Source organism: Colossoma macropomum, unplaced genomic scaffold, assembly GCF_904425465.1.
Source record: "Colossoma macropomum unplaced genomic scaffold, Colossoma_macropomum, whole genome shotgun sequence".
Lineage (NCBI taxonomy): Eukaryota > Metazoa > Chordata > Actinopteri > Characiformes > Serrasalmidae > Colossoma > Colossoma macropomum.
In genome coordinates this window covers 153750-297928 of record NW_023494797.1, presented here as the reverse complement: position 1 = coordinate 297928, position 144179 = coordinate 153750, and the positions used below count along the sequence as shown (strand labels likewise).

General features: G+C 38.3%; 1 protein-coding gene across 2 annotated transcripts; it reads right to left on the bottom strand.

Annotated features, from left to right (window-relative positions):
• Positions 1–24704: 24704 nt before the first annotated feature.
• On the bottom strand, positions 24705–125275 carry lcor (ligand dependent nuclear receptor corepressor). Of its 2 annotated transcripts, none has more exons than XM_036583919.1 (7): positions 124627–125275; positions 82822–82887; positions 66633–66712; positions 51452–51578; positions 39155–39496; positions 32441–32537; positions 24705–25978 (listed from the first exon to the last, which is right to left on the bottom strand). In XM_036583919.1, exons 1-7 carry the CDS (start codon positions 124721–124723, stop codon positions 24910–24912), a joined length of 1878 nt encoding a protein of 625 aa, XP_036439812.1. In that variant the 5' UTR covers positions 124724–125275; the 3' UTR covers positions 24705–24909. The 2 variants fall into 2 exon arrangements, with proteins under 2 accessions (XP_036439812.1, XP_036439813.1); XM_036583920.1 differs by having other exon boundaries at positions 39155–39493.
• Between the last annotated feature and the right edge of the window lie 18904 nt (positions 125276–144179).

Sequence of the window (144179 nt, the reverse complement as noted above, 5' to 3'; positions counted from 1 at the left end):
TGACAGGGAGCACGCCCAGAGCTGCTGCGGCGCTCAAATGATGTACTCCTACGACGACGGCCAGGAAGCAAACTGGGAGAAGCCAGCTGGCAGTGAAAGTCTGCAGTCAATCCAGGGTCCAGGATTTCCCCAGCAGGTAGCCAGCGCTGCTCTTCAGGGCCATGTCCTTCCTAGTTGTGTCAACCTCCTCTTGAGGGGGAGGCATGTCAATGGGCGCAACCTCATCCAACGGACCTGGTACAACAGGTTTGAGCAGGGAAACATAAAAATGAGTGGGATACATGATAAGAAGAAGGCAAGTCAAGCTTATACGTAACATCATTAATTTTCGGACCAATGTATTTTGGATTTAATTTCTTACTTTCCTTAGTGAACCTGAAGTCCCGAGTCAACAGCCAAACCCGGTCTCTAGGCTGGTAGGAGGGAGCATCACTAAGGTGGCAATCTGCCTGTTAACTATGTCGGAGAACCGCCTCAATATGCTGCTGAGTCTCCTCCCAAACCCCTTCACTGCGTCGCATCCACTCATCCACAGCAGGAACGTTAGAAGAGAGTCCAGTCCATGATGCAACAGCAGGTTGACATCCAAGTACACACTGAAATGGAGTAATACTAGTAGCAGAACTGATTAAAGAATTTTGTGCCATCTCTGCCCATACTAAATAACGAGACCTGTCAGTTGGGTTGTTATGACAAAATTGTAAGACATTTTCCTAGTTCTTGATTTATTCATTTACACTTTCTGTTTGACTGCGGGTAATAGCCAGATGTCAGGCTCACAGAAACCCCTATATGTTGAAAAAAGGTCATCCAAACTTGGGAAGTGAATTGCAGACCCTTGGCTGACAGAATATCTTCTGGTATTCCAAAATACTGAAAAACTTGGTTAATCAGGGTCTCCGCAGTTTGAAAAGCGATGGGGACAGAAGAAAACCAGAAAACCCTGGGATTCTGGTAATTCTGTAACAAAGTCTAGAGCAATGTGAGACCAGGGCCTATTGAGTACAAGCAATGGCATAATGGTTTGCCAGCAAATAGCATTCTTGGTGTTTTGCATTGAGAGCAAGCAGAACAGGATGAAAGAGGGAATTTCCTTATTCTTAGTCTCCCACCAATAGCGATTGGCTATATCTCTTCATCTATTTCTCAACAAATGTAGGAAATGTTAATGTGTGGAGGCAGAAAATTTTCAGGTTCTTGAGTGTTCCCTACCTTCTCTTCATTCTGATGTACTCTAGACAGAGCATCAGCCTTGGTATAGTGGGACCCTGGGCTAAAAGAAATGCTGAAGTTGAATCTCGAAAAGAATAGTGACCAACCTGCTTGGTGGAGGTTAAGACGTTTTGCTGTATGAAGATACTCCAGATTTTTATGATCAGTCAGAACAGTAAATCGATGATTTACACCCTCTAGCCAACGCCTCCTTTTCTCTAGTGCTAGTTTGACGGCAAGTTCAAGGTCTCCAACACCATAGTTACGTTCTGTCAGTGTTAATTGTGTGAGAAGAAAGCGAATGGGTGTGTTTGGGAGGCTCTCCAGACCTTTGCAACAACACTGCTCCCACTCCAGTCTCTGACGCATCTCCTTCTGCTATGAATGGTTCAGAAGGATCAGTGTGCTTTAACACTGGGGCAGACGTAAAGGCATCCTTGACAGAGCTGATGGCTCTCTCAGCCTGCAGCGACCAACTCAGTTTACAAGGGGAACCTATTTAAGAGGGCTGTAAGGGTGCAGCTATGCTGCTGAAGTTGCGAATGAAATGTCTGTAAAAGTTAGCAAACCCCAGGAATTCAGTCAATCAATAAATCAATCAATCAACCTTTATTTAAACTCAGAGTATATAGAGGGAGACCATCATTTACAATGTAGCCGAGCCAATCTGATCAAGGATTGAAAAGTAAATAGTAAAAATATAGCAAATGCTAAAAAAAAATAATAATTATAGTAGTAAATTAAAACAATTTAAATTAATCAGCTATTAAAATAAAACAATGTAGTAACTTAATAAATAAGATAAAATAAGGATAAATAAAAAATATATAATTAAAAAATATATAAAAAATAAAAGATGTAAAACAATAGCTTGGGAACATTAAAATAAATAAGAACAGAATAATAAAAAGAAACAATAACTAAAACATACAAAAATCACTTTAAAACTTGACTAAAATCAAGTAAAACAGTTGCAGGCTGATTGGAGGTGGTTAGAGACTTAAAGCTAAAAATGTTCATGTGACACCAGTGAGCGAAACTTCAGAGTTTCTTGTAATACATTCCAGCTCACTGGTGCACTGTAGCTAAAAGCAGATTGTTCAGAAAAGTAGTTGCAGGTGCATTTCTGTATATCACGTCGCCTAATGCAGGGTAGGCAATAGCGTTGCTTTAACAATCTTTTTCCTTGTGTGCTTTGGGAAATATACTTTGTTTTGATACATGAAGCCAAGTTTTTGCCTCAATTTACATGTGAGTGTTTTAATATGGTGTTTTAAAAGTGCATTTATCGTCTAGCCATATGTCAAGGTATTTGTACTCATTAACTCTTTTAATGTCAAATCCCTTCAGGGCTGTGATTTCAAAAGTGTTAATCAATGTTAGAGGCTCTGGAAAACAGCATAAAATGGAAAAAAAAATGCAGTGATGTGCAAATCATCTAAACCCTGTATTTCATTGAAAATAGTACAAAGACAACAAATGTGGTGTTGGCACCAATTTCAAAATGGGCATATATTTTTCAAAAAACATTTCTCAGTTTCAACATTTGATATGCTATCTTTGTACTATTTTCAATGAAATATAGGGTTTAAATGATTTGCACATCATTGCATTTTGTTTTTATTTACATCTTGCACAGTGTCACAACTTTTTTGGAAATGGGGTTGTAATTATAAAAAGCTGATTGTAAGCTGATTGTAAAGAATGCTGCCACTACAGTGCCAATATAGTCAGCTGAACAGTACAAGATGGTGTCATCGGCATGTAAATGTACCTTGAAATCAACAATTGAGGTGGCGATGTCAATAACATAAATATTAAATAGTACTGGTCCAAGGATTGAACCTTGAGGGACCCCCTTCGTTACCGAGAAGCTTAGTTAACATAGTTAACGTAGAAGCTCTTATTTACTTTTTTTTTTTTGTAGAGATTATAGAGATAGACAGATTGATAGACAGATAGACAGATTGTTGTAGAGGGAGAGATAGATAGACAGATAGATACTAAAGTTGTGAAGGTATAGATAGGTAGATAGATAAAAAGGAATTGATAGATAGGTGTGACAGGTAGTGATCATAGACTGACCACATCGCATCATCCATATACATCCGGTTTGGATCCACTACCTAACAAACTCTAGTGCATGATCAGGACAGCAGATAGGATCACTGGATGTAATCTGCCAATGCTATGCATACCACAGTGAGGTGATGAAGTGTGCCAGCAGAATAACAGCTCACCCCTTTCATCCTGGACATCACTTCTTCCAGCCATTTCCCTCTGATAGAGGAGTAAAGGCCATCAAAACAAGCACAACCAGACATGCTAACAGCGTTTCCTCCAGAGCTGTAGCACTTATTAACCGCAGTGGACACTTCTAATTTTAATTTTAAACTGAAACTAACAAACCTTTTTAATGTATTACAGTTAATGCTCTGTAATTAATTAATGCTATTTCATTCTTTATTCTTTATTCTATTTATTGTAATTTAGTGTATTTTTCCCTTAGTTAAATACTTGTTAACAGTCTTTTTGCTTGTCTGGTCTGTTCAGTATGTTATATGTCATACATGCGTGCACTCACCAAGACAAATTCCTTGTATGTGCAAAGTGGACAGTGTCTATGATACACAAAAAAACACTTACTAATGGCGCCCCCTAGTGAAGAATCTTGCTAATCATCCTTCAGTAAGCATATTACTAAACTTTACTTAAATATGAAGAATGAAACAATAGACCTGTTGTTCTGAGAATATTTTATGGGATCTGTAATATGTGAGTATCAATCATTACAGTTACAGGAAATATAAAAGTATGTTTAAATCTGAGTGATGAATCACAGATGGTTAGTAGATCAGAATCATTATCACTGTACTGGCCAAGTACAATTGCTTATATAAGCGTATAAATAATGGTCAATACAGAATACAAATATTAAACAAACAATAATTGGTTGTCCTTTATTTTGGACAACGTGAATGTAATTTACATGTTATTCCTTGGTAATTATTCTTTGCTTTAATTCTACATAACTCTGTAAAACCCACACATCTGTAAAGATTATACAGTATAATCCAGTTTTTAATAATTTATTTAGAGAAAAAATAGCCAATGACAGTAAACATCATTTAAAAGATATAAGGCTCTAAAGCTGGCATTTTACTAATTTGGTTGGATGCAAGCCCTTTCAAGCCCATTCATTTGCTATTTGGAGGTGAAAAAACCTGCAACTACATTACCAAAAGCATGACATTCAAAATCCGATGCAAGATGCAAGAGATTTTTCAAACCCATTTTGGTCCAAAAGTGCCTGACTCGAGCCTAATAATAATAATAATAATAATAATAATAATAATAATGTTTGTTATGATTACAAACATTTCCCTATAAAGTAGCACAATATAAAAATGTATTATTAAAATAGTCATTATTTTTGATTAATTTTTGATGGGTGGGCGGTAAACAAATAAATTTCATCCAAAAATAAACACGCTGAATTACTTGGACCCTTGGACCCCTGAGCTTAAGCCCATGCATTAAATTACCCATAATTTCAGTAACTCTAATAGTAGGTTGCTGGTTCACAAATGCATGAATCAGTTTGTCAATGCTCAAAGACATCAAGGGTCAAAGACATCCTGTGTCTAACATTTTGGAAATGTTAGGAAAGCTTTACAAATAGAGGTAGGAATTAAGTGATAAAAAACCTCCATGATAAACGGACACAGAACATCATGTACCCTGCCCAGGAGAGGGTCACCGGGACCTACCCCTGGAGCCAGGCCTGGGGGTAGCGTCCCTCGGCGAGTGCCTGGTGGCCGGGCAGCCCACGTAACCCGGCCGGGCTCAGCCCGTAGAGGCAACATGGGGGGACCATGTGGGCCCACCACCCGCAAGGTCCAGCATGGGGGAGTGGTGCAGTGCCGTACAGGCAGTGGGAGATTGCAGGGGGGACCTTGGTGGCCTAGGCCCCTGCGGCAGAAACTGGCTCTTGGTACGTGGAATGTAACCTCACAGGGGGGGAAGGAGCCGGAGCTTGTGCGGGAGGTTGAGAGGTACCAACTAGATATAGTTGGGCTCACCTCCACCCACAGTATCGGCTCTGGAACCAAACTCCTGGATAGGGGTTGGTCCCTCTCCTACTCCGGGGTTGCACAAGGTTAGAGGCGCCGGGCGGGTGTGGTGGAGATACTCACGAGTCCCCGGCTGGCGGCAGTGCAGTTGGAGTTTGTCCCGGTGGACGAGAGGGTCGCCTCAATGCGTATTAAAATCGCAGAGAGGAAAACTCTGACTGTTGTGTGTGCTTATGCACCAAACAACAGGTCGGAGTATTCGGCCTTCTTGGAGCAAGTGGGCGGGGTTCTGGAAAGGGTCCCGACTACAGACTCTATAGTCTTACTGGGAGACTTCAATGCTCATGTTGGCAATGACTGGGAGGCCTGGAGAGGCGTGATTGGGAAGAACGGCCTGCCCGATCTAAACCCGAATGGTGAATTGTTACTGGACTTCTGTGCCAGGCATGGATTGTCCATAACGAACACCAAGTTCGAACACAAGGATGTTCATAAGTGTACATGGTACCAGAGCTCCTTGGGTCAAAGGTCAATGATTGACTTTGTTGTCGTTTCATCTGACTTGGGACCATATGTTCTGGACACTCGGGTGAAAGCTGCCAGGCGTAGCTGTGGCCAAAAGCTTGTTGGTGCCTGTCATGGCGGTAACCCAAGAACCCCCTGGTGGACACCGGTGGTGAGGGAGGCCGTCAAGCTGAAGAAAGAGGCCTTTAGGGACTGGATGGCCCGAAGGACTCCCGATTCAGCAGATAGGTACCGACAGGCAAAAAACGTGGCAGCTGCAACGGTGGCAGAAGCAAAATCCGGGGCGTGGGAGGAGTTTGGTGAGGCCATGGAAAAAGACTTTCGGTCGGCCTCGAGGAGGTTCTGGACGACTGTCCGGCGACTCAGGAGTGATCGGGGTGGCTGCGCCCAGGCTGTATTCAGCAGGGGTGGAGAAACTCTGACTTCAAATGAGGATATTGTTGGTCGGTGGAAAGAGCACTTTGAGGAACTCCTTAATCCGGGTGACATGCCTCCCTCACGGGAGTCAGGGCCAGAGGCCTCTGGCGTGTCAAGTTCCATTTTCCTGGTGGAGGTCACTGAGGTAGTTGGCAAGCTCTTCAGTGGTAAGGCACCAGGGGTGGATGAGATTCGTCCGGAGATGCTTAAGGCTCTGGATATTGTGGGGCTGTCGTGGCTGACACGCCTCTGCAATAGTACATGGACCTCGGGAACAGTACCCTTGGACTGGTGGTGGTCCCTATTTTCAAGAAAGGGGACCGGAGGGTGTGTGCCAACTATCGGGGTATCACACTGCTCAGCCTCCCTGGGAAAGTCTCCAAGGTGCTGGAAAGGAGACTTCGACCGATAGTTGAACCTCAGATTGAGGAGGAACAATGCGGATTCCGTCCTGGCCGTGGAACAATGGACCAGCTTTTCACCCTCTCATGGATTGTTGAGGGGGCATGGGAGTTTGCCAACCCAGTCTACATGTGTTTTGTGGATTTGGAGAAGGCTTACGACCGTGTTCCCCGAGATATCTTGTGGGAGGTCCTCCGGGAGTATGGGGTGCCGGGGTTACTACTCTGGGCCATTCAATCTCTGTACGCCCGGAGTGAGAGCTGTGTTCGTATACTCGGCATTAAGTCGGACTCTTTCAGTGTTAGTGTTGGACTCCGCCAGGGTTGTGCCCTGTCTCCACTCCTGTTTGTGATATTCATGGACAGGGTGTCAAGGCGTAGCCGGGGTCAGGAGGGCATTATGTGTGGAGGCCGGAGGGTGGTGTCTCTGCTATTTGCAGATGATCTTGTTCTTTTAGCTGGATCACATGGATGCCTCCAGCGCACACTGGAGCGGTTTGCAGCTGAGTGTGAAGCGGTTGGTATGCGGATCAGCACCTCCAAGTCTGAGTCCATGGTCTTAGCCTGGAAAAGGATGGTATGCCCACTCCAGGTAGGGGGAAAGGACTTGCCCCAGGTGGAGGAGTATCTCGGGGTCTTGTTCACGAGTGATGGGAAGAAGGATCGTGAGATCGACCGCAGGCTGGGACAAGCGGCAGCAGTAATGCGGTCGCTGTACCGGACTGTAGTGGTGAAGAGGGAGCTGAGTCGTAAGGCGAAGCTCTCTGTTTACCGATCGGTCTACATCCCGACCCGCACCTATGGTCATGAGCTGTGGGTAATGACCGAAAGAATGAGATCGCGAATACAAGCGGCAGAAATGAGCTTTCTTCGCAGGGTGGCGGGCTACACTCTATTTGATAGGGTGAGGAGCTCGGAGTAGAGCCACTACTCCTCCGCATTGAGAGGAGCCAGCTGAGGTGGTTCGGGCATCTGATCCGGATGCCCCCTGGACGCCTCCCGGTGGGGGTGTACCAGGCACGGCCTACCGGAATAAGACCCCGGGGTTGTCCTAGGACCCACTGGAGGGATTATATCTCCAAGTTGGCCTGGGAGTGGCTTGGGGTCCCCGGGAATGAGCTGGAGGAAGTTGCGGGGGACAGGGTCACCTGGGATTCTCTGCTCTCCCAACTGCTACCGCGACCCTATCTGGACTAAGCGGTTAACGATGATGATGATGATGATGATGATGAATTAAGTGATAAGGTACAGTGTTTCTATTTTTGCTAATTTGTCACATTTAAATCTTTTAGATCATGCAACTAATTTTAATAAGATAAAAACAACTTGAGTAAACACAAAATGTAGCTTTTAAATGATTATCCATTTTATTGAAGATAAAGATTTATTCAAAATCTGTATTACCCATGTGAAAAAGTAATTGCCCTCTTAATCTAATAAAGGTTGTGCCACCCCTGGCAGTAACAATTGCGGTCAAACATTTGCGATAACTTGCGATGAGTCTTTTACATTGCTGTGGAGGAATTTTGGCCCATTCTTCTTACAGAATTGTTTTCATTTGATTGCCAATTCACAACATTGGAGGGTTTTCGAGCATGAACTGCCCATTTAAGTTCTTGCCACAGCATCTCAATGGAATTCAAGTCAGGACTTTGGCTTGGCCACTCCAAAACCTTAATTTTGTTTCTTTTGAGCCATTCAGGAGTGGACTTACTTGTGTGCTTCAAATTATTGTCCTGCTGCGAAAACCAGCTGAGCTTGAGCTTTAGGTCACAAACTGACAGGCAGACATTCTCCTTCAGGAATTTCTGATAGAGAGCAGAATTCATGGTCCCATCAATTATGACATCTAGGTTCTGCAGAAGCAAAGCAGCCCCAGACCATCACACTACCACCACCATGTTTGACTGTATGATGTTCTTATAATAGAATGTGGTATTGGCTTGTTTTTTTTTTGGCAAATGCAAGACAAGCCTTTGTGTTCTTTTTGGTCAGAAATGGTTTGTACTTTGCAGCTCTCCCATAACTACAATTTTTGCCAAGTGTCTTTCTTATTGTGGAATCGTGTACATTGACCTTAACTTAGGCAAGTGAGGCCTGCAGTTCCTTAGATGTTTGTCTGGGTTCTTTTGTGACGTCTGAGTGTTCAATGCACTCCTGGTGCAATTTTAGTAGGCAGGCCACTCCTGGGAAGGTTCATCACTGTTCCAAGTTTTCTCCATTTCTGGACAATGGCTCTCACTGTGGTTCCCTGGAATCCCAGAACCTTAGCAATGGCTTTGTAACCCTTTCCAGACTGGTAGATTTCAATGACTTTGTTTGACATCTGTATTTGAATCTCTTTAGAATGTGGCATCATGTGCTGCTTTTTGGGACCTTCACATTTCCAGACAGGTTCTTTTTAAGTGATGTTTAGACTCAACGGGTCTGGCAGTAATCATACCTCGTTGTGGCTAGTAGAATTGAATCCAGACGTTATGTGTGTGCTTAATACATGTTTGCTGTTTAGTGTTTTATTGGCCATATTTGTAATTGTTTAATTGCTTGTGGAATATTATACATTATAAAATAACATTGTACATTATAAAATAAATATTATGTTAAAAAAAGTGGATGATTTAAGATATAAGGGAACTACTTTTTCACATCAGGCCAGGTAGGGCTGAACAGCAGTTTCAATAAAATCTAAAATTTAAAAACAGCATTTTGTGTTTACTTGGGTTACCCTTGTGTCATATTAAAAGTAGTTTGATGATCTGAAACACAAAATAGAAGGGAAATGGGAAGGGGCAAATACTTTTTCACAGCTCTGTAAATTCTATTTTAAACGAAGCCTTCTTAAAACATGACAGCCAATTACAGTAATATTGATAATTCCAGCCTTTTGAATCCCTTAAGAATCACTTTGCATGAAGGAGTGTAGTGATACATTGGTTGAAGACTAAGTGCAATACACATTAACAAACCAATAGCACAACAGCAAATCTAAAATCATAACAGCAAATCAAAATTGATAGGCACAGATTTTAGAGCTAAATTACACAAGCATAATGGGTATGTATAGCCTACTTTCAGGATCAGTTATTGTTTAGCTTTTAATTAGACCTAATTAAACAGAACCATATTTGTTGCAGCATGGACTGGTGCTAAGGTTGCTGTGTGAAGCCATGTCTGGTTTTTGATCATATTTAGATTCCAATGCAAATATTTACCTTTATTTACCCTGTAATGTCCCTTAAGTTTTCATCTATATCTCCATCTGAAGATGCAAGAAGACTTGGGATGATCCTGGATGACCAGTTACCGCTCTCAGCTCATATTACAAATCTGACTTGGTCAGACTTGGTCTCCTCCATGACATATGAAGGATTTGACTCCTTCTCTTTAGGGAGGCCACCCAGGTGCTTGTTCAGTATCTAGTTATCTCAAGGCTTGACTGCAACAACCCACACCTGGCTGGTCTTCCTATGAGGGCCATCAGGCAGATGCAACTGATCCAGAATGCAGCAGCACAGCTTGTCTTCAATATTCCTAATGTCTCATTGAAAATAATTGTATTGCACTTACCCTGTGTCTTAATTCTGTATTTTCTATCTTTCTTCCTAGGTATCAGCACTTGTTATTTGTCTTTCTATCAGTGCCATTTTTTGTTTCTGAAAATGTCTTGGGTCAGGGGTGTCAAACTCAACCAGTAAAAGGGCCATATTAAAAAAATCTCATCACATCTGTGGGCCAGAGGATATGTTGTGCTGTAACCCAAACTGGCCATTGTTTATTCAAAATATGCAAAAACTTCAATGGTAAAATACAGACACTTGCAGTAGACCTTGAAATATTATAAGGACACTTGAAATATTCAAAATTTAAATGTCCCCAGGTGCTCTGCCTTTTTGCTTGAACTAGACACCTAGCATCCTTACTTTGCTGCAAGTTCATTAAGACCAAGGCTCAATTTCCGAGCTGCTGGGCTAATGTAAAGTGTTTATATAGGTTAAACTGCAGCTGAAATGCATTTTGGTGATATGACTGGTGTGGAACTGCACAGAATTGTGTAGAATTGAGTTGTAACCGCTGTCCTATTGACTGTTGTTGGGGTAGGAGAGTGGGAGCACATTACATTGCAGTAAATGCTGGGGACTGTAGAGCAACAAATTGTGAAACGGGCTAATATTAATAGAAAATGAAAATACTTTTGTGTGCTGGATAGGATTGTGTGGCGGGCCTTGTGATTGACACATGGCTGTTACGTTAAGGATCGTATGGACTGTGATTTATTTGCACTAGCTAGGATAGATTCCGAGTGGACAGCAAAGCACTTTTGTAAGAGTGTCTGCTCAAGGCTATAAATGCACGTCTGTCCAAATTTACAATTTACTTGAGACTTATTGTGCACTACTCTGCACTGTGCTTTGGAAGGAACTTTGCAGGCATATTGACACCTAGCACAAATTTATTGTAGGTTCTTATGCAGCCTAAAAAGAGCCCAGTAATAAGCTACGACTTGTAGCTTAACATGTTGACATGGACTAGATTTGAATGTAGTATTGATATCCATTCATTTTCATATTGTATGTACATTCCACTATGGAAAAAAATATTCTAAAAGTATTTATCAAATATCTGAAAATGTATATATATGAAAATGGCCAAAAAGATTTTGAAATATATTTTTAAAAGGCATTTGTTACTATATATTTTCAATAGTATGTAGTTTTAACAAAGGCTACAGATATAACTAAATATACATCAGCTGAATTTATGTTTTGCATTGTTCTTTGCATTAACATTTTATGTATATGGTAAAACAATGCTCACATAAAATGTATTTTAAATAAACAGTATTTCAAATCATCAAGCTGCATTTTCACAGTGTATCAATACCTACAACACATGATTTTGCCATGTTAAAGATTCATTGGCTTATATTTAAAATTAAGATACTGGAATTCAAATTCTTTTCAAAAGGGTAAAGTGCTTTGGATAAGTTTTTTTTTTTTTGATAATTTCATACATTCATACCCATACATTTTAAAATGTGTGTTTTTTTTTTTAATATATTTGGTTACTATGGCAATATACAATATATTCTGAACTACATTTGTCTTTGCAATTAATGGTGAAATATATAACAATGTATTTGAAATGTACTTCAAATATATGTAACCCTTATGTGGTGTTCATGTTTTCATGTCCATAACAATTTATGTAAAAATATGTTTAAAACATCAAAAGTGACAAGCGTTCTCCTTTTGCATGGCTAAAAGTATGTGGACATTCCTTCTAATATGTGGATTTGGCTATTTCAACCACATTGGTTAAAATTCTGATGCCAAGTGTCAGCTACAGTAGTATAAAGCACACTGCCACTAGAGTAGTAGAAATGTGTTCTCTGCAGCTATGTTACAAAACTCTTCGGAAAAACCTTTCCAGAAAGGTGGAGTCTTTTATATAGCAGCAAACGGGACCAACTTTAATAATAAATGAACATCACCTGATGTTCACAAGGATGTTCAGGTGTCTACATACTCTTGGCAATTTAGTGTATTTTACATGAACTGTTTCAGGAGCAGTGGGGGGGAATAGAAGGATGGCAGAACATCATCAGATGCATAAAATGATAAGGCCAAAAAAATAATGAGAAAGCATAAAGTTAGAAAGATGATATTGCCTGAAAAGATATGAGCAAAAGTAGGACACGCATTAAGTAGGACATTTCCAAGGGTGTACTAATTGGTTTCATGTTATGTTTTATGTCTCTTTTTGAATCTTTGCTAGACCCATTCAGAAATGAAACTCTGAAAAGGTTGATATATGATTTGCTGCAATAAAAGTGTTTGCTAGAATGAGCTTCACTAGGAAATGTTCATTTTCAATTCCAACTTGCATACTTTAAAGTTTGAAATATGAAATATGGCCCTAAAAAGTTAGTTATATATTTGTGTGCATATTTTCGCACCCAATGCATTTGCATCCAGTGAGCACCTCTCTACATCTTAAAGGTCATCTACATAGCATGACTATACATAAGGATAAGCTGTCCACTGAAGAAGAAACATTGTAATGCGGTGTATGCATACAACACAATATTCATGAGGCTCAGCTATTTTCACGACAAAATTTATTAGAAGAATAGTGGTTTTCAAAAGAAAGTTCTAGCATCCAGTGAGTACTCACTTGCACAAAGTTACAATTGAAATGCTTTGCGAAAATTTATTCCTAATTGAATAAAACAAAACTCATACATGCACAAAAGCATATTTAACCAGCTCTGATGGAATGAATCAGTTTTAGTGTGTGCATTGCAGGGGCTATCACAAATTGGTAAATGGCTTATTATTCATTTGCCCAGCTGTAAAATGAATTTTCATTCAAACAATAGGGGAAAAATGCAATGTGCAACCAAACCAGCATTTCTACTGCGATCCTTGCAAGTGCCCAAAACCACACACCATAACCTAGAATAAAAGTTAAAATCACATATTACAAAAAAGAACAGATTCATATACATAAATAAAACTACAGTACAATAAAACAAATACAATTTTTTTCTCAAACTGTAAACAGTACATATTGAAATGAGGTCCATTCTGGTTATAGCATGCCTGTCTTCTAAGGACTGTATTGATAGAGGAACCAGTGTTGTAAGGTCTGAACCACTCTCTAAAAAAGTATTTAATGTAGGATTTGAGGTATACTGAAAACAAAGCAACCCTAAAATGCAACACCTAACCCTACCCTGGTGTACCTGCACATTATAAGACCTGGCAGGTTAAGCCTCCCTTATTAAAAGTCTACAAGTAAGTATTTCATTTGTGCACATTAAAAAAAAATGTCATGCCTGTATTTTCTAAGACCCATGCATGAAAATAGTGACACTAGGAATGTATGAAGTGTTGCAAAGCTTGGCATTTTAGATTTTGACAACAAAATCAGTGCAAACCTTGACCACTTATATATTTCCTTTTTTAAACAGCCAAAGTGGAAATCACTTCATTGCTGTTTAATGTCACCAATCTGACAGAATTCCACCAAAAACTAGCACACATATCAGAACAGGGATGCCAAACTTCCGCAGAGTTTGGCAATTTCCCTGCATTAACACACGTACTAACGCCTGGTAATAAACTACTAACCTGAATCTAGTGTGTGAGAACAGAAATTTAACCAAACTGTGCTGTATTCCATGACTTGAGTTGGGTATTTCTACATTATAAAATGAGAGTCACAGAGACAAGCATTCTGAATTTCAGAACTGTTAGTTCATTACGGCAAAACCACTTTAAACTACAAATTATAACGGTTTGACAGCAAATGCTCAGAACAGTGCTGACAATAATTAAACTGTTTGTGTAAGAAGAGTGCTGAGGAGGAGCAGAAACACCACCGTTATAAAGCGATATAATGATGTATTGTTACAAGGCATATGAGGCACAGTGTGTACAGAGGAGTGCTAATGCAGCTGAATGCACAGTCCGAGTGACATTTTATACCTGAACTAAATTTTTCAACTGACATTCTGTAAATATACTGAATGTCAGTATATTCTGACATTCAGAATTCAAAGAGTAACAAACAGCAATAAACTGGACAAATTATGTGTCGGAAAGAGGTAAAATTTTATTTTGCTAAATTTTGTAAAAATGAGTGACTTCAGTAAAACTGACTGTCAGGCTGTAATCTCAATAAAATACCTGAATAAATTTAAATCAATGAATCATTAGTCCCTGAGGGGTTGGTGGTTGTGCCTAAACTAGAATAAATTGATAGACTAAACAAAAAAAGATTTAAAAAAAAACTGAAAAGGGCCTTCTTTATGGGTGGGAAAATGACAGTCTTGAAGCTGTTTATCTCTTCAGAAAGCTGATAATGGTAAAAAAAAAATAAATAAATGTTAGTTTAAAAAAAATAAATAAAATAAATTACAGACTCACACAACCACATCCACACTTATTTTACAGTGCACAAGACTAATAAGAACAGCTTTAACAAACTGTTTTGAGAAAGCATCTGCAGCAGATCATACCTTTCCTCACTTATGGTGATGTAAGCATGATTTTACAACAATGGTCTAATGGCCACTGAAACCTTCAAAACAACTGTAGCCATCATATTTATAAACCTCAAGTTACTACAAGCATGCAGAAATAATAGCAGAACAGGAACCCATGGCTACTAAACAGGAAAAAATAATAACCATCTGTGACTGATGCTGTAACCGCATAATTTATTCTGAGCTAAACTGTTTGGGAGCGGGGGGGTGGGGGGTTCATGAAAAGTATATACATCTGATCAAAACAGCAAAACAGGCAGGAGCAAGTAAGAGACTACTATATACAACCAAACAGTTTGTCATTCCTCTCGATAGATAATTTGTTTTAACAGCATTGTGTATAACACTCCACTGTCTGCTCACTTACTGGCAGTATTCCTGGATAAGAAATATTAATTTTCTTTAAATTCACATTAACACCAACATTCTAAAACCAAAACCCAGAGCAATGTACATACACTAGAAAATGGTTATGCCTGAAGAAGAGTTTTGACTCAATATACTGCACATTTGTTCCCTGAATCAAATGAGGAAGAGATGCATCCCTTTCCTTAAGACAAGAATATGACCATACAGAACATTATATACAATGCATTGTGATGGGCATGTATACGTATATTTATGAATACCTTAAGCTATTACTTTCCTTAAAATGTACACTTATATCAGAGGTTAGTTTGTATTTTAAAGTTTTACTCTTACATTCAGTTTTGGTAAAAATTAACATGATAAAGGAAATATAAATATATATATATATATATATATATATATATATATATATATATATATATATATATATATATATGTATACACATACATACATACATACACACACACACACACACACACACACACACACACACAGTGAAACTACAGCTCATACCATGGTCTTTTAAACACTCCTATAAATAAATGTATATGTTTAGGTAAAGGAGACAATTACTGATTTATACTGATGCAAAGAAAATAAATTGTTCTCCCACTGCAGTAAAACTCACAAGTAGGATTTTACAAGAGACCTAAGTGCCCACCCAATGAGTGCAGATTTCCACTATCCAACTGATATCAAGTGCCTTTGTGTTTTTAGTAATCTAGCACTGAGGATAATAATGAATATATATGAATGTAAAATATTCTTTAAAAAAATAAATTAAAAATAAAGAACGTTGAAACCTCCACCATGTGCTACATGGGAAATTAAATCATTCAAAATGATGGGGGGAAAGACATACAGGGGGCTTGAGACAGGCAATGAGGAGATTGTAATGTTCTACTTACAAGTGGAGGCTGTCAAGAATTACAAGGATTTATTATTTGAGGTATTCTATGTTGTAATTTTTTTTCATTAGATCGCAACACAATATCACACAACACAATCACACACAAACATGGAGAAAACAAATAAACTGGAAATAAATCTTGGACTATAGGGGACCAAAGAGTGGATTTCAGTTCAGAGTGCCCCCTTTTCCCCAGTTGGCTGGAACTTTATTTTACAATCCTTGCTGTATATAAAGCACTGAAATAAAGGTTTTTGGCTGTATCTTTCGCAGTTCATCAACAAACGGCCATGGAGTGGGGAAATCTTACTAAGTTCAGTTGTCTGGCTGTTGGGGGACAGCTAGTGTCTTTGGCCAGTAACAACAAAGCTCAGATGTACTGACAATGGCAAAGCAGGGGTTGTTCAATTATCAGTTTTATAGGATTTTTCCCAGATAATATAACCACCTAGGTTGATAAGTGTGTGTTATCAACATAGGTGGTTATATTATCTGGGAAAAATCCTATAAAACTGATAATAAAATAAAAGTTAATAAAAAAGTTAATAAAGTTTTTCTTTTTCTTTCTTTTTTTGAGGGTGGGGTGGGGGGTGGTGGAGGGGACGAATACAAAGTCAGAAAGTCAGAATGCTGGAACTCCACCTACACATGGACAATGTGGAATCTTCAAATAGCATAATCAAACAAAGGAAAAGCCATGACACCACCTTTACAGATACAAGTGAAACAAACACAAAAAAAGAGGTAACACTCTTTACTAGACCCTATTTCTCTCAAAAGCTCACTAAATTTCTTGCATACAAAACAGATCACAACATTAAATACCACACCTTTAAAATTCTTCTGTGACCTCAGGAGAATAACAAGTCTTTGAAATATTAAGATACATCCTAACATTTGTTTTGAGCAGCAAATGTGCATACATCCAAAGAAAGTATTTTGCTCCAGAAAGCTTTGAACATAGCACTAGAAAAAATACAAAATGTAGACTCCCGTTTAGGAAAAGAATCAAATCAATAAACTAAGACTGCAGCTCAACTTAATATGCTATAAATGTCTAGAAAGTTATCTTAAGGCTGAATCACAAAGGTACAATGCCAGCACTGCTTAATATGGCATGACCCATGGTCTTTACATAAACTACAAGTATACGGATCACTGTGACAATGAGTTTTCAGTTTAATAGAGATCAACACTAACCTGTCAAAACTCAGTCAAGAGAAAAACAAAAGCAAAAAGCTACTCCTATCAATCACAAAGGTAATTACATACAAACACATATGTGCCAGCTGTACTGTACATGAACTTGCCTTACAGTTGAAAATGTTTTTGCTACTCAACTAACAGCAGACAGAAGAAAACCACCAGAAAGATAATTCTAGTGATGGGCCAGTCGCTTCTCTGTATGCAAAATGCTACAGTGTTCAGTCTGTAAGCTGAGTGACCGGTTTCACAAAGCTTGCACCCTGATTGATTAAACTCTTTATTCATCGTCAGTTTTCCTTGACATTAACCTCTTGCTGAGCAAAACCACTAGCGGGCTGAGGTAGCAAAAATAATGATATAATCTTACAGCCCACTGGACTGCCAGGCTGAAACAGTCACCAGTGTAATATACAGCCGTCTGCTTTGATGGTACTGCCTTCATGCTGTACAATTAAAGCAGAAATATGGAAGGAGCTCAAGAAAGGATGGTTGAGTCAAAACTAGTCTGTGAGGAAAGTACCTTAAAGAAATCCAGATTTTTCAGTGTCATTTATCATTCCCTTGAGTTTATTCAAAAAACTATTTTGTTCTGATAGGTAAACAAAAAGAAAGACAATCAAAATAATGAGGAACAGAGGCAATTTACATTTACAAATTTACTAAAAAGTTATCGCTATAGAATCACCTATAGAAACAAGAACCTGCAACTATCCTAAATTTGACCCCAAAAAGGTTGGAAAGAAAACATCACAAAAGTTGCACACTCACCTATAGAGACTTATTTGCTAGAGTGCAAATTATTGTAAAGGACGGCACACCTTTATCCAGGTGAATGATGCTGCAAGATTGTCATGCCAAACCTTAAGGTTAGTGCTTGTAACCTGACACACAAGCAAACCCTTGACAATTTACTCAGACATTTTCTCCTCTTGGTTATACTATTCAATCATGTCCTGTTCTTCTTCTCCCTAACAATGTACAAACACTCTTCGGTTTGCTTGACAGTATCTTTTCCGTCTCCTGTCATCAGGCTCTTTGTGGCGAACGCAAATGTACATTTGTAGTGTACTTCATTATTGTGAACTCTATGGCCTTCACTGTTCAGGTAATGCAAAAGTTGTATCCTATGTGCTGACATGGTATCATTGACACTCTGGGCTAGATGTGCTAAACTCTTTGTACCAGATTCAGGTGCAATCTGGACTCATTCTGTCCATGTGTTCTAAACGAAACTGGTGCACAAGCTTTAACTAGCAGTTTATTGGCCATCTGCCTGTAGAATGTTTTGGTGGAAAAGAACTTCATTTATTACCACTATTATCATTACACTTTCATTTTCCTTTTTGAGGCTTGTTGACTATTTTGATTTTCAAAGCCTGCACCTCATGAGTGTACAGTAGGCGGTCCTGTGCACAGTTTAGGCATATGTTGCGGGTGTATTAATGCACTTTTTTGCCTTGCCTGCACTCATACATACATCTGGAACTCTGTGTTAAGTACTGTGTGCTCCAAACATTTATCGGTTGCATTTTTTTGCTGAGCTGTATGGGTGCCCTGGTTATTTGTTATAATGCCAGTACAGAAACATGGCAGGGTGTTACTGCTCTGGTTCCACCTACCCTCAGGACCTGCTTAACCACTTTAGAGACATTTCCATGTGCCATTCAACCTCCTGCTATGGTAGAAAAACCTGACCTGGATACTCCTTTTAATTAACTGTTTATCATCCCTTTTGGATTCCTATTATTATTTATAATTACCCTGATGACTTTAAATCCTTGAATTAATTTATAACATGTTTCTGGACATTGCAGTCATGCTTTACACCAATGTTCAACTCCTAATACTTATGTCTAACTTTCCTTACATATCTAACTCAGTAGTTCACCAAGTGTTCTTCTGACAGTTTTAAGATTTTAAACTAAATTTGAGTTTTTAACATTAGTCATTGACTTATCTCATGCATTTTTCATCTGGCTGGTCCGTGTGCCTCTGTTAACCTCACTTTTAAACTTATATTTTTTGTATGTTAGTTCCACTCAACCAGAAGAGAATGAGCTCCCCTTTTAAGTCTTGATTCCTCTTATAGTTTCTTGCTCATGCTATTAGGGAGTTTTTCCTGCCACTGTCACCCACTGCTTGTTCTTTAGATTTTGGTAAAGTTGCTTTGTGGAAATGTCTGTAAATAGTGCAATGTGAATAAAACAGAATTGCATGGCTGTTTTTCTTATGCTATGCTCAAACATCTTCTAAACATCTTTAAATGACAAATGATTGTTCTGTTAAAGTCATCTACATTTTGTAATCACATTTCACATCAGAACAGTAAACCAACATATAGATTGCAAATTGCCTTGACATTCTTTTAGGCTGTTGTTAATTCATAAGTTGTGTCAAAGACTGTATAGTGCTGAATTTTCCCCTAATTTCTTGTTTTAACTTTTAGTGCTTGAAATCGCAGAGCTATTTTAGGTCAGTCATGCATGAGAGCTAAAAACTGCATGAAGGCCACTCTCAATGACACTACAGAGTCTATAATTAAATGCAGAATTAAAAACATTATTATGTAAAGTACTCTCCAATTTTTGAAAATTGAGGGTGTCGATAATTCTAGATGGCATTGTGCGTTACCGTTGCATATTAGAGAGATTGTGAATTAAAACATTTCTATTTATTAAAACCTTGCCTAATCTGACTCACGGATCTCAGGTGAAAAAATACCTTTTAACCACTGCAACATTCTTGCAAGTGCATAGTTATCCAAAAGCACTGTGTATAGTGGCATCTTTGCTTATAGCCAAAATAAACTGGAGGAAAAATCATTACTACTGACTTTGTTTTACATAACCAACATAAAATATGTCTAAGTATGATAAAATTTTATAGCAGTTTAAAGGTGTGCCTACCCTTTTCAAATTTGCCATTAAAAAAAAAAAAAAAAGAAAAACAAACTCAAGGGAAATATGCAATGACAAGCTGAGGAGTCATGAATATTCATCCCAAACACGAATAAAGCAAATCCAAGTGTATGGGCTTCAAAAATGCTTTCCTGTGATATATACACCTGCTTCAATAGCTCTTAATATATATATATCTTGCCACAGGTAGTGTTCATGCCTGTGTGTGTGTGTGTGTGTGTATAGGTGCAGTTAACCCTTAGCTATGTAAATGTGCACTGTTCCTTCTAAGCCTGTATGATAATGACAATACAGTACAGTTGCATTCAAAAGAGTCAAGTAGGTAATTGAAAGCCTATGACTTCCTAAATAGAATGTTGTCTAAAATAATTTAAAAACTGCTTCCATAAAGTTGTAGCCAAGTTCCCAGAAACACAAATGAAAGTACAGTAAATGTCCTGATCGGTAAAGTTACCGTACAATCAGCTGCTCTGGAGAGGTCTGACCTGAGGTAATGCTGTTAACTGGATATACAGTGCAGAGCAAATTCATCTTACCTAGAAAAACATCAGTCTGAGAGGTCTGCCATGAAAATAAATGGTACATGCTGTAAAAACTGAGGTTATAATGTTTTTTTGTCCAGTGTGATATACAGCAAAAGTAATTTGCTGTAAAAAATGGTTTTACCTGAAGACAATAACCATAATCTTTCTAATACATACATACCTACATACACACACGCACGCCCACGCACTCCCACACATGCTCATCCACCACTATTTCTGTCAATATAAAGTCATATTTTGAACTGCAGTTTAAAAACAAGCAAATAACAGTAAATAACAGTAAATAACTGTCCTGTATCTCAGGCTAGCAGGCTAGGAAAATATCAGTAATGGGTTTGTGTTCAATAGGGAAAAAAGACAAACAACTGCTGGCCCTTAACCTCAAACCTAAGTGTGATTCTTTATCAACAACATGCCATATGCTATTCAGTTCATCATTTCAACCCGACTAGGTATTTAAGAGATTTTTTTCCTCAAGCACCTGAATAAAAAGGGTGCAAGTGTAAGTCAGTCAGGTGGATGAAACATTTTCTCCTGTTGTCCTCTCTAATACAAAAGGCAAAATAGGAGAGAGAGAGAGAGAGAAAAAAGACAGGAATGTACATTATCCAGTTTTTTAACTATCCACCCATTTTTATGGCATTCCTGAATATGAGGCACATGTAGGAATATGCTTTCCAAGATTGAGGTATAGCAGTTGGACAAGAAAGCCATGTGTCTATATGTGTATACCTACACATTCCTAATACAGTAGTTAACCCTGTGACATCCTCTGACTGACAAATATTGCTGCCCCTTCAATTCAATCCTGAGATACAGTACATAGTATTGAAGGCTACGAGTATATGGCGCACAAGAACAACCATCAAAATTGGGGAAAAAAAGAAACCTATTCTAATCAAGTTGTTGCCTTCCTTTATAAAACATGTTATATGTGAAAATCAATTGGTCCACTCAACTACATTCAAGATGTGAATTTCTCAAATAGGAGTTTTGGACATAGGGGATCTGCTAACCCAATGGCAAAACCAAAACATCAAATAAAAAAAAAACATAAAAATGGCATGCACCACATGCAGATTTGAAGGCTGCAGATCAGATTTGTTTTTAACCCATCTTTGTAGACATATCATGCTTATAAAAAGTATTCATCCATCTTTGAATACATTTTATTGTAAAAGCACAGAACCATAATGTATTTATTTGCTCATCACAAAGTGCTCAGCAATGTCGATGATAAAAAAAACCAAAGCCTTTAATTAAACACTTTACTTAATTGCAAATATCAATGAATACAAAAATAAATAAATTGAATGCACATCTTTATTCTAGATTAATTGCCTGTGCAATATTAGATTTGATTTCATCAGGCCATCCTCCTCCAAATTTTTGAGTCTCTCACATACTTTGGAGAATCTTCAGTTGAAATAAGTTGCAAGTTTGCAAACTATTTTCTTATCGTCTTGTCTTACAAGCCCAATTTAAATTGTATTGAATTTAAATTTAATTGTTTGTGTTACTGTGACAGAGAACTGCTAATCCTTTACAACTGCTGCAGGCCTTTTTGGCTTCCCTTTTTACAGTTTTTTTCTGCCATGTGATTTGGAGAATAGTATGTTTTTATTTATTTTTAATTACATTAAAAATGTAATTAAACCAACATTATATAGTATTTTGTGTGATGAATGACAATAATTCTCAGCTAATACATCACGGTTCCATGTTGTAACACAATAAAATGTAAAGTCCAATAAAAAGTCCTATAAATAAAAAGAGTATTTTTACGCATTAATAATAAAGACACTATTAATCCATTAACATTACTCATGACCAGAGAAAAAAGATTCAAGTGCTCAAACAGAATTTTTAGTACAGCATGTCAGTGCTATATTTCCTAAGTGCCAATTTAATACGAACAATATTCTATAACTGTATTTACATATACAGCTTAAATAATAACCAGTATGAGCAATGCTTTTTAATAGTCTGCCCATATTAGTTCCTAATTAGAAGTTTAACTGGATAAAAACATCAGTAAAACAGTTTAGCTTAAGTTTGAGGACTCATGCTCAGGAAGACACACAAGTAAATTCCAATTAGACACTTCAGATGCTTAGCATTAACAAAGTGTTAGTGCACTTTTATGGATTATTTTTATATGCAAAAGTTTTAGTATCTCTGGTCATATTAAGTTTTGATGTTTTTGTAAGTGAAAAGTTACAGTAGTATTATCTGCCATTTTTTTCAGGGGTACTTTTTGAAGGCATACTTGTCAATGGCAATGGCTTGTTTCTAATAGTCCTTACTTTCAGTTCCCCCACTACAGGGCTTCAGCCTAACTGACAAAAGTAGACTGCATAAGAATTACATAAGAATAATAAGCACTAAATTAAATGGAACTGATCACCTTCGAAATACCACAAAAACCCATATTTAATGGGTGCATGCCATTTATATCCTGCATGAAATTAAATAAATTAAAAAGTCAAATAAAAACACTTAAAATAGTGATTTTCCATCCATTTTCAAACCATAAAGTAGATGTGAATTTAATGTACAGTTCTAAAACAGACTGGGTGAGCACCAGGCAGTGATGGAGCAAGGAACTCCATTACTACACAGAATGCAAATTTTTGATGACAAATGAATAGAGAAAGTCAAATGAAAGAACTTTTCTGTTATATAGATGTATGAACACAGTTTGGTGCTATCAGCCAAGAGTAAGAGTAAGAAGACAACAAACAGTGACAAATATTAGAAAAACTACAGAATTCAAGCTGTCAACCAGGGTATTTTGAAGAGGTAACTGAAAGAAAAGAATATGTTTGGATCAGAGCTGTAGTATTAGTGTTGGTAAGACACTAATCTTTCCCTTTCTTTCTTCTAACCTCACTCATCAGTTTTACCTGCTACTGCAACAGCTACTATAAGCTCATACCTCCAAACATGTTTCTTTTATTACAAAGTGCTATTCTCAGACGTTTCCTGCCGAACAAATCACACATATTAACGCATATTTTCTTATACCACTGATGTTCTGTATCTTTAATGGCTCAGCTAGACCTCATCTACACCCTGCATAAAGTCCTGACCTGACAGAATGCTTTAAATATTTTACCGGGATGGTCTGCTTTTTCCTTTCTGCTAAATATATGAATGCTATATTTGTCTCAGTTGCCCTGAGTTTTAAATGAGAAAACAAATTATCTAGAGACAAGGATTGGTTTTCTGTCAGGATTGACCTAACAGAATAATTTATAATTAAACTTCCCCTTCCTATGTTCTACCCTCCCTTTTATAAATACAAATGTCAAAAGAGTTTAAAGCAGCAATGAAAAAAGGAAAAAGAGAAAAAAAAACCAAAACAAATGCACCCACTCTTGTATAATTTACATACAAAAAGTGAAAAGAAATTCCTGTTTAGTGTGGTTAAAATCAGAAAAGATCTTCAAAAAGGGTGCATAAAATTACAATGAGCATCTCACAGGAGACTATTTTTAGTTTCACAAAGATAACTACAAAGACTATTAAGTGCGTAATGCAAACAACGTCGAGGTAATCAGGTCTAATCGCAAAAATTGTGGTCTGGAAATTACCAGACTGAAAATATAGTGCAAAAGAAAGCGCAAAAGTAAAAGAAAATGTAAGTTTCATAAAGTAAAAGTTTTCATCACAATCATGCATCCCTGAATTACTATACTTAAGCAACATTTTCTAAAAAAACAAAACATGGCTAACTTTAAATTTGTTTTAATGTTGCAGAGTATAAAGGGTTAAAACTAATGACAGTAAATATATATGTATATTTAATTACTCCGGCAAAATTCTCCTGGAACTAATTCATTTTATGTTGAATGAATAGTTTTAAAGTATACTTTAGCAAACAAACTCAGTAGTGTGAGACGGAAAGTTGTGGGAACAAGAGGGAAAAAGTTCATTTCTGAAGGGCTTATTTCAAGCCTTCTGTTCACCAATTGCTCCCCATTTTTTATTCATCATAACAGGATTCTGCCCAATAATGGCATGTTAAGTTCAAAAGAATAGGCCAGGTGGGGCAAGTTAATCAGCCTGCTATAGTTTTAATAAAACCTCTGGTTTTGATTCACTTATGGCTTTCATAAGCATTTGTTGCTAAAAAAAAAATATTTTTTATCCCCAGTTATTGGATCCCTGCAGTTGTGCTCACCCAGATACTGCAAAGTAAATTGGCACAATTAAAGCCCTGTCCTTTTTTCAATTAGTCCATGAGTTTTGTTAGTTTCTTTCCAACATTACTTATATGTTACTCATCTTTTATGTCTCCCACTCCCTGCAATGGATCCTCTTCCACTGTGCTGGGAGTACTGGTTGCTTTTGATGTGGCTTCAGTTTCTGCAGAGATTCTAGAATCTTGTCTCTCCATCCTCATCATCAGTTTAAGTTTCTTCTTTGGCGGGTTCTTCAGTGTGCCCATCCTTTCTTTCACTTTGTACTCAAGGGTACTATGGGGAATACCATAGATGTTCTGTGCCTTTGAAACACTCATTTTCCCACTCATCACCACAGCAATAGCTTCTTCTAGGATCTCACTGTTATACTGTCGGTAGCGGCCTCTCTTTTTGCGTGGCTGTTTTGAACCCGTTGGATCTGCTTCTGGATCTGAGGTTGAATAATGAGGTCCAGATGTCGACTGGTCAGTATCTGTGCCCCAATACTCCCCAACTGCATTTCCATCAAGGAGGCCCAAGCCTGCCCTACGACTCTGTTTGGGTAGGATTGTCCTAAGCTTCTTGCTTAGACAATTCTCTGAGTGGACACTGCTCACTGTCATGGAGCTATAACTATAGAGATCAGAGGTGTTGCCATGGCAGTCCCAGGAGAGATCCATGCCCCTCACTTGTGGGATTTTCAGGTCCACAGGAGGAGAGTTCCCTGCTTCCTTCTTCATGGAGATGGGATCTAGAGATTTGCCATGAGAGGCACTGGTACTCTTGGTGACTGTGCCATGGCTCTCCAAGAAAAGTGGTAGGTCCTTTAGATCACTGAGGTTGTTGCTGGCCTGTTTGAGCTTAAATAAATCATCTAATTTAGGTTTTCCCCAGGATCCATCCTGAAAAAGAAGGGGGTGTGTCTGACTGTGGTTAAGCAAACTCACAGTCTCCAAGCTGGCCAATGAAAGAGGTGAAGGTTGTCCACTGAAGCGATGCTTCTGGCTCAGGAGTTCCTCCTTTATAAGAAGTGAGCGGGCAAGTGGTGGCTTGACAGATGTATAGCTAGGATGGTTCTCCTGGATCCCATCTTGCAAGTTTTTCTGTTGCAAGTCATCTTCATCATCAGTGTCTTGGTAGTTTTGATCAGCTAACAGGGAATGCCTGATTGAGACAAAAATAATACATAAATTAATTACAGAATAGCAGAAAGTTATATTGATACAGCAGACAGAATAGCACTGTGGATACCACCACTGCCCTCTATGTGGCCAACTGGAGTTTGATTCCCGCCTGGGCAACCACACTATGCTATACCAAAAAAAGTAATTGGGAAAGTCTTCTACTGCATTTAGCAGCCAGCATTTTTGCATGCACCCACAACATAATAACATGAGGTAGATGAAGCAGCAGTGAACGTAAGAATGTAAAGAAAAGGCAGCAGCGCCCTAGCTGAAGAGCTTCTGTCAGGGTAGAACTCACCACAGAGGAGAAGTAGGGTTGTTAAATAAAATCTGACATTCTAATATCAATCAAAATGAAAATAAAAAAAAATAAAAAATAGAAAAAGTATGTCCATTTGATCGTTTAAAACTTGCAGCTCCTAATTTGGTCCAATAAACAAACAAAAACACCACCAGTTTATTTTGGCTTTAATTACTATCGTATGGGGTTTAACTAAGCCTCATGGCTAAGATGCTTAATAGCTAACATCCACTGGTACAAACTATAGACTTTCTTTCACTAAACTTGTGGTCCAATGCAGCCACTCTCTTCAGCTTATAATGACTGTGGGATATCAGCGGCATGTGGATTTTAAGGATATCATTCTTGAATATACGTCAGATTAGGCCTACATACCTGTTTTGACAGCCATCTCATGAGTAAAGCTTTTTGGGATGCTTCTATGCTGATCGCCCCATAGTGGATTCAGCCAACATAACGAGGACTTCACTGCGCAGAATTTACTGCGTTTATGCATCTTACTTATTTTCTCTGCAAAATTATGTATTACTTTAATGTACTGTATAATTATGTATGCCATATTTCAAACTTGAGTACATTTGAATATTTGATAGACCAAAAAGAGAAAAATTCTGACTGATTTCTGATTAGGAGGCATTACCATCGTATCACTGGCAGGAAGATTCTATGAAAAAAAATATTCTTAAAATATTTTGTTAATTTCAATCATCACGCTGCCCTTCAAAAATATACATTTATTATTGTATTCTAGACCTGTTTAAGTAAGACCATATAAACCTACTGGCTGCTGGTTGACTGGGGTAACATACCTTTTCCCTGGCTGACAGTAGATGTGAAAGGTAATGAAGTTATAAAGCATTCTTATAGTTGTGAAAATGTTAGAATATTCCATCTGATTTTTTGAATATGCTCAATTTCACGAAACTTGTACACTGTTGCTCTGTTAACCTACTATCTCTGAGTGCATGATATGGTTACAATATGGTAGGTTTAAGGGGCCTACAAAAAGTGCAGCCTAAGGGTCTATGACTAAGTTAATCCATCCCTGTAAACGAAAAATAAAAAAAACAATACTTGTCCACTGACTAAAACTGAAAGATCCACAAATTAACAATTTACTCATTTTGAGTGATTAACAAAAAACTCCTCCTCTTCTACAAAGAGTCTCATTCTACAATACCGCAAAGATTTAATCTCATAGCCGAAAACAGTAAAACTGTGCAGGTTTTTTCAAACCCTGGCCATGTATCACTTTAACCCCTTTCTGCAAGCTTCCTAGAAGCCATTCTGCCAGCAGAATGGAAAGTGTTTTGTTGAATATTTTTAATATAAACAAATAAAATAGTTTAATTAGAAACAATTATACTTCATTTAAATTTTATAAAAATTAAGAATTTTAATTGCTCTAAGGTTCCGAGAGAATTCCAGAGCTTGGGGCCATAGTAACTGAAAAGTGAATTCCCCTTTTCAGCTGTGTTTCTGAGATGACAAGAGGATTGCTGTTTGATGGCCTGAGAAATGTAGCAGGGACTTAAAGTATTGTTCAAACATATAGATCATGCTTCATTTACAACCCCATTTTTTCAAAAAAGTTGGGACGCTGTGTAGAATGTAAATAAAAATAGAATGCAATGATGTGCAAATCATGTAAACCATAGGAAAACACTCCAAAACATATCAAATGTTGAAACTGAGAAATTTTATTGTTTTTTTGAAAAATATATGCTCATTTAGAATTTGATGACAACAACACGTTCCAAAAAAATTTGGGATGGGGGCATGTTTACCACTGTGCTGCATCACCTCTTCTTTTAACAACACTCTGTAAGCGTTTGGGAACTGAGGAGGTCCAATTGCTGTAGTTCTGGAAGTGAAATGCTTTCCATTCTTGTTTGATAAAGGATTTCATGTCAGTCATGTGACTGACCTGTTGCCAATTAACCACCAGGTGTTTTTAGCATTACACAACTTTACCAGCCTTTTATTGCCCCTGTCCCAACTTTTTTGGAACGTGTTGTTGGCACCAAATTCAAAATGGGCATATACTTTACAAAAAAACAAATTTCTCACTTTCAACATTTGATTTGTCTTTGTGCTATTTTCAATTAAATATAAGGCTTAACTAATTTGCACATGGTTGCATTTTGTTTTTATTTACATTTTGCAAAGTGTCCCAACTTTTTTGGAAATAGGGTTGTATTTAATTTCCAGTCAAAACTGCCATTAAGCACAAGTTATATATTTTTCAATGTCGGAATAAAAGCAGAAAACACATTTAACCAGAAATTAACCAAAGCCTCAAGAACTAAATATATCAAAATGTCTAAAATCAAAATCTTCAGTATTTGGTGTGTCTGTCCTTTTATGTCTAGCCTTTATTACAACTGTAAATCTTTTTTCCAGAAGACTTGCTTTTGTTTTTTGTTTTTTTACTTCTCAGAATCCAAGTATTCTCAAACAAATTCAGTAATGTCAAATTCTGGGCTCTGGGGTGGCCACTGAATTGTTCTGATAACACATGTGCAAATTTTCTTCTTTTAAGTTTGTTTCCTTTTCTTAAGAACAGCTTCTCAACAGCTAAACATCTTTTCAGACCCATAGCGTTCAGTTGTCTTCACAGAGTGCAATGATGGACAGAAAAAAAATGACAATTTTTTCAGATCTGAACTGGATTTTCCTCTCTCAAAGATGATAGCTTTAAGGACTGTTTATCTAATAGTGAAAGTTTTGGTGGTCTACAAGGTCTTGCATGTTTGTGAGGAGTCCCATTTTCTCTATATATTCTAATGTTTCTAATGGACAGATATAGCTGGGATAACAGCTAACATTATATTTATTAATTATTCCAGCCAGGTGACACATATACAAGTTGAAATAAAGCTGCAAGCGGCAATCTGCGGCTTCAAGCACACAAATTGCAAATTGGTTAGGAATCAGGCAAAAAAAAGAATTTCCTCTCTAAATTGTTTTTGGATTAGGAGTTATGAGGCAAAACGTGTTTGGCTGAGCTATACCGCCCCCTTTGGTCAATCGGGGTAATTTCTGTTGCCTGGGTAGATGCACACAAACTACACCTAGCCAACCCAGTTCTGCAGTAAGTCAAGTAGAATCTTGGGTCCAGTTCTAACTGGCCAGCAATGAGATCTAGACAAAACAAGACAGGCAGGCTTCTCGAGCCTCTTCCTGTTGACGCTTATATCATTTAAAACATTGACAAATGCTTTTTTCAGTGATACAAGAGATCATACTGGAATGAAATGACTGTTCTGAGAGAAAGCAAGAATTCCGTGTTGTAGTGAGCGATTTCACAATATGGAGGACACCAGCTAACAATGAGCAGCGTACTTACTTAAAAAGTTAGTAGGTAAAGGGCAGAGAGGGCAGCTTGTGGAATTCAGGATTGCACCTGTTTGTAAAGAAAAAATGGTCTCTCATGCTCTCTACTCACGGGGTCAGTGTTCCCATGTCCCTACATTTGCTTGTATAAGGAACTAGCCCTATGTTATGTCCCTCTCTGTATTTTTCGATACAACCCTATGTTTGCAGGGCTTTATGCTCACTCACTGATTTCTTTTTTTAGGAAATAATCATATGATCACAAGGCCCTATGCATCAACACCATTCTGCTTCAACATGAAAAACTAAATTGATACCTCTGATGAAGGCCTTGTAGGTAGGTTGAAATTTTTATCTAATTTCATACACTTTAATACTGATTTTGTGCTATTATAGAATGAGTGTTATGGCCTTGTACTCTTAATATAGTGATGTTTGCAAATACTTTGGTAGGTGCAAGTACTGTCTAGCTGTCTTAGGGAATAATTTCACAGGCCTTAGTATAAGATGCAGTCCTCTAAATTAGCTGAAAATCAGTTAAATCACTAGGAAGACAAATCTTAAAACGTGTTACTTCACAAATTAGTTTTAAAATAGTGTTTTTGGTGAACTCATGATCCGACTCATGACTTTCAGAGCCCTTTCACAAGTTCCTTTATTATTTCATATCAAGGGAACATAGCACTGTTCCCTCAATATGAATTTCCAGCATATAAAGCTCTGCTCAAGCATGCAAAACGATTTCTGAAACAAGTAAGAACCTCATCTAAAGAGGCCATCTCAGCACTTCAGAACTGTTTTGAGCATGCAAAGTGAAAGGAAGCTGCTAAATATAATGACATGAGGGAACATATTTATTCTTTGTTTTGTTGCCTGTAGCACTTAAACATACATATAACCTTAGATTTTGAAGGAAATGGAAATTTACAATTAGTGCAATCACTAGGCTTGGGCACCTTTGAAAAGCTTTCAGAATGTTAGAATAACCTGCAAAGCTGTGTGTAGGTGTACTTGTAAAAAGATACCTGATGTCACAAGAGTTTCAAGAGAAAGTGAAATTTACCCACTTCCCAAACCAATAACACAAGAAAAGAAGTGTAGGATCTGGATTAAACACTAGAAGACCCCATTACTATTTACCCCTGTCAAAAGATCCAAGGTATGTGGCCAAGATAGCTAACAATCTTTCTAGATCACCTGATAGAATCTGGCACGCACATGATCATATCCTGAGAGTATCTTGTAAGCATATGATAGTATCAGAATCAGAATATGTCTTGGTGAGTGCACACATGTATTACATGTAACATACTAAACAGACCAGACAAGCAACCAGACTGTTAACAAGTATTTGGCTAAGGGGAAAATCAAATAAAAAGATCCACAAATGTCAAAAATAAAAAGATCCACAAATGTCAAAAATCCATTTTCCAAATTTTAACTGATAACGTAACGTTGACTGAACGCAAAAGGCGGTACTTTGTAAAGTGTGAAAGTGCAGCGCCCAGACAGTCTGTGGTGTGCACAGTACATTAAAAGCTAGTGCAGGGGTCGCAACCCAAATTTTAATAAGAGTCATTTTGTTCTTTCAACAAAAATCAAACCACCTTGGGAGCCCCAAACTTTTTGAGTCCATTTTACCATCTTGGCTGTACTTGTGTCTCAGCATGTGCTAGTGTTCTAGTGTAGGGTAAAAATATAATACAATTTCAATGTCTCCACTGGTCCACGTCTTCACCGTTGTGACGACCGACTTGTTGTATTTAAGTTTCTGCCTGTATGGTGGGGTGTACAAGACTGTGATCGGAAGGACAGAGAGCTGCGCACGTGACAGCGCGACAGGCATTTTTAAAAGTGGAAGAACAATGATCCAAAATGTACCCTTCTCTTGAGGCACAAGTGACATGGTGTCTGTACCTAGGCACTTAGACTACAGATAAGCATTTGTTAGATTTGCACTGTTAAAGTCTCCCAGAATAATAAGTAAGGAGTCAGAAATCCCTCTTTCTACTTTCATTATCTGATCGGTCAGCAGTTTCTGGGCGTCACTCGTACGCATGTTCAGTGGAATGTAAACAGCAACTAGCAGTTTGCAGTTCATGAAAAGTGACACTAGATGAGGAGTGCATGATTTTAACAGTGCCGTCATGCCTTTACATCAGTGTTTGTTGAGTTCCATGTATCTGTCTGCTCTGTGCAGCTGGACGCCAGGTAGGTGCAGCACACTGTCTAGGGTCAGATCAGAAAGCCAGGTCTCCACAAAGCAGAGGGCAGATGCGGTTGATAAGTCCTTGTTGGTTTAGTTGAGCAGAAGTAGTTCTTCTATTTTGTTGTATGGAGATGCACAGAGAAATAAAGGGGGTAAAGGTGTTAGAGGCCCACGCTGTCTCAGCCTTATGAGTGCGCTGGCCCTACTGCCTCTCTTTTGCTTCCTTGCCAGGTTGAGCAGAGCTAATGCACCCATTGTGAGATTTTCCAAAAACTCTGAAGGTTTTTGAATAAACTCCAGAATAATATCCAGAGAAACGTTGTCCCAGAAGGTTAGTTCCCTGCTCCAACTGGCCAAGTTTGACGTACAATGGACAACAGTAACAAACAAAAACAAACAAAAAGTTTGAGGCTCACAATGTGGCTGCCATCCTCGGTGCCGTCTTGAAATATATATATATGATGTGCACCAGAATTTTACCAAAAAAAAAAAAAAATATACTTAACAGTGTCCTTTCAATAACTCTGCATACTGCATTATAGCTCTACAAAAAGAAGATAACAAAATTCAAAGAATAAGCAAAAAGCAGCCCTTACCCCTTGACTACTGGCGTGATGGAGAAACCATGGGAGGGTTTGAGAGAGCGGCTGCTACGGTTCTTGTTTTTCTTTGTAGAGAGATCAAGGACTCCATCTGTGAATACAAAATCAACATCTTTTAAATCAGTAAAAAGAAAGAAAGAAAGAAACAAACAAACAAACAAAGAAAACAAATTCAAATCATTTAAAAAAAGTTTGCAACTAATCTCGGATTTGCTAATTACTTTCTGGACATAATTTCACTGTGTCCAAAAGTGTGCAAAATTGTAGGCTTATGTAAGTCTCATTATCATCTGCTACTTGTTATTCTGCATTTGTTTCTAAACCTTTCTCAACTATTTGCTCTGGCCCTTTTTTATATGTTTTGTAGATATTGTGTATTTTGCAAGTCTCTTTTTTTGATAGTCAATGAGAGAGTTAAGTTTCTTTGTCTACTATGTAAAGCCACTGGTATCTTTTAAGAGCTTGTTTGTTACTCTTTCTGTGGGTCATGCCTGTAATCTAAAATCTAGTTAGTCGTGTATTGCAGTTCACTACCTTAGAACACTACATTTCCATATTTGCCTAACTTGCTAGCCAAGTAAAGCTCCAGTTGGCTGCCAAAATGGATATGATGACAGAAATGAAAACAAACAAACAAAAAAAATCAAAATTCTCAGAAACAGTAGTAAATTTAGAAATTCAGAAATAATAGGAATTTCTTTGGTAAAGATGCAACAAAAAAAATAACAGAAAAAGAAACAAGAGACAACTGCAGCACATAAACACATTAGCAAATGTAACAAACTACTGCTGACTGGCAAAAGTGGTAGCAGGAGAAATAAATAAATGTGAAAGCTTGTAGCATGGTTATGGTGAACATGCATAACTCGTTTATTACTTGCATGTGTGACAAAACACTGTGGAATATATAATTATACGCACACTGGCTTCTTACCTGTGAAAAAAAATAACCATAGTTATTTTTTTGTGGGATTGTGTCGTGTTATGAATCGCTACCACCATATTTAAAAGAAGGAAAAACGCAGCCATGAGCAAATGTGTTACCACAATGTTATTTGCTCTTAATGTCACGGTCAATCTAGCAGTCTGTTCTATGAACTGTGTATGAATGGCCTGATGTATGGTTATAAACACTGTACGGATTTTCTTTGTATATCACAGTAAAACAAGTTGTTGCTGGAATTACGATGAACAAAGTTGCACTTTATTTTCCAGTCCTATTAATTATCCATTCTTCTCTAACATGTATTTACATGTATGCATGTATTTACAAAAGCCGTTTAGTAGTACTCACGACTGTTATCATCTTAATGTTAAAGACTAAAATAAACCTGGTATTTTGCACATTAGTCACTCTGCACTTACATACTGAACTTGTAAAGTCACTGTGAATTACTTGCAAGCACTACATATTTACCACAGGTAGTTTTCCTAAGTCTGTACCAAACTTGTAAATAAGTACTAAATATTTATATTAAATTATGAGTAAGTACTGCTCTACATACTTGATAGTTTTAATGTACGTTACCATGGAGGACGCAAACACACACAGAGATGGCAAATCAGTAAATTCTATGTACATATAGTGTGTCTGGGGCACTGAGTAGCACCAGAGGGACCCAACAGATAGGATGAAGATACCAATTTCATATTTGGGCCATTCTCTAATGAAATACAGTTGTATGCAAAGGTTTGGGAGCCCCTTGTCAAATGACGTTTGTTGACATGAAAATCTCAACAGATTTTTATATATTTTATTTAGCACTTATTTTAGAGCAAAATTAAGCCACTTTTGTTTGGAGCATTTGTGTTTTAGCTGCCTTGATTACAGCAACATAAGGAGCTCTTGTACATAATTCTCAGGTCTCTGCATGTTACAATGCCCTCCAGAAATACTGACACCCCTGGTAAACATGAGGAAAATGAGCAGTAAAAACATTCTTTTTTGCTCATCCTTTTGCCAAATGTTACCGGAACTTTCAGTGGGGCCATGTTCTATGCTCAGATTAGACTAAAATACAGCTTTTTGGCAACAAACACCAGTGGGTTTGGCAAGAGACGCAAACATAGCCATGAGAAAAGTATCGCATTCCCACTGTGAAGTACACTATATGGACAAATAGCATTGGGACACCTACAGGAGCTTTTATGACATCCCATTCAAAATGAATAGTTATTAATATGGAGCTGGTCCCCTCTTTGCAGCTATAACAGCTTCCACTCCTTTGGGAAACTTTCAACAAGATTTTGGAGTGTGTCTGTGGAAATTTTTGCCCTTTCATCCAGATTAGCATTTGTGAGTTCAAATAAATAAATTGCCAAACCCAGACTTCGCCATCTGACTGCCAGATAGAGAAGCATGATTCGTTACTCCACAGAATACGTCCAGTGGTGGTGTCCTTTACACTACTCCATCCGACGCTTGGCATTGTGCTTGGTGATGTAAGGCTTGCATGCAGCTGCTCGGCCATAGAAACCCATGCCATGAAGCTCCCAGCGCACACTTTTTTGTGCTGATGTTAATGCTAGAGGAGATTTGCAACTCTGCAGTTATTGAGTCAGCGGGGCGTGGAGACATTTATGTACTATGCACCTAAGCACTCGGCGACCCGGCTCTGGAACTTTACGTGGTCTGCCACTTCGTGGCTGAGTTGCTGTGGTTCCTAAACGCTTTCACTTTTCAATAATAACACTCACAGTTGATCATGGAATATCCAGGAGGGAAGAAATTTTGTGAACTGACTTTTCGCAATGGTGGCGTTTTATTACAGTACTATGCTCAAATTCAGTGAGCTTTTTAGAACGCCCCATTCTTTCACAAATGTTTGTAAAGGCAGACTGTATGGCTAGGTGCTGGATTTTATACACATGTGGCTATGGGCCTGAATTTAATGATTAAGAGGTGTGTCCCAATATTTTTGTCCAAATAATGTATGTTGTTGGATCTGTGATGTGGTGGGGCTGTTATTCTTCTAAAGGACATGGACAACTTAATCAGATACATGGTATCATGTAGTCCCTCAAGTACCAGAAGATATATCAAAACCTGGCCGTCTTAGACAGGAAGCTTAAAGTGGGTCGTGGTTGAATTGTCCAGCAGGACAATAATCCAAAGCACACCACAAAATCATCAGAAAAATGGTTTAATGACTGCAGAATCAAACTTTTGCCATGGTCAATCCAGTCCCTGACCTAAACCTCATAGAAAACCTGGGTGAGGAGCTGAAGAGGAGGGTCCACAATTGTGCTCTTCGGAATCTTGCCTAGTGTTCATTAAGCATTACAGAAGAATACTCAGAGCTGTTATTTTCGCAAAGGGAGGCTACACAAAGTATTAAATTAGGGGAGGTCAAAAATTATGGCACTCATGTATTTGAGAAATATAAGTACACCCCATGAAATGTTTCCTTTTTTGACATATGTGGGAATATCAGTATTTGATCTGAAAGTATGCATAGATAAATGTTGCACAACAGAACAGAAACAATGGAAATTTGACTTTGCAATTTAATTTGTTTAAAAATAAATGAACTGAGATGTCTTTTTTCTGTTGAAAATGTAAGTACACCCCTGGCTTCAGTAACTGGTACTGCCCCTTTTGACAAACAACTTTATGTAGCCATTTCCTATAACTGTCTACCAGCTTCTGGCATCTACTGGGAGAAACTTATTTTTTTTTTAACTGTGCAATGTTTGAGGGGCTTCTTGCATGAACAGCCTGTTTCAACAGCACTTCGGTGGGATTCAGATTTGGGTTTTGACTAGGCTGTTCCACAACCCTCCATTTTTTTTTTTCTTTTGAGCCATTCCTTGTACATTGGGGATCTTTATCCCGGTGGAAAGTCTATTTCCTACATTTTTTCACAGATAATCTCACATTCTCCTCAGTCAATCTCTGGTATAAAAAAGAATTCATAGTTGATTCCATGACTGCAAGTTGGCCAGGGTCTGAGGCAGCAAAGAGCAGCCCCAGACATAACATTTGCACCATCATACTTTAGAGTTGCTTTTCTGATCAAATGCAGTCTTTAGTTTTCACCAAAAAAGGCCTCTGGTACTGTGGCCAAACAATATATTTTACTAGCCTGTCCATAGTACACTGGTTTCTGAAGTCCTGGTCTTGCCTAAATATTAACTAGCAAACTTTAGTCTTCCCCTGATGTTCAGCCAATGCTTCCTCCTGGTGAATCTCCCATGTAGGTCGCATTTGTGCAGTCTCTTTCTAATGGGAGATGCACACACTTTGACATCCACAGATCCAAAGAGCTACCTGCAGATCCTGTGATGAAATGTTGGGTTTCCTGAAGACTTCTTTTAGCAACTTCTGGTCTGCTCTTGGGTTAAATTTGCTGGGGCAGCCTGGCGTACACATGTCTACTTGTAGATGATCTTTTTTAAAGTATAAGGATTGATTTCTAATATTTTGGAAATACTTCTCAAACCCCTTCCCAGACTCATAGGCATCGACAATATTCTATCTGAGGGCCTCAGAAAGCTCTTTTGATCTAGGCATGCTGATATCCCAAACTAGACTAATTAGACCAGATTTCCAAGGTTTAAATAAAACAAGTTCCTCCAAGATGTTCTCTTAATAGTGTTCAAGTACCTAGGGCACCTTCAATTTGATTTCAATTTAATATAGGAGTGTACTTGCTTTTTCCACATGAGGAAATTGCATTTATTTCAGTTATATAAAGGATGATAAACATGTCAATTTTCGGTGTTACTTGTTAAATTATTATCACCTTTACCCATCAACATTGTTTAAATGAAGACTGGAAATCTGTGTGTACAAATATGCTGAAAAAGTCTGAACTTGTCAAGTGGTGTACTTATTCACATGACTGTATCATGAAGTGATGATAAGATTGTTTTTTTTTTCTTTCAATCATTCTATTTCAAATAATGGTTAGATTTTTGTTACTATTCTTAATGAAAATCAAAAGGATAAACAACGTTTCTTACAGCCTGCTTTGCTCATATTTAACAGAGGTGCCAATTTCTGTGGAGGGCACTGTATATCTCCCCATGGTGACTAATCTGTATATTGACCCAGAGCAGTATACCACATGCCACTGAGAAGCCTGGAGAAAATCTGACAGAGTGTGCATTTCAAGTATGGTAGTACAAGCCTGGATGCTCTGGTAGCACTTTCCACATGGCAAAGGATATAAAATGTCCAGTACTGGGGTCTGCAGGATCTCTGATGATGCTGTGAATTTTCCTCAGATATCTCTTATTGCAAATGTCCTGTATACATGGCAGTGAAGCTCTGTTTAATTCAGCTTTTTTTTACCATCTGTTGCACTGTAATTTCGGCGCCAGTCAATATGCTCTCCACAAGTCATTGAAGCTACTGATATTCCCAACGCTGAGCACTCTTTCTTGAGCTTTCTCTTTCTCTTTTAGGAGAAAATTATGTAAACTGCTTGAGTCAATGAACAGTATTCTTGCATATGCATAATTTTCAAACACAAGGTGAGCTAGTGTTGTTATTTGACACAGCAGTCTTGTTCAAGCAGAATTAGTTAAACTTTTTAATAACATGATGAATGCCACTTTGCAGCTGTAGTTCTGCTTTACTTCAGAGTGAAATTGTGGTTTGTGTGAAATTTGATTTTCTCTAGAAAAGAGAAAATCCAATAATCTAATTTTTCCATGATAGCCTAAAGTACTGACCTTGGTGCTTGTTCCATTTTCAATTCAAATGAGCTTTTTTGGGGACTTTAACTGATAAAATGAAATGCTGTTCTGAATAAGTGAATAAGGATCTGAGAAGCTTGAGCAGTCTGCTGAAGAAGAAAAGCAGTGACAGAAATAATGCATAAATAACTTGTGTGAGATCCACTTTACCTTATAAGAACCATCACATAAGTCTTTCTCTGAGGATATTCCACAGGTGATGCTTTAGAATACAAAGACAGATATCTCTTTAACTGATAAAATGAAATGCTGTTCTGAATAAGTGGATAATACAGCCTCTGGATTGCTGCAGTTTAACAGATGAAGGAGCTTCACTCAAGTTCAAATTCAATAAGCAAGACTGTGATCCAAGACATTACACATTTGGTTTATTGTTTATTGTTTCCATGACTATCAAAAAGGCATGTCTGGAATATGGTGTGGAAAACAATATTTTTGAAAAGGTGTTTACCCAAAGCCAACTAGACTGGCAAGTCACAGCAAGATGCTTGATTTTAATCTGTCAAACAGTTAAAAGCTAATAGTTAAATAGTCTATAAAATAGATAACAGTTTTTTAAGGCTGTTGCAGATACGGCATAATACTTGGCAGGCACGTCATGTGATAACACAATAGAGGTTTTGCATCTTCCACAATGTTAGCAAGTCTCTGAATCATTTCTGCACAACATAACCAGTACCAAAATATACTAGCAGAAACTGGTGTGTATATGTAAAATGGCAAATGAGTATACAAACATGGTAGGGGTACCTAATAAGCTCAGTGTATTGCAATATCTACTAGAATTTTTTGTTTGCCCTATCTTTATTTGGGTTTTTGCATACACACTATAAAACAGACTGATTTAAAACATGGTACATTATTTTCCTCCCTTTTAAAATCACTACAAATAATCAGAAATAAGTTTATTCTGTAGACTTTATCCTTGTCTAAAATTTGGTGTATTATTGTCACTTCGCTAAACAATTTTACAATTTTTTTCTAAGACTTTGTTAGAATAATTACCTTGGTGGCTGGACTCCACATCAGGCTTTTTAACAGTGAGGTCCAGTGGAGATTCCTGGTCAGCCATGAGAAGCTTGCTAAGGACAGGGTTCTGTGCAGAGGCAGCAACACTGGTGCCAGGGCCCGTACTGAGGGAGGTGGGCACAATGGCAGCCAGGTCTGGTGAGGGTGCTTTTTGCAGACTTTGGTCCTTGGTGCCGTTGAGTTGGGACTGGGGATGGGGTATATCCTGAGCTGCAGTAGTTTTTGAGGTATATTCCACAGCGAACTGTCGAATCATTCGCTGCATGATCTCCCGTGCCACTAGAGGAATGTGGGGATCTGAGAAGCTTGAGCAATCTGCTGGAGAAGAAAAGCAGTGACAGAAATAATGCATAAATAACTTGTGTGAGATCCACTTTACCTTATAAGAACCATCACGCAAGTCTTTCTTTGAGGATATTCCACAGGTGATGCTTAAGAATACAAAGACCCCTAAAACTTTCTGTTTTTATCAGCTATTGTATAGATGGAGTAAATTGGTGTACAGGAAATTTATCTATTTCAGCAAAACCTTCTTCTTTACACAAAAAAACAAGAAGCCAATGGAAAAACAGAAACCATAACTGAAAGGTTCCAGTGCCACCGCAGTAAAGAGTCCTTCTATGTAAAGCTTAATGCTTGAGGAACTGGGAAGATGCAAGCAGGGCATATATGCACGAAGAGCACTAAATTTCAGAAGGGGGATGAAAAAAAAAAAAATGAAATATTGACAGCACTGTGGGAGTGATTGATCATTATCACCATTAATATGGGCTGTTGAGAGCTCCACATCAATTACATCTAAAAAAAAGAAAGAACCAAGACTCTGATCAAGAGAGAGTAAGGTGGTTTCCAGCTGTTTTTTTTAGCTACTATAACACAATAGCCACAATGGAACAATACAACATGCATCTTATGAGTGTAGTAATGTTTAACACTGAGACGACATCATTCAGAATCAAAACAGTAATGGTTGCAGACACTGATCCAGATATCAAATCCGTTAATTTAAATGCTACCTTTCCCCAGAACTTAGTAACAAGTGGCACTTGGTGTGCAGTACACATCAAAGGTGCAGTATATAGTATAGACTACACAGTATGTTTTTTTTTATTCAGCGACTGACACGGACTTGAGTCACATTTGACCTACTTGCAACTCAACTCAGACGCATGCTTACCTGATTTGTGACTTAAGACTTGCAAAACTGCACCAACATTTTCTCATTCCTCAGAACACAGAGAACAAACTAAAACCAAATATATTTCAAAAGTAACCTTCTTTTGCTGAATAAAAAGACACTGAACAGCAAAACATTGACGAATTACTTTTAAGAGACATACTTTTAAGGATGGCTGACTTACTACAGATAATATATTGAATATAAGTCATGTAGCAAAGTTACAATGATAAACTTTAAATTTCAAATTATTACTAAAAATTAAGAAAGCAATACTCTAACTCCTTCAAGGTTGCAGCAGGTAGATAGGGGGATGATTTATTTTAGACTTACTACAGATGATATAAATATAACTATATAGCATGGTTATGGTAATAAATTGAACATTCACAATTTTTTTTTTTACTAAAAATCAGCAATGTAACAAACACTTTGAAGGTTGTAGGTATCTAGCAGGGTGAATGACTCACTACAAGTAAAATACTGAATGTCATATAGTACGGAGGAAGTAATACATTAAATATTTATTTATTACTAAAAGCAACACAGTAACCTTTGAACACAAAGGTTATGGTCGGTACCTATGGAAATTAATAGCTTTGTACAGAAAAATTATTAAAATATAAGTCATCTAGCATGGATGCAGTAACACATACCCATACAAACCCAGAAAAGTTGGCACAGTAGGTAAAATGCAAATAAAAACATGCAGTGATTTGTGCACTTTCACCTGTATTTTAACAAAATTATTTTAAAGACAAGATATTGGAAGTCTTGTCTTTAAAATAGTTTTGTTAAAATACAGGTGAAAGTGGACAAATCACTGCATTTGTTTATTTTGTTTTTTCACTGCATTTTTATTTTTATTTGTTTTATTTTATTACAAAATTATTTTAAAGACAAGATATTGAATGTCCCTTCCCGGATCGGGCCTTGCCATGGCAGAAGGGCTTGTGTGGTCTAGGGATCTTCAGACCCAAGTCGTCGGGAGCAATATGCTAGGTGCGGTAGGGTCTCCCAAGGTGAACAGGTCTGGAGTGAAGACCAGGACTAACTTGATCCAAAAATCCTCCATGACAAAAGGACACAGAAAACCATGTACCCAGCCCGGGAGTGGGTTACCCGGGACCTACCCCTGGAGCCACGAGTCCCCAGCTGGCTGCCATGCAGTTGAAGTTTGTCCCAGTGGACAAGAGGGTCGCCTCAATGCGAATTAAAATCGCAGAGAGGAAAACTGACTGTTGTGTGTGCTTGTGCATCAAACAACAGGTCGGAGTATTCGGCCTTCTTGGAGCGAGTGGGCGGGGTTCTGGAAAGGTACTGAATGTTGTGTCTATAAAATAATGTTGTTAAAATACAGGGGAAAATGGACAAACCACTGCATTTATTTTATTTTTTCACTGTATCTTTATTTTTATTTGTTTTATTTTATTACAAAATTATTTTAAAGACAAGATATTGAATGCCCCTTCCGGGGCCTTGCCGTGGCAGAAGGGCTTGTGTGGTCTAGGGATCTTCAGAGCTAAGCTGTCGGGAGCAATATGCTCCTGGTAGGGTCTCCCAAGGTGAAAAGGTCTGGAGTGAAGACCCAGACTAACTCGATCCAAAAATCCTCCATGACAAAAGGACACAGAAAACCGTGTACTGGGTTACCGGGACCTAACCCTGGAGCCAGGCCTGGTCAGTGATCAATGATCATCTCTCTCCTCCGGGAGAGCTTTTCTCATGTTCCAGAGGAGGTAGGGGACATGGAATCTGAATGAATCTCCATTGTGGAAGCTGCCAGGCATAGCTGTACCCAAAGCTTGTGGGTGCCTGTCAGAGCGATAACCCAAGAACCCCTGGTGGACACCAGTGGTGAGGGAGGCCATCAAGCTGAAGAATGAGGCCTTTAGGGACTAGATGGCCCGGAGGACTCCTGACTCAGCAGATAGGTACCGACAGGCAAAAAAGGTTGCAGTGGCAACGGTGGCGGAAGCAAAATCCAGGGCATGGGAGGAGTTCGGTGAGGCCATGGAAAAAGACTTTCAGTTGGCCTCAAGGACGTTCTGGACAACTGTCCGGTGACTCAGGAGTGTATACTTCGTGTTCATATACTTGGCATTAAGTCAAGCTCTTTCAGTGTTAGCATTGGACTCCACCAAGGTTGTGCCTTGTATCCACTCCTGTTTGTGATATTAATCGACAGGGTGTCAAGGCATAGCCGAGGTCAGGAGGGCATTATGTGTGGAGGCCGGAGGGTGGCGTCTTTGCTTTTTGCTGATGATCGATGATGTTCTTTTGGCTGGATTGCATGGATGCCTCCAGCGCTCACTGGCTACACTCTACTTGATAGGGCGAGGAGCTCGGTCATGCAGGAGGAGCTCGGAGTAGAGCTGCTACTCCTCCACATTGAGAGAAGCCAGTAGAGGTGGTTCGGGCATCTGATCCGAATGCCCCCTGGGCGCCTCTCGGTGGGGGTGTACCAGGCACAGCCTACTGGGACAAGACCCCGGGGTCGTCCTAGGACCCACTGGAGGGATTATATCTCCAAGTTGGCCTGAGAGTAGCTTGGAGTCCACGGGAATGAGCTGGAGGACATTGCGGGGGACAGGGTCATCTGGGATTCTCTGCTCTCCCAATTGCTACCATGACCCTATCTGGACTAAGAGGTTAATGATGATGATGACAATGATGATGATGATGATATTGAATGTTTTATTTTATTACATTCAGTGATAAATACACACTTGCACACATACAAAGTTATGCCTGCAAGATGTTGAGACAAAAGTTGAGACAGAGGCAACTTAACACTAGGAATATTGTTATATTTTCAAAAAACATCTTAAATAAGTGATGAAATCATGATCAGGCACAAAGGAAAATATCCAGGAAAGGCCTAGTCCTTCATGAGCAAGGATGGATTGAGGCTTGTCACTTTGCAAAAAAATGTATCAGCAAGTAATGCAACAGTTAAGAACAATGTCCCTCAAAAGCAATTTAAGGGTTTTTAGTTATTTCACCTTTTACAGTGCATAACATCATCAAAAGATTCAGGAAATCTTGAGAAATGTGTGTGCGTTTTAAGGCCAAAACCCACAAATCAATGTCCACAGTTACTATGTACAGTGCGTAGTCATAAGTCCACAACATCCAGAAACACAGCTGACTTCTCAGGGCTTGAGCTCATCTGAAATGGACTATTACACAGTGGAAACATATACTGTAGTTTGACTTTTCCACCTTTCAGACTGTTTATGGAATAACGGACATTGGACAGTGGATCCTGTACTAAAAATTTGAAGAAGCATTTAAACTGTTATTAGCATAAAGTTCAAAAGCCAGAATCTGTCAAATTGTGTGTGAGGGGGGGGGCTAGGTTGTAACCTGCACCTCTGTGAAAGCACCAATAATGCTGAAAGAGATAATATCTACACTGTACTTTATATACACCGATCAGGCATAACACTATGACCACCTCCTTGTTTCTACACTTACTGTCCATTTTATTAGCTCCACTTACTATATTGGTGCACTTTGTAGTTTATAATTACAGACTGTAGTCTATCTCTTTCTCTGCATACTTTGTTAGCCCCCTTTTAACCTGTTCTTCAGTGGTCAGGACCCCAATAGACCCTCACAGAGCAGGTACTATTTGGGTGGTGGATCATTCTCAGCACTTCAGTGACACTGACGTGGTGGTAGTGTGTTAGTGAGTGTTGTGCTGGTAAGAGTGGATCAGACACAGCAGTGCTGCTGGAGTTTTTAAACACTGTGTCCACTCACTGTCCACTCTTTTAGAAACTCCTACCTTGTCAGTCCACCTTGTAGATGTAAAGTCAGAGACGATAGCTCATCTGCTGCTGCACAGTTTGTGTTGGTCATCCTCTAGTCCTTCATCAGTGGTCACAGGACGCTGCCCACAGGAACCTGTTGGCTGGATATTTTTGGTTGGTGGACTATTCTCAGTCCAGCAGTGACACTGAGGTGTTTAAAAACTCCAGCAGCACTGCAGTGTCTGATGTCAGAGACACCTACGCTTATTTCAACACGAAAACAGCAAGAAACATGCTGCAACATTATAGCTGCATAACCAGAGAGTGCACCACTGTGAAAGCACCACTAATGTTGAAAGAAATTATATATGCAGTGTGTATATCCGTTCTCTTCCGTTTCAAAACATTTATTAAGTGCTGTTAAAAAGAAAGGTGATCTAAAAAAGTGGTTAACATGCTCCTGTCCCAACGTTTTTGGAACGTGTTGCAGGCATCTTATTCAGAATAAGCATATATTTACAAAAAAACAAAAGTTTAAACATCAAGTACTGCATTTTATACAGGACAAAAATAATTTACTAAGCACTGCTTTCTGTTTTTATTGGCATTTCAGATAGGGGTTTCTAATTAAAAATGTAATATTATTACTAGAAACCAACAAAGTAAAACAAATATTTTTAAAGTTGTAGTAAACACCTAGGGGAATAAGTATAGGGGGATCCTTCATAGGTCATTATTTTAAAAACTTTTAAAAATGTATGTATTACAGTATCCATGCTATACGGCTTATATTCAATATTTCATATGCAGTAATTCATCCATCTTCCTTGGTAGGTAATACAACCGTCAACATGTGTAAAAAATTACTCTGTTTCAGATATTTAAATTTAAAATGTTTACCACCGTAACCATGATTTATGACTTCCATGTAATTTCTCATCTGTAACAAGCCATTCATCCCCATATCTACCTACTACAATCTTCAAAGTGTATCAATGTTACTTTGCTCATTTTTAGTAATAATTTTACATTTATTATTGCATCCATGCTATATGATTTCCATTCAATATTTAATCTGTAGTCAGTCATTCACTTAACCTTCAAAGTGTTTCAGTAACACTTAATAGATTTTTAGTAATAATTGAACACGTTTCATTTATGACTATCAATGCTATATGACATTTTCAATATTTGACTTCTATTTGATATATGCCTCATCTTCAATGCAAAGTTCTTTTTTTCTCCTTTTTACTCATTGTTACTCTCAAATAAGTGAACTCTGCAATAAATGCCAGTACTTCACTGACAATCCAACTAATCCTTTTGGAATAGGCAAAGTGTGACACGGCTTCAAACAACGAACCTTTCATTATAGAAAAACTTTCAGTCTCAGACTCGTGCCTCAAAGACTTGAGACTCACATGAAGCAACTTCTGAACATCTTTGGGTTTAGCTATTCATGAAATAAATTAAATGCTAACCTATGAAGGCCTTAGCTTACACAATTTCACACATTCACAGTCGTGCTATATTATCACCTACACCAGGGGTGTCCAAACTTTTTTCAAAGGGGGCCAAATTTGACCACATTAAAATACCTAAGGGCCGGTCTATAATTAATAAATTATTCAAAACATTGTATTCTAAATAAGAAAACACAAATGTACAGAACAATTTATATTCATTTTAGTGCAATACCTGCAGCAGGATATCAAAAGAGTGAAAACTATCGTAACTGACTGCACATTATTTAGGTTGAATATTTTCTTTAAAACATTTATGCATAATACTTAATAATCTTTAAAACACATCAAATATCTTCTGTCTGCATTTCTCATGTTGATTGTATTTTATTACTTAGTTTCTATGAATTACCAGACCCCTGGAACTGAATAAAAAAAGCAAGTCTTATATTTCTTAAGTCATATAACCAACTAAACACAAAAAATATTATAGAAATAGTCCTTGTGTCAAAATTCAAACCAGATGCTACAACTCACCAGAAGAGAAAGCCCACTACAAACTAATGTGAGTGGTTGAGCTGCGCCCTTGACTGCATTATATGCATTAAGTCCGGACAGCTGTAGTTGTGACACGTAAAATGTCATCTAAGTAGCGATCAGTCAGCCTAGACCTCAAGCAGTTCTTGTTTATGTTCATAACAGAAAAGGTCTGTTCACAAATGTATATGGAACCAAATAAGCTGAGCATTCTCTTGCCGTGTGTTCGCATCTGGGTTCGTCAGGTTTTGATAAAAGTTATGAAAAGAGACCTGCTGATGTCGGCTGTGAAGCTCATCATCATGCATCTCAATCAGCTTCATCTGAAGCTAATGCGGTGCGGCATCCACAACTACTGTAAAAGGACAACAGAAAATGAGCATGTCCTCCTCAATCTTGGAGAAATCCTTAAAGTGCTCATTGAACTCCCGCAGCCGCATATTTTCCCACGTCTACCAACGTTCTCGCTTGGCAAACTGTCCAAAACCTCTTGCAACGCGGGGAAGTGTGTCATGTTTGGCTTGGTTTGCGACAGATGTCTCTTGAATAGTTGGAGCTTGGTAGCAAAGGCCTTGGTAGCAAAGGCCTTGTGTGCATACAGCTGGCTCACTACAGCATCTTTTCCTTGTTAGGCTGGTGTTTAGTGCAGTCAAGTGCTTCGTGATATTGACTAAAAATGCCATATCTGCCAGCCAAACAGGATCAAAGAGTTCCCTCACTGGACGTCTCTATTCAGTCAGAAACTGTGCTATCTCCATTCTAAGTGAGAAAAAACATGCAACATATATCCACGACTGAGCCATTGGACATCGTTGTGGTAAATTACATGTTCAGGCTTGATATCTTGAAGAAACTGCTGAAACTGGCAGTGGTAAAGGTCTTTGGTGCAAATCATGTTCACAGTTTTCATTACTGTAGTCATGACATGGTCAAATTTCAGGCACTTAGTGCAGAGCCTGCTGGTGTATTAAGCAGTGAGGTTTAATGATGCAAACGAGTGAGGCTAATCCACTCCGCTCACCAGTCATCACTGGTGCGCCATCGGTAGCTATTCCATTCATTTTGTCTGAGGACAGTTTCATGTCTTCAACTGCCGAAAGGACAGACTGAAATAAATCCACTCCTCTTGTCTGGCCCTTCAGACTCTGAAGATCCAGCAATTCTTTAGTGATATTTATGTTAGCATCCACACCTCTCACAAAGATTAGCAACTGCGCAGTATCAGTCACTTCTGTACTTTCATCACATGCTAATGAAAAACAGCCAAAAGCATGACACATCTTGCTCAGTTGTTTCTTGATGTCTGATGGTACAGCCCCCTATTCTCCAGGCTTTAGTGTTAAGGCACGACTGATAGTCATAAAGTCCTGCTTCTTTTCAGGGCAAATGACCTCGACCACTTTAGTTAAACACTCTTTCACGAATTCACCATCAGAGAAAGGTTTTCCATGCTTAGCGATTAACATAGCCACCTCGTAACTTGCTCTGGTCAAATTCTCCTGCGCCCCCATGCCCTGAAGAAAAGTTGCCGCTTTAAGAATAGGGTAGCTTCCAGGTGCTTACGTTTCTCTGCCCTCTCATCCCCTGAATATTTACTATAATGTCCATGCTTGGTTTCATAATGTGTCTTAATATTCAATTCTTTAATTTCCGCAATAGTCTCTTGACATATGAGACACACTCATTTGCTGTGGCTCTCCAACCAAAAATATTCTGATTTCCATTTCTCTTGAACTACATGAAATGACAGTCTGGGGTCTATTTTTTGTGATTTAGACTACTCACTGCTTCAAGTATGTGTTTAAAGCATAGATAATGTTAAGTTTAAGTGAGTGTCCAGGATTTGTCCAAAATCTTTTGAGCATTTATTATTTTCCAAAACCTTTCCAGGCCTGCGAGACAGAATTGCTAAATTCTATGGTTTCTCCAGTATTTCCATGATTACACAAAACCTGTAAATAAAACCTTTAGAATTATAAAGGTTATAAACACATACTGGAATGGGACCTGTTTAGATACAAACTCTATTTTTGTAAATACTTAAACACATGAAATGTAGGCAAGATAGAGAAAAGCAATTAACTCAGTGTGGTACAGTGTAGTACTAAAATAAGTATTGTACTTCAGCATTTCTTAAAGTACTGTACTTATTTATTTTCAATGTAATACAGTACACTGTATTGTACTGAAAATAATGTCCATGTTCATTTTATTTTTGCACATTTGCAGTTTTTCACAAGACTTGTTAATTTTAGCAGCATATACACTACAAATACTGTAAACAAGATTAAACGTACCAAGAAGTATCAAGAAATAAGCACCCCAGACTAATTTTTAATATATCGTGTCTATTGTGCTATAACATTATGCATATTTGGTACTATGGGGACAGCATTTATCTGTTGCACTATGTATACAACATGTATAAGATATGGGTTCCCCTTAAATACGCTATATTTAGCTGAGCCATTCACCTCACTTTAACTATTCTGCACTTAATCAGTTTTTTTTATGAGTAAACAAAGGCACACAGTGTCATTGATGCAAAGCACCTTACAAAGCACAAAGCAGGTCTTACAAAGCATCCCTGGTAACTTTTATGCTGTACATGGATGTAATGTACATTCACTTTCAAAGAGTGGGTTTATACTACTTATAGCAGATCTAAATATGGACATTTGAAACCTGTAAGTAGAGCTGGGCGATATGGCCAAAAATGTTATCACGATAAACAAAATTCATATGGTTCGATATCGATACATATCGCGATAAATGTCAAATCATTATTTCTTTCAAGTTTGAAGGCTGATTTTTGCTCCTTGGTGGTTATTTGCTGTTTTAAACTATCCTTTATGGTCGGAACATGACAAACACTCGCCAAACAGTGGAACATTTCACAAATCTGTCATGGGAGAGTGGGAGATGTGAGCTGTTTTTATCAGCTGGAAAAGCACGGCCGGAATTTTTGTAATATTTATAATTTAAGAAAGAAAAGATTATTTTTAGCTGTCTGGTGATGGGTGCTAGGCTATCCCGTTACAAATGCTAAACAAGTGGCCAACAACAGTACTAAATTGTTTAGTTTCTTAACAACGTCAGCTCAGTACAAACAGCAAACGTTAGCTGGCTCGGTACGTCAGTGATGGATCACACTGCCTTACTGCCATCACTCCTACCACATCCATGTCAGAGCATATCACAGTATTCAAACACCAGCTAGCAGATGACTGGGTTTCTCTGTTCTATTGTAGTAGTTTAAGGGGTGAACCGCAATATATCAACACCAGACAAACAGAGCGCTCCTTTTAGGTACGTGTAAACTGAAAGCGGTGCTTTTGTGTCTTATCTGATCTACAGTATCATCAATTCGCTGTGCTGTGCGAGTGATGGAGCACCGCTTCAAGTTAGCCAGCTGCTAAAAACAGTTAGCCTGGAAAGACAACGCTCTCCCGCTAACGCTTCACAGCGTCCTCAGTTCACTTTCGTTTAAATCAGGGCTGTAATTTACATGAACCCACTTCTTTCTTTCACTTTTGTTGCTTGGGAATGCACTTATACTAAAATATGACTTTTTGAGCTCTGTAACAGCGCTTTAGTTGTGAGAAGCAGACGTGATTTAACGCTGCTAAAGCTTGTTAGGATGTACAAAAAGAGGTGAGTTCACTGTAGGACAGTACAGTTACGCCACCTATTTCGTCACTCACACTTCGTCACAGCAGAACAGACTGCCAGTCACTCCACTCAAACTGGGAATGTATAACTCCAAGTTTCAGCCATTGCTAAAGACTCATTTCACTGGTCGCTACCGCCTCTCTAATCATGTCGAAAACTCGGAAGTGCGCCCTCTCCTGGCAACAGCAGAGTAGTGTCGCTTTCCTTGCAGTAGAAAACACCACCAGGGCTTTCGCTAGAACGTGGGAGTGTGAGAATGGTGTATTATACTGAAAATTTATCAAACCTTGATAAATGGGGAAACACTGACTTCAAACATACTTATATGACCTTTTCTTAAACTTTATATTTCATTCTGTTGTTGTAGTGTGTGTGTAGTAGTGCGAGGCCAAAAGCATGTGTGCTTAAACATCTCATTGCAAAACTATGGGCCAAGGGGAATTTTACCAATTTAACATTTCTGCATATGCGTATATTGTAAAATGGGCTATACAAATAAATTTGAATTTGAAGTTAAATTTGAATTCATAAACAAGGATCTGCAGCTTGTTTTATCGTTTGTGTCTATCCTAGTTTGCATGCATCATTAGCCATCCATAGCTCATGTTGTTCATGACGTGAACTTAAACTAGTCAGATGTGAACTTTCACTTAGTTGATTAACCAAGGCAAACTCAGAGTAGTTAGGACATTACTCCATGAACAGCACACCAGTTTTTAGTAACTTGGCTCACTCGTCATCAAATATTTTTTGATGATTTTACTCTGTCATGATTAAAAAAAAAAACTGATGTCATCAACATGGCACAGCCATGCAGTTTGTGCCAAGCACTGGGACTCGGATATCTTTTTCTTCTTTTTGCCTTGTCATCACATAGAAGTGGACTGAATTTCATGTTACATTTGATAGCAAGATGACACATTCCAAGTTTATATATCTGCAGTATTTCTTATCAAATATTTTAATTCTATAATTTGCTGCATTTCTTTTACCAAATTGTTCTTCTCCTTCTTTTTTTAGAATCCATAGCATTGGATTCTGAGATTTTTGTGATAGCATGTCCATTTTGCTACCCAAATTCATTATTATGTAGTACATAATTATCAATATCAAAAAATATACAATGATAAGCCATACTGCCCAACAGTAATAAATTAGTATTCTAATTTATTGTATGCTGAAATAGTTTGACATCTGTTGCACCTTAAAAATGGAAAAAAATGCTGGCCAAATACAATCAACACACAAACTCAGGTATGAAGTATAGGGCACTATAAATATTTCCTGTTAAAAAGTTCAACCACAAAATGTTCATTTTTCACTTTTTTTTACAGAAATCTTATCAATTCTGTTATTGTGCAAAAAGGGAAACACATATGAGCAAAGAAAACAGTCATACAAAATTATACAAAATGTGTGCCCCCCTGGTCAAATTACATTATTACATATATATATTGTTGATTTTCTATGTGAAAATAAGTACACATCCTCTACAGATATAATTTGACCAGGGTTGTTTATTTATGACTATGTATGTAAACAAGCTTACATGTTTATAAGATATGAAGAACCTTAAATACCTTATCTTTATTACAAAGTTTACTATATTTTGGTCTATTATACAAATGTAAGCAAACAGGTGCTTAAATGAAAACATTCAGCTTACCCCTTTTATAGAGGACAGCATTGAGGAAGTCTTCTGCTTGTCTCTCAAGTTTGATGATCCTGGATTGCTCCTGCTTATATCTGTCCACTTCTGATAAGATTTGGCTGTTCAATCCAGCCAAATTCTCCTAAAGGTGATACATTAAAAAAAAGTAATCATGATTCTGTAGAATGAAATTTTACTAGATTTTATTCTCTGGCTAGCTTCCGATTGGGTCATCTGTATTGCAGTAGAAAGGGATAACATCTGTTTTTTGTTTTTTTTTTTTCTATACAGGATTTTTTTTCTCACTGTGTGACAACTTTTTAAAGCAAAGTATTTGTAATGATCCATAATGAATTTACTTCCAATATCTTTTATTAATCACACAAATGGAAGCGATGTGCCAAGGCTACTGGAAGGCTCTCATTCACTGCTTTTGTTTACAGTTACAGTAAAATAAGATTCTGCGGCAAAGGATGTCCATGCATCACGTTACAGATACCCTGCCCGTTTTCTTCAGTGATTCCATAACTTTGGTTTTGGTCTCATTGTGGATTGTGGGGGTCGCTGTGTCAGTAAAATATCTTCAAGACGGGACGCTGTATGTCGGCTCCAAAGTGGGCAACATAGCACGAAAGCCTTGGGTCTCAATGACCGAGTTCGGACGCAAATCCTTGGCAAAAAAGTTGTGATAGAATTTGTAATTCGCTTCACCCTTTCCGAGTTGTGTGGAAGCTTTGACATCGCTTGCTTGATGGTCCTCTGGTTGGCAGCAAGTACAACCGGAAGGAGAACGGGTGGAAATGTGTAATATGGTTTCTCATGTTTATCGTTTCTAAAATATTTTAGTGTGACACAACTTGCATATAGTGTGGCTCCCGTCCAGGTCCTTTTCCCTTCAACTTCATAGAAGCCAAAGTGCTTCCATACGCTAGCTCAGTGGTCAGCAACATGAGGCTCTTTTGCTGTCCTGTTGCAGCTCCACAGCAGAATTAGATTTTTACGTAAAAATAAAATAATCCTCTTTTGCAGTAAAATAAAGCTCCGCTGATCGTTCTAACACAGTGTTAACAATAGATGGTCTTAAATGCTGCTGATTCGCCCTATAACCCGTGTAGACTGCAGGTCACATAGCAATGCAGACAATCTCGCCTAGCTAGTGGCTAACAAAAAGGCAAAGAGAAATATTTAAGATGAACATTTGGAGTCGAATGGACTTCTTTGCTTTTATAAGCACTGCAGTTGGTTTTCTGGTACTTTTAATCTGCAACGAGAAACTGAAAACACTAAACAGTTGTGAAGCTGAAGTCAGCTTCTTTTTTGAATTTCCCCGTTCCACCTTAAATGGTGCCGCATTTACATTCTGGCACCTCAGGCAGAATTAAAGGTGGAACGGGAAAATTCAAACAAGAAGCTGGCGAATAAGAAGCTGACTTCAGCCTCGTAAAACAGTTGAACATTGAGAGACGTTTTACAAGAAACTATTAAACTTTTGAGGAAAAGTTTCCTGCCGGAAGTAGAAGGAAAGAGCTATAGCTAAAGCTTAAAGTAGAGCAAAGTAAGTCTGTATTTCCGTTTATATTTTTAGCCTATACTAGTACATTAGCACATACTGAGACATACTGGACATTAAATGTTGTGGCTCCCAAGGTAGTTTGACTTTTTTTTTGAAAGGAGAAAATGGCTCTTGTTAACATTTGGGTTGTCGACTCCTGACCTAACCTAGCTTTTAATGCAGAGGGTGCTCATCCATTTGTGTTTTTGTTATGTGCACGCGACAGACTGTCCAAGCGCTGCACTTCCAAGTTCCGCCTTTTGTGCTCTGTCAACATTACGTTATAAATTAAAATCTAGAAAATCGATTTTTGTTATTTGTGAATCGATTCAGAATCATCCATGCCCACATCGAGATGCATCTAAGAATCAATTTTTCCCCCCACCCCAAATATATATACCAAAAGAAAAGCATCATTAACAAGAATTTCATGTATCAGTTTCTTGCTCTTTGCGGTGGCAGATTTTGTTCCATCGCTTGGTAATGAATTACACTGAATTAAACTGAATTAAACTTATCTTCATGTTGTGACAAATATTTTTGTTCATTTGCGACAGCTTCCAAATGAACAGAAGAACATGACATTGTTTACTATAGCACAAAAACTAAACAGCAACTATCCATAGGGCCATTTCCTACTACCTAGTTAACTTTGCAGGTCAAGAAGCCACCTAAGTTAATTCTTTCTGTGATGGTGAGAAGGCTCTAACTGCAGAGCCACAGTATCGCACATACTGTCAGACCCACATTTTCTAAACTACTTGGCTGCTTCAGATATGATAGCAGCTAAGTAGTTTACATTTTATTACATGGAGGGCAAAAAGGTAGTGCGTAACATTTTTAAGAAAGCTTCAAATACCATGACTGAATCTCAAATGGCTCCCTATTTTCTACACAGTGCACTGCAAAGGTCAAGAAACTAGAGCTTCTGCACACATTCTGCTCTAATTGTTAGGAAGTTGTGTAACTAATGGCATATACATAAACAGCTTTCCATTTAACATATAATGCACTATTTGGGCGTAGAAGCCATTGTGTATATGACCTATATAGTGCACTACATAGGAAGCAGTTTGCGATTCAGCCTATGTGATCATGATAAGTCTGTGGCTTGGTTGAGCATTGGCTGAGCAGCTGGCTAATTAATAATAATTTACACCTGTGCAAGACTGCAGTCTGCAGTACCAAAACATACTTTGGTCCTAAAAGAACAAAAAAAAAATGTTACCATAAATATAAACAGATTCTCTGTTAAAAACGGTTTCTCTAATCTAATAAGAGTAAATGTACACCTGTTTTCACTCTATGGCTATTGCATAATGCGCACTAATACTAGCAAATTCCAAGTTCTGACTTTTTTGGTTTTCTTCATTAACTAACATGGTGCCATATCTGTGTCTGGAGGAACAGAAGAAGCCGTTCCTCTTTGTCTCGGAGCTTGGAACTGGGAATTGTCAGTATTTTCTTGCCATGGATAGACAAGCTTTGGAACAGCAGACCTTCCTCAAGGCAGTTGATGTATAATAATAATAATAATAATAACAATAACAATAATAACAACAACAACAACAACAATTATTGTTATTATTATTATTTCTTAATACAACAACAATATAGCGGCAAGCATTTTGCTGCGCAATAATGCCCCCTTTAGGCCGATTGGGCTCATGTCATGCGCCTCAGAAGCGGGAGGGACTACCTATTGACCAAGTTTCAAGTCACTAGGACCTACAGTATGGTCTGGGCGATTCGTTTTAGGGCAGAAAAATAATAAGAAATATCTTGACAATTCCAGTAGGGTTCAAGCACTTCGTGCTTGGACCCCTAAAAATCGTAACAATTACAACAGGGTTCCAGCAATACATGCTTGGACAACTAAAACTCCAACAAAAATAATAGGGTCCTAAGCACTACGTTTGACTCTGAAACCAAACTCCTTGATCGGGGTTAGTCCCTTTCCTACTCAGGAGTTGCACAAGGTAAGAGGCACCAGGTGGGTGCTTCAGTTAGTCCAAAATGCTGCAGCCGGAGTCCTCACAAGAACCAGCAAGTTTGACCATATCAGCCCAGTTTTATCAAACCTACACTGGTTGCCACTTAAATGTCGCACTGATTACAAAATTCTTTCACTGACATATAAAGCTCTAAATGTCCTCGGTCCTCTACCAAACTGAACTTCTGTCTTACTATGAACCATCATGCCTACATAGATCACAAGGTGCTGGCTTACCATTAGTACCAAAAATTAATAAAGTGTCATCAGAGGTTAAAGCCTTCTCATACAAAGCCCCCCAGCTTTGGAATAATCTTCCAGTCAGTGTTCGGGGCTCAGACACAGCCTCAGTTTTTAAGTCTGGGCTAAAAACCCACTTGTTTAGTCAAGCCTTTGGTAATTAGTTTTTCCTGTTAGATAAAAGGTGCAGATCTGGGGGTTCGTGGACAGAGTATTAAGGTAAACTAGGAGTGTTGGTGCTGTCTTCCCACTGCTCTCATACATTCACGCAGGTTTGCTGACGGTGGAGCGGAGGGGCGCTGACATCTGGGAGCCCTCATGTCTCTGTTACCTTCTGGCTCTCCCTTTTAGTTAGGCTGTAATAGCCAGACCTGCCAGAGTCTTAACCCTGTTAACTGTAATCAGTGACTCTTTACAGAACTAACTCTCTGTGTCTTTTCTTTTTCTTTGCAGAGTTGAACAGCTGCCCATCCTGTGTGGTCTGAGGCTGTTGCATCTTCTTGCTTGATTGCCAAGCCTTCTGGACCGGTTTGACCACCATGGAGCTTCTCGCTGTACAACACTGTGCAAACGCCGCCTGCATGAACTGACCCTTCTGATGATACTGCTGCTGCTGCACAGACTCAAACTCTAATTATAACCATTGCTTGACCTGTTTTTCCCCGTTTCTGTATTTTAATACTAACACTGTTTCCTATCCGGTGTCGACCAGAGGAGGATGGGTTCCCCTTTTGAGTCTTGGTTCCTTCAACTTAAAACAATATTGAACATGCCTTTTCGTGTGTAACGGAGTCTTCCAAGGTGATTGCAAATCATGAGATGATTGACAGTTTTGTGACAAATGATTTGTTTACTTGCATTCAGAGGCGGGTGACCTTTTTTCAAAGAATGGAAGAACTAACCTACCGACATGTGCTAAAGCAGATGACTAATTAGCATGGATAGGAAAACTAATTAAGGGAATCAGTTGGTTTAGTGGTTTGACTGTGTTCAGTACTGTGTTCGAATTCTGTTTCATTGCATTGTATTTCAAGAGGCTTTATTCTTATTTCAGCTATATACAAGTACACAGTGAAACGAAACAACATTGTTCCAGGAACATGGTGCAACACAGGAACACAAAGTGCAAAACAATACAATTTAAACAGTGCAGACAATACAGTGCAATAAATACGAGACTTACAATGAATACAAAACAGGGCACAGACAGTACACGGTACTGAGAATATGTAGAGTTGTGCAAAGCAGGATGTATCATACTAAGACATACTAGCAGACAGCTAGCATATATGAACATAGAAGTCACTGAGGTAGCCACTAGAACAACAATAACGAAATACAGTATTTGGTTGACCTGATATATTAACTATATTAAGTAAAGTGTTTCAGTGTGAAATGCAATTATTATATTTAATGACAGTAACTCAGACATAGTCTGGAATTGCAAGAAGTGGGGAGTGAAATGGTGTCATTTGTTATATATGTGTGTTAACTTGAAACTTAAACTAATGACATAAAAATAGCACCATTTGTCGGACCCAGAGAGGCTGCTGCGTGTACTACCTTGCCGCCATATATATGTATGAATGTATATGTATGAAAGTGATTTTCAACTTTCATGATTTGGAATGTTACAATTTCTCTATCTGTGTAGTCATTTTGATTTAATACCAATGTCTAATTTATATTTCATGTGAACAGCTGCATTGAAATAGCTAAATTGGAAATGTGCTCAATACTTCTTTCCTCCACTGTATACATACAAAACCAATTCAAAAGTTGGGACAGTTTTATTCAATAAAAACAGAAAGCAATGATTTGAAAACTGTCTTTTACAGGTATTCAACTGAAAAAAGCGCAAAGAATAAATATTTAATATTTTATCCTATCAACTTGATTTTCGTTAACATACATTAATTCCAAATTTGTTGCCCGCAAGATTTTCCAACAAAATTGGGACGGGGCAATGTAAGAGCGGGAATTTGTGGTATGATGAACACCTGTTTTGGAACTTTTTACAGGTAAACAGGTGCTGCTATCATAACTGGGTATAAAAGAGCATAAAAAAAAAACTGGTCACCACTTTGAAAAAACCTTCATGAGTGAATAGCCCAATAATTGAAGAATGATGTTTCTCAATGCACGATCGCAAGAAATGTAAAGATTTCACCATCTACAGTGAAAGATTTAGAGAATCTAGAGAAATTTCTGTGTGTACAGTGCAAGACTGAAAACCAATACTGAATGCCTGTAACCTGCGATTCCTCAGATGGCACTGCATTAGAAAACCAACATGTTTCTGTACACATGGGCTCAGGAATACTTCAGAAAACCCTTTTCAGTAAACATAGTTAATCACTATGTAAAGACTCTACTGTGCAAAAAGCAAGCCATATATCAACATCCAGAAATGGACTTCTTTGGGTTTAAGCTCAACTGATGGACTGCTACCAAGTGGAAACATGTACTGTCATCTGACATATTCACCTTTAAATTTTTTTGGAAATAATGGACATTGTGTTCTCTGGGCCACAGAGGAAAAGGACCATCCTATTACCAACGCAGAGTTCAAAAGCCAGCACCTGTTATGGTATAGGAGTGTGCTAGTGCCAACGACATGGGTAACTTGCAAATCTGTGAGGGCACCATACCGAGGGGTACATACGCATCTTGGAGCAAAATATGCCGCCATCTAGACAATGTCTTAATACAAATATCACATAAAAGACTAGACAAGGTACAATACCGCTAAAGCCGAAATGTGGAAAAGGGGTTTTCGGTCTGATCGTGGTGCATACCTTTTTGAAGAATGCATTTAACATTCTGAAATGCCTAATTCAAAGCTTGTTTGAAAAACAGCTCTGCAAAATGTGCTCCCAGAATTGTCTGGTGCGTTTACGATCCCAGATGCAAGGGGGATGTTGTCAGGGTGGCACAGAGATCTCAGCCCTCATTAGGTGGGGCCATTAGTTGTCCTGCCCGGCAGCTTGACCATAAAAATATGGCAAATGGCTGCAAAGATGGCAAATGGCTTCATGCTCATTTTGATGCAGCCCCTAATCATTGTAGCCTACGTAATCTAAAGTTTCTTTGCATAACTGTAGTTGACAGAAACACTCAATTTTTTGCCAAAATTTTGTAAATGCGCATAGCATTTGCAAAACATTTAAATGGAAACCCAGCCACAGAGAGGGACAGTGAGGACAGGTGAAAAGATCATCGGGATCTCTCTTCCCTCCATCACAGAGATTAACACCACATGCTGCATCCGAAAAACCACCAGCATCGTAGATGACCCCACACACCCCTCACACAAACTGTTCTCTTTTCTGCCATCCGGAAGAAGGTACCGCAGCATTCAGGCTCTCGGAGCCAGACAGTGCAACAGTTTCTTTCCACAAGCCATCAGATTCCTCAATTCCTCATTCCTGAATTGACAGACACCAACACAGACACAAACGCATATACATAACAATATGACACCATCCCACTCAGAAATACCAGACTATGCCTGTGAGACCGTATTTAAATATAATTAGTGCATTTCACACTGAAACACCACTTATAATGTATAATTTTATAATTCATATATCTGACTACTTACATTTTTGCACATTTTATTCCTTAACAATATCTGACTACTTGTATTATTGCACATTTTATTTCTTTAACCATATCGGCTGCTAGAATACTGTATCAACCAAATACTGTATTTCGTTGCTGCTGTTCTGATTGCTACCTCAGTAACTGCTATGCTCATATATGCTAGGCCAGCTGCTAATATGTCATAGTATGTTACACTGTTTGCACAATCTACATATTCTCATTACTGTGTACTTTCTGTGTCCTGTTTTGTATTTATTGTAAGTCTTTCATATTTATTGGACTGTACAGAGTATATTGTATTGTTTTGCACTTGTGTTCATGTGTTACACCATGGTCCTGGAGGAATGCTGTTTCTCTTGAACTGTCTTCTGCATGAATGTGTGTTTGCCGGACATCAGGAGAACACTACCTACTGAAATGCAAAGTGCCAATATTGGTGGAGGAGGGATAATAGTGTTCTTGTGGAATCTTGAGAAAAATCTTCCCAGAATAGTTAAGGCTGTTTCAGCTGTTAATTAATGCTTATGGTTTTGGAATGGGAAGTATGTTACGGCACGGTGTCTGTTATGGTACGGTGCCACATACTTTATACTGTGTACAACACCTCATAAATAAGCTTCCAGGGATAAGGATGGATATTTCAACGAGACAACAACCCCAAATATAAAGCCAAAATAACTCAAGACTGGTTTCTAAAAAAGGTGAATGCCTGCATGGCCTAGAACAGGCGTCGGCAACCCAAATGTTAAGAAGCACCATTTTATCCTTTGAACAAAAATCAAACCACAACATTTTATGTCCATTTCACCATTTCGGCTGTAACTATGTCTCAGTATGTGCTAATGTGCTAGTACAGACTAACAAATTTAATTTAAACCCACTTGTAAGTCAGCCACTCGTTCACTTTCTGGCCTCTAGCTTCACATATCTGCACCATCTCAAATAAGCAAATAAATGCAGCTAATCAGGAGTTCTTGTATAGATGTCCTTAGCCTACCATTTCAGACTTCGTTAACTGGTATCTGACTGCGTTCACTCCCCTTCAACTTGCTCTGAACAATCTACTGCCACAGGATAGTACAGAGCTCTTTTAAGTATCAGTCGCTGTTGAATCATTTAAAGCTAGGAAGCCGGCCTAACTTTTTTTTCCTCAACCCTCCTGTCCAGTACTCCAACACAATGATTGTCTTCACAGAGGGGTTTGGTAAACCTTGCCAGATGGCTCTAAACAAGATCATGGACTCAGGAATGGACTTACAGATAGGATATACAGCAGGGCTTGAGCAGTTTGCTCTCCAGATCCAAGCCTTGGTAGGCCAACTTAAGGCTATGAATATTATTTGTAATTTGTTAATGAATTATTTGTTAAAACTATTTGTTATATTAACATCCATGTTGATTAACTGTTTACACTTACAGGCAGATTTACTAAGAGAGACGCTAATTAACCACAGTCTACTGACACTTCGCACTAGTGGTGGTGGCCAGTTTAGCAAGTTATCTACTAAAAACTTCCGCGCAAATACACATAGGCACAAATTCATAATTAACATGACCAGTACAATATAACAACGTCTGGCTCTTAGATGTGATGTTTTCCGAAACAAAGAAAAATCCTTTCTTTTCTTTGTTTCAGAGTCACTTTGACTCATTGGATCAAAACAATCACTTATTTTCCCAATATTTTGACTTGCGCACACACATTTCCTTCATTATATTAAGAATACACAGTCAGTATTTATCACGAGTCTTGGTAAACTGGAATTGGAAATTCATTTTCATAATCTTCTCACAGTATTTTGTGCTTTGAGAGAGAAACTCCCATTAATGCATTTGCAATGAGGCAAAAGCACAGAAGAGCAGCAACTGCCCCTTTGATCTTATTATGGGTGCTAGATGGGCCTAGCACCTATTTAGTAAATCATGACAGTCACTTTAATTATTTAGTAAGATTTGGAATGGCACAAAATGTTAGTAAATCTGGCCCCAGAGTACACAAGCACCTCAGTCTCACAGTACATATCAACAAAAAGTGAGGCGACGCAAAGAATCTACAAGCTTACAATACACAATAGTTTCATATACCACATCCAGATGTTTTGCTTTGTATCACTGCTGCATTTCAGTGGAGCAGTGGTAATTTAAGAACATTTGAAGTCTATGCGTTGAATTTATATTTTGCAGTCTGCTTGAATTTGGCATCTCAAGCAGAAGCCGCTGTAAGAAGGTGAACTGTGCATCAAAACTGCATTGTGGTTGAAACTTCACCAGTCCAAAAGAGTGTACAGCATGCTTGTACCTTAATCCTGCATAATTAAAAGGAGTTATGCTCTTGATTGCCTCAACCTCTTGCTGGACTGTATGTCTGAGGCCCATGTGGAATGTGTGACTAAACCAATAAAACAAAGAGTAAAAGGTGATTATAAACAAAAATTGTCAGGACACCCACAGGACCATCACAGAGCAGGTATTTTTTTGAGTGGTGGATCATTCTCTGCACTGCAGTGACACCAATGTGGTGGTGGCATGTTAGTGTGTGTTGCGCTGGCATGAGTGGATGTGACACAGCAGTGCTGCTGGAGTTTTTAAACACTGTGTCCACTCACTGTCCACTCTATTAGACACATCTAACTTGTTGGTTCACTTTGTAGATGTAAAGTTAGAGACAGTAGCTCATTTGTTGCTGCATAGTTTGTAGTATTTTTTTGGTGCATTATTCTTAGTCCAGTAGTGACAATGAGGTGTTTAAGAACTCCAGCCACACTGCTGTGTCTGATCCAGCACAACACACACTAACACACCACCACCATGTCAGTGTCACTGCAGTGCTGAGAATGATCCACCACCCAAATAATACCTGCTCTATGGTGTGCAGAGTAAAAGGGGACTAACAATGCATAGAAACAAACTAAATACAGTCTGTAATTGCAGAGCTACTAAGTCTACCTATATGGTAACTGGAGCTGATAAAAATGTACAGTGAGTGTAGATACAAAGAGATGATACAGACAAGGAAGTAATTTTTGAATGTTATGGCTGGTAGGTGTACATATATTAACCCACTTAAATATAAATATGTAACTTCTGCCAAATACTAACTAAATACAACTGATTTTTTCAATATCACCTCTGTTGTGACTAAATGTGAATCAGAACAGAATCAAGAAACCTTATATGATTAATAGAATCAATGAAATGTCTAACAACTAAAATCTGATTGGTTAAGTCACATTCAAAGCCACTGTAAAATAGTGTTCATCCAAGTGTTTCTTGACAATTATAGCTTGATGTAATTAAGTATGTCTTGGCAAAAATATAAATATTTATTATTTATCTGATTTATTAATTAATTTTTTCTTTGTTTATTTTGTTCTTACCTATTTTAGTTTAATTTTTATATATTTTTTTGCAGTCTTTTTTCCTATAAGATTGCTTTCATATTATTTTTATGGTTCTAAAGCACCTTGAGTTCTTCCAGTTATGCAGTTCTATATAAATAATATTCAGACCGGCTCCCTCTACATCAAACCACCTTGGGAGCCGCAACATTTAATGTCCAGTATGTCTCAGTATGTGCTAAGGTCCTAGTATAGGCTAAACAATATAAACGAAAATGCAGATTTACTTTGCTCTGCTTTAAGCTTTAGCTCAGCTATAGCCGCTTTCCTCCCATCTCCGCCAGAAAACCTTTCCTCAGAAGTAGATCAGTTTCTTGTTAAATGTCTCTCAACATTCGACTGTTTTACGAGGCTGAAGTCGCTTCTTATTCTCCAGCTTCTTGTTCGAATTTACCCATTCCACCTTAAATTCTAACTGAGGCGCCGAATGTAAATGCAGCACCATTTAAGGTGGAACGGGAGAATCCGAAAGAGAAGCTGACTTTAGCTTCGGCACTTTTTAGTGTGTGACAGTCTCTCGTTGCAGATTTAACGTACCAGGAAACCAACTGCGCTGCTTATAAATGCGAATAACGCATCGCTGCTATGTGACCTGCAGTCTGCACGGCAATTCTCAGTCGTTGCGAAACAGGGCTTTCGTGGTATGTTGCACACGTCCCATCTCAAAGATATTTTACTGACACAGCGATCCCCCCCGTCTCTACAACGAGACCAAAACCGAAGTTAAAGGAAACAGGTAGAATAGCTGTAACGTGCTGCGTTGACATCCATTACCACTGGATCTTATTTCACCGTAACTGCACATTTTATCCCAGAAGAGTAGCAGCAGCTTCTCGTGCTCTAAACAAGAGCACTGAATGAGAGCCTTCTAGTTTATTCGCCACATCACTTCCATTTGTTTTATTAAAAAAAGATATTGGAAGTAAATTCATTATGGATCATTACAAATACTTTGCTTTAAAAGTACCAAGTCATTTTAAATAACAATAACACCAAGTCACTTAGTCACTTTAAAATGTATATTTTGTGTATATTTAATATATTTCAGTTGGTTTTTCTTGTATTTTTATTTTTACTTATTTACTTTCTGTAGAGTGATTACCTGTGCCTGAACACAAGCATTTCAATGCATAAGTGTCCTGACATGTTGTGCAAATGACAAATAAACTTGAAACGTGAACTAGTTTATAAATAAATGCTATATAGAAAAAAAAAGATGCATCGAGATGCATCAAAATCATTTTATAATCGCATCGCAGCCCTCTGAATCTTAATCGAATTGTGAGGTGCCTAGAGATTCCCACCCCTAATATCCACACATACCAGCACTGTGATTTTATGCCTTATTTTAATGACTGAAATTAAGAAGGTACTAATAGAAAATTTTAATGAAGCACTACTTCATCTATAGTTCAGTGAGGCTCTTGACAATTTTAGGCAAATACATAAGTCATTAAAAATACTGCTACATACAGAAGAACATAAAATATAGTAGCTTGCCAATTACTGTGATATCAGTACCTAATAGAGCTTTGGTTCAGAAAATAGATCATTTGGATTGGACAGATTTTTTTGTACCACTAAATCTTTGCATAACAACTGCCACTGAGCACTAGAAAACTGATATTTAATACACTCCCTGAGCACTTTATTAGGAATACCTGTACACATACTCATGCAATTATCTAATCAGCCAATTGTGCGGTAGCAGTGAAGTGGACAAATTCATGCAAACATGGGCCAGCAGCTTCAGGTAATGTTCATATTAACTATCAGAATGACAGGAAAAAAGTGATATCAGCGAGTGCGTTTACATGTACTAAATAATCCGATCATAATCAGATTTCTGCAGTCTGAATTTTTAAATGGTCATGAAAACAGCATACTCTGATTTGTTAGATTGGAATAAGGTCTAGAAATGAGATTAAGAATCTAATAAAGAGCTGGATTTTAGCTCTGTAAATCAGATTTTTTCAGTGTATGTATACTCCTACTCCGATTTCTTTCGGATTTCTCAGTTTGCGCATGTGTGAAAACAGACCACGGTACCAGAAATAAGCAAGCAGCATTGCCGCGAAATAGCAGCAAAATACTTTTGGACCGATGCTAAAACTGACCACATGCATCACAAAATGAAGGATTTAAATATTCTTCCTTTTCTAGATGATGTATGTTCATATTTTGAGGTAAAATGTAAAATGTTTAAAAAATAAAAAAAATAAAAAAAAGCTGGTGCATAAACTTTGAATTTTACATTATGTTTACGTCACGTCGTCTTCTGAGAGTTTATTGGCCGGTTGCAAAGCAGAAATCCGATTACTGCCTGACTCATAGTTTCCCCATTATCTGATTACACAAGTGCACGTAAACACATTCATCGTATTAGTGATAAAATCTGATTTTCTTCAGTTATCGGATTATTAAATAAACGCACTCAGTGATTCTGACCTGATGAATCTCAATTTCTGCTGAGACACACAGATGGCAGGGTCAGAATTTGGTGTGAATAGCATGAACCCACAGACCAGACCTGCCTCATGTCAACAGACTGGAGGAGGTGGTGTAATGGTGTGGTGAATGTTTTCTTGGCACACTTTGGGCCTGTTAATATCAATCATCACTTAAATGCCACAACTTATTTGAGTATTGTTGCTCACCATGTGCATCACTTGAGGGCCACAATTTCCCCATCTTCTAATGGCTACTTCTGGCATGATAATGCACCATGTCAATGCAAATGTCAGGGAAAATGTCGCCTCAAGATGGGTTCATGAACATGACAATGAGTTCAGTGTGCTTCAGCAGCCTTCCCAGCAACAGGATCTAAATCCAATAGAACACTTTTGGGATGTGGCAGAACAGGACATTTGCAGCATGAAAGTGCATCTGAAAAATGTGCAGGAATTGCCTGATGCAAACATGTCAACTTGGACCAGAAACAAGGAAATGTTTCCAACATCTTGTATAATTAATGCCACGCAGAACTGAGGCTGTTTTGAGAGCAAAGGGAGAACCTACCCAGTATTAGTGTAGTGTTGCTAATAAAGTGCTCAATGAGTGTATATCAAATGTTTGCATGTGCAACTGTTCGCAATGAATGAAGATAAATCTTACACATTGTATACTGTTCTCTTTGCGAACAACTAAACATACAGTCATATGTAAAAGTTTGAACACCCCAGGTAAAATTACACATTTTTCTGACTTGTCCTTTACAGAGAACACACTTATACTGGAAAAAATAAACAACAGTTATACAAATAATTAACAGTGACATATATGGTAAATATATATGGCATATGGTAACAAATATGGTGATAACACTTCCTTTTTGCAAAACCCCCAGAAAAACAAATGTACTGCTTATTTTGGACAAAGAGCATGTGAAATATTTAATTTAACTGTTACACACGCAAGAAAAAATAGATCATCATCTATATGCAGAAACATGTATACACCCTGTGTATATACAAGACCCCTGAACTTTTCTCTAATATGTAGTGGTTATAGCTTCAAACTAAGTATTGAAATAATTTCTTATGGACGATGTGGAGACAAAAAAGCATGATTAGACAAATGACTGCAATGAATATGAAATGCATTCATGTGCTTTGGGCTCAATCTTCAATCTTTCTATAAAGTTTTGTGGAAAGATTAGATCCAAAGTGATGCAGTTCTCTGACTGGGTCAACATTTTAATCTTTCTACCTAAGTTCTTCCAAGTTTGATGGCTCTAGCTTGAAAATTCAGAGTGTGGGGAAAAAAAAAAATACGTAAATTATAGTTCAAGGAACGTGGGAAGGAAAAAAAAAATAAAAGAAACTTAATGACAATTTGTCTACGCTATTGTCTACTCCATTATAAAGCAAATTAAGTTTAATTTATATTTAAATTTTTCTAAGTGTCTATTACATTTGTATTATGGCTGTATTAAAAGGAAAATCACAAACACAACATGAAAACACAACAACAGTCCATGTTCCAACTCTTCCCTAAGTGCAGCCCTGTCATTCATATCACTATGTTACTTCTTGTTTTAAGGGTAAATGTAGCTTTCCTACAATTGCTTTTGTTAGGTTATCTACAGTTCACCTGCAGCTCTTGTCCAGTATAGTCTGCCAAACTACTGGTAGTGCAGTGAAAAGTGCCTTGCTTGTAAATGATACTTCAGAGTAAGTGTAATTTGGTGACAAACAAATTCATGCCACTGTAGTAGATAAAAAATACCTTTGCATTTATTAAGACAGCCATCAAAGAACTTGCAAATTAAAAACTATTTCAATAACAGAGTTACAGTCATGGAGTCAGAGCAACATACATTGCATACTGTAGCTATAGATGGTTTAAAACAAAGAAAAACTGTGATCAGGATACAAAAGAAATTTTATAAACACACAAATCAGTTACCTTCACTTTCTCTCGTCTTAAACAGCAGAAGAAACAGTTTTCATCAAACGACCAATCTGAAACACGCTTTGGCTCGCAATCTGCAAGAGAGCGAGAGAGAGAGAGCGAAAGAAAGAGAGTGAGAGAGAGAGAGCGAAAGAACGAGAGAGAGAGAGAGCATGAGAGGGAGATGGAGATAGAGAGAGAGAGAAAAAGAGGGAGAGCAAGAGCGAGAGCGAGAGCGAGAGAGAGAGAGAGAGAGAGATTTTTTTATACCCTATAACAACTTAGTTGGCAGCGATTAATTTATTTGTGTTTAGTATTCTGTGCAATGTGTTACCAAATACACATTCATTGTCATAACATGAGACTGTATGTTTGTATGTATGTATGCATGCATGTATCTTCCACTAACCTGATTTGAGATTGCACAATAAAAGACTTAATACAGAGTTATAGGCTATATTACGAGGGGAAAATGAAGGACAAATTGCCTGCTGTCTTGTTCTGGGCTAAATTAATCACTATTTGTCAGTGTCAAAATCTTGTCTAGAACATCAGAAATCATGTCGTGAATGGTAATGCAATAACAAGCAAGAGATAGATTAGCGGTTTGCCAAGCTGAAGAAGTATTGTAGTTTAATAGTGAATCTTAATTTGTTACAGATCCTGTGACTGTCATAAGTGGGTCTTAATTACAGTCATTAGTTGTTGAGATCAGATAAACATCTTGATATCTATATCTATGCACATAATCAATTTTGTATATAATGAAACTGTAAAGCACTTAAATTATTTTCATGGTATAATGCACTCATCATCTAAATCGTCTATCAAATGGAGCTTACTGCTGTACAAAAATGAAAATACTGCAGATATAAAACAAGTATCTTTAATCACAGCAGCCATGCAATTAATTTAGCTAAGAAGTGGAAAAGGTAACAGCAAAAAACAGTATCCCTGCTGCTGCTTTATTCTCTACATGGCAGAAATAATCTCATGGCTGCCCTGTTGCCATGACACTCAGTATTCACAAAATCTCTAACAACAGGCTGGGTTAAAATGAAGAAAGTCATAAAGAAAAAAATCTCTTGAAAAAGTAAATACTAAGAAACACAAAACACCTACCGGAAAAGTGGTAAATGGTATGTGTGTCTTTGTGTTTCCTGTTTGTTTCTATCTCAGAGCAATGAAATAAAAAAATGTATATGATAGCAACCACATCTTTTCATAACAAAATGCAGGAATTTACTGCATTAGTCAAGTATGACAAGGATTTTTACAAGGCCAATCTGATCTGCTTCACTGAGCAAAAACAACTGTACAGAGATTATGTATATTTGTTAACACCAACTGGGCAACAAGCATCACGGTATGCGAAGTTAACTGTTCCACAGTTATAAATAAGGACAGTCATTCACACTACTTGCCTGTGAGTTCAGACAGACCACAGTCATTGTAGTACATGTGCCTGGGCTGGACAACATACTTGTAGCTGATCGCATAACTACTGGTTAACTCTGCCGAAGACCCAGTCTTCTTATTTAGTGATTTTAAAAGATATGATGTTTCATCACTTGTGCAAAACCCGTTGAATAATACACCAGTAATTTAATGCAATTTTGGACCAAGGTTTTGATAAATTCTTGTACGGTCAGATGTCCATGTAATCGGAACACACTTCAATCGGAATAGTCTAGTCTGATTGAGGTCATTCGGAATACAATATCTATCTGATTGAACGAAGTGGGTAATCCTGTAAATAATCCGGTAAACAGAAGAATAATAGCCATGCAAACGCCTGTATCTGATTACATTTCCAATCAGAACATCTAAGTACGTTCTGTGCATGTGCATCACGTCATAGCAAAAGTTTATAGCGTTCAACATGGCGGGAGCATAAACTGATCTGCAGAGGAGATGGAGTTAACGCTTTGAGCTTTAAAAGACGGCGGTGGGATGTGGGGGGCATCCAGCTTATGTGTCTCAGAACACAACGCCTTCATGTGAAGTACATTTTTCTGATGTATTTTTAAAGCAATTAAGTGTGCCAACTAAAAACTCATTTCACTCTGACTGGACCTCACGAGATGTTCGCTGTCATGGTAACGTTTACTCTAAGTGGTGCGTGCGTGCGTGCGTGCATATATATATATATATATATATATATATATATTAATCACTGCAACACAGCGATAAACATGCCTCCAACCCAGCTGTTACTGAATGTGTTACTAGCAGTCATCAGTAAACATGGCATCAATTTCCATTGCTATGCTGATGACACACAATTGTATATGTCTTAATAGCTTCTTAGTTGCATCATGTACATCTGTGAAAAACTTTGGCATCACAATCAATTCCCATTTGTTCTTCGATGCACATATAAGCAATATTACTAGAATAGCTCTCCCTTATCTTCGAAATATTGCCATATTAAGAAATGCACTATCCCTACAGGATGCAGAAAAGCTAGCACACAATTACTTTCAGGTTGGATTACTGTAAAGCCCTGCTGCCTGAATGTTCCAGCAAAAGCTTTAACAGGCTTCAGCTAGTCCATAATGCTGCAGCCAGAACACTTACAAGAACTGGAAAGTCTGACCACATCAGTTCAGTCTTATCAACACTGCATTGGTTGCTAGTTAAATTCCACACTGAGTACAAAAATCTGCTGCTAACATATAAAGCTCGAAATGGCCTTGTCCCTGAGTACCTGAGTGAACTTTTCTTATTATGAACCATTACACCCACTTAGGTCACAAGGTGCTGGCTCACTAACCAAGTACTAAGAATTAGTAATATTACATCTAGGCGTAGAGCCTTTTCATACAAAGTCCTCCAGATGTGGAATAAACTTCCAGTGTTCATGACTTCTCAGTTTTTTATTTTAGGCTAAAAATCTACTTATTTAGTCAAGGCTTTTTTTTAATCAGTTTTTCTCATTAGACAAACGGTGCAGATTTGGGGGTTCATTGACAGAGTATTATGGTAAATTGAGAATGTCACTCTCACACGCTTGCTCAAGTTTGATGACAATCAAGTGGGGGACCCTGACATCTCAGGGAGCCCTCGTGTCTTTGCTACCTTCAGGCTCTCCTTTTTAAATAAGCTGTAATTGCTAGGCCTGCTGCCTGCACTCGGTGAACACTATATATTGTTCTCAGTCACCCCGAACAGAACTGTCTGTGTGTTTCTGTGACAAATTGAACAACTGCACATCTTGTGTGGTCTGATGCTGCTGCTTCATCTGCCTTGATCACCCACGTGCTGCACCAACTTGACCAGCATCTGCTGTCCAGTGCTGTGCAGAAAACCTTACATGCATGCCACTCACTCTCCTGGCACTGCACAGACTCAAACTATTTAATCACAGACTTTATTTCACCTGCCTCACAATACACTGACCTCTTCTCATATTTATAATAACTAGGGATGCATCGATACCGATACTGGTATCGGGAATCGGCCCAATGCTGTGCCCATTTACTCCTACTCAAGCTCATAAACAGGCACCGATACTAACATATGACACCACCCTACACCAGAAAAGCTGCTGTAGCTTAGTTTCTCAGTATAGTTACTCAGTACTCTGTGTGCAGCATGTTATTTTGAATTAAACAGCTTTATTTAAAATTGTCCATAGACAAAGCTGTCTGTGTTTCACATAGCATGTCAATTAGACCAAGCGTTTTTGTGGTGTAATATGTATGTTAATTGTAGGCTTTGTCTGGACAGATTTCATTCAAACGTACAGTGCAAGTCACAGAACAAAGAACAATGGGCCTCATTCATCAGATTCTGTTCTTACCTAAGAACAAATCCCAAATAAGAAAACATTAGTGAATGTCAGAATCTTCATGGAAACTGCATCAGTGGGTTTTACGAAGAAATTTCGGTAACACTTTCTATGAATGTCATCTTTGTAAGCATCTATAAACACATTCATAACATGTTATAATGCATTCATAAGACATTATAAACATAGCTATAAATATTTATAAAAAAATGTTTTTACTTTACGCTCTCTAAGCTGGGACTGACTTCTTTGGCACTGACATTATAACATGTTATTAACACTATTTATAATGCATTATATTAACAATTCATACTGTATAATAAACATGGCTATAAAGTGTAATTCAGTGTAATTCTTTTTTATAAATATTTATAACCACATTTATAATGCCTTATGAATACATTATAACATGTTATAAATGTGTTTATAGATGCTTACAAATGCAACATTCACAGAAAGTGTTACCGAAATTTCTTCTTAAGAATGGTTGGTGAATGAGACTCAATCAGCCAAACAAAAAACTTTAGCAACACGAAATGTAAGCTCCTCAGGTGCATTAGCCTCGGATCTGTTACTGTGCCACAGAGATTGAGGACCAAAACTACGAAACATACTTATAAAAGCATCTTTTCTGGAACAACCACTCTTCTCAATTGCAACGGTACTCCATCCATGATATGTAACACAGCTAGCTAATGCACATCACTTAAAATCAGCCAGGTTTTAATTATTTACTTTTTAAGGTACATTGCACTCAATTACACTAACAAGTACGTAGTTGTAATTAGGTTACTCAACAGGGTATCGCAATCGGTATCGGGAAGAACTAAAAAACATGCACTCGTACTCGGTCTGAAAAAGTGGAATCAATGCATTTCTAAATACTAACATCTCTTTATGACAGGCCTCTCACAGAAGTCACTGTTCATAGATTTAACTCTCATCTTCACTGTGATGGACTTGCAACAGTAGTCACTGGTATTCACTGGTAGCGGGACTGATTTTCATAGATCTAAGTCTTATTATTATTCTGATAGGTCTCTAACAGTAGTCATCGGTTATCATTGGTTAATCTAACTTCCGTCCAGTGACAGGATGATTTCATTTTTTTTTCTATATTCAATATTGTATTAATTGTAAAATCTTATCCTCTAGTCAAGATGCTCTTACTGTGTTGCTGTTTTGCTATCCATGGTCAACCTGAAGAGTACTGGTTCCCCTTTTGAGTCTTGGCTCCTCTCAAGGTTTCTTCCTCTTGTTCTTAGGGAGTTTTTCCTTGTCAATGTTGCCCTTGGCTTGCTCACTTGGGCTTGGACCCAGATTTTCTGTATATCCGCTTTGTGACAATGTTGTAAAAAGCACTATATAAATAAACTTTGACTTTGTTTCTTTTTCAGACCTGACACAGACATGTGCAGGCTCTCACTGATAAGAGAAATCTCAATACAATACAATGTCGATGAAAGTCTGTATAGCACTGTCCTCCATAACAGCAAAAGTGTAGACTGCTAGTGATGGTCAGTTTGATTCTGGATTTGGCTCTTACACTCCATGAGAGCAGATACTTTTCACTTCAGTGACCTCCAGGTGAAGTGCCTGCATATCTGCCTTGAGCTCCCTAATGGCTTGCATCAGAGCTGCTAGAGGAAGATTTGGGAGACACAATGGCCATGGTTGCATTGCAGTATGCTAACTACAAACAAGCTCTCCACAGATTAAACTTTCCTTATCCTTTCCATCTTCATGGAAACACTGTGGTAAGTCAACTGCGTAATGAATTACTCAAGTAGTTAGGGGTCAACACTAGTGTCAAAGTCAGAATCAGGCAACAGCTTGTCCAAAGTGGACCTCTCCATACTAAAATAGCAGCAGGTAATCACCCTGCAATGTAAGACTAGTAGAGCAGTCGCTAACATAAGCTTCTCAATGAGAGAACAGTGAACAGTCCACTTCCCACCACAGGTGGAACTGGCACAGACCATAACAAAGTTCACTGTCCAATCGAGCAGGAAGTTAGGTAGCTCATTAGCCCTTCCAGCCTAGCACTGCTTCCATCAGCCTGTAACACTTAATCTACAGTGTTGTGTGTGGAAAGCGAGATTAAATGTCGTTCCCTTGTTTTACAGTCTCTTTGGGTGTAGGTATACACTTTGACAATAGGATTACATGGTTGTAAGGAATTTATTTCAATTCTCTGACAGGCAGGACGCACTTGTAGCCGTGGCCAACTAGCAACTGCAAGAACAAATATAGCCGCAAGTGGCAATGAGCGGGTTCAAGCATGCAACAGCAGTACGGGCCCTCCTGCAGGTTTAGCCCATTAGGCCTAAAAAGGCCTCAAGCTTTTCGTTTAACCCATTAGACCTAAAAAGGCCTCAAGCTGTGGGTCTTATTCATAGACAGAGTGAACAGAACTGATAGGAAGTCAGTTCATCAAAAGGCCTTCAGTTGCCATAAACAAGAAGCAGTGGTGTTTTAAACACATTATAGGTTTGCATTCATATGTACTGATCTACACTGCTTTGTAGAACATCCAAGAAGTTGCACTTGCACAGTGGATTGGTTCTATATTTAAGCCTTTGATTTCATGTAGGCCATAATGAAGCCCAATTCACTCATAAGAGGTACTATTGGTGTGAGGAGCTCAGTGAAAGTGGGTCAGAATTAGTGAAAAGGCCACAGTATGGTATCCTTCTTGATCAGGGACCATATCCAAAGACGTTCACCAAGTTTGTCAGAATGACCTTTTGACCTTTGTATAATAAGTCTTTGTATAGTGAAATCTTTGAATGAATAAGCCAAAATAAAAGACAAGTAGTGCAATTTTTGACATAACATGTAATTACAAAGTTGTTCATGTGAGTGAACTGAGTCACTGTGAGTGAACTGAGGCATTGTTTATATGTCGACCTTGTAATAACATCGTAATAGCATTTTAATTGATTTTTTAAGTGTTTTTGAGTGCTAAAGCGCCCCCCTAAAGGCCAATCTGGAACAAACTTGGCAGACACCATTAGAGTCCAAATATGTAAAAGTCCTGAAAGTTTGGACATGATCTGACCAATGCCTGTTGAGTTATAGCTAATCAAGCTAACAACGCCATGGTCGCAGTAATTAATTGATTGATCCACACGACCCTGAGTAGAAAAGTCAACATGTTTTTGATAATTATTTACCTACACATGCCAAAGAATTTTTTCAGACCAAGTTCGAAAAGATCAGATCAAAATCCAGGGACTAGTTCCAAAAGTAGGCTTTTTAAACAGTTACCGATTACAAAAAAACAATGCAGTTTTGTAATAAATATGCATTTGCAAAATTGTTTGGAATAACGTACTACATATGATACACAATGATGGTCAAGCAAACTTGTAATAAAATAGTAATAATATGTAATAATATGTTCATTTTTATGAATAGCGCCCCCCAGTGGTCAAATTTTTTCAAACTTGATTGGTTGTTAGAAAGTGGCTATATGTAGAGATCACTCAAGTTTCATGATGATCGGTCAATGTTAAGCCTGTCAAAAGCCTGCTAAATGCTAATTGGCCGATGGCGACCATATACTTCAATTAATCAAATTGTCCTTATGGATTCATTTATAGTCTGGCCAACAGATGGTATCTGCAAAGTTTCAGCCTGATCGGATGTAGGGATGCTGAGAAACAGCCATGTAGCATTAACTCCGCCCCTAATGACATGCGCACAAAAATCGAATGGCTACCTCAGAATCTTCTCCCAAATGTGTCTGTCAAGTTTGAAATTTTTTGGCTGAAGGGTTGTCGAGTTACAGAATTTTAAATTAATTCTGAATTATTTTGAATTTATCCAGAAGGGTTCATTTGCATATGACAGCCATGTTGTTTAGAAAAGTCAAAATGTTTTTAAAAATTATTGAGGTTCAGGCTCTTCTGAATTTTTTGACACCAATTACATGAGGATCGGGCAAAAATTGTAGGACTAGTTCGTAAAAGTAGTTTTCGCATATTATGCAAATTAGCTCAAAATCTAAGTGGGCGGAGCTAAATGGTTCAAATGGCAAAGTTGTTTGGTTGGACCCAAGGAACTAGGAAAAATATATGGTTTGTCTGGCAAAATCTGGTTTAGGAGTTATTGACCCAAACGCGTTGACCTGCGCTATAGCGCCCCCTTGTGGCCGACTGGGCTGATTCCTTGCGCCTGAGTAGCGGGAGGGACTACTACCTACTGACCAAGTTTCAAGTCTCTACGATTTGGGCTGTGCGTTCCATTTCAGGGAAGAAAAAGAATATGAAGAAAAATCTTGACAATTACAATAGGGTTCAATGCATTGCATGCTTGAACCCTAAAAACTAGCCAGCATGTATTTTCTATTTTTCTCTCTCTAGGCTTTGTCACTGTCATAACGGAAATGTCCAGTTCAAGACTAATGTTACAATATCCTTTTTGTCTACCTTGTCCTAAAATCTATTTAAACAAATATATAGGAATTGTAACAGCTGATCAAAGTTTTGTATAGCTGTTATGTCTGGTCTGATGGGTCCGTGTACCTTAATTTTATTTTCATTTCAAAAATCAGTACCAAAAACAGGAAATGAGTCAATTCTCGTTTTTCGTTCTGTTGTTGTCAGTGAAAAAATAAATATCATTTTACAATTTCACAAACTAATCATAAAATCAAATAATAAACAGAAACTGAACAAAGGGTTGTATTTTACTTATCTAAATGTAAACATTCCTGTCACTTTACACAGAATTAGAGTGCAGAGTGCACATGGTCACAGAAGCACAGAATACGGTCCTGTTGTTCTGAAATATTGGTAGACTAAATTTTGTACAGGTGTTTGTATATTTAACGTGCATAGCTTTGCTCTATCTGTAAAACAATGAAACTGTGTAAGCAAGAGACTCCCGTACTGCTTTGTGGTCCTCAGATCAGCTGCTGATGCCCTCCAGTTCAAGTTAAAAAGATGTGCAGAACTCCGACTCCTCTTTGTGCACACATGCGCCATGCAGGCACATGGACACTAAATTACACTAGGGATTTCGGGTGGTTTCTGTGTGTAAATAATGGTTAATCCTTACTTTTCCTTCACAAAAAAAACAGCACAAGAGGACCTAAAGCCAAACACTGTGTCTTACAGTTTAGTTTAATGTAACAAAGACGTTGGTTGGTGCAGCACTCGGAGGATTGAATGTCTTTCAACCATAATGATCAGTACTGTAGCATCTTGGTGAAGATAATGACACGGGAGAGGCTGTTATTCTGCTACAAGAAGTTTTCCTTATTTTCACCAGCGGAGCTGTCGCTCACTCATATTCTTGATAAAATGTATAATCACTCTCATTGTGTTTCATTACAATAAACACATTTATAGTCTGCATGTAAAGCAATCACAAAAACAAAACCAAACCTCACTCCATCTCTACTTCTTTATGATGGATTGGTTGAATTGGGTGTCAGTTTTAATTCAATTAAACCGGTCACTGATATCTGGTCCAGCCTATCGGAAATAATTTATGAAGTCTGCGTTGACAAAATTAAAATGTTTCACTGTTGCTCGTGCGAGCCGTGCTTCTTTATTTAGATGTCAAACAGGCAGATTACACAGGCAGTGCAGCGCAGGCATGCTCTGAGGAAACCGTATCCTGATGAATTCCCTGTTGATTCGGACCATCGTAAAACTCCCAGAAGTGAACTGAACCACAGAGCCCTGCGATTTTTGGAAATTACAGTTCCTCACGATTCGATTGCGATTTGGAGGGTTGCAATGCGATTATAAAATAATTATTGATGCATCTTGATGCATCTTTTTTTCTATACAGGGTTTCTTTTTTCTCACTGTGTGAGGACTTGGTACTTTTAAAGCCAAGTATTTGATCTATATTGAATTTACTTCCAATATCTTTTATTAATAAAACAAATGGAAAAGATGAGGCAAGTGAACTGGAAGACTCTCATTCACTGCCCTTGTTTGGAGCATGAGACACCGGCTGCCACTCATCTGTGATAAAATGCGCAGTTACGGTGATAAGATTCTGTGGCAGTGGATGTCCACGCATCACGTTACAGCCATACCACCCGTTTTCTTCAGTGATTCTATAACTTCGGTTTTGGTCTTGTTGTAGAGAGTGTGGGGGTTGATGCGTCAGTAAAATATCTTCGAGATGGGACGCTGTAGCTCGCCTCCGAAGTGTGCAACACAGCCCAAAACACTGGTCCTCAACGACTGAGAACGGACGCAAATCCTTGCCAGTAAACGTTGCGATAAAGTTTGTAATTTGCTTCCGAGTTGGGTGGAAGCTTTGACATTGCTTGCTCGATGGTCCTCTGATTGGCAGCAAGTACAACCGGAGTATAATATGGTTTCTCATGTTTGTCGTTTCCAAAATATTTTAGTTTAGTGTGACACAACTTGCATATAGTACGGCTCCTGTCCAGGTCCCTTTTCCCCTTCAACTCCATAGAAGGCAAAGTGCTTCCATACGCTAGCTCAGGGGTCAGAAACGGCTCTTTTACTGCCCTGGTATGGCTCCACAGCAGAATTAGATTTTTAGGTAAAAAATAAAATAATCCTCCTTTGCAGTAAAATAAAGCTCTGCTGACGTTCTAACACAGTTTTAACAATAAATGGTCTTAAACGCTGCTAATTCACCACCCTATAACCCTGAAGGATGGCGTGCAGACTGCAGGTCGTGTAGCAACACAGTGAGTCTCGCCTAGCTAGTAGCTAACGAAAAGGCAAAGAGAAAGATTTAAGGCGAACATTTGGAGACGAATGGACCCGCATTTATAAGCAGCGCAGTTGGTTTCCTGGTTAAATCTGCAACGAAAGACTGTCGCACACTAAAAAGTTGCGAAGATGAAGTGAGCTCAAATTCTCCCATTCTACCTTAAACGGTGCCGCATTTACGTTCTGGCACCTCAGGCAGAATTTAAAGTGGAACGGGAAAATTCGAACAAGAAGCTAGAGAATAAAACAGAGTAAAACAGTCAAACGTTGAGAGACATTTTACAAGAAACTGTTCTACTTTTGAAGAAAAGTTTTCTGGCGGAGATGGGAGGAAAGCAGCTATAGCTAAAGCTTAAAGCAGAGCAAAGTAAGTCTTCGTTTTCGCTTAACGTTCCATTTTTTAACCTATACTAGTACATTATCACATACTGAGACATATTGGACATAGAATGTTGTGGCTCCCAAGGTGGTTTGATTTTTGTTGAAAGGACAAAATGGCTCTTCTTAACATTTGGGTTGTCGACTCCTGACCTAACCTAGCTTTTAATGCAGAGGGTGCCAGTCGGATTTCTCGCTCATTCAGTTGTGTTTTTGTTATGTGCATGCCACAGACTGTCCGGGCGCCGCACTTCCGCACTTCCAAGTTCTGCCTTTTGCGTTCCGTCAACATTACGTTATAAATTAAAATTTAGAAAAAATGATTTTTGACATTTGTGAATCGATTCAGAATCTTCCACGTCTGCATCGCGATGCATCTAAGAATCGATTTTCCCACAACCCCTAGTCTGCACCAGACAAAAGAATTCAACACCAGAGCATCATATTTTCTTCTAGCAACATGTCAGCACATGATCTGCCCATTTTAAAACTGACTCTTTATAGAAGCTTGTATCATGTGTGTGGCACAAGCTGCTAATAATTGCAGACAAGCAATAAAATAAAATAACAGCGAAGTAATCCACATGGCACATGGGTCGCGGAACAGAGGGACATGCAAAGTAAGGTTTATTAGTGTTGCTTTGTCTGTAATACACATGGGGTTAAGTGTCTCATGTTTATACAAAGTAGGATATGCAGTGTGAAAACAACTGGACCAAACCAAAAAGACACAAACTCACAGAAACGCAAACTCTGGTTTGTTAGCAAACAAACAAGGTGTGAAAAAAGCCTGAATATAGAATCTTCTTGAATTGAATTCAGTGTGTAATTAGTCTACTCCAACCCCCCCCCTTTTAAATACTGCCACTATAAAAACCATTGGTATAACACCCCCTTCATAGGTTTCATCACCCCTCTAACACTGCTGTCCCTGCCCACACCCCAACACAGAATAACAAAAATAACACATACACACATTTTAGACTAACAAAGCAACAACATTAACAATATGAAACCACAACAATGTTCCTTGAATCCTGCGGGAGGCGGAGCCCATGGGCATTTCATTTTGAAACGTAAATTAAATGAACAGAAGGTACACAGACCCATCAGCCAGAGAAAAGAGCTACACAAAATTTTTATCCCATCAGTTGTGACAATTCCTGTGTATTTGTTTATCCTTTAGATCCTTTAGAGAATGTATTCCCTTATTGTACACTTATTTATTCATGGTGCATTTTGGTTTCTAGAATAATTGTATATTGCTGTGTATTTTGGGCTTTACAGGCAAAAAGAATATTTCATTACCGTTCTTGCTGCAAATCTGTTTCTATATATCAGTGCTTATTCCACAGAGGCTAATCACACTTCATTTGTGCTTCTAAATGTTTTGTTGTGTGTGACGTCATGTATTACTTGCTAGTGTAAAAAAAAAAAAAAAATCCATTTTATGTAAATCACGTGGCTTGCTAATTGGGGCTTGGACCCAGATTTTCTTTAAAGCTGCTTTGTGGCAACAGCTGTTGTAAAAAGCACTATATCAATAAACCTGACTTGACCAAATGAAATGAAATTTAGATACCAAGCTACTGTGCTAAATTCAGACTTTCTTTTTAGGTCTGATAGCATTTTTCCATTTTCAACCACTGAAATTGATGTGGATTCAGTTTGATGGGAAATCACAGTCAGATCATAAACAGCTTTTTTCCCAAGTATCGTACGTTACACATAAAAATTGTCTTGCAAGTATGCACATATGTAATACATAAAAAAGTATGTGAGAATTAAAAAAAAAATACTTAACTGAAAAGAGAACTGCAAGTTTCAGTCTAAAGTGCAAGGTGTCCACAATTATTAATGAGGGCCACAGCTCTAAGGAAACTGTTAACATGTCTAGTTGTGCCTTTGATGGTCCTGAGTCTTCCACCACCAGAGGGAAATGGTTGGAAAAGGTGACATCCAGGGCATGAGTGGTCAACTCTTAAATGCTTAGCATCAGGAGGTTATGACTGCACAAGGACACCAAGACACTAAGACACCTGGTGCTCACCAGACTCATCGTTTTGAGACCACAAAACTGTTAGAGTAACACAATGATGAAACATAAATCTGTACTCTCTCGCTCAACTTTAATTACCTGGGCGGCAAGCAGTTTCAGCACTTTGCATATAAATGCATGGGGCAGGATGTAAACACCAACCAGAATGAATGAAGGAGAACTGCCTGGGAGAGTGAAACAGCTTGCAGAAAATGAAAAGTGAAGTGCACAGTCACACTTGAAAATTTCGGAACCCCCTGTATATTTACAGGGTTGGGATAGCTACTGAAAAATTAGTAGTTGGCTACTTTGTAGCTACTTTCCCAAACTTTGTAGCTAGCTACAATTTAGCTACATTTCCAGAAAAAGTAGTGGCTACTTTTTATCTACTTATTGAAAAAAAGTGCACTGCATTTTAGCTAATTTCAAAGTGCGATTGTCAGAATGTTTGTGAATCTTCACCTGACACACCAAACAAGCCCATCTGATAGTGTGAACAAGACACTGCATTTAATCATGTGCCAGAAAGAAACATACAATTGAAAAGCTGCAAATATACAAAAAGATCACCAAAAAGGAAGTTTAAGTGTAACCAACAATCAGACTTACACAACCAAAGGCATGATATCCAACAAAAATTTAGACAAAGTAAAGGCAAAGTCAATCATTCCAGGTTTTCCCTAACAAAAATCAGCAAAAATAACCAAATACAAACCAAACAACTTTGTGCAAAGCATTGTCAACTGCTGAAATAACGCTGCTCCAATTTAAACATTTCAGCAAGATACAGACGTGACATTCAGAGTCCTTTGTTAAACTTCAGTAACACTGTAGCCTCAGCAGTGACACTGGCTCTGTTTGGGGTGAGAATCAGGCCGGAATAATCTCTCGACTGCTGCAGAGCTGTTGCGGCTCCACAGCAGAACTAGATTTTTAGGTAAAATAACAATCCTCCTTTGCTGTAAAATCATTATAACACACAGTTCTAACACAATGGAGTTAACGCATAACTGCTAATTCACAAACCTTTAACGCTGAAGACTGACTCTGGTCACATAGCAATGCGGATTTTGAAAAAGCAAAGAGAAACATTTAAGACGAACATCGATCATTTGGAGATGAATGGACTTATTTACATTTAGAAGCGCTCAGCTGGTTTCCTAATACGTTTAATCTGCAACAACTCGCGAAGCTGAAGTCGCTTCTCATTCACCAGCTTCTCGTTTGAATTCTCCCGTTCCAACTTAAACGGCGCAGCAGTACAGTCTGGCACCTCAGGCACCATTTAAGGTGGAACGGGACAATTTGAACAAGAAGCTGGTGAATGAGAAGCGGCTTCAAGCTCATGAAAGGTCGAACATTGAGAGACATTTTACAAGAAACTCACGGAAAAGTTTCCTGACTAAGGTGCGAAAAAAGCGGCTACAGCTGAGCTAAAGCTTAAAGCAGAGCTAAGCAAGTCTGCATTTTCATTTATAATTTTAGCCTATAGTAGCACATTAGCACACACTGAGACTTAGTTATAACCAAGATTGTAAAACAGACATAAAATGTTGTGGCTCCCAAGGTGGTTTAATTTTTGTTGAAAGGGCAAAATGGCTCTTCTTAACATTTCGGTTGCGACCCCTGAGCTAAGCCTACTAGTGATGGGTGATCAGCGCGTGGGACCCGCGCGTGCCCGTTTGCTCAATTGTCCGTGGCTCAGTCAGGATTGCACAATCGCCACCAGCCCAGTTAACAGCCGCGTTCTATGGTTCAGATTTTGAGCGGCTTGCCTGAAGCCTGTAGCGAAATTGTCGTGAAAATTATCACTATAGCTACATAAAAATTTGTAGGCGCCACAGCTATTAGCTACATTTAATAAAACTGTAGCGGCTACAGCTATTAGCCACAAAAATTTGTAGTTAGCTACAAATAGTAGCGCGCTACTTAGTTACTCCCCCATCACAACATTTTTCGTTCTGTTAACCACATTTAGTCAGACTTTGTCTTGTCTTAGTTTAAATAAAGTGCAAATATTTAGCAACTTTAGTGTTTTGAGAAATAATGTCAGTTCAGAACAGTATTACACCCAGTATGCAGAAATTGTGCAGGTGCAAAAATAAGTGAATCCTTAGTTAGACTTACAGGGTAAAGCAGGATTATTAATGGATAACTCATTTATTGTACCTATCACAGATAAGATGTTCTAAAAATATTGTTTTGTTCCACCTTAAATGGTGCAGCAGATGCCTTTTGGTGCCTCAGGTCATCTAGGCACTCAGGAACCATTTATGATGGAACAGAAAAATTAAAAGAAATCTGAGAATAAGAAGCTAACTTCAGCCTTGTCTAAATCGCAGGTAGTAATATTAAGATGAGTCGGTACTGTTTTACATTAAAAACGCAATAAAACATTTGAAACACTAGATTTCTGCATGATAGCCTTCTAATAATATGCGCATGTTTGGTAGGACCACTGGATGGGTATTTTATAAATTATTAGAACACTGGTGCGGCAGCAAACATACAAGATTATTTCATGCAATTTTGTTATATTGGGCCATTCATAATGTTACTAATCAAGTTTAAATTACTGCTGCTGCTTTAAGCTTAATGTTTGTGCCCTTGATATTACAGGTCTATTTGGCAAAATTTTAATTATCCTTTACATTATTCTATATATTCTCAATTAAATATTTCATATTTTCTTAAAATATAAACCAGTTGAACATGGGTAATCACTTCTGCTTCATTTCTTTGAGGGCTGAAATGTTTGCTCTATTCATTTTTTGTCTGACCAGATGTTAAACTCCTTTACCATGCCCTGTGGTTATGACCTTTTTACTATGTCATCATGATTAAATTACTAAAGCACAAAATTGTTTAGTTCTTTATAGATCAAACTTCTTAATGTTACTCCCAAAGTGTACCAGACTGCATTTAACTTTAAAATATACAAAATTTCCCTTTAGTGTAACATGCCCCCCAACCCTGCTAAAGGGCCTGAGAGAGACCGGCATAGTGTCACAAAATCCCGTGGAAAACACTGGGTATATCAGAATAGGCATATGTACCTTTTTTGACAACTATCTCAGAAGGTTTATCCTGGAGACCACTGACATAGAAATCTAATGTCTACTGCAGTTTACCGCAATTACTGCATTTATCCTATTTATTTACTTTGTAAAATAATGTGATGATTAGCCCTATGTGAGACTTTCATTTCTAACTCAAGATCACAATCAAAATACTGAAAACCAAAAGATCCTTAAAAACAAACAAACAAACAATCATCCTTACCTTGAAAAAGAGGAAGGTCTTTTACTAGCCCTGGCCCAAACAGCCCTTCTAAAATGCTTTCAAAACCTGCAAAGGAGACAAACAGACATTTAGCACCTTGAGGGTTCTTGTTGGTGGGGAGGGTGGACATTAATGTGTACTCAAACTCACAGTCTCTCTCTTCCGCAAACATATACCCTCCCCCATTCTTCCTCATTTATATTTAATAAACCTTTTTCCTAATATAATGCAGTCTGATAATGTCAATTATTTTTTATTAAGGGTAAATACTGAGCGAAGCTATTGCTAGGCAACAGCATGGTATAGCAAGTTCATTTTTCCATGGAGGAAGAAAAAATGAATAAATAAGATTGTGTAATAAATTGTATTGTGCGTAATGTGTAGTAGGGCTGCACGATAAATCGCATGGTTCTGTTATCACAATATGAGATTCTGCAATAAACACATCATTAAGAGCTCCGATGACAGACCAAATTACCTCATACACATCACGCCAGAGAGATGTCATTACATTGCCAGCTCAAATCATCAGAAGCCTAACAAGAAGCCTCCCCCTTGTTTATCTGCTTAAAGAAGAGGTTAGTTAGGTTTCTGTTTACACATCCAGCCAGATATCATTCTAATATCATTGCGACATCTAACAGCTATATTGAACATCACATTTTATGTCAATATCGTACAGTCCTAATGTGTATTAACTGAATTCATACAGTTGTTGACCAAAAAAAGATGTTTACAACTTGAGAGAACTGAACAATCGTAGGAGCTGGGTTTGTCAAATATCAGGCATTACTATGGAGTTCATTGTAACTAATGTACACAAACTTGCCCTGTTTTCATGATATGTTACTTCTATTGGGTACTCAAGCACATAAGCATTTATTTAGGAGGAACTGGAGGTCACCCCCAATGAGCAAGAACTAGTTAAATCTGCATGATCAAGACACCCATCACCTCTGCCAAGTTTGATGGTCCTACACATTCTGAATTGTTTTATGAGAACATCAGGGTATCAGTCTGTGATCCAAAGACAACAACTTTAAAAACAATACTCAGTCTTCCAAAAAATGACTGAAGCAGAAGAATTTTTGCATTTTGGAATAGCTGAGCCAAAGTCCAGATCTTAATCCAAAAGAAACATCATGGCAGGATCCGAAGCATTGAATATATCGCTGTTGTCAGAACAAAACCATATATCTCCAAAATAATAACTTTACAGGAGAAGGAAAAAATAGTTTACTTTTAATGTAAGTCAATGGAACCAGACATTTATCCAAGTAATTCTGGGTCATGGGCAATGGGTTCTTTCAAATTATGTCAAAAACTGAAAAACAGAGATATGAGGTTTTGTTGTTGAGTTGAAGTAGTTCTGTAATGGGTCAAAATTCCTTCTTGATGAAGGGGTCACACCAGTTACTAAAAAACTGGTTTACATACTTTTGTCAAAAGAGAAATTACATGTTGGATTACTTTGTTCAATAAATTAATGATTATTTAATTTTCATTATTATCTTTTACTGGGTTCTCTCTATCTATTGTTAAGACTTAAATGAAGATCAGATCACACTTTAGGTCAAACATATGGAGAAATTCAAAGAATGCTAAAGGGTTCACAAACTCTCTAGTACCACTGTACATTTATATTTAGGCAATATCAATAAGGTTGGTGTGTCTAATAGTGAAGAGTATGTCTACACAATGTGTAAAAATCCCATTATACACTGGTGCAACACCCGCTCACATGCTACTGTTATATCACCGCTGTGCTAAGAATGGTCCACCACTCAAATATGTAATCAGCAGTGGTTCTCTGGTGGTGATAATGGATAAGGCAGAGGGTGGCCGACAAACTGTGCAGGAATAGCAGCTGCAATCAGTAAATGTATACAAAGTAGGGGTCGACCAATTATCAGCCTGACCAATAATCGGAGCAGATATTTAGCATTTTTCCTATTATCTGAATAGGTACATGAACTCACTTGCCGATAAAAGCGCCTGTTATTTATGTGTACCTGTGATGCAACTGCACAGCATTACTGGACACCTTGAAGTGTGGATGACTCATCTAGTACCAACTAACCAGTACTTATGCAGTCTGTCTGAGTGTCCCTCCCCGTGTGGAGTAAATCCAATCAAATGTCTCTTTCAGTTTTGTGAGAGACACGAGAGGGAAGGAAGCTGTGGCTGCTTCGCTCTCACAGGAGGAGGAAAGGTAAAATTCATGGTTGAAAAACGGTAAACAGGGTTTGTTGGTGCCATCGTCACGTTGCTCTCACACGTTCACTTTTTCCCTGTTTCTGTATTTTAATATGTTATACTAATGCTGTTTGCTATCCGGTGTCGACCAGAAGAGGATGGGTTCCCCCTTTTGAGCCTTGGTTCCTCTCAAGGTTTCTTCTTCCTCTTGCTCTTAGGGAGTTTTTCCTTGCCACTGTCGCCATTGGCTTGCTCATCGATTCACAAATATCAAAAATCGATTTTCTAAATTTTAATTAATAACGTAAAGTTGACGGAACGCAAAAGGCAGAACTTTGCAAAGTGCGGAAGTGCAGCGCCCAGACAGTCTGTGGTGTGCACACTACATCAAGAGCTAGTGCAGGGCTCGGCAACCCAAATGTTAATGAGAGTCATTTTGTCTTTAACAAAAATCAAACCACCTTGAGAGCCACAACATTTTGAGTCCATTTTACCATCTTGGCTATACATGTGTCTCAGTATGTGCTAATATCCTAGTGTAGGCTAAAAATATAATACAAACAAAAATGCAGACTTACTTTGCTCTGCTTTCACCTTTAGCTCAGCTGTAGCTGCTTTTCTTGCATTACCAACTGGATACTTTTCCACAAAAGTAGAACAATTTCTTGTAAAACGTCTCTCGATGTTCTACTTTTTACGAGGCGGAAGTCAGGTTCTCGTTCTCCGGCTTCTCATTGAAATTTTCTCGTTCCACCTTAAATGGAGCCTGAGGTGCCAGAATGTAACTGCTGCACCATATAAGGGGGAACAGGAAAATTAAAACAAGAAGCTGGAGAACGAGAAACCGACTTCAGTTTCACATGTTTTTTAGTGTTGGACAGTTTCTCGCTGCAGATTAAATGTATCAGGAAACCAGCTGGAGTGATTATAAATGCAAATAAGTCTATTCGTCTGCAAATTATCGATGTTCGTCCTGAATATTTCTCTTTGCCTTTTCGTTAACTACTAGCTAGGTGAACTAGCAGTTATAGGCTACATTAATTCCAGCGTTTAAGATCATTTATAAAACTGTGTTTGAATGATTAGCAGAGCTTTATTTTACTGCAAAAGAGGATTATTCTATTTTTACCTAGAAATCTAATTCTGATGTGGAGCCACAACCGGCCAGTAAAAGAGCCGTAGGTTGCTGACCCTTGAGCTAGCGTATGGAAGCACTTTGGCTTCTATGGAGTTGAGGGGGAAAACCATATTACATGTTTCCATCCATTTTCTGCCAGGTTGTAGTTGCTGCCAACCAGAGGACCATCAAGCAAGTGATGTCAAAGCTTCCACCCAACTCGGAAAAGATGAAGCGAACTACAAACTCTATCGCAACTTTTATTGCCAAGGATTTGCATCAGTGCTCAGTCTTTGAGATATACAGCATTTCATCTCCAATATATTTTACTGACATAGCAACCCCACTCTCTACAACGAGACCAAAACCGAAGTTATGAAATCACTGAAGAAAACGGGTAGAACAGCTGTAATCTGCTGCATAGACACCCACTGCCACAGGATCTTATTTCACTATAACTGCGTATTTTATCGCAGATGAGTGGCAGCCTGCGTCTCATGTGCTCCAAACAAGAGCAGTGAATGAGAGCCTTCCAGTTCACTTGCCACATCACTTCCATTTGATTTAATAATAAAAGATATTGGAAGTAAATTCATTGTGGGTCATTACAAATACTTTGCTTTAAAAGTTCCAAGTTCCAAAAAATCCCATATAGAAAAAAAGATGCATCAAAATGCATCGTATAATCGCACCGCAGCCCTCTGAATCGTAATCGAAGTGTATTGTGAGGTGCCTAGAGATTCCCACCCCTAGAACTGCTTTAGTGTTCAAAAGTGTGTTTATATCGCCATAGCCTATGATCATTAGAGCATGATGCTGTGCAAAATGTAAATAAAAACAGAATGCAATGATGTGCAAATAATATAAACCTTGTATTTCTTTTAAAGATAGTACAAATTGTATTGTATTGCTTTTGCAAAATTATATGCTCATTTTGAAAAAGTTGGGACTGGGGCAACAAAAAAACTGGTACTGTAATCCTAAAAAAACACCTGGTGGAACATCTCACAACAAATTAGATTAATTGGCAACAGGTCAGTAACATGACTGGGTATAAAAAAGAGCATCCCAAAGAGCCTGAGTTGTTCAGAAGTAAAGATTGGGGGGGGGGTCATCATAAACAGTACATAATATCATTAAAAGATTCAGAGAATCCGGAAAAATCTGTGTATGCAAAAGATAAGTCTGAAAATCAATACTGGCTAGCCATGATTTTTTTGGGCCCTCAGGTGGCACTGCATTAAAAACAGACATGATTCTTTAGTGGAAATCATTGCATGGGCTCAGGAACACAAAAACCACTGTCTGTCAACAGTTTGTAACTGCAAGTTAAAACTAACATCTGATGGGCTTGCTTATTTCAGCAAGACAATGACAACTCATAAACAGCAGCACTGCCCCAAGGTCCCAACTTTTTTGAAATATGTTACTGGCATCAAATTCAAAATTGGCATATATTTTCCAAAAACAAAACAATTTATAAGTTTCAACATTTGATATGTTGTCTTTATACTATTTTCAATGCTGTTTACTTACATTTTGCACAGTGCCCCAACTTTTAGAAAACTGAGTTGCACTGTGTGTTTCACAATTTGCAACTACCTCACATGACTGGGTATAAAAAGAGCATTTTAGAGAGGCAGAGTCTCTCAGAAGCCAAGATGGACAGAGATTCACCAATCTGCGAAAACTGCGTCTAAAAATTGTGGAACAATTTCAGGAAAAATGTTCCTCAACGTAAAATTGCAAAGACTTTCCCACCATCTACAGTACATAATATCAAAAGATTCAGAGAATCTGGAGAAATCCCTGTACGCAAGAGACAAGGCCAGCAGTTAATATTGGATGCTTGTGATCTTCGGGTCCTCAGGTGGCACTGCACTGAAAACAGGCATGATTCAGTACTGGAAATCACTGCATGAGCTCAGGAACACTTTCAGAAATCATCAACACAATTTGCTATCCAATCCACAAATGCAAGTAAAAGCTGTATCATGCAAAGAAGAAGCCATATGTCAACACAACCCAAAAACACCACCGTCTTCTCTGAGCAAAAGCTCATTCAAAATGGACTGAGACAAAATAGAAAACTGTTCTGTGATCAGATGAATCAAAATTTGAAATTCTTTTTGGAAACCACAGACGCTGTGTCCTGTGGACTCAAGAGGAGAGTGACCATCCATCTTGTTATCAGCGCACATTTCAAAAGCCTGCATCTCTGGTGGTATAGGATTGCATTAGTGCCTATGGTGTGGGCAGCTTACACATCTGGAAAGGCACTATCAATGCTGAACAGAATATAGAGGTTTTACAACAACATATGCTCCCATTCAGACAACGTTTCTGTCAGGGAAGGCCTTGCATATTTCAGCAAGACAATGATAAACCACATGAACCCACTGCATCCATCACAACAGCATGGCTTCGCAAAAGAAGAGTCAGGGTGCTAAACTATCCTGCCTGCACTCCAGAACTTTCACCAATAGAAAACATTTGGCGCATCATGAAAAATCTGTCAAAGAAGACCCAGGACTGTTGAGCAGCTAGAATCCTATATCAGATAAGAGCAGTCCCAACTTTTTCAAAACGTGCTGACATCAAATTCAAAATGGGCAAATAATTTTCAAAAATCAGTAACACTTCTGTTTCATAGGAACATTTGATATGTTGTCTGTACTATTTTCAATTAAATATTGGGTTTATATGATTTGCACATCATTGTTTTTATTTACATTTTGTGTAGCGCCCCAACTTTTATGGAAACAGGATTTTACACTGAAAACATCTTTGGAATGATTTTGTTGAAGTCATTACTCTAGGGGTTCACATGCGTTTTCCAGACTACACTGTGAGTGTCTGAATGATGTATTCAGTACCGATAAGAACAGTACATTATTTTTGCTGACATTAGTTCAGACAGATTGTGTTTGTTATTCATAATATAATGTAGATGAAGTCCAGGCCATAAGATAACCAAGATAGCTAGTGTTAAATGAAAACTGGCAAACACATTTGTCTTAAACATTACATAATAGTGACTGTCAAATGAACACTACTTAAGTAAATTAATGTCCTGAAAACATTTCTCATTGCCCAATGAGACACTACAAAACTAATTCAAAACATACTAACACACATCCCCACTCATAATATTCCTCCAGTTCTGAGCTTCTCTGGACTCCACTAGTGCAGCAATAGATTTATACAAAGAGGAGGTTAAATAATCTGATTCATGTCTCCCTTGACCTAGATTTCTGTTGAATTAAAGAAATGTTTGTTCAGGAGGAGGAAAAGATAAGAGTGACATCATTGCAAATACACTGCCATAATACTAGAGAGCATTAAATCCAGTTGAACCCTTCAGGCTTTTGGCTGTCAAACAAGGGTTTCAAGCCAACAATCCCCAAATACAGGGTATGAAGTGTCAGCGGAAAATAAACCATAAATGCAGAAGAGATTTTTAAAGCTTTTGTAAGCTTTTAATGCTAGTGATTAGTGTCAGAATCAAGGTTTGACTTGAAAAATATCCAGTAATACGTTATGGCCAAATGGTGCATTTTCGACAGATGTATGGCAAGTTTATTTACAGAGGAGAGCCTGAAACTCAAAGAATTTAAATAATACCCTAGTGGCAATCTTTCACATTACATATTCTGGACTTCATGCAGCACTGAAGTATGAACAATCTCCATCTGATGTGATTAATGTACTTGTGACTGCCATTATTTCTGTAATTATTATTTATTTTATTTACATTTTTTATTTTCCCTTTGTCTTTGTCTGTTGCACCCTGTTTGTTCTTGTTTTATTAGTATGATAAAACCTTTTAAGAACAAAACGAATATAAAACAAAAAACAGTTTAAATCACGCCTTGTACAATGTATTTTGCCCTGTTATTTACTCCCCCGTGAATAAAGGTAAATTTCTTGGTGCTGGTTTTATATCTCAACGACCAGTGCTCTCATTAGCTGTCTCAAAGAAGTGGTAGAGTAAGGGGTGTGCTGTAATATAGTGCTTTACAATGGATGCAGCAGAGCACAGTATAGTGAGACATTACAAGGTCAACTTTTGTTAGTTTATGCTGTGATCCACAGTCACATGAGCATGCGCCAGCCACGCATTTCACTACAGTGATGTTGAATGTAAAACTTTGTAATTCCCTTGGTAAATAGCTTTTCCTTAACAGTTTCCCACCACTAAAATATTTCCATTCAGACCATAATAGAATTTTTCGTTACATAAGCACCAAGCTAGCAGTGCTGTAGCAGCTCTCTAGCTCATACACAGACATCTGAAGCATGTTACAGCCATTCGAGTAACACTTGTTTTGAATGTAGCAGTTTGGATTTTGACTCCTTCACTAAGGATTAAATATATTCTGAATATTATTGGAGTCTGTCAGCCTGTTAACTATATGGTAGGGCTGGGCGATAAAACGATAACGCTAATTATCGCGAAATAACTTTTCCTCGATAGAGCGATACGACATGTTCGATAAATGTCCGATATCATACACCATTCTCACACTTTCACGTTCAGCGAAAGCCTTGGCGCTTTCTACTGCAAGGAAAGTGACACTACTCTGCTGTCGCCCTTCCGAGTTTTTCTACATGATTAGAGAGGGAGGGGGCCACGAGGAAGATGAGTCTTTAGCAACGGCTGAAACGCAGAGTTATACAGTCCCTATTCGAGCGGAGCGACAGGCAATCTGTTCTCCTGTGACCGAGGGTGAGTGACGAGGTCAGTGGTGTAACTGTACTGACCTACAGCGAACTCACCTCTTTCCGTACGTCCTAACAAGCTTTAGCAGCGTTAAATCACTATCCTCACAACTAAAGCGCTGTTACAGCGCTCGGACAGTCATATTTAAGTATTAGTGCATTCCCAAGCAACGAAAGTGAAAGAAAGAAGTGGGTTCATGTAAATTACAGCCCTGATTTAAACGAAAGTAAACTGAGGAAGCTGTGAGGCATTGGAGAGCGGGAGAGCGCTATCTTTCCAGGCTAGCTGTTTTTAGCAGCTGGCTAACTTGAAGCAGCGCGCTGTCACTCACACAGCACAGAGAAGTGATGATACTGTAGATCAAACACGACACAAAAGCACCGCTTTCAGTTTAAACGTTCCTAAAAAGAGCGCACTGTTTGTCTGGTGTTGATATTTTGCGGTTCACCCCTTAAACTACTACGATAGTATAGAGAAATCCAGTCGTCGCTAGCTGGTGTCAGAATACCGTGATGTCATTTGTAGCGGGGTAGCCGAGCGCTCATCGCCAGCCAAAAAATAATCTATTTTCTTTCTTAAATTATAACTATTACAAAAATAGCCAAGCTTTTCCAGCTGGTAAAAACAGCTCACCAGACACTTTCTCCCACTCTCCCATGACAGATTTTTGAAATGTTCCACTGTTTGGTGAGTGTTTGTCGTGTTCCGACCATAAAGCATAGTCTAAAACAGCAGTTAACCCCCCAGAACTTAAAAATCAGCCTTCAAACTTGAAAGAAATAATGATTTGACATTTATCGCGGTATGTATCGATATCAAACCATATAAATTTTGTTTATCGTGATAACATTTCTGGCCAAATCGCCCAGCTCCACTATATGGCCAACTTACTCTAGTGAAGCCAGAAGACAGTCAAACTATACCACACAAAGCCTACAGACCACAAAAATGTAGTGTTTAGTGATGCTGTTTTACACTATCCTGTCCATCAGAGATGTCCATATGTGAAACAGCAGCTGTGACTCTGAAGTATGAAAGCTGTATGAGTGGGAGTGTTTACTGAAATGGTGCAAGAAATTTGCTCAGTGTGACATAGCATCAAGCAGCACATATAAACAGCTTACAGATTCACATTTTCTGTAAAAGCGAAATACACTACAACAGCAGGCTTCACATTTTGTAATTTCTCAGATGGTAGATACAATGACAAGTAATGTACAGTGCTGCTTGAAAGTTTGTGAACCCTTACGCATTATGTACATTTCTGCATAAGTTTAACAGATAAAGAGAACCCAATAAAACAAATAACCAATTATGTAGTTTTTAATTTGCTTATTGAACAAACTGATTCAACATTTAATTTTTGTTGGCAAAATATGTGAACCTCTAGAATTGTCAGACTGGTATAGGTCATGATTAGGGTAGGAGTTACAGTCAACTGGATGACAGTGTGACTGACCCTGCCCCATTTAAAAAAGTCTTCAACATCAAAGTCTGGTATTTACCACACACATTTGTCAGTGCATACCATGTCTCAAGTCAGAAGAGATTTCTGAAGACCTAGGAATAGAATAGGCTGGAAGAGGTCCCAAAGTAAATTCTGATGAGTGTAAACTTCACCAATCCACTGTCAGAGAGAGTACAAACAGGAAATTCAATATTACTGTTAGCGTTCCCAGAAGTGGTCATCCAACAAAAATGACTCCAAGAGTAAGGCATATAAAATTCTGGGACATCAGAAAGAGCCCCAGGGTAGAATCTAAGGACTGCAGGCCTCTCTTACATTGGCTACTGTGTTCACTAATCCACCATCAAGCAAACAATAAACAAGAACAGAATGTATGGAATGATAGCACGCAGAAAGCCACTACTCTCCAGGAAGAACACTGCTCCCTGTTAAAAGAAAGTTCTTAAAGGCTACCTGAAGCCAGAATACTGAAATAATATTATGTAGACAGAAGTAGACAGAAAGACAAAAACAGATCTTCATGGAAAATGTTGTTTGGCAAAAATCGAGCACTGCATTCCAATTCTAGATTGTATCAAGAAATTCTACTGGAGAATGTTAGGGCATCCATCTGTGAACTATGAGTCTGTGATGCCATTAAAGAATATCAGGACCTCAAAACTACCTTGCCAAAACGATGTTGCCAAAACGTTTGAGAAAAGAGTTCCTAAACACTAAGGCATCTTTAAAAAGGGTAATTATTAGTGGGTACATGTCAGTTACATTTTCTCCAAAAGATGTCAACCCTCCCCAGCAATTAGCCTCCTATTCCTCTCTCTTATTATAGTAACTGTGACATGAACAGGTTTTGAGAACAACATAATTCTGGATGGTACTGCACTGGAATGATGTTAACCTAAGAACTAAACTAACTAATGTTATAAAGAAACAAAGAAATAGTTTCTTTATTACATTATAACTAATGTTATAATGTAATAAAGAAAATGTATCATATGTAGTGTTGTTACTAGAGCTGAGCGATATGGCCAAAAACATTATACGATAAACAAAACTCATATCGTTCGATATCGATACATATCACGATAAACGTCAAATCATTATTTCTTTCACGTCTGAAGGCTGATTTACGCTCCTCGGTGGTTAATTGTGGTTTTAAACTATCACTTATGGTCGGAACATGACAAACACTCGGCAAACAGTAGAACATTTCACAAATCTGTCTTGGGACAGTGGGAGAAACTTTCTGAGCTGTTTTTATCAGCTGGAAAAGCACAACTGCAATTTTTGTAATAGTCATTATTTAAGAAGGAAAACAGATTATTTTTAGCTGTGTGGTGACGAGTGCTCGGCTATCCAGTTACAAATACTAAACAAGTGGCCAACAACAGTCCTAAACTCTTTAGTTTCTCAACAACGTCAACTCGGTTCGGTAGGTCACTGCTGTCACTCCTACAACATCCATGTCAGAGCATATCACAGTATTCAGACACCAGCTAGCAATGGCTGGATTTCTCTATGCTATCGTAGTAGTTTAAGGGGTGAACCGCAAAATATCTGACATTCGCTGTGTAAAAGCATTATCTGCAGTGTGAATCTCTCACACCAGTCAAACAGAGTCCTCCTTTTTAGATATGTAAACTGAAAGCTGTGATTGTGTCTTGTTTGATCTACTGTATTATCAATTCACCGTGTTATGACGGAGCGCTGGAACGCTGCTTCAATTAGCCAGCAGCTAAAAAACAGCTAGCCTGGAAAGATAGCGCTCTCCCGCTCTCCAATGCCTCACAGCTTCCTCAGTTTACTTTCGTTTAAATCAGGGCTGTAACTAACATTAACCCACTTCTTTCACCGTAGGACAGTACAGTACAGTTACGTCACTTATCTCGTCACTTGGTCACAGGAGGCCAGATCGCCGGTCGCTCCACTCAAACAGGGAATGTATAACTCCACGTTTCAGATGTTGCTGAAGTATATTTGGCGACCATTTTTTTCCTTTTACTGGTGGCCTCCTCCCTCTCTAATCAAGTCGAAAAACTCGGAAGTGCGCCCTCTCCTGGCGACAGCAGAGTAGTGTCGCTTTCCTTGCAGTAGAAAACACCACCAGGGCTTTCGCTAAAACGTGGACGTGTGAGAAGGGTGTAGGAGGAAAAGTTATATTGTGATACTTATCATTATCGTTTTTTTGCCCAGCCCTAGTTGTTACCTTTACCAAAATTAATTTTTACTTTCATACACATTGACTGTAGACACAGTGTGGCATAGTGTGACTGACTCTAAGACATAAAAAGATCCACTCTAGGTGGTGCAGAAAACAATGGGTCCATTTAGCAATGCCCAAACAAGATTTTGCTCCATGACACCGCTTTGTCTCCTCATCATCACAGCCACACATTAGCACACATGCCGGACGGGAAGCGGGATAATAGGTCCCAGAACTTACTCTTCTTTCCCAGAACCTTTCCTCTTTTCATCATAAATGGTGAAAACTCACATTCAGTTTGGAGGAGGGGGAAAAATGCAGGATATTATGAATACATTTATGCAGTCACAAATTCTTTGTATATAAAGCAAAAGATCCAAAACTGTAGTAAACATATTCTATATAGGAATGCAGTTTTGTGTAACAACCAGCTCTTCAGACTGCTAGGAGGATATCCAATAATATTTAGAGTTAGGCCTCAAGTTCAAACGTTTACTGATTCACAGCAAAGATAAAGCCTACAAGGGCTCCTGAGTGGTGCAACCGCCTAACCCCATCATCAGGATATGGCCAGTTCAATCCCTGGTGATGCCACAGCCATCCATGACCAGGGGTCCAAGAGAGCACATTGTTTTAGGGCTGTAGTGGAAATTAGTATTATAATGAACCACCCTAAAGCACGTACTTTCATATTAAGCAATGGTATATGTGGCTGACTGCAAATAGGCATATATGATAATTACACACTCAATGAGCATCAGTATGTGGAGTTCTTATCTTTAATGATCATTTTATTGAACATATTATATAACCACCTACACAATACTGCTACTTAACATTACATTTAGAACATGATTGTTTAGCTTTTACAAGTAAGGTTTTGTTTCCTTTTTTGAATATTATTTTCTTGTCTTGCATTTGGCCTGGTGGTTTAAAACAGGAAGGGTGGGGGAGACATCTACACTTCTGTGGTGCGACCTAGAAGCACATGCTAGCTTCACCCTCTCAGCTTGGAAGCATTATGTGACAGAAGGAGACATAGCTACTGGATGAAATTGGCTATGACTAAAACTGAGGAGGAAAAAAATCAAGTAAATATGCACATATAGACACACACATGCACAAACAGGAGTTTGTTATTTTAGTCATTGGGGTTCAACAAACTATTTGTAAGACTTGTCACAGGATACAAGCATCAAGTTAATAATAAACCATTAATTGTTCAATTTTAATATTCAAAACACTGAAATTTTACATTCAAGGTAGCAGTACATTAGCAGTACCAGTACGCAGGGCTGCAACAATTAAAATCGACAATGTTGATTATGGGAAAAATGTTGACATGCTGCCAAAAAAAAAACCTAAAAAAATACCTAGAATGTAGAATGCAACAACTGTGTATGTTCATTTTATTGAATGTTCTCAAATATATTATTATTCTATAAAGAAAAGCTTAAGAATGTGTTTCACTTTAATGATAGCATAAACAAAATGAAACTAGATATTTAATTGTTGTTAATTTGCTCTTTTTTACCAATAAGTCCTATTTATTCATTTTTTTTTATTATTATAAAAAAAAATCCTATATTTTATACTAAAGCAATAAGCCATGAGGGGCCATGCGTTACTGTGATTTTATCACAGGAAATGGTTAAGCAGGACGTTAAGCGGAGTGCCTAAAACTCCCCCTCCTATGATAAAGTCGCAGTAACGCACAACCTCAAATGGCTTATGCTTTTATGAAACGGTGGTCAAAATAATATATAATAAAATACACAATTTTTCAGAAAACTTATTATTATTGATAATAATCGACATAAATAAGTATTCCGCCAAGGCATGTAGTTCCTTTAAAGTATGGCATTGTTGCCAAGCAACCATGGATCGCTGATTGAGGAGAAGAATGTTTGGTCACCCATTGCTGTATACTGTAATCATTTCATGAACTTTTTAACTTTTTGTCATATAGCAATGAGCATAGGGCTGGGCGATAAAACGATAACGATAATTATCACGATATAACTTTTCCTCGATAGAGCGATACGACATGTTCGATAAATGTTCAATATAATACTCCATTCTCACACTTCCACGTTCTAGCGAAAGCCTTGGAGGCATTTTCTACTGCAAGGAAAGCGGCACTACTCTGCTGTCACCAGGAGAGGGCGGACTTCCGAGTTTTTCTACATGATTAGAGAAGGAGGGGGCCACGAGGAAGATGAGTCTTTAGCAACGCCTGAAACACGGAGTTGAACATTCCCTGTTTGAGTGGAGCGACCGGCGGTCTGTTCTCCTGTGACCGAGTGTGAGTGACAAGGTCAGTGGTGTAATTATACTGTCCTACGGCGAACTCACCTCTTTCCTAACATCCTAACCAGCTTTAGCAGAGTTAAATCACAATCACAATCCTCACAATTAAAGCGCTGTTACAGCACTCAAAAAGTCATATTTAAGTATTAGTGCATTCCCAAGCAACGAAAGTGAAAGAAAGAAGTGGGTTCATGTAAATTACAGCCCTGATTTAAACGAAAGTAAACTGAGGAAGCTGTGAGGCACTGGAGAACGGGAGAACGCTAGCTTTCCAGGCTAGCTGTTTTTAGCAGCTAAATGTTCCACTGTTTGGCAAGTGTTTGTCGTGTTCCAACCATAAAGGATAGTTTAAAACAGCAATTAACCACCCAGGAGCAAAAATCAGCCTTCAAACTTAAAAGCAATAATGATTTGACATTTATCACGGTATGTATTGATATCGAACAATATGAATTTTGTTTATCGTGATAACATTTTTGGCCATATCACCCAGCTCTAAATGAGCATATGATAACATAGCATTGTTCAATGCAAAAACCTTCGCAAAGTATTTTTTGGTCCCCAAATTACTATTGTGAGTCTTATTTCGCACCAATCCAACAGTGTCCCTCTTCTCACACTGGGGCCGAATTTCAAATGGCTCCCTGCACCCTAAATAGTGCACTATATAAGAATTTCGATACAGGATCTTGCACCCCAACAGTGCTAGATACAGCTAAAAATAGTCATATGAGATTCAGCCACATCCATACTTGATGAATGATGCACTATTAGGATCTGTAGAGGCTGAAATTCTTAAACTTCCATTTCTAGCACACTATTTAGTGAGGGAAGGCTGTGATATTACTGATGGAGTCATTTAGGCTGTTAGCAAGGTGACAAGCTGAGAAAATACGTTGTCAGCCCCTCAGCCTAAACAAAAATGGGTTCTTTCTTCGTCTGTGCAGTTGGTGGTCCATGCGAGCAGCATGATTATTCCACGATTATACCACGATTATTCTATGAATAGCACAAGTGTTTTTTATGCCGGTGCAGTAATATAAAATTCAGTTTTGGTGAGGCGGTCATAGGTGTGCATGTGTCATGGATTTTACAACGGCTTTGAACACAGCTCAGCCAATCAGATTTCAGGGCCACAACTATCATATAATATACATTTTAATTATCCTATAAAAAAATTTTAATAGCAAGTGGCATAAAATTATAAGTTAAGGCATGTCTGTACATGTCAGTGAGTGTGTTTAAATCTTCTATGTATGTTCATATTTTGGAGGTAAAATGGTGCGGTGGTCTTAAAAAAAAATCTGCAGCACAAAGTCGAGTTTTATAATACATTTTTTCACACCTTCTGAGACTTTATTGGTTGGTTGCAAAAATCAGATTATTATCTGACTCATGTAGACCCGGAGTTGTCCCATAATCTGATTAATCACATGCATGTAAATGCACTGATCGGAATACTGACAAAATCTGATTTTCTGCAGTTATAGGTTTGTAAAGGACATGTAAACGCACTCAGTGATGAGTGCTGCAGGAGAGTAGTGGAAACAAAAACAAAAAACCGTGGAGTAACCATTTGCTATTTATTAAGGTTTTTAAGCCACTCAAAAACTACTTTCTACAGTAACGTGCTGAACTCAGCCATTCCAGTCTTAATGCCAGATTAAGTCTGAACAAAATTTCCTATTGCTCCAGCCAGCTAGCTGGCAGGTAATGTAGCAGAGAGAATGCCAGCTTCCTATCAATATGGAGCAGGAAATTTATTTGGATTACACCTGACAATGAGACCCAGCTCTAGGTGTTATTAGTACGTTGTGCAACAACTTGATTGTAGTCTTAATTTTTTAATTCAAATTTTGTTCAAAATATCATAAGAATCTCAAATCTTAAACCCAGTACCACGAATCAAATCGAACTGCAGGCTGAGGTTAACATCTCTAACAGAAAGGTGGCACGCCTTGCACCAATGTGTTGCTGATCTCGACTTCACTGTTTGTAGTTTATCTGCTAGATTTGTCCAAGCCTCAAGCTGCTTAGTCTGAGCCAAACCAGTGGCTGACTGACTGACATCTAACTTTCAGCTCTACATGAAGCATTGAAGCATATCATTGAAGCATAGCATATCATAGCATTATTAAAATGAGAATTTAACATGTAAAATGGCAGTGTATTCTTATGTTTAAAATTAAATTTCCCACTCACATATGCAATTCTGAGCTCAGAATAAAAATTCAAATATACAGTTCTGGAAACTTTAATTTAAACAAAGCTACTCAAAGCATCTAAATCTCTGTGTAAATAAAAATGTCAACACTTGTGTACAAAGCCGAAAATTTAAATCGTGAAACGAATTTTCAGTATTTTGACTCACAAATATGAATGACAAATTTAAATTCAAACATAAGAATACACTGACATTAAACATACTACATTCTCATTTTAATTTTGCTGCTGATGTGCTTCCATAACAAAGCTTTTCTCGCAGCCATAATGTAACGTGCCAAGCAGATTCAGACGCTCACAGATGTAAAACACAAAGGAGGCTTTACTGATTGAATCACAATCCAAAGTTGTCATCACAAAACAAGCATGGGTCAATTCCAGAAAGCACAAGAGAAACAAACACACAAACATAACACCAGGCGAAACGTCCAAAAAGGGAAAGGCAAAAACGTAGTTGGGAATACAGGCAAAAGGTCAAAAATCAGTAATCATGCACAAGGGCTAATAATCCAAAGGGCAGAGCAAAAAGGGTCGAGAAACGAAAAGCAAAGGTCATACACGAAAAACATACAATGGAATGAACGCTCAGTAGATCACGCAGTGGATACAATACCTCGCAAAGTCCCTATGCTAAAGCCCGGGCTTACAAACTAAACTAGGTTTGTCATGTGATCAATAACACAGGTCACACACATTAAAATTCGGGAGAATGAGAGCGTGAAGTCATGTGAGGAGTCAGGTGACTTCCCGGAGAATTCTGGGAGGTTGAATCCAAGTTAGTGTCGGCGTTTGTTGACTGTGTGAAAGTCATGTGATCTCCCACAGGATTCTGGGAGATCGAGTCTGAATCCAACGAGGTACTCGGAGGATGCGTGACACATAATATAATCATGTCCCAATAACTATTTTCCATGTACAGTTTTAGTGTTTGGTGCTCTGACCCAGCAAGTTTCACTGGGCTCTGCTCAGACAGCTAACTTTGCTAGCTCATACTTCTGAAGAACTTCTGAAGAAGGCTTAGCACAGTAGCAGTAAGAAAAACAGTAACTTTCTCATAGTTGGGTAACAAATAGTAACCAATCAAAACAACACGATTAATGACCTCACACTAAAAACAGAAACTAAAACTGCGCAAGATTCACTTTTTGGGAGAAACCCCCTGTCCCACCTCCCACCCTGTGTGCATGTGCACTCTGTACAATAGCTTTCTTTCTCTAAAAACACTCTACAGAAGCACTGGGTCATTGCCCCGCCCCAACCCCCACCCAAAAACTGAATAGTTGCTATAGTAAAACTGCATTAAACAGTATGGATTTTGCTGTTCTGTTTAACACATACGAGTGTTTAATTCACAGCCACCTTCCCCCTCACTAGGCAATAGTTGCGCTAGCTCACTAGCGCAACTATCGCCATGTCCCAAACCACACACTTCTGTACTTCACATACTACTACTTTCCTCTTCAGATGCTCCAACATGGAGGATGTGCTCCCGTGCCAGCTAAGGTCGACTTTACAAACAGTACAACTGACATTTTTTTTTTCTGAGTTTAGCATGAAATGCTCCCACACTTTTGACAGTTTTGTTCTTGAGGCAGCCATCGCACTGTTAACTCTGCAGTGAACGGTAATGTCAAAATGTTCCTAGTGAGCACGAGAAAGACGCGTAATGACATCAACTAATCGACTACTAAATTAGTTGCCAACTAATTTGGTCATTGATTGTAGTCGACTAAGTCGAATAATCGTTGCACCCCTACTAGAGACTAAAAGTTTCAAATGATTGAGTGACACCAGCGTGCCAAGTTTTAGAGACTCTTGTAATTCCAACTCACTGGTGCACTGCAGCTAAAAGCAAATTTTCCCAGTTCAGTTAAAACTCCAAGCAGCTTAAACGTGATCCAGGCACTTGAGCTGGTCTGATAATTAGTTATTTATAGAGATCATAGATGAGATAAGCTGGCATACAGCCAGAGAGTGATTCATAAATAAAAATAAGCCAATGTGTTTCCCAACCTGCTAGTGGGGACCAACCAACTTTATCATACAGTCTGCAATGGTAAATGTCGTAAGGGTCGGCAGTAATGAATCGCAAGGTGGACTGATAGATTGAGTCTAGCGGTTTGAGGGTACTGGCGGATGCATGTCCATGTTTGGGCGTTTCTAATCGCAGAGGCACATTTTTTTCTCAGTTGCCTAAGTCAGCCTGGTTTAGCGACGAAATTTCCTCATTGCTTCAAGCAGGGACTCTATCTATCTCTTATTATAAGCTTTTTGTGGGGGGCATGTTTGTTTACCATTGTGCTAAATCAACATCTGAAATTTTGAATGTAAAGTCAATTTTACTCATTGCTAGGTCAAAAAGAAAAGCTCGCTCATTAAATTTTTTTTTAATTTCTTCTAACCAGCATCAGAGAGCCTGTATTTTTTCCCTGGTGTTTCTAATGCATCCAATCCGGCAACTAGGGGTGGGAATCTCTAGGCACCTCACGATTCGATTACGATTCCGAGGGCTGCGATGCGATTATAAAACGATTATCGATGCATCTCGATGCATCTTTTTTTTCTATATAGCAATTATATTTTCTCACTGTGTGAGCTCAAGTTTCAAGTTCAAGTTTCAAGTTTATTTGTCATTTGCACAACATGTCAGGACACTTATGCATTGAAATGCTTGTGGTGAGACTCTACTCTACAGAAAGTAAATAAGTAAAAATAAAAATACAAGAAAAAACAACTAAAATATATTAAATATACACAAAATATACACAGAATACAGAGACAATATACATTTTAAAGTGACTAAGTAACTCTGTGTTATCGTTATTTAAAGTGACTTGGTACTTTTAAAGCAAAGTATTTGTCATGATCCATAATGAATTTACTTCCAATATCTTTTTTAATAAATCAAATGGAAGTGATGTGGCAAGTGAACTAGAATGCTCTCATTCAGTGCTTGTTTGGAGCATGAGACGCTGCTGCTACTCATCTGCGGTAAAATGCGCAGTTGCGGTGAAATAAGATCCAGTGGCAGTGGATGTCCACACAGCACATGTTACAGCTATTCTACCTGCTTTGTTTAGTGATTTTAAAACTTCGGTTTTGGTCTCGTTGTAGAGAGTAGGGCAGGGGAACCGTTGTGTCAGTAAAATATCTTTCAAACGGGTCGTGTGCAACATGCGTGCAAACTGCAGGTCACATAGCAGCGATGCGTTATTCGCATTTATAAGCAGCGCAGTTGGTTTCCTGGTACGTTAAATCTACAACAAGAGACTGTCAAACACTAAAAAGTGCCGAAGATGAAGTCGCTTCTCTTTCGAATTCTCCCATTCCACCTTAAATTTACATTTGGCGCCTCAGTTAGAATTTAAGGTGGAACGGGTAAATTCGAACAAGAAGCTGGAGAATAAGAAGCGACTTCAGCCTCGTAAAACAGTCGAACGTTGAGAGACATTTAACTGACCTACTTCTGAGAAAAAGTTTTCTGGCGGAGATGGGAGGAAAACGGCTAAAGCTAAAGCTTAAAGCAGAGCAAAGTAAATCTGCGTTTTCGTTTATATTGTTTAGTCTATACTAGTACATTAACACATACTGAGACATACTGGACATTAAATGCTGTGGCTCCCAAGGTGAATTGATTTTTGTTGAAAGGTCAAAATGGCTCTTCTTATCATTTGGGTTGTGACTCCTGACCTAACCTGGCTTTTAATGCAGAGGGAGCAGGTCGGATTTCTCACTCGTCCAGTGGTGTTTTTGTTATGTGCCGCCACAGACTGTCCGGGCGCTGCACTTCCATACTTCCAAGTTCCGCCTTTTGCATTCCGTCAACATCACGTTATAAGTTAAATATTTAGAAAATCGATTTTTGACATTTGTGAATCGATTCAGAATCGTTCACGTCCGCATCGCGATGCATCTAAGAATCAATTTTTTCCCCGCACCCCTACCGGCAACAGTCAGTGAAACCAAGATCAAAAACTCCTGAGGCATTAATTTATTCCATTTGGTTGGACAAAATAAATCTATCAGAGTAGACTTGGTAGGGTCTTTTGTGGTTTGTGGTAAGTTGACCTTGTTGACCTAGTTATAAATTGTGTGAGGGTAAGATTGTCATATTTCTTTCAAATGATCGGATGCATTAGACAACCAGTTGAGATTAAAATCCCCTAGGACCAGCATTTCTGAAGCAGTATATTGCAATAGACACAGGTGGGAATAAGTCACTAAGCTGCAAGAAACAAGTCTCAAGTCTTGACATTCAAGTCTCGAGTCAAGTCCCAAGTCAAGACAGTCGGGTCTCAATCAACACTACTTAAAATCAGTCAAATAGAGAGGGTACCGCTTCATTTGTTTTGCTACCATGAGGAAAATGGTCAGTTCATCTAGTAACGTTCTTCAGTTAGAGTGCTGTACAAGGGCTTACTGATGCTTTGCTTGTTTGTATTTGATGGAGGTGAACTTGAACTCCAAAATCATTTGTCTTCTGAAATAAGCCGAGTTCAAGCACAGTAACAGACCTTTGACGATGCTGCTTTATATCAAAATTACGGCAGGAAACAAATCCATTCACATGAAAGGTAAGCAGCTGCAGACGGGTGCCTCTCCATGTTTCATCCATTTTTGGTCTCGAGTCTTTCAAAGACATGAGGCTCAAGTCAAAGTCAAAGTCCAAGTCACTGGTGTTCAAGCAAAGTCGAGTCGCAAGTCTTTCTCAATTTTGTCGAGTCAAGTCTCAAGTCATCAAATTCATGACTCGAGTCCAAGTCACATGACTCAAGTCCACACCTCTGGCAACAGAAGCTCAGCTACATAGTTCATTGCAGAAGACTGAACAAAAGGAGGCCTGTAGATCCCTACAAATACAAGAGAGTAATTTTTCCCTAGGGACACCTTCAAAGCTAGAAACTCAGAACACGTTTCTTTCAACACTGTGCTCAGTAATTTATCCTGGATATTTGCTCTCATAAAAATAGCTACTCCGCCTCCTTTTGGTTCTCTGTCAATTCTTTACACAGTGAAGTTTTTTTTAGAGCTACATCTGCATCGCTTATGCGGTGCTTAAGCCTTGTCTCTCTTAGGACTAACATATCTGGGTCAGACAGTGCAATAAGATCTTTCAGTTGATCTATTTTATCCTTTTGAGGTAAAATTCAAATATTTAAATGAATGATTCCGAAACCCTTTCTTCTATTAAAACTAGTAAAATCTTTTATAGGGTTTACAGGGGGTTACAGGAGGTGAAGGCTCAATGCAGATTAAGTTGTTTGTACAACACTATTTCCAAAAAAAGTTGGGATGCTGTGCAAAATGTAAATAAAAACAAAATGCAATGATTTGCATATAATTTAAACCCTATATTTCATTGAAAATAGTACAAAGACAACAAAAATGTTGAAACTGAGAAATATTGTTTTTTGAAAAATACATGCCCATTTTAAATTTGATACCAACAACATGCTCCAAAAAAGTTGGGATGGTGGCTGGTAAAGTTCTGTATTGCTTAAAACACCTGGTGGTTAATTGGCACAGGTCAGTAACATGATTGGGTATGACAAGAGCACCCCAAAGAGGCAGAGACTTTTAGAAGTAAAGATGAGTAGGAGTTCACCACTTTGTGAAAGACTGCAAGGGCAAATAGTGCAACAATTCAAGAATAACATTTCTCAATGTAAAATAGCACAGAACATTTGCTTTTCATCATCTATAGTACATAACATTAAAACGGAGAAATTTCTGTATGCAAGGGACAAGGCCAAAAAACAGTATTTGCTGGCCATGCACTTTGGGCCCTCAGGCGGCACTGCATTAAAAACACATGATTCTGTAGTGGAAATCACTGCATGGGCTCAAACACTTCTGAAAACCACGGTCTGTGAACACAGTTTGTCACTGCATCCAGAAAATGCAAATTAAAGCTCTAAAACACAAAGAAGAAACCATATATAAAGAGGATCCAGGAATGCTGCCACTTTCTCTGGGCCCGAACTCATTTAAAATGGACTGAGGGGAAGTGGAAAAGTGTCCTGTGGTCCGACAAATCAACATTTGAAATTCTTTTTGGAAATCATGGACACTGTGTCCTCTGGGATAAAGACCACTCGGCTCGTTATCAGCGCACAGTTCAAAACCCAGTATTCATGAGGGTATAGGGGTGCATTAGTGCACATGGCATGGGTGACGTGCACACCTGTGAAGGCACCATTAATGCTAAACGATAATATACATGTTTTGGCAACATATGCTGCCATCCATACGACGTCTTTTTCAAGGAAGGCCTTGGTAATTTCAGCAAGACAGTATCAAAGCACATTCTGCACATATTACAACAGCATTGCTCCATATTAAAAGAGTCCAGGGGCTGCTGCAGTCCAGATCTGTCACCCACTGATAACATTTGGCACATTATGAAATGGAAAATACAAGAATGGAGACCCCGAACTGTTAAGCAGCTGAAATCCTACATCAAACAAGAATGGGAAAACATTTCACTTGCAAAACTACAGCAATTGGTCTCCTCAGTTCACAAACGCTAACAGAATGTTGTTCAAAGAGGAGGTGATGAAACACAGAGGTAAACATGCCCCCATCCCAACTTTTTAGAACGTGTTGTTGGCATCAAATTTGAAATGGCCATATATTTTTCAGAAAACAATATAATTTTTCAGTTTCAACATCTGATTTGTTGTCTTTGTAGTATTTTCCTTTAAAAATTAAGTTTAAATGATTTGCAAAACATTGCATCCTATTTTTATTTACATTCTACACAGCGACCCAACTTTTTTGGAAAATGTGATTGTATCTATAAAATCATTACATTTGTCTGCTTCATTGACATTTCTTGAGTGCTTACGTAGAAAGCTAGTCCTAGGTCTACTAGTCAAGTCAAAGTTTATTTATATAGCTCTTTTTACAACAAGTGTTGTCACAAAGCAGCTTTACAGAAAAATCCTTGTCCAAGCGCCCCATGAGCAAGCCAGTGGCGACAGTGGCAAGGAAAAACACCCTAAGAGCAAGAGGAAGAAACCTTGAGAAAAACCAAGACTCAAAAGGGGAACCCATCCTCCTCTGGTCGACACAGAATAGCTACCAATAACTACCAGAATACCTGAGCAAATATCTTTAGTATTGCATAGTCATCTAGAGGGTCGGTCATCCAAGATGATCCTGAGAAGCAAACGGTTGCCAAGTCCATCACTCAACATTCTGCAGTGAGTGGGGGCAAGCAGACTGTGCAGCAGTATCCACAGGTGGGGAGCGGCGCTTCTGCCGCCTGGCCCAGTCTAGTGGCAGGGTCTGGTGTGGGGGCCGCATGTCAGTGTTCACAGGCAGGGGCAGCACTCAGGCTGTCTGTTAAGGCCAGCGAGGGTCCTTGGCAGGATGGTCCTGTAGCGGAGGCCTGTGGAGGGGAGCAGCGTTTCTGCTGCCCAGCCGAATCCAGCTGAGGGGCTTGGTGGGATGGCCATGACGCAGCCTCCGACTGAGAGGTGGAGTGGTGGGTCCACTGCCCAGTTCCAAGACGGATCTGAGGTAAAGTGAATGGCTGGAGAGCTCACTCAAGTGTGCAACGCTGATGGCTCCTTATCCATCAAGTGGATAGAAGAAGATGGAGTGCTCAGCTGGACTTTTCGTGGTACTGGGTGGCAGGTGGAATGCCTAAGACCGTGGACACCCCCACAGGCAGCAGCCTACAGCTCAGCCAAGTGCATAGTGGAGCAGCACACCTCCCAAGATTTGGATTTAGCCCCTAGTACAGGCCAGGGATCCCTGGCCTGGTCTGCTGCAGCAGCCCCTTGGGGGATACTGGCATCCAACCTGGTGGTAATTGCCAAGATCCTCATCATCCTTTATTTGATAAAGCACAGAAATTATTCTTTCAAGTTGTAAAATCTTTTGGCTTAGCATTACACAGCCATCTCAACCCACTTGAGAGCTAAGTGGAGGCACGGTGAAAAGTGTCTTAGTGGATTTAAAACAGGCCAAGAAATAAAGAGTCTGTATATTAGGCCAGTCAGGGCAGGAGCTCCATTGAATAAACTCAAAACTTGAAAACAGAGATTAAAAATAAAAGTATGGCTAGTTAGCCTGGTCAAGCTGAAAGCTAAGCTAAAAACAACTTAGCTTAGTAGAGACACTCTGCTCTGACGCTTTGCTCTGATGAAATGAGAAAATGGCCTAGCTTGCTATCTTACATGCCAGGGGTGTCCAATCTTATCCAAATATATTGTGCAAATATATCGTGACACGCAGCCTAAACAGACAGTTCTGTCTATGAGCAAATTCAGATAAAGCCGTTTCATTTAATACAGCATGCTGCGCTCCGAGTACTGAGCACACACTGAGAAACTGGGCAGCTAAAAGTTCACTAAAGCTTAAAAGTCAGGCAATGATGTACACAGAAGGATGATAATGTCTCTCTACAGCCTATTTTACCAAAAACACCATATTAACATTTATACCTCAAAATTCTATTCACTCACTCAGAGTCAAGCTGGCATAAACAGACTTTGAATCTAAATAGCCAAATGAAACGGTCATCAGTAGAGAAGACTATTCAGCGAGCTGTAGTTAGTGAACTGGCTAACTTAGCACACCATGAGGAGGCTGGGTTGACCTTATTTTGCAACGTTATTAAGTTCAGTTTTACATTTTGTGGACTTTTGCGGACAGTGGTGGTCTAAAATATAGTGAAATAAAGTGGGTCAAAAAGAACTGTTTATCTCTTTTATTCTGTGCAAACCAGGCTACTTGCTCACTGTAATGTGTTAACGCTAGGTAAGACTGAGGCCTGAGCCTGATCTTCAGTGGCTGGACAGTAAAGAAAAGAATTGTGGGGGGTGTCCTGACCCTGCCACCACTGCTAAAAAAAATCCTGGTGTGAGCAGACCCTCCTTCACTGCCAGCTTGACTTGTTTGTTCAGCAGCGCACACTATCTTAAAAAAACTATCCTAACTTACTATCCTATGTTGGTATCGTTTTATATGTACACGTAAATGCGCACAGTATCGGCCCGATATCGGATACCAGTATCTGTATCAATGCATCCCTAAGGCATTCCTAAAATGTTTCCACTAATGTTTTTCAGGCAAAAACAATAACTCTGTTCAAACCATAAATAACCTAAATAACCAAGATTTGATTTGACCCTTATGCAGTATAATAAAGGGGGCCTTTTGTCCCTTGTCTAGGTGGAGATTTCAAAGCCAGACTTAACATTTTTTACTTAAAAACATTTTTTTTTTTCTCCTACAAACCAAACAAAATGCCAAAATTACAGCATAGATTCCCCGTATGGTACGTGAATAGAATCTAAATGAATGCCGACATGTTTCAGAACTTCAGCTTACCTAAATATAGGGCTGGGCGATAAAACGATAACGTATTATCGTGATATAACTTTTCCTCGATAGAGCGATAAGAAAGGTTCAATAAATTTTCGATATAGTAGACCATTCTCACACTTCCACGTTTTAGCGAAAGCCCTGGTGGCGCTTTCTACTGCAAGGAAAGCGACACTGCTCTGCTGGCGCCAGGAGAGGGCGCACTTCCGAGTTTTTCGACATGATTAGAGAGGGAGGCGGCCACGAGTGAACTGAGCCTTTAGTAACGTCTGAAACGTGCAGTAATAAATTCCCTGTTTGAGTGGAGCGACCGGTGATCCTGTGACCGAGCGCGAGTGACGAGATAAGTGGTGTAACTGTACTCTCCTACAGTGAACTCACCTCTTTCCGTACATCCTAACAAGCTTTAGCAGTGTTAAATCTCGTCTGCTCCTCTCAACTACAGCGCTGTGTTACAGCACTCAAAAAGTCATATTTTAGTATTAGTGCATTCCCAAGCAACGAAAGTGAAAGAAAGAAGTGGGTTCATGCAAGTTACAGCCCTTATTTAAACAAAAGTAAACTGAGGAAGCTTTGAGGCACTGGAGAGTGGGAGAACGCTATCTTTCCAGGCTAGCTGTTTTTAGCAGCTGGCTAACTTGAAGCAGCACTCCGTCACTCGCACAGCGCTGCGAATTGATGACACTGTAGATCAAACAAGACATAAAAGCACCGCTTTCAGTTTAAACATACCTAAAAGGAGGACTCCGTTTGTCTGGTTTTAGATATATTGCAGTTCACCCCTTAAACTACTACGATAGAACAGAGAAATCCAGTCGTCAATAGCTGGTGTTTGAATACTGTGATAAACTCTGATATGGATGTGGTGGGAGTGATGGCAGTAAGGCAGTGTGATCCATCACTGACGTACCGAGCCAGCTAACGTTTGCTGTTCGTACTAAGCTGACGTTGTTGAGAAACTAAACTGTTTAGCACTGTTGTTGGCCACTTGTTTAGCATTTGTAACAGGATAGCCGAGCACTCATCGCCAGACAGCTAAAATAATCTGTTTTCTTTCTTAAATTATGACTAGTACAAAAACTGTGGCTGTGCTTTTCCAGCTGATAAAAATAGCTCACCAGAAACTTTCTCCCACTGTCCCATGACAGATTTGTGAAATGTTCCACTGTTTCGTGAGTGTTTGTCATGTTCCAACCATAAAGGATAGTTTAAAACAGCAAATAACCACCAAGGAGCAAAAATCAGCCTTCAAACTTGAAAGAAATAATGATTTGACATTTATCGTGATATGTATCGATACCGAACGATATGAATTTTGTTTATCGTGATAACATTTTTGGCCTTATCGCCCACCTCTACCAAAATAAGTAAAAAAAATGAGCTAAAATGACAAAGTTAGCATGCAGCAGGTAAGTTCACTCTAACCTGAAGAGAAATCTGATCCTTTTTTTCCAACATTTTTTGGCCTTATGATAACATTGGCTCTGGCAAATTGATGTTACTGTAGAACAAACAAGACATAAAAGCACCGATTTCAGTTTAAAAATACCTAAAAGGAGGACTCTGTTTGTCTGGTGCAAGAGATTCATACTGCAGTTAATGCTTTCACACAGCGAGCGTCAGATAAACTGCGGTTCTTTCACCCCTCAAACTACTATGACAGAATAGCTAGCTGGTGTTTGAACACTGTGATTTGCTCTGACCTGGATGTGGTAGGAGTGATGGCAGTAAGGCGATGTGATCCATCACTGACATACCGAGAAAAAAATCAGCCATCATACTTGAAAGAAATAATGATTTGACATTTATCGCGATATGTATCAATATTGATTTATATTAATATCGCCCCGTCCTATCTGTATCAATGGTACCTTCACACATATGCAAGTCACTCATGTGGTGGGCAATGACACATGCCCATTCCATGACAGATAATGGCTTTTGCAGTTTTCGCTGATAATTCGTCTTTAGGCAGAAATCTTAACGTCCGTTTTCCCAAAAACAAGCTACAACGTGGACTCATCTGACCACAAGATACATTTCCACTGTGTTTCGGACCCTCTGAGATAAGTTTGGGCCCAGAGAACTCAGCAGCATTTATGTACAAAATTGATGTATGGCCTTCTTGCAAAATAAGTTTCAAATTGCATTTCTTGATGCAGCGACTGACTGTGCCTAGTGACAACGGTTTTCCAAAGTACTCCCAAGCCCATGCGGCTAGACTTAACACAGTTTCTGATGCAATACCATCTGAGGGCTCGAAGAGTCACGCACATTCCACAGTGGTTTCCAGCCTTGGCCTACATGGACAGATTTCGACAGATTTCTTCAGATTTCCTGAATGTTTTCACAACATTATGTATGGTAGATGGTAAAAAACCTAAATTCTTTGCAATCTTGCATTGAGAAATAACTCTGACAATTCTCTTCCAAAGCTTGGCACGAAGTGGTGAGCCACGACCCATGTTTGCTTGCAAAGACTGAGCCTTTGGTGGATTTTCCTTTTATACCTAATCATGATACCCTCACCTGTTACCAATACACCTGCTTATTGCTGAATGTTTTAAAATGGTGTAACTTGAAAATTCAGTAAACTTTTCACCCTAATTTGTTTATATTTACAAAATAAACAAGCTGGTCAGGCAAAATATTAAAAGCCATTTCTTTGTACTTTTGTGAGTTAAATAAAGGTTTAAGAGAATTATCAAACCACAGATTCTTATTTTTATTGCATTTTACAAAATGTTATAGCTCTTCTGAAAATGGGGTTGTAAATGTAACTTTTGTTTCAATACTCCAGCTGACCACAAATGCTTAACAGGCTAAACAATTTAGCTCACTTTGTTACTAGATCATAACGGCTTACATCTGTCTCAGAAACCATTCTCATTAGTACTGTTGCCTCTCATTGAAATGTAATGCCTTCTGGCTTCCTCAGTGTTAGTAATGTTAAGCTGTATAAAGTAAAACAGACCCGTCAGAGACGTTCAAGATAAGCACACATTGCTTGGACTTCTCCTACATAGTTACCAGTTTTGTATCATTAGTCTGATTAAGGTCAGAAAACTCAGCGCTTCGAGTTAAAACATCACCCATGTAGCTAGCCTAGTAACTGCAATATTTCTCAAGATTTTAGCCAAGAACTGACATGTTCAATCAGAAAAGGGATGCAAACATTTGTCCGGAAGGGACATCAAGTTAAAAGTTATGCTGAAATACAGAAACTAACCAGTTGTTTATTTGCTTATGCAATCTAGAGCTCAAAAACACGACTCACTGGAAATCTGGCATGCAACAACACCACATTTATTTTTGTTTATGTCAAATTGTGTCTGCTGTAAAATCACGAAAGAAATGGTAGAGGCGGCACTGAAGACATTTTCAACAGCCTGTTGAATCTCTCTTTTTTTTTTTTTTTTAAGAAAAATACATCAAAACAGCAGAGACTTCATGTTTCATTGTTTCACATATGGAATATACAGTAACAGTAACACAGTAATGCATATGTAAGCTGGCTAGGAAAATGCAGGTTTATGTATTTGTTCTCCTTTAAAAAGGTTGAGACTTTATAAAACTTCACAAGGATCTGCACTGTAAACTACTGCACCTGTACTAGATAATAAGTCAAGTTCTGTGTCAACTACAGGTAGAAATAATAGAGCTGCACTAGAGCTGGGCGACATGGCCAAAAATGTTATCACGATAAACAAAATTCATATTGTTCGATATCAATACATATTGTGATAAATGTCAAATCATTATTTCTTTCAAACTTGAAGGCTGATTTTTGCTCCTGGGTGATTATTTTCTGTTTTAAACTATCCTTTATGGTTGGAACATGACAAACACTTGCCAAACAGTGGAACATTTCACAAATCTGTCATGGGAGAGTGGGAGAAAGTTTCTGGTGAGCTGTTTTTATCAGCTGGAAAAGCACGGCCGCAGTTTTTGTACTAGTCATAATTTAAGAAAGAAAACAGATCATTTTTAGCTGTCTGGTGACGAGTGCTAGGCTATCCTGTTACAAATGCTAAACAAGTGGCCAACAACAGTGCTAAACAGTTTAGTTTCTCGACAACGTCAGCCTAGTACGAACAGCAAATGTTAAGCTAGCAAACACCAGCTAGCAGACGACTGGATTTCTCTATTCTATCGAGGGGTGAACCGCAATATATCTAACACCAGACAAACAAAGTCCTCCTTTTAGGTATGTTTAAACTGAAAGCGGTGCTTTTGTGTCTTGTTTGATCTACGGTATCATCAATCGAGTGACAGAGCACTGCTTCAGGTTAGCCAGCTGCTAAAAATAGCTAGCCTGGAAAGATAGCATTTTCCCGCTCACAGCTTCCTCAGGTTACTTTCGTTAAAATCAGGGCTGTAACTGCATAAACCCACTTATTTCTTTCACTTTCGTCACTTGGGAATGCACTAACACTCAAATATGACTGTCCGAGCGCTGTAACAGTGCTGTAGTTGTGCGTATCAGACGTGATTTAACGCTGCTAAAGCGTTGGTCACGGGAGCACAGATCGCCGGTCGCCCCACTCAGACAAGGAATGCATAACTCCATGTTTCAAACGTGGCTAAAGTATATTTGGCGACCCTTTTTTTACTCGTCGACCCCTCCCTCTACAATCATGTCGAAAAACTCGGAAGTGCGCCTTCTCCTGGCGACAGCAGAGTAGTGTCACTTTCCTTGCAGTAGAAAATGCCACCAGGCCTTTTGAAAGACGTGGAAGTGTGAGAATGGTCTATTATATCAAAAATTTATCAAACATGTCATCGCTCTAACGAGGAAAAGTTATATCGCGATAATTATCGTTATCATTTTATTGCCCAGCCCTAGGCTGCACCAATATGGGAATTGTGGACCAATGTCAATAAACAATATTTTTCCTGTGTACATCTGCCGATGTCAATGCCAATTCCCATACATAAAGGTTTATAAAATGTAGTAACTGGGACTAGATCCACCAAGATTAGCATTACAGAAAAATTTAACCTTTCTTTGTAGAGGGTTACAAATTCAGTAAAATAAATAAAATGCATCTTAGTCTAGAAGCCCAGCATCACCTAACCATTCTGCTCTTTTGGAGTACAATAAATACATAACGGAAGATTGGTTCGAAATATCTGCCAAATCTAAACATCTGTCCAACGCCAAATGCGTTACAAGTCAGGTCCAAGAGGTGCTAAGCATCTAAAAAAAATTAAGCACAAGAAAAAAGAAGTCCTTTGTCTTTTAAAAAAGTAGGTATAAATATCCACACAATACAATACACAATACAATAATTTTTTGCTTTATAAACATATGAGTTTACAAAGTCATGTTTCACAACACTTTAGAATACTAGTTCCAAAAAGCAGTGTTGACACAAACAACTATAACTACGTTTAACACTTTGTAGAGCTTTGTTACATGTTTACAATGAAGTAAGGTTGGTAACACTTCCTATGAATCCTGTATGCATCATGCACTATGAATGTATTATGAGGCATTATATACCATATGTGACACTTTATAATACCTGACATGAGATTGTTTAATGTCACTTAAATAGACAGAATTGCATGCATAACACTTAGTAAAGCCTCTTAACCTTACAAAGTCAGGATGCAGAAAAAAACAACTGTGTTAACCGTTAACCAGTTAACGAGTGAAAGATGTTTCACCGGTTTCACTCAGGAGCCCTGAGAACTAATCATGTGGTCTGAGCATAATCTGCACTACTTAAACACACCCACATTTGTACTGGAACATTTTTTAAAGTTTCAATCTCTTTCAACCTGACCTACTTACCATTTTATATTTATTGCTCAAAAAAGTCTTTAATTGTTCAATGACTTCTTATTACAAGCTCTACAAAATGTTGGCAAACATCCCAATCAATCTAGCGTGAAAATGTAGCACAACTCAGTTTTTGTCAAAACACATTTTCGTTTGAACCAACAGCAATCACACTGTACAACACCTATTCACTGTGCTGGGACATTATTGTATACTGAGCCACTAACTGGATGAGATCCCTGAGCACCAGCTGGACATTACTACATCTCTCTACTCATATTACTATGAACTGCTGCTTTGTTTATACTTCCATACATATTGCACAACTATCAATATATTATTGTACAATATTTAGTACATTGTTTACAGTGCATTGTCACTGTGTGTTTCTGCTTGGACATTTTAGATGATTCACTGGATGTGACAATACACCACTGCAATGTCACCTGCATCATTTTTCTGTGACTTTACTTCTTTATTTACAGCACATTAAACTTTGTTTTTTTTTATGTTCTTATTATATGTCTTTACTTCTATTTATGCATCTGTATATGTACAGTAATACTTTGCCCTTTATTGTACTTTGTGCTGCTGTAATACACGACTTTCCCTCCCCTTCCCTTTTCCCTATCTATCTATCTATCTATCTATCTATATTTAGAATGTGTCGTTAATTCCAAATAATTTGTTTTGCAAGTAGCAGGTCACACTCTTCAGTTAAATCAGTTGTAGTTACCAACAATTGCATAGTGGCACTTTTTTATAGCTTCCAATCAGCCTTGTTTCAGTTAGCTACAGCCACGGCAAGTTTTGAGGAGAGAATAATGTGAAATCCTCTGACCTGATGTGATATCACTTGAGATACACTATATTGCCAAAAGTATTCACTTGTCTGCCTTCACACGCATATGAATTTGAGTGACATCCCATTCTTCATCCATAGGGTTTAATATGATGTCGGCCCACCCTTTGCAGTTATAACAGCTTCAACTCTTCTGGGAAGGCTTTCCACAAGGTTTAGGAGTGTATTCATGGGAATTTTAACCAGTCTTCCAGAAGCGCATTTGTGAGGTCAGACACTGATGTTGCACGATGTGGCATGCACGCACCCCCCGGGCCCCGACGTTGACGGCTACGAGAGCTGGCTGGAAGGCGGGGCCCCAAACATCGAGCTGCGACGAACACCGGTGAAGACGCCAGGGAGAGAGCCGCAAGTGTGGAGGAGGCGGAGCGCATGCCACACACGAGAAGGCCTGGCTCGTAGTCTCCACTCCAATTCATCCCAAAGGTGTTTTATCGGGTTGAGGTCAGTGCACACCAGTCAAGTTCTTCCACACCGAACTCGCTCATCCATGTCTTCATGGACCTTGCTTTGTGCTCTGGTGCGCAGTCATGTTGGAACAGGAAGGGGCCATCCCCAAACTGTTCCCACAAAGGTGGGAGCATGAAATTTTCTAAAATCTCCGAGCCCAACTCCTGAAAAACAACCCCAGACCATAATCCCCCCCTCCACTCCAACTTTACACTTGGCTCAATGCAGTTAGACAAGTACCGTTTTCCTGGCAACCGCCAAACTCAGACTCACCCATCGGATTGCCAGACGGAGAAGCATGATTCGTCACTCCAAAGAACACGTCTCCACTGCTCTAGAGTCCAGTGGCGGCATGCTTTACAGCACTGCATTCCCCTCTTTGCATTGCACTTGGTGATGTAAGGCTTGGATGCAGCTGCTCAGACATGGAAACCCATTCCATGAAGCTCTCTACGCACTGTTCTTGAGCTAATCTGAAGGCCACATGAAGTTTGGAGGTCTGTAGTGATTGACTGCAGAAAGTTGGCGACCTCTGCGCTAGAGATGAAACAGTTACCGGTTTCACGGTAAACCGCAGTAAAATTAATGATGGTTAGTAGTACCATTTCAACTTTAAAGTATCGTTAAAACTGCGGTCGATTACGGCAGTGTGAAAAACTCGCTATAAAGAGTCAAACAAAGGCAGAATCATTCTCTCAGATGCATCTCTGTGTGTGTGTGTAGAGGGGGAGGGGGAGAGAGGGAGAGGGAGAGGGAGAGGAGGGAGAACATGGCGGAATATAGTGACAGAGATTCAGAGATATTTCAGCCTTCTAAGAAAACCAAGTCTGACATTTGGTCATATTTTGGGTTTTATAAGTGTGCAAAAGGAAAGTTAATTGAAGATGACCACCCTGTCTGCAGAACAGGCCTAAAGAAAATAGCAGCGAAAGGGGGCAACACATCAAACCTTACGAGTCATCTTCACAACCACCACCCGCTACTTTTTAGAGAATGCAAGGTTAACTTTAACGTAGAAGTCTGTGGCGACTTCGAAATAGAAGAAATGTCATGGTTTGTGTGGTTTAACTTAAGCTTATGATTCGTTAATAATATAAAATGAAGGTTTTAGCGTCAAAAAAAAAAAAAAAATCAGTGAATCAACTGTGAATCGAAACTAAAGCTTTTAACACATATTTCTGTGGAGAAGTGTCTCCAAAATGAGCTCTGAGTTAACAGTCACACAAACTCCGGAACGAGACGCTGCAAAACTTCAATCTGCACAGCTCCCCTTTCTCGTCTCGCTTGCAGTGTTTACTTTCTGAGAAGAGAATATCGCTGTCTCAAATCACTCAATGTCCCCTACATAGTGCGCTACTTTGCAAACAAACACGATCATCATTAACAAGCAGCTGAGTTTTAAATAGGGAATTTGTAACCTATTGTTAATGTTGATTATAAATGACTTAGTCGAACATTTCATGCACGCTTTGGGTGAAGGATTTGCTATTTCATGATCCACGAAGTGCACTACATAGGGAAGATAGTGTGCTTTGAAACTGGACCTTGCGCGAGTAAACGCTGCGAGTTTCAGAGATTAAACTTTAGGAGTGTTTCTGCCGCAGCTCAGATGCATGTTAATTTTAAGCTATGTTTTAGTTTTAAAATGCTTTTAGAGAAGCAGCTCCACAGGTGAAGACACACTGTGTGAGTTCTACACTGTCTGCAGCTCACAGCATGGTCACGCAATTCCTCTGTGATTTTGGCTGTTTTTCCTGGTGCACTGTATTGATTAGGGGAACAGCGCCACAACGGCACAATAATGCTGCAATTGCAGTTAGGACAGAAATCCTCCGAGTGCAACACTTCTTAGAAGTAGTAATTTTCCATTAAGACCCACCTCAGAGTTGGTCCAGATTTAATTCTCTATGCAGGGAAATCCCTAGTTATTGTAATTAATTTACAATAACTAGTTATTGTAATTAATTTACAATACACTTTGTGGCTGAGTTGCTGTCATTCCCAATCACTCCCACTTTGTTATAATACCACTGAAAGTTGACTGTGGAATATTTAGTAGCGAGGAAATTTCACAACTGGACTTGTTGCACAGGTGGCATCCTATCACGGTACCATGTTGGAATTCACTGAGCTCCTGAGAGCGACCCATTCTTTGACAAATATTTGTAGAAGCAGTCTGCATGCCTAGGTGCTTGCTTTTATACACCTGTGGCCATGGAAGTGGTTGGAACACCTGAATTCAATGATTTGGATGAGGGAGTGAATACTTTTGGCAATATAGTGTACTTTTATTCCATCTATTTACACAGAAACTTGCCTGTATCAGGATGTATCAGGAGCTCTTCATATCAAACAATCAAATTACGACACATGCACCAAGAGAAGAAGTGGCTATTTAGAAACATGTGCTTTTCACTGGTCATATTGAACGTAGCAAACACTGCTGAGACAAAGACTTGTAAAAAGAAAAAACATTTGTGATCACTAGCGTTAACCAGCAAAAGATGTTTGTGAATAAAACAGAATACTGGATCTTATAATCTTTTGAGAATATCTAATATTTAATTAAAGTAAAAAGCAAAAACAATATAAAAAACAGCACTGCCAGCTGCATCTCCAGAGTGAGAATTGTTTGTCATTTTTGACATATTTTTTACCACTGTAAATCATTTACAAAGCATAAAAACTGGCATTTCTCAGAAGTGAATGACCTGCACAATTCCTGTGAAATTTTAAGTATCTGGACATTGACAGAAATTTGTTGATATTGTGTGTACATTCTGTGTTTATATACTGGGTACATTATATACTGGTACAATTATGCGTAAGGAAGGTGTCTGGACATTTCTGGAAGTTTATTTTGGGCTGCAAATAAGGGCTATTTTCATAATCAATTAGTTGGTCCTTTTTGACTTTGATTAATCGATTAGTTGGGAACCATAATCCTGCAGATGTAAGTCTGGCAATAATGTTTCATTCAACAAATGTAAAATACAAGGATTATTCTTCCATTATAAAATAAAAATTAAAACCCCTATCCGATCTTCTCTTTCATGTTTTCTAAAAAGGACTTCAAACAGTGACACAGCAACAGAAAAACTATTTTTGACATATGCAGAAACAATTTAGGAATACAAATTTTACATGGCTGTTTTTCTATATTTCTCCTTTAATGATAAGTCGAAAAAAAATGAAATAGCTTCTGTGTGGTCAACAACATCATATAATGAAATCTGATATTACAGATCATTAAAAGTCTAGTCATCAGCCATGTCAAGCGGAGATATAAAACAGCTTATCACACATAAAACATCAATAAATATGCATAATGTCTGCCTTACAAAACATATACACCAATGAGGCATAACATTATGACCACCTCCTTGTTTCTACACTCATTGTCCATTTTATCAGCTCCACTTACTATACAGGTGCACTTTGTACTTCTACAATTACAGACTGTAGTCCATATGTTTCTCTGCATACTTTGTTAGCCCCCTTTTACCCTATTCTCAGCACTGCAGCAACACTGATGTGGTGGTGGTGTGTTAGTGTGAGCTGTGCTGGTATGAGTGAATCAGACACAGCAGTGCTGCTGGAGTTTTTAAACACTCACTGTCCACTCTATTAGACACTCCTACCTTGTCAGTCTACCTTGTAGCTGCAGTCAGAGACGATAGCTCACCTGCTGCTGCACAGTTTGTGTTGGTCATCCTCTGGTCCTTCATCAGTGGTCGCAGGACGCTGCCCACAGGACACTGTTGACTGGATATTTTTGGTTAGTGGACTATTCTCAGTCCAGCAGTGACACTGAGGTGTTTAAAAACTCCAGCAGCACTGCTGTGTCTGATCCACTCAGACCAGCGCAACACACACTAACACACCACCACCACATCAGTGTTGCTGCAGTGCTGAGAATGATCCACCACCCAAATAGTACCTGCTCTGTGAGGGTCCATGGGGTCCTGACCACCGAAGAACAGGGTAAAAGGGGGCTTACAAAGTATGCAGAGAAACAGATGGACTACAGTCTGTAATTGTGGAACTACAAAGTGCACCTATATAGTTAAGTGGAGCTGATAAAATGGACCACAAGCATAGAAACAAGTAGGTGGTCATACATCACAACATTTACTATATATATATATATATATATATATATATATATATATATATATATATATATATATATATATATATATATATATATATAAACAAATGTTTTAACCAGTCCATGAAAACTACTGAACCAAAGGAAAAAAAAATACAATATCAGCGAGCTAAAGCTGTTTGCTGTTTTAATGGACAGGAGATTAAAACCCAGAGGACAGAGGAAACAGAGGAAAAAAAAACATCCAAACTGGTCTGCGTGCATTACAGTTAGTGTACAGGCAGTCCTGATATTTGTGTAGTTTGTGTAGCAGCCGCATAGTTACAACCAGTTCAGAAAAATGCAGCTCATCCCATCAGCTAGTGCTGCCAAGCTGAACTAAACAGGATCAGCTGAAAAGCAGACAGTGATGAGCTGTTTTTCACTTTTGATTGCGGTCGAATAGGATTTTAGTATCTCACCATGTCGAGTTTCTGCTGTGGATGTGATGTCTGTTCTCTTGTCTCACACCTGATTTATGCGCTGCCCACTGACCTTGGTTTTACATTTTACACAGTCTTTTTAAATGAAGAAGTGTTTTCAGATTTTTTGGAGGTTTTTTTTTTTTGCTTCATGCAAGACCCTGACCTGCATATACAATCTTTGACTGGATGTAGTTCAAGACCATCAGAAACACAGAATCACAGTCGACCTAACAAGTGATGAAGATTAGGCGCGTGGAACCTCTTGGAATCTGTAGTAGTGAGTGCACACAGCTATGCAGGGTTTTTCAGCAGCAGCTGGACAAAGACATGTGCTTTTTTTTACTTAAAGAATTCAGCTACCAGAACCGTAAAACAGAATTCAGCATCAAGAACAGCACAGAGGATTAAAAAGACATCTTATGAACGACCGGTTGAGAGGATTTTTTTGACAGATTTTAGGACCATATTTTTAGAAAATGTTTCAAGTGTATTATAAAATTTAAAAAAATGCAGGTTTGTGGTTTGTTAATGGGCATGTGAAGGTATCCATGTTACACAAGTGTATTGTTATGTATCTTAATACATTTTAAATATCCTTACAGTTTTTTTAATTCATTGTATTAGTGATTTAATATAGTATTTGCTGGTGGTGTTCATGTTAGTTTTAGAATAACGTAAAAAATGAAATGAATGTTTTAGGGGAAAAAAACAGTATTACATGCTTTTATTATCATCATTATTATTATCATCATCATTTTATAGACCACATGAATGTACCAGATATATTTGCTTTGATTAACAGTAATGTAATGTAATGTGTAGTTATTATTAAACATGATTATAGTTCACTGTGTTGTTAGTGGTCGACTAGAACTAGTATTTTGGTCGTATATGAGACAAAGAATGATGTTTTAAGCAGTAAGAGAATGAGAATTTGGGAATGACATGCTGTGGCGCGTCACTATCGGCAGGTGTCTCAAAATTTTACACGGGGTGCAAGTGTTTTCAGTAGATTCTGAAGAAGGTCAGTAGGAGTGTCCGGCTGTCCATAAATTATTATTAAATTATTTAATTAAATTATTAAATGTCTTAACGGCCTAATTACGGCGTATCTTACTGATCAGTTGAAGCGGTATTGCCCATCCAGACCACTACGCTTAGCTGAGGCAGGCTTACCACAAATGCTTAGGAGACTTACAGCACAGTTGGTGGAAGATCATCCTCTTACATAGCTACTAAACTCTAAAATAGTACTCTAAGTAATATTAGGAATGCAGGTGTTTTAAAGTCCAAGTTAAAAACCTTTATTTAGGCTAGCATATGCCTAGAAGGATTATGGCTTATTTTCTGCTGTTTGTGGCTGTTATTGTATTATTATAACTGACCTTGCTAATTGATGGCAGCATTTCTAATGAAACTGATTTGATTCAAAATCTGAGGCTGAACCATTTTGCATGTGTCTTCAGTCTAATTACAAAAAGGAAAACAAACAAAATTGAAAATTTCAATTTCTGTTTAAAACAATAACAAAGACAACTATTTTACCACCTTTGTGGTTGTATGATATGGTAACTAATCATTTGTTCCATTTTTTATATTTATAACTGTTAGTAACAAAAGGTGTTCACACTGTTTAGCTCATCATTCAGCTGTGTGAGATTAACAGGTGTTCTGATGAACTGTGCTGCCTTGTCAAAATGTCTTATCGTGGAGCGTATTTACAGCTAGAGCTCTACATAAAACTGTCGGTAGGATATTTTGATAGCCTAAATCACACAAAGCAGAAGTCTGCTTTTAATTTGCCAGCTTCTTGTTCGAATTTTCCTGTTTCACCCTAAACGGTGGAATGTAACTGCTGCACCATTTAAGGTGGAACTCATTAAAAGAATAATAATGTTAAAGAGAGCTGTTGCTTGACAGCATAAGTATTTTAAACTTAAATAATTTGACAAAGCTTCTCTTTAGGTTGAATGGGGTTTTTGCCAGTGTTCTGTAAAGCTTGTCCAACCTCACAAAAGTTGCTGCGAAAACAAATACATTTGTGAGTGGAGCATGGACAGGTCATTAACACAATTGCTCAAGTTCAAATTCCCAACATTTTTTACTTACACTAAATCTACAGTATAACTATTACTGGTTGATTACTATTTAGCAATAATGAGCATCTTCTGAAGTGTGATTCTGTCTCCTTAAAACTTTGTAATTGTAGCAGGCAAAAAGAACAAAGCTAAAATTAACAAAAAAATGCTCTCGCTTAATGTTAAATGTATAAGCTTATAGGTTAGTGTCTTATAAACAAATGTACCTCATTAGTAACATGACATCAAACTGGGAAGAAGGCTTCTTTTGTTTGATGCAGCACATTCTCTAACTCATTTCAAGTAAAGGTCAAGGCCTTCATCATCCACAAAATCAATGCCTTTTCATTTCATGTATCTGCACACAAGGTAAAACTTCAAGCAACCTTGATATGAATCAAAGCAACAAAAATAAATGACAAATGAACAAACCATTACATATTACATGTGAATTTAAATATGGGCTTTCAATAATATCAATGACCATGTTTTTCAAAAAAAAAACTTTGTTTCTCAAAATCACTTTTGCTACTGTTCTAATCTTGGACTCATAAGGTCGTGTTCGCTAAACAGCAGTTTTGTCAGAGAAAATAACCAAACCAAAAATACTGAATGCCAAACAAAAAAACCTGTCTAAAATTGAATGCAATCATTACCCTTTATCATAACCAGCCATCATCCTACATAAAGGGACACATCAAAACAGATATTATGTCTTGGGAAGGGCAGGTCGTGCTGCCCCAAATCACATACAATTAGTAGAGACTGCTGGTGCAGAGAATGTAACAGCGCTGACTTTACTAAGGAAATTACTAGAACGGCGTTTCAAACAACACAAACAAAACTACACACGGCAAACACATCTACCTGTGTTAAAGACTTTAATACAATAAGGTGCTTTATGGTGGGAGAGAGAGAGACTGATTTTTTAAATAAGGGCTGGTTTTGAATAATGCAGACTTTGCATAGATCATGTGATAAACACGAAGCATTTCCGGAGAACAGGCTAATGATTTGAAGATCAGCGAAATCGGTGTTGCTCAAATCAGAGCCCATTTATGCCAAGCCCTATGTAAAACACACAGAATGCAATGTACCGCTACACTCGAGTACGAAAATATCCGAAAAACCTACAGGGTTTACTTAAAAGCTCGTCTTTGTATGCCACCTTACAACAGCTAAATAAAAGTGAATGATTTTATTTCACTTTAATTATGGGTTTTTTAATGTCGAGTGCTTAAAACAACAGCACCAACGGCGCCTGAATTATGTAAACACTGTGGTAAATAGTTGGCAGTTACGGATGAAGCTAGCATCTAATATTCGACAGTCAACAGACGGGATGCGGTAAGGGACTTGATATCTCACGTGAAAAGAGACGCTAAAACCGTAGGTTTCAGAGCGGAGGAAAAATGGGGTGCAAGTAAGAAATGAATAACAAGCTCTCAATAACAGCGGATACTGCGATGTAAACGGATTACCCAAAGCTAAAGAAATAGTAGCACGGGGGAGGGGCAGCCCAAGGTTCATTCAGTGGGCGAGCTTATTTGAGCATTAAAAATGAAAGAGAAAAAAAAAAAAAATCACAAGTCAGAATGTACATATCGAACGTCGAAAATCCTCTTGTTATCTTCTCAGCACAGCACATATAAACCACATTACCACCGGGTTTTTGTTCATTTACGTATATACTGCGCTAGCCCCAATGTTACAACCGCTTAACAGACTCTAAAACAGATATCAACCCGTAGTCTAAGATGCAAAACGATAATTTGTCGCATTCTTCCATTAAACTATCATTTGGCCAAAAAAATGCATTCGAAGCGACTGCTGCAAACAAGCTTGAGGTTGCTTAGCAATTATGCGCATTTCTTTGCCATCCCCCACCCTAAAATACGAAATTATTTTCCACGACATTTCTTCAGTGCAGCAATGCGTATCTCCTTTATAGCGAATTGAGGACAGAGGTAACGCACGCCACTTTACATACTAGGATAAGGAACATGAGTGCGCGCAGCCTTCCCTCAACAAAAAAAAATCATAGCCTAGGCCTACGATAAAAAGGGGGAACGCGCACCATAGCGAAAGGAACGTGTTTTCATTGGCTTATGTACAATTACCTCTCTACACGTGACACGCCCGCTTGCAATAAACAAATTCTAATTACTACCTTTAACGTTTCTATCCTTGAACCAACCAAAACCAAAAATTAAATCAGACAAAACCAACGGGCTGAGTCATAATTAACGATCGTATAATGTCAAGAAAATAATATTATCGACTACAACCACTGCAATTTCGTATTAGATCCTGAGGGAGGCCACCAGATTAAGAAACAGCCTTGCGAAACAAACAAAAAGCTGCTGCGCTTTCCGAGAACGGGAACAGATTAAACCCTGGCATGCCGGCATCGAACGTAAATAACATAACCCATAAATACTCGCTTAACATTTCTGCTCGTAATGTTAAATGAGCTTACCTACACAGTGAATGAGTTTATGCCGCCATGAGTCAAGTTCCTGCCGAAAGCCGCGCCTCTCGATCGTACATTGCTGCCGTTTGCACAGACTCGCCATTTTCTATCGGCCCCTCCCGCGGGCGCGCACGTTCTGCTGGGAACTTCCTGGAGTACGTCACAAGTATGTTTGAGGCAGGAGTATAGTGTGGTGGGGAGGGGGCTGTAACAGCATCTTGTGAATCCAAACAAAACGATTTACAACTGCATCGCAGTACCCAGTTTAGGATGCCATGAAGAAACCAGAGCAATACAATTCATTTTAAATTTCACAAGGCCCTAAAGTGCACTGTTTAAATTCAGTACAGTGATGGTCTCATTGCAACAGGATTTTGGGTGAACTGCCGCCTTGTAGAGCAAAGCTCTAATGATTTTTTTTTTCCAAAAGTTGCTTCAGATTTCGTACCTTAATTGTATATGAAAATATTGAGTCTTGGAAATTTCGTTTGACATTTGTTAGCAGAATTTTTGAGCAAATTATAGACTGAGCAATCAAACTGTGACAAATCAATAGCACTTGACACTTTCATAAAACTAAAAACTGTTTATTTGTTCGTTTGTTTATGAACAAAAAATATTTGTTACACCATTTCAAAAAGTTAAGAAGCTAATGCATATTTGTATAGCCTTGTCATGACACAATTGAATTTTATCATCTACACATAAATTCCCTGATGTAAGAAACAGCAAACTAAGACTGCAATATGCCAAGCTATAGTCTCTGATTGCCAGCTCTTTTCATTGTAATAGAACAAACTGTCTATGAGCAAAGCTTATTTATTATAGAACACCAGAGAGAATTAAAACCACACTTTAAAACAGGCTAAACGGACTTCTGGTAAAGTCATGATAGGAGTATCAGCTTGATTCTCCTGCTGAGGGAAGAAACCATAAAAAATAGACATATCACTATTTGATTCTAAATAAGCAATACAAATTTCAAAGCAAAGCAACCAAAAAAGAAGACAAACGAGACCAAATGGATATGTCTTCGCACAAAGATGAAACATGTACAAACATGCACAGCCTATGGAAGAAACATATGGAGGCCTATCGAGACACAAAGACTACCGTATCTAGGGTGTAATCCACCTTTGGTGATGTTCTGGTGCGCACAACAAAACTGGAACAACAAGTAGCAATTGTTGAACATAGAATGAGTGTATGGAGGGCACTCTGACATGAGAGAGCCATTCACTATGTACATCTTAGGCCAAAAACATACTCAACACAAGTATGTGAATGCAGTTACTTGTAGGTATGCAGACATGGTTTTACACGTTGTTGCAAATAAAAAATGTGTCAGGACGCAATTCATAATGCAACACATTCTGAGTATTACAGCAAGAGGCACTATAGTGACAGCCAAGCCAGACCAAGCTGTCTTGTGCCACTAGCATGCTTTCTCCTGAGCAACTGTCATAGCAGAGAAGCAGTTGGACAAATCTCTTACAAAAACAGTTCACTCGCATTAATATATAGATACACCATCGACTCATTAACAGAATGCAAGAAATGCAAGCGTGTAGGAGAGATAATAAAACAATTAAGAAAACAAAAATATTGAAATGCACCATTCCCATTCCAAGACCTTCACAACCATAGCAGATGCAGCCCCAGACTTAAGGACATGAGAATTCATGTTAAGGTGGATAATTGAGGTACTCTCCAGAAGGCACTATTGCATAATCCTTCCATCACGGCATCAACCTCAAATAGAGCAGGTCTATCAATGATGACAAACGCGGACTTGCAAAGTGAAAGATGAATAGCAAACAACTTTGAGATGTACTACCGCATTTTCAAAAAAATTTGGCTGCTAAAGAAAACTGTAAATGTTAGAATACAAGAATGCGCAAATCATTTAATACCTATATTTAATTGAAAATAGTACAAGGAAAACATATCAAATGTTGAAACCAAGAAATTGTATTGTTTTTTGAAAAATATATGCCCACTGTGAATTTAATGCCAGCAACACACTTCAAAAAGTTGGGGCAGGGGCATGTTCACCACTGTGTTGCATTATCTCTTCCTTTAACAACACTGGATGGCAGTACATATTGTTCAACATTAATGGTGGCTTCACAGACATGCAAGTCACCCACTTCAAATTTGTGCACTAATGCACCCCATACCATCATGGATGCTGGCTTTTGAATTGTGCGCCGATAACAAATCTTCTCTTTAGCCTGGAGTCCACAGCCTCCATGATTTCTTATTTCACAATAGCGTACAGACAACTCTAATCACAACTTTGCTGTAATTTAGTTTTGGTAGCACTATGGGTGCCCCCCTGGTGAGATTATAGATATTAAAATAGAGACTGGAGATTAAATGTCTCTTTACTGACCAATGCAGAGGCAGTGCAAGATTTAAGACAGAACTTAAAATAATACTTTGAGACAAATGATAATAGAGAGGAAGCTCCACCAATCCTGTAGGGGAAGCTAAAACTGTCTTAAGAGGGAAAATGATTCAGATTTCATCAAAAATACAAATGGGAAATGAATCTAAAGAATAAAATAAGGCAATTAGAAAAAGAATATAAAACTAAAAGAAGCACATAACATTCTGTTAGAACTACAAGAAACTTGGAAGGCCTTGGATAAGCTTTTCACATATAACGCAGAAGGAGCCTTAAGATTTTCCAAACAAAGATATTATGAGATGGGGAACAGCGCCAATCCCTTGTTAACGTTTTCTAAACGTTTCATAGATTTAGTACCAATATTAACTGAAGCCTCCAAAGGCAACCCACTGAATACATGGTCAGAGACCATTATATCAGTGATCCACAAAGAAGGGAAAGACCTGACATTCTGCGAGGTGTATAAACCCATTATTTTGTTATGTAACTACCAAAAGTTACTGACCAATATCCTGACAAAAAGGATGCAAAAATTTTTAGCAAAACTGAACAGTCTAGATAAGACATTATCCCTGGTAGGCAAGGAGCTAACAAGAGCACTAAATGTTATAATGTGTGCCAAGAAAAATATGCAGAGAGTTAGTTTTGATGCACGGAAACTAGTCATACCATGAACTATTAGGTTTCCTCAGTCCCTGCATTGATAAGAAATTTATAAGAATATGGAGAACATTCAGGTTATCAAATTAACCAACCAAAGTATGAGGCAATGATGTTGGTGGGGCACTGGCCTGCACAACTACTAGGAAGATTTAAATTCCACTGGTCAAGTGTTCAGATATGTGGGAATCACCATAACCTCTGATACATCATAGTTATTTAAGGCCAACTATGGGAAACTGATGTATGGGGCAGTCGTGGGCTGGAGGTTAGGGAACCAGCCTTGTGACCGGAAGGTCGTCGATTCGATCCCCGTGGCCGACAGTACGTGACTGAAGTGCCGTTGAGCAAGTCACCTAACCCTCCCTGGGCGATGTGGAAAGGGCTGCCCACTGCTCCCGGCAAGAGTGCTCACTGCCCCCTAGTGTGTGTGTTCACTAGTGTGCATGTATGTTCACTGCATGGATGGGTTAAATGTGGAGGTCTAATTCCTCTGTGTGCAAACACAGTAGGCTAATGGAAGAAGTATGACATAAAAATTGACTTTACAAGATGGGATGTCCTTGGCTTATCTTTAATAGGCGAGTGAAAACTATATCAATGAACATATTGCCATGGCTGCTTTTTCTGTTCGAATCTCTACCCTTAGACTTCCCCATTTCTACATTTAAAACATTCAACAAATGGCTAAATCTACAATTATGTAGCAAAACTATAGACCTAGAATTAGTAGTATAGAACACTAGTTTTTATTTCATGTATTTTAAGGAAATATTCCTAAAATATACTTTTCTGTAACACTTTTTTCTGTAAACATTTTAAGTGAACTTTAGTATGCTGTAAGGAAATACACTCAATTACTTAACATACTGCAGCATTCTTTAAAAAAGTACATTTTACTGTCATGAATTTTATTATGTGCTCTTATTTAATATAAGGTAAAGACAACACACACACACTTTCTATATATATTCGCTTATCTTTCTGGGTCGCGGAGGTAAAGAAAACATGAGTAAACAACATTGGAGAGTTCGAGCATGAACTGCCTGTTTAAGGTCTTGTTACAGCATCTCAATGGGATTTATGTCAGGACTTTGACTCGACCACTCCAAAACCTTAATTTTGTTTCTTTTGAGCTATCCAGAGGTGGACTTGCTTGTGTGCTTCAGATCATTGTCCTGCTGCAAAACCCAACTTCTCCTTCAGGATTTTCTGATAGAGAGCAGAATTCATGGTTCCATCAGTTATGACAAGTCATCCAGGTCTTGCAGAAACAAAGCAGCCCCAGACCATCACACTACCACCACCATGCTTGACTGTTGGTATGATGTTCTTATGATGAAATGTGGTGTTACCTTTACGCCAGATGTAACGGGGCCCATGTTTTCCAAAAAGTTCCTCCTTTGACTCATTAGTTCTCAGAATATTATCCCAAAAATTATCCTGTGGGCCATCTAGAGGTTTTTTGGCAAATGCGAGACATGTCTTTGTGTTCTTTTTGGTCAACAATGATTTGCGCCTTGCAACTCTCCCATGCATGCCATTTTGCCCAGTGTCTTTCTTATTGTGGAATCATGTACAAGCCTGCAGTTTTTAAATGTTCATCTGGGTTCTTTTGTGACCTTGTCGTTGGTGAAACTTTAGTAGGCCAGCCCTCCTGGGAAGGTTCACCACTGTTCCAAGTTTATAATGATTCTCACTGTGGTTTTTGTAGTATTGTATTATATTTTAAAGTATACACTGTATACAAAAAATATTTTTTTTCAAATTATGTCAAAAACTGAAAAATGTAAAAAAAATGGAGATACGAGGTTTTCTTCTGACAACAAGGATATTCTCAAGTTTCATGTGTATATATATATATATATATATATATATATATATATATATATATATATATATTTCTTCCTTCTCCTGTAAAGTTACTATTTTGGGGATACGAGGTTTTCTTTTGATAACAGTGACATGGAATGAAAGTCTGAATATATGGAATGAAACCTGAGAATATGGAATGAAGTCTGAATATATGGAATGAAAGTTTGAATATATGGAATGAAACCTGAGAATATGGAATGAGAGTCTGAATATATGGAATGAAACCCGAGAATATGGAATGAAAATCTGAATATATGGAATGAAACCTGAGAATATGGAATGAAATCTGACATCATCATGGCACTAGCACTATCTTGTGTTTTCGATGTCTGAGGTTCGGTATGGATGCAGGCAGTGCGTCGCTATGACTGAGTCAGCACGAAATCTAGTAGCAGTAATCCGGAATAGTGAGGGGATAACTAACACCCTGACGAATGCATGTTTGGGCCAAAATAATACCAGTAACCATATTTAATACAGTTTTACCAAGTAAGTTTATTCACTGTTTCATCCCTCAAAACTACAGGTCTTCACCATGATCTTGCCATCTCATTCAAAAACCCCTTGTCCATTCCTTCTGAAACCTTGGCGTGATTCTGAATGGTATTTTCCTGACTTGGTCATACAGGTTTTTCCCTTACAACATCTAGAGGATTTAACCCTTTCTCTCTAGGAAGGTCACCCAGGTGCTTGTTCATTCTCCTGTCATTTCATGGCTTGACTCCTGGCTGGTCTCCCTATGTGGGCCATCAAGCACTTGCAAATGATACAGAGTGCAGCAGCACAGCTTGTCTATAATCTTTTAAGTTTTAAGATTTAAACCTCTGATGCTTGCCTACCAAGACAAAAATGGACCAGCCCTTTGCTAACTGATGGCACTGGTCAAAACTCCTGTACCTTAAGCTATTCAAGCTTCAAGTATGACACAACATGACCCGCCATCCTTCAAGACGCATGGAAGACCAGCATCAAGACTCTTCTCTGTCCTGGCACTTAAGTGGTGAAACAAACTTCCACCGACTATCCAAACAGCAGAATCCTTTGCTGTCTTCAAACGCTGACTGAAAACCCATCTCTTTCTGGATTTAAATAAACACTAATCTAGCTCTTATTGAAATGTATTGTACCTAGGCTGAGTCTTAACCTTTCTGGCAGTGTTCTAGCTCAAGGCTACTATAGATTCTAACCCAATTGTACTAGCTAGGATACATCCTCTGAGTGGACAACAAAGCACTTTTGTAAGTCACTCTGGATAACAGCATGTGCTAAATGCTGTAAATGTAAATTTATCTACAGGCCCGTAGAACAGGTGTTATCTAGGCTATATGTTAATACGGGCAGTATTGGTCATAGACAACAATTATCAGCTACATCTTCCCAGAATACGGAACAGTTGTCCTCAAAATTAAGGAGAGAAAGTAGGTCATTTTTAGCTCGATTTAAACTAATTTTCTAGGTAGTTCAGTCAGCGCCTTTGCTAGGATCTAAAGACACTGGAGTCTTAGCCCAGATCTGTTCTGTAGGGGGAGTCTGTTGGGATCATCCTGTGTGGAAGAGATTTTATCTATTTACTTTTCTACTTACATCAGCTAAACAGCATTTTCAGGCAATTTGAGACAAAATATGAAGCCATAACCTTCAAATGAAACTGGGATAACCTGAATCACTGATAGTGTACATAATCTACAATTAAATTAATGCCTACTATCTAATGCCTAATAATGAGCATAGTGATGATCCTTAAGTATTGGACAATAGCAAGTACCAATACTAACTGTTTTTAATCTAACTAGCTTAAAAGTGCTGATATTTATAAAAAAAATTACCTTTTTAATTATTTTATGGTAAAAGGTGTCACAAAAAACAGAAGTCTTTCAGAAGTAAACATGAGGAGGGGGTCACCACTCTATGAAAGACTTTGTGGGAAAATAACATTTCTCAACATGAAATAACAAACAACTTGGGGATTTCATCAACTGTGGTACATAATACTAGTAAAAGATTCAGAGAATGTATGTAAGAGACAAGGCTGAAAACCAGTATTAGAGGGCCCTCAGGCAGCACTACATTAAAACCAGACACACTTCTTTAGTGGAAATCACTGTATGGGCTCAGGAACACTTCTAAAAACCACTGTCTGTGATCTATAAACACAATTTGTCGCTGCATCCACAACTGCAAGTTAAAACTCTACCATGCAAAGAAGAAACCATATGTAATAGGATTCAGAAATATCTGCCCAGTATTTATTTTCTTGTATGTTTATTTCCTTGTATGTTTATTGTCTGTTTGTTGTATATTCTTGCACTCCAGTCATACTATCATGTGCATTTTTTCCAATGTTTACAATTTATATTGGGAAATGACAAAGACTATGGCTTTTACTTCTTGGAGCTTTTGGAAAGGCTAGGCGAGCTTTTCTGTGCCTTTCTTGGAGAAGTGGAGTAGTCCTTGGTCGGTGTCCATGGAGACCAACGTTGTACAGTGTCCGCTCAAGTGCCTGCCTTGAGATGTTGCTACCAGAATTGCTCAGATTCATCAGGATGACCTTGATGGTGATCCTTGGATTCTTCTTGGCCTCTCTCACCACGATTCTTACCAGTACAAGGGTCACTTTAGGCTTCCTACCGTGTCCATTTTTCACAGTGTACAACTCCTTGTACTATTTGATTATGCTTTGCACTGTGGCCACTGGCACTTGAGAATACTTGGATTTGGCTTTATAGACTTTCCTCATCTTTTGAGCAGCTACAATGCACAACCAGAGATCCTCACTAAGCTCTTAGGTTTTAGCCATGATTTGCAGTTGACTATTAACTGACTCGAGATACTGCAACAGCTGTTCTCAATTTATAGTTGATTAAAATGCTCTAGAACATGGTAGAAATTACCAGGATCATTTGGAATGGTATGGAAGCTTACATTTTCTCAAATAAATAACGTTGGACATATCATTTTTTTTTTTGCAAAAATGTAAAAAAATTAAAATAATAGAAATTTAAGTAGTTTCCAGCCAAGACACCTATTGGTCAAATAAAAATGGCGACTGTCACAAAAACATATTTCATAAATAAACAAAATAAATTAACAAATGAACAAAAGTACTTATTCATTCTTGTGTGCATATATAAAAGTAAAAATATATTTATTTAAAAATATATTTATTTGTTTTTTGTTGCTTTTTCAAAAGCTGTCAAGGTAATGCTGACTGTTTCTTAGCCTTTCAAATCAACAAAAAATGTGCTTGCAACTCTGATGTAGGCAGCTGTTAACATTTCTTTTCTTTTTATTTTGCATAATAGAGACTGGTGCTTTTGTAATTTTGTATTTTATTATTTGCTTAACAGAGAGGTTAGTTAGATTTCTGTTTACACATACACATTCAAAAAAAGATCTGTACTTGTGTCACATTAAGCCAGAGGCATACTATTTTAATAACAATTCATTGCTTCTCATATTGGCATCGTGATATCTGACAGCTTTATTGAACATCATGTTTTATGTCACTATCGTACAGCCCTAATATACATATAATAAGTACACATGATGTGTAATATGTACATGGTAGTACACAGGAACTTCTCTGACTTTGCAAAAGTGGAAGTAATGTTTCACGTCCAAGTTTCACAAGTCATATAATCTAATAAGTGTGTTATGTACACTCACGCTTACAACTCTGCTGGAGTTTAGTAAATATCACAATCATCCATTGTCAGAACTGAGATCTGCAGTGTTTTCCCAAAGATATTTGAACGAGCAGTTTAACTCTGCTTTTACATATCACCTGATTCTACATCAGCAATCTAATCTGATCTGGAACTAAACTAATGTATTCTCATTTGTTGCTCCCTGATATTCTACAGTTTGACTTGTTATAAACCTAGGTTTTGTAAATATTAACTTGCCAGATTTTAATGCTGAAGAGAACTATTAATAATAATTCCACACTGTGGAATTATGTTTTGTTTTTGTCTGTTATGTTTTCGCATAAGCAATTCTCCAGTAGTTTTGGAACGATGGGTGCAAAATGTTTAGTTTTGTGTAAAATGAATGCCTTCTATACTTCTCTTTGAACTGAAACCGCTAATTAGGGACAGCTGAGAGTGATTACGGAGCATCTGTACATTATGATCAAAATTATGATCATTATGATGAAATCTTGTGAACCAGTACAGGCCTTTTTAACAGATAGTTCCCAAATGTTAGCCAAATACAACTTCACTCTGTTGAGGTGCTTGTGGAAATAAATGCCCATGATTCTTATAAAAAAGCAAAATGTCTGGAGAAAATGTATTCTGCTTTTTCTTTGCTATATTAAAAAGCACATAAATTACACTAAAGTGCATCAGATATATATTTGTTTTCCCATTCACTGCCAAGTTTATGTTTTTTCGCCAACAGAAGAGGTGAAAGGTCACCTTATACATCATGTTTCAAGTAGAATCTCCAGTTTCCTACCTGTAATACAAATTTGTAGACTGTTCAAGTGCACTTTACAATTTGGAACAGTTTCCAACACCACTCAAACGCAGCATAACATTAACTCAGATTATAACTATCTATGCAGCAGGAGATAGAAGCCTGATTCAGGCATTCAAGTAAGGGGCTTCTGTTTTACACAGTTTGTACATAATTAACTGGCTATCAATGCCTTCCACAAAATACTGCAGTTGCAGATTTTGCCATTAGCATTTTACTGCTGTTTGTCAACCCACAAAATCAAATATGTTAGGTTCTGCCTACTGACACACATGCATGTCTGCTTTGTGGTATCAGTATCGGTGCAACCCAAAATGCATTACTTTTGACCTCATTTTCATTATACTGCTTAATTATTTATGCTATTCAGTATCAGGAAAAAAAAGACAAGTACAATAACAAACAATCCAACTATTTTATCATATTAATTTATGTAATTTATACACATAAATAAACAACACGTCAAATGAATAAAAAGTAACGCAAGTTTACTGAAGTGTGATAGATTTTTGATTTCATGCTCTCCCTCTCTCCATCATTTTCCCTGAAGTTTTATCTATCTCCCCTCCACTCCCCTTTTTTCTGCTCTCCTTTCCTCCTCATCCTCTTTATTTTGTTTGTCTTCTGCCCTAGTCTCTATGGTCCTCATCTCTATCATTTCTGATAATAAAAAAGCTTAAAGTAGGGTTGTTTTACATACCAGATAAAGCCCCACTGTTTCTGTTTAGTACTTAACTAGCAGTTACTTTAAGTGAGGTAAATATTTAATGAGATGCAAGTGGAAAATAGGTGAACTGCAGAGCTTTATTCTGACATTTTAGTGCAATAAAGCCAAAGCCAAACACAAACACAAAGACTTACCTTTAGAGTCCTTTTCACACTTAAATGTTTCAGATAATCAAACTTCTTTTAATAATAGGCAAAGATAACCTTGGTAAACACAAAATGCTGTTTTCAAATAACGATTTCATTTACTGAAGGAAAAATGCTGTTCAACCTTACCTGGCCCTATGTGAAAAAATTAACTGCCCCCTTAGCTACTAAAACCAACAAGTTAACCAAATTCAACTGATTGATTTTACTAGCCACACAATATATGTATATGTGAAAAAGTATTTGCCCAATTTTCAAATTTCTTCTATTTTTACAAATTTGTCACACTTTAATGTTTCCGATCAGCAAACTAGTTTTAATATTAGACAAAAATAACCCAAGTAAACACAAAATGCTGTTTTTAAATGAAGGAAGAATGCTGTTCAGCCCTACCTGGCCCTACGTGAAAAAGTGATCGGCCCTTAGCCACTAAATCAACCAGTTAACCAAATTCATACTATTGGTTAACTATTCGTTTCACTTTCACTAGCCACACCCAAGCATGATTACTGCCAGACCTGTTGAAACATCACTTAAATAGAATCTGTGAAGCAGCCAAGAAGGTCTCAAAAAGCAACACAATGCCACATTCTAGAGATTAAAATGTAGATGTGAAACAAGTCATTGAAATCTACCAGTCTGGAAAGGGTTACAAATCCATTGCTAAGGCCCTGGGACTCCAACTAATCACAGTGAGAGCTGGACAACAAATGGAGAAAACTTGGAACAGTGGTGAACCTTCCCAGAAGTGGACGGCCTACCAAAATTTCATGAAAAGTACACTGAAGACTCATCCAGGAGGTCACAAAAGAACCCAGACAAACATATAAAGTACTCCAGGCCTCACTCGCCTCAGTTAAGGTCAATGTACACAATTCCTTAATAAGAAAGACACTGGGCAAAAATGGCATCCATTGGCAAGACACAAACAACGGCTAACCAAAAAGAACTCATCTCGCATAATATTTTGTGGACTGATGAGTCAAAGGTGAAACTTTTTGGAAGACCTAAGTCCTGTTACACTGCATTCCACCATAAGATCATCATACCAATAGTTAGACACGGTGGTGATAGTGTGATGGTCTGGGGCTGCTTTGCTTCTGCAGGACCTAGGTGACTTGTCATAATTGATGGAACCATAAATTCTGCTCTCTATCAGAAAATCCTGAAGGAGAATGTCCGCCCATTAGTTAGTGACCTAAAGCTCAAACACAGTTGGGTTATGCAGCAGGACAATGATCCGAAGCACACAAGCAAGTCCACCTCTGGATAGCGAAAAAGAAAAAAAAGTAAAAAAAAGTTTTAAAGTGGTCAAGTCAAAGTCCTGACTTGAATCTTATTGAGATGCTGTGGCAAGACCTTAAACAGGCAGTTCATGCTCGAAATCCCTTCAATGTAGCTGAATTAAAACAATTCTGCAAAGAAGATTGTTCCAAATCTCCTCCACAGCAGTGTAAAAGACTCATTATGAGAAATCAAAAACGTGTGATTGCTGTTGTTACTGCTAAGGGTGGCACAACCAAATATTAGGTTTAGGTGGCAATTACTTTTTCACATGGGTGATATAGGCTTTGAATGAATCTTTATCTTCAATAAATAGAATGAAAAATCTGCATTTTGTGTTTACTCTTGTTGTCTTTATCTTATACTAAAATTAGTTGGATAATCTGAAACATGTAAATGTGACAAATTAGCAAAAATAAAAGAAATCGAGTGAGGGGCAAATACTTTTCACAGCACTGTACACTCTTTGTACATTTCATCAACTCCAATCACCATATTGGTGCACTTTGTAGTTCTACAATTACAAACTGTACTCCATCTCTTTCTCTGCATCATTTTACCCTGTTCTTCAATGGTCAGGACCTCCACAGGACCACCACAGAGCAGATGAAGGATCATTCTCAGCACAGCAGTGATACTGACATGGTGGTGGCATGTTACTATGTGTTGCACTGGTATAAGTGGATCAGACACAGCAGTGCTGCTGGAGTTTTATACACTGTGTCCACTTGCTGTCCACTCTATTAGACACTCCTACCTGGTTGGTCCGCTTTGTAGACGTAAACCCAGTAACAATAGCTCATCTGTAGCTGCACAGTTTGTGTTAGTCATCCTCTAGTCTTTCATCAGTGGTCACAGGATGCTGCCAGCTGGAAATTTTAAATGACTACTCTTAGTATAGCAGTGACACTGAGTATGAATATTTTGCATTTCTTTCCTGACATCAAGAAATTGTCACTCAAAGTCAACACAAGCCTTTCAGCATCTGCAGCCTGAGAGAGACTGTTTAGTCATGCCATACTCCTGTTGACTGCAAAACAATCAGAATGAATTCACTCCAAACATCTTGAAAGCCAACTGCTTCTACACTTAACAATTGCTAGGCGTTTTTTATAAGAGATAATGTGCAAGAATGCAATCTTGATAACACTGACACATTTCAGTAAACATTTTTATGCTATGACTGCAAGAAAAGTAAAAAGAGGCAGCTTTGTTAAATGGGTATTTGTTATTAACAGCTGTGCTGTAAAAAGAGAGTGATGGCAGAAAATGTTTTGTCTGCCTTGTGTATAAAATCCAGAGCATAAGATCTTAAGTACAGGAGGCCCCTTTCTGATGAGCCTCTAATCTTGGTCTTCACTCTCACCCTCAAAACTTTTTTGCTAACATAGACAGGTTTTATTGTGCCCTCATGAAAAAGGTGACATGCCTCTATGATTTTTGGATAGGTGCTATAGTTTTTTCTTTTTTTGTTGTCATTGTTCTGACTGCAAACAAATTATAGACATTAGCTGATGCTAAAATATTAGCACTAAACAATGTGCAGTTCATAAGGTATGTATCCAATTAAAGTTAATTAGGTCAGCAAGGTAAAACTTGTGTAAACATTTTCACATAAGAGTACAGTAAGAATTTATCTATGTTCATAATTAGAGGAATTCTTCATTGAAACACACTGAGGTAGGCTCCAGGGGAGTGTACTGGGCTTAAATGGTTCCACAGTGACTAATGGTAAAAAAAGACAATGTGTTACTTTCTAAATAAACAATATATTTACAAAATCATGCATGGAGCCTAAATATAATGTGGACTAAGCATCATATTAATTATTATTTTGCCCACATAGAGAAATATTGTTATTCTTATTCAAAATTAGTTTGTGTTGGCTGAACTTGACATGCTTTTTGTAGCGCTGTACCATTTAAGCCCACCCTTAATTTTTTTTTTTTTAAAAAGGAAATTTTTAAAAAATATTCCACTTTCCAGAAAAATGTATGGTGCACAGTGGTGGACGAAGTACACAAACCATGTACTTGAGTTAAAGTACAGATACCCAAGGTAAAAAATTACTCCAGTAAAAGTAGAAGTCCTCATTTAGACCTCCACTTGACTAAAATTGAACGTTCTAAAAGATTAATTATGACTCTAATGTCCTATTATAATTTTTGTAACAAGACTCTTGCTTTATCAAGTCATTTTAGGTGAAAATACTTGTGTCACTCTTGTAACACCAATATTTTAATAGAATGTCATTAATTAGTCTGACGCTGATGTCTATTAAAATGATCAAAAGCACTGATGATTGGTGTGCTTGCTTCGCGCTTCTTTCATTTTGACGTTTTTATGCACACATAACTCAAAAGGAACAACAGATTTCGCATAATGTAGTGCAGTAAAAAGTACGATATTTGACTTTGATATATAGTGGAGTGAAAGTAAAAAGTCACCAAAAATGGAAATATTTCAGTGAAGTACAGATACATGGAAAAACTACTTAAGTACAGTAACGAATTACATTTACTTCATTACTGTCCACCACTGATGGTGCATTTAGTTGTAGACTATTGTATTTTGATTCTGCAAAACCTTCAGTGTACACACCTGACATGCTTAATTATTTGGCAGTGTATCTCAATGAAGCTAATGGTTTGACCTTGAGACTAACTCTGTGGGCTACCTCATCAAATCCATCTTTCCATATAAAGGAAAATAACAAATTAACATACACAAAAATCAAAATATTTATCTCTCATTTTACATAATGTAAAAGTACTTACCATAGAAGTGGCCAAAGCAGAAAAGTAATGATATTTGAGGGTAAGGTGATCAGATTTCTGAAATGAGGAGTTCTGAGTTCTAGTTTGGTGGTAAATATATCATTAAAATATCCAGTGTTTTTATATTTGAAAAAAAAGGGGGACAGTTCCAGTTTCATGTATTTTGACCATGGCAACTGTTGTACTGTAATAAACTATGATGAAAGCCAACTGATAAAATTTTCATGCCATCTGTAATGGGTTTACTTCGGCGTTGTGTAGAGCTGAATGATTGAAGTGATGACAACAACACATCAGCTTACCTTAAGGGGGCAATCACCATCTTGGCCTGTATAAAAGGGCACACAAGAGGGGGGTCACTGTCAGGGTGAAGTATGTGGGTAGTGGGGACCTCCACCGCAGATTCAGTGTCTTGTAGGTGCCCTTCTGCTGGTGTGTTCAATAAAGAGCACTTCTTCGCAGCAGATCTCTGCCGATGCGATAATATACGTGTTCCCCATTTTCTAAACAGTTCATATTTACTGACATTCACATATAACTGACAACAATATAACCTAACATACCTGCATACAGAGCAGACAGAAAGAATAAAATAGCTTTAGTGTTTTTTTTCTGCGTATATCTCAGCTGATTAACACCAAGCACTCTCATTACAACAGAGCTAATACACTACATGAGCTGTAAATCGAACTAAATCATCAATTTGGGAATTAAAGTTGTTTTTTTTTTTTCCTTATTTTTTTTTTCTTGTGTCCTGGTTGCACATTGATTCTATTTGCACAATAGAATCCATAGAATTTACCAGTCTTCACCTAGTTGGATTTGATAGGCACGGATTTCAAAGCTAACAGCTACACAGTGAAAACCTGTTCGATCTGCAGCACAAACTGTGTTGCTGTGTGTAGTCATGAACACTGCTCTGACTCTTATTAAGTTGGCTTGGCTTTATTGCAAAAAAATTGCTGCGAGAAATCAATCAATCTGCCTCGCCTGGCTTTTTCTGACTGAAGGGGCAATAAATTAATTATTTTTTATTTGAATGTGACAAAACGTGGAAAAAAAAAAATCTACATTACCATTTTCTGAGGAAGCATGCAAAGTTTCATTTAAATTGATCTCCATAGGCACCTACAATACTTAATTTAGTTCATATTTATTAAAATTTCATTATGTCTATGATTGAAATAAAGAAAAGATAATGGTTTCAAACACCTGCACATCTACACATCTCATTAACATCTAAAACTTTTCAGTTATATGTATGTTCCAGAATTGCACAGGAAATTTGAAAATTTGATTTGAATCTATCTTAGCCACAGGATTAGGAATAGCACTGTATTCTACGACCACAAAGGGAGCTTCAGCATTAAAGGCAAATTTTAACGATTTTGCAAATACAAGTCTTGCAAAAAAACTCTACTGTCAAATGAAGCTTGAAAAATGATTTTTTAAACTGTCCCCGAGTTTTGTTGCATCCTCTCAAACTTGGTCTTGACACAAACACTGAAATCTCAAGTTCAGTAATTATTAAAAAAAATCTTGCCTTTGAAACATGGTATTACTGCAAGATATGAATCAATCGGTTCAGTCTGGCATATTCTGACACAAATATTCGGCTATAAATCCATCAATGACGCTCTGATTCTGACCAAATGTGATATGTACATTCACAATAATCAGCTGATAAAAACAGATGAAAGCATGCTTGAATCAGCTAAAGTTGGCTCTTTACAGTGGTCAATGTACTGCCAACAACCTACAACATCATTATTTCTATCTAAGATTAAAATAAAACATGACAATGGTTTTAAATTATACTTAATGAGCTTTAACACTTTGCAAATATATGTATGTTACTTAACTTCAAAGATGAAATTCTGTAATTTGATTTAAACAAATATTGATCATAGAATCAGGTGTCATATTTTTTTGGCCACCAGACGGAGCCAGTGCATGATATTTCTGAATGTTATGCTTCCCACCAAGCCTGACAGTTTTGCAAATGCAACATCATGACTTTTAAGCACAGTGTGGCTGCAAGTTTTGAACAAATCGGTGTGAAGTGCTGGAACCATATTGTAACTGTTAGGACTTCTTCTTCTTCTACTTAGCTGAAAAGAATCATGCAGACCAAACTGTAAGTCTTACAGACATGAGACTTGGTGAACAGGTAGTAGTCTCTCCCGCTACTCAGGTGCATGAGCTCACCCCAAGTGGCCTGATGATGGCGCTACAGTGAGCTTCAAAACTTTTGGATCAATATCTCCTGCACCATATGTCACAGAAGTAAAATTCTTTTCTTCTACTGATTAGTTGTCTTATGGCCCACAAAAAAGCCTCAAGAACCATATAGCTCTGCCCGCTTAGATTTTGAGATGATCTGCATTTTATGCAAAATTGCACACATTTTTGAGCACTAGTCAATGTTTTTTTTTGCCAAATCTGCACAAGTCTGGTGTCAAAAGAATCCTAAGAGACTGAACTTGTACTAAATAATTATCAAAAAAATATTTCAACACTGTGTAGTGTCCAGGCCACGCCCAGAAAGAGGGGTGGAGCTCATATTGCAGAAATCATGCATATACAGCTCTAAATCAGAAATCTTTTGACCAACTGTTAGGAAACTGGTGGTGCTATAACAAGCAAAGGTTGTCAGATTGACTTGCAAAATTGCATGCTGCTACTGTGTGCTGTCCTGTTTCAGGATTTATAGGGTTGATCTCATATTCGAAAAAAACATGGTATATATCACCAGGTGTGGACCTCTATTGCCAGTTGAAGTATGACAGGTATTGGCCACTGGGGGGTGCTGCTCATGTTTTAAAACAATGAAATGAGTAAATGTCTTATATCATACAGGTAATAAACATGCAGCTGACATGTAGTAATGCACTAAAGTGAGCCACAACCATGTAAATGCAAGTCACTGACTAATATTACTAATTCTTATTGAAATGCACATTGTTTGAAAATGATCTATATTGAACTAGTCCTACAATTTACATCTGATCAACTCAAAGCTTGCCTTAAAATAAAACCAAATATGAAGTCCTTTTACTACAGCATTTTAAAAGTACGAGACAGCCATATTTCCCAAAACAGTTCATTAAGTTAACAATTTCCACCCCATCCAATTGACTCATGGGCAAAAAAATGCTATGCAGTGAAAGATTGTCTGATTGACATGAAATTTGTTTATGCTGATACTGTGTGCTATCTTAAATCAGGATCTATTAGGTCTATTAAAACCTAATTGGAGTATCACAGGGATTTTAAATTTTTCAATCACAGTTAAACTTTACATGTATGTACAAAGCTTTAATGATGTGATCATAGATGAAATAGCTACGTTGAGTGTACTTGCAAAGACCCCACAAATGACCACCTGTAGCTATTTTTATTGAGTTGGCTTGAAAAAGCCCACTTACTGTTCTTCATAATATTCTTGTTAACTGGCTTGGAAAAGCCAACCTACTGTTTAATTAGACATGTTTTAATAGATCTAATAGATCCTGATTTAAGACAGCACACAGTAGCAGCACAAAGAAATTTAATGTCAATCAGTCAATCTTTCCCAAAATCTTACTAAATTGGCTTGGAAAAGCTAACTAACTTCATAATCTTCTTGTTATTATTATTAAGTTGGCTGGAAAAGCTAACTTATTGTTCTTCGTAAACTTATTATTATTATTCTACACTAAAAACTAAAATGTTTCTTGTCCTGCAGTTTTAGCTAGAAACATGAAACTTTGCAGGATTATATGTTCCATACTCGAATAGCATGCTATGCTTTTCTAAGCGACCCAACATAAGGTTTTCGTAAAAATATCATTCAAAGATGATTACCATAGAAAATTAATGGCAGAATATATGAGACATTCAATCAGCCACAAATGATATCACAATCCACATCACTCACACAGACACTCATACACAGTACACACAGATGCACATGCTTACAGCCTAATGCACAGCAATAACAGCAGTATTAACAGTAATAACAAAACTAAAATGGTGATAACAGTTAAAACCAGTACCGAAAGAGTTGAAACAGAAATAAAACAACACACACCACACAAGCCAAATACACTCAACACAACACACACCACACACAGACACACACTCACCACATACATACACATCCAACACACACACACATACATACCAGACACTCAACAAAAAAACACACACCACAAGCACACCACACACACAAACATACACACACCACAAACACCACACACAAGGTATCAGTGAATTTAAGGTGGCAGTGGAATTAAGGTATCAGTTAATTTAAGGGAGCAGTGGATTTAAGGTAGCAACAGATTAAAGGTAGCAGGAGATTTAAGATGGCAGTGTATTTAAGGTAGCATGGATTTAAGGTATAAATGGATTTAAAATATCAGTAAATTTAAGGTGGCAGGGGACTTAAGGTAGCAGTAGCTTAAAGAGGCATTGAATTTATGAGAAAAGTGGATTTAACATAGGCTACCTTAAATTAGTTGCTAAGATTTTAGGTGGCAGTGAATTTAACGTAGCAACATATTTAAGGTAGGAAAAATTTTATGTTAGTAATGGATTTGAAGGTAGCAGTGGATTTATGTTAGCAATAAATTTACAGTTGCAGGAGATTTAAGGTAGCAGTGGATATAAGTTAGCAACTAATTTTAGGTATCAGCCATGTTGGGTGTACTTTGGATCTCTTGGAGGTCTTCCCAAGCAGCAGCAATGTGGCTTTTCAACTTTTCTGGCTATCTTTGCTGCGCTGATCCCTTTCTCCAGCCTGTATTTGGCCTCTTTATATAGAATTTAGTCCCTTTTCCCAAATGCTGTCTTCTTTTCCTTCTGAAGCTATCTGAGTTCAGCTGAAATCCACGGTTTATCCTTGCTGTATTTCACCCATGATTTAAGTTGGAATGCAGCTGTCTTGGTAGAAACTGACATATGGTGCCAGAAAGTCTGTGTTTGTCAAACCTAGGCATGGCAAACTGGGCACCTTCCAGGCCAAAGTGCTGCGGAGATTAGCATTTACCTTCATCTAATGCTCTTAATTAAGTACATGAAGGCTTTGCTAATTAGCTGATGAGCTAAATCAGGTGTGTTTAATGAGGCAGTGTGCTAAAGTCTGCAGTGTTTTGGCCTGCGAGGACTGGAGCTTGACACATGGACTCCACTAGTCAACCTCTTCACTGTTGAGACAA

Excerpts from the sequence above, each read along its gene's own strand:
- lcor (XM_036583919.1), bottom strand. The coding sequence starts at position 124,723 with ATGGCGAGTCTGTGCAAACGGCAGCAATGTACGATCGAGAGGCGCGGC. Across the intron at positions 32,538-39,154 it reads TGTGGAGTCCAGCCACCAAG|ATGGAGTCCTTGATCTCTCT; the intron begins GTAATTATTCTA and ends TTGTATTCACAG. Across the intron at positions 25,979-32,440 it reads ATCACGCCAGTAGTCAAGGG|GCATTCCCTGTTAGCTGATC; the intron begins GTAAGGGCTGCT and ends TGTCTCAATCAG.